Source organism: Diceros bicornis, chromosome 34, assembly GCF_020826845.1.
Source record: "Diceros bicornis minor isolate mBicDic1 chromosome 34, mDicBic1.mat.cur, whole genome shotgun sequence".
NCBI classification, from domain to species: domain Eukaryota; kingdom Metazoa; phylum Chordata; class Mammalia; order Perissodactyla; family Rhinocerotidae; genus Diceros; species Diceros bicornis.
Window position 1 is genome coordinate 32,147,045 of NC_080773.1, and position 144,179 is coordinate 32,291,223.

The 144,179-nt window shown below is 43.5% G+C and overlaps 4 protein-coding genes and 1 long non-coding RNA gene across 11 annotated transcripts; all 5 read left to right on the forward strand.

The window, feature by feature from the left end:
• Positions 1–2,390: 2,390 nt before the first annotated feature.
• LOC131397420 (uncharacterized) lies at positions 2,391–4,549 on the forward strand. Its single transcript, XR_009216764.1, has 3 exons — positions 2,391–2,504; positions 2,936–2,971; positions 4,367–4,549. It is a non-coding gene; the product is annotated as an uncharacterized LOC131397420 (long non-coding RNA).
• A 28,276-nt stretch (positions 4,550–32,825) lies between these two features.
• Positions 32,826–38,863, forward strand: LOC131397412 (leukocyte immunoglobulin-like receptor subfamily A member 6). Of its 2 annotated transcripts, XM_058530263.1 has the most exons (6): positions 32,826–33,687; positions 33,851–33,886; positions 34,078–34,362; positions 34,502–34,804; positions 37,157–37,207; positions 37,354–38,863. In XM_058530263.1, the coding sequence occupies exons 1-6, from the start codon at positions 33,654–33,656 to the stop codon at positions 37,518–37,520; spliced, it is 876 nt and encodes a 291-aa protein (XP_058386246.1). In that variant the 5' UTR covers positions 32,826–33,653; the 3' UTR covers positions 37,521–38,863. The 2 variants fall into 2 exon arrangements, with proteins under 2 accessions (XP_058386246.1, XP_058386248.1); XM_058530265.1 differs by lacking the exons at positions 37,157–37,207; positions 37,354–38,863 and adding an exon at positions 35,125–36,279.
• Positions 38,864–50,570: 11,707 nt separating this feature from the next.
• On the forward strand, positions 50,571–102,830 carry LOC131397404 (leukocyte immunoglobulin-like receptor subfamily B member 4). Its single transcript, XM_058530249.1, is given in 17 exon segments — positions 50,571–50,683; positions 51,200–51,235; positions 51,417–51,701; positions 51,848–52,150; positions 72,809–73,111; positions 75,462–75,512; positions 89,262–89,345; positions 89,506–89,541; positions 89,729–90,013; positions 90,158–90,460; positions 90,777–90,827; positions 92,269–92,385; positions 99,874–99,916; positions 100,007–100,044; positions 100,274–100,326; positions 101,919–102,062; positions 102,141–102,830. Coding segments are annotated over 17 exon segments (2,295 nt in total). The 5' UTR covers positions 50,571–50,667; the 3' UTR covers positions 102,288–102,830.
• Positions 71,533–119,040, forward strand: LOC131397407 (leukocyte immunoglobulin-like receptor subfamily A member 6). Of its 6 annotated transcripts, none has more exons than XM_058530254.1 (15): positions 71,533–71,641; positions 72,156–72,191; positions 72,380–72,664; positions 107,772–108,067; positions 109,124–109,235; positions 109,337–110,950; positions 112,446–112,507; positions 112,908–113,033; positions 113,154–113,189; positions 113,362–113,649; positions 113,809–114,108; positions 114,320–114,601; positions 114,928–115,227; positions 118,478–118,610; positions 118,729–119,040. In XM_058530254.1, exons 7-15 carry the CDS (start codon positions 112,486–112,488, stop codon positions 118,736–118,738), a joined length of 1,497 nt encoding a protein of 498 aa, XP_058386237.1. In that variant the 5' UTR covers positions 71,533–71,641; positions 72,156–72,191; positions 72,380–72,664; positions 107,772–108,067; positions 109,124–109,235; positions 109,337–110,950; positions 112,446–112,485; the 3' UTR covers positions 118,739–119,040. The 6 variants fall into 6 exon arrangements, 5 of the variants coding, with proteins under 5 accessions (XP_058386237.1, XP_058386236.1, XP_058386235.1 ...); XR_009216761.1 differs by lacking the exons at positions 71,533–71,641; positions 72,156–72,191; positions 72,380–72,664; positions 118,729–119,040 and adding exons at positions 106,508–106,596; positions 107,112–107,147; positions 107,339–107,623; positions 117,371–117,521 and having other exon boundaries at positions 118,478–118,566; XM_058530252.1 differs by lacking the exons at positions 71,533–71,641; positions 72,156–72,191; positions 72,380–72,664 and adding exons at positions 106,508–106,596; positions 107,112–107,147; positions 107,339–107,623.
• Positions 119,041–135,191: 16,151 nt separating this feature from the next.
• LOC131397418 (leukocyte immunoglobulin-like receptor subfamily A member 5) lies at positions 135,192–142,508 on the forward strand. Its single transcript, XM_058530268.1, has 6 exons — positions 135,192–135,252; positions 135,636–135,920; positions 136,069–136,371; positions 136,679–136,729; positions 140,695–140,745; positions 140,891–142,508. Exons 1-6 carry the CDS (start codon positions 135,219–135,221, stop codon positions 141,025–141,027), a joined length of 861 nt encoding a protein of 286 aa, XP_058386251.1. The 5' UTR covers positions 135,192–135,218; the 3' UTR covers positions 141,028–142,508.
• The last annotated feature ends 1,671 nt before the right edge of the window (positions 142,509–144,179 follow it).

The window sequence follows — 144,179 nt, forward strand, 5'->3', positions numbered from 1 at the left end:
AACGCACATGCACACACATGCATGTGCACACACATGGACTCAAACACACATGCATATACACACATACACACGAATATAATACATACCTATAATAGTACTTTCACTTGTATGCACTACTAATGTAACTTCTCCAGGTTTTCATTTCCAAAAGAATGGCATACACCCTGTAGGACTTTTAATGGTGCTTTGATAGAACATAGCAGTGTCTGATCAATGACAAATGCTAGACAAATGCAATTTATTGTCATGATTTCTCCGAGGTTTTTCAAGAATATGTATAATTTTAAAATTTTCTAACATGAGAAATAATTCCCAGGCCCCCTTTTGAACTGTTTTCTCACTTAAAAGTCCATCAAAAGCATCCTTCCCCACATTACATTTCCACACAACCACTCGTGGGTCTGCAGCACTTTCTAGTGAGGATGAGCTCTCTTAAAGGTTTGGTTTGTCTGATCACGCTCCCTCCTGCCCCCTCTCACCACCACCTTTCCTTCACGGGGAACATCCTATAAACACGTGGGACTATTTGGGAGGCAGTAAACAGCACTAACTATTTGCTGTGTCTCTGCCCAGGGGTGAGTTTCCACAGAGAGTGTGTGTGTTGCCAGCCTTTTCTTCCTGTTTCTTTAGGAAGCAAGGGTGCTTGTCTTCATGTAGAAAGAAAAGTGATTTCTGAGCAGAGTGGCTCTGACCACAGACCCCAGATTCCCTGCAGTACGTGGGGATGCCCTGCCCTGTGGCCACATCATCACCAACTCTGCCCGGCCACTTCCTGGGTTCTTTCTCAGGGCAGCGCCCATGGGTCTGGGCCTTCTATTTCTTAGAGGCACTGGGTCAGTTGGGCTGGCAGAACTTGGAGGTCTGGGCAGATGTGGGGGTTCAGGCCAGGAATCATAAAGCACAAGGCCCTTGATGCCTGGAGGAATGGCAGACACTGAGAACCTGATTCTCCTCTCCTTGGACAAAGTGACCACAGGGGCTGGAGTTCTCCTGGGCTTGAGCTCGGGTCTGGGGAGAGTCACAGGTCTGCACCCTTGGAGAGGCAGAGTCCCACCTGGTCCAGGAGGACATCATGGCCGGGGCTGCAGATCCCACCTCTGTCTCTATCAGACCTCATCTGCTGACTCCAGGACCTTGAGGAAGTCCCTTCCCCAGGACTCCAGCTCTGCCTGAGAGCCTACCTGGGGCCGTGGCCTTAGCCAGCCACTCCCTTCAGCTGTGACCCTAAGAAGCCTCAGTTCTTTCCCTCTATGTCATGATTCCCTTGTCAGGGAAGGGCTGGCCCTTCCCCTGGGAGGACATCACGGTAAGACTCAACGTCGTCAGGGTTGGGGCTACGAGACCACCCTTCCCTAGTCACAGCACCTGTGTTCTGGTTATAAATGGACCCTGGGAGGATCATCAGGGTCCAGACAAGAGTCCAGCACCATCCCAACCTGTTTGGTTCTTTGCAAACTCAACAGTCAAGAAACCTCACCCACCAACGTTTGGACAGACCTAATTGTTTCTTTGGTGTATTTGCATCTGTAGACTTAGGGGCTTTCAGTTTAGAACTGAGATATTTCAGACCCTGAAACTCATCCTGTCCCGCCTCCTCCTCCAGCCCCACAGCCCCTTCAGTGCCCCTAATGAGAGAACCTGACCGGAGCCAGCTGTGAGGCAGGGGTGAGTGTGTGAGGGCAGCCCAGAGTCACAGGACACAGAGGAGCACAGAGACAAGAGCATCAGACCTGCCCAGGGTGCAACCTGCCCTGGAGACTGTGAGGAAGACTCCTACTGAGTGTTCTCCCAGTGTGCCCCTACCGCTCTGTGCACCTCCTGAGTGTAATAACGTGAAGTTGTTGGGAGAATTTTATGGTGCCCCCTTTGCATGTGGGAAACCTAAGTGTTTGGATGAGGAAACGTGTGGTTTGAGAACAGTCAGCCTGTTGGGACCAGAAGCCAAGCCAGTAAGTTTCCCCACCATATGCTACACTGTCATCTGTCTATTTATCTATGTATCTATCTTATATGCCACACTGTCACCTATCTATGGATCTATCCATCTAGGTATCTAAGTCTCTGTGTATCTATGTACGTATGTATGTATGTATCTATCTGTATCTATCAATCTATCAATGTATGTATACACGTATGTATGCATGTATCTGTCCACCTATGTATCTATTTATCTATCCACCTATCATCTATCATCTCTATCCATCTCTGACTGAGTTAATACTATGTGCGTTTCCTCTGGACATGGGTTTGGCCTCGTTATGAAATCTCTCACTAGAAATGCCTTCAGGAAACCAAGACCTCTCTGGATCCAAATAGAGGAAGCTAGAGTTGGGCCAGGGAGCCAATTGCCTCCCTTCCTGTGAGACCACAGCCACGATCCCAGAGAGCCTGTCCTGCACACTTCCTGACCTGCAGGGCCCTGTTCTCCCAGCTCCAGGACAAGGACAGAGCAGACGGTAAGAGGCTGGCCATGGCTCCCAATCTCACCTTCCTCCTGGGCCTTGGTGAGTCGGGAATGCAGGGGGAGGACTCCAGGGAGAGAGGGTGGGAGACTCTGTGGGGGTCTAGTCCCTGCCTCAGTCCAGCCTCTAGTCCAGGACTGCTGGGCCCTGGGGAGGAGAGTCACCCCTGCAGGCCCTGACTACTCCTGTCACCTGGGCCCAAGTCAACCGCAGAGGGACCAGGGCTTCAACATGTCCCAGACATTGGGATTGGGACAAGTCAGACACAAGAAAGGCCAGAGGGAGCGTCTGGTTGGGAGGTCCCTGGGAACTTGTCTGGAACCGGCTATAGTGGGAGGGAGCCCTCTGACTGGAGCTAATGTTGCTTAAGGGTCTGGAGGTCACTGGTGTTTCCCTGCGTCAGACTGTCCTTCATCCCTGGGGCTAAGGAAACCAGGTGGTGGGCATTGTTCTCACTGGGGCTTCCCTTCCAGGGCTCTGCCTGGACCAGGTGATCCTCACATAGGTGGGTGAGTCATTTCCACACGATTGCTGACCCCCTTCACCCCAAGGGCAGCTCTGGACGGGAGTCGAGTTGACTCTGGGAGGGATCCAAACCCCGAGTTACACAGATGAATATCCCTCCTCAGTCTTCTCCAGGAGCAGATCACACATTGTCATCCTTGGTTCCTCCTCAGCTCACCCCATATTGACTCTGTCACAGGATCCTGTGGATTTCACCCTGCGTGTTCTCACGTCCACCCGCATCTCCCGCTGGGCACTGTCTCCCCCAGTCTGAGACTCCCTCGTCTCTCACCTCCATGGCAGCTACTGAGCCTCCAGGGGATGCTGCCCACCCTCCTTCATGCCAGCTCTGCCTGTCCATTCTCTCCCTGCAGGTGGATTTAGAAAACACACATCTGATAATGTTACTTCCCAGCTTAAACTCTTCAATAGTTGAATCCAGCTCACATCAGATCCCTCATCAAAGTGTTTCCTCTGGCCCTGTCTATCTCTAGTGGCATCCTGCCCTGCTCTGACTTTCTTGTCACCAGACACTTCCATTTTCTTTCAGTTTCTCAAACACGCCAGACTCATCCTGCCCTCATGACCTTCTCTCATCCTGAGTTCTCCACCTCCAACACCCCGGCCTCCCCTTATCTGCTCAGCTGAGAGAATTCCTACTTGTCTCCCAGATCTCAGCTCAGGCATCTCTCCCGGGGAAAAGTCTCCCCTGACCCTCCAGATGAGGTAGGGCCTCCTTCTTATGTGCTCTCCTTATGCTAGAGGACACTTATCACAGGTCTGTCTGGCATCAAGGCTGTCTCATCACTCCATGTTGTCTCCCAACTGTTGCACACAATAGAGAGCATCTTGGCAGTTTATTTCTCTCTCACAGAAATACAGTCTCTGGAGTTTTGCCAGAGGTCAGGTGTTAGCCCCATCATGTCTCCAGAGATGCAGGCTCTCTCTATGTGCTCCACAATTTTAGTTCATGGCTAAAAGCTGTAAGGTCATCTCTTGATGCAAGATGGCTGCTAGAGCTCCAGCCATCACATATGTTTGCAGACTGGATGTCAATGAAAGGCAGAAATAAGAAAAAGGCACACATGCTTAATTGCCACCATTTAGGTTGCCTTCCTGAGAATCTCACACAAAGGCTCCTTCCATCTCATTGGCACAGATGTGGTCGCACAGCTGCATAGCACAGATCCTGGAGTTACCAAGCATCATATGTTGTTCTGTGAGGCTCTGCCCAGCTATAAGTGATGCTCTGATTCAAATGAGGACATAGAGAGCATGTGTTGTGGAGGCAACGGCAGTCTCTACATCATTTTCCTCCTGTCCCTCAGGGGGACAAGGAAGGAAAGTCTATTTCCTCATAATGGACCCTGAGATACTGCTCTCATCTCTCATCCCTCCAGGGCCCCTGCTCAGACCCTCCATCTCTGCTGAGCCAGACTCTGTGATCTCCCAGGGGTGGCCTATGACCATCGTGTGCCGGGGCCCTGCTGCGGCTGAGGTATTCCTCCTGGAGAAGGATAGAAAATCCTACAGGGATCAGCGAATCGTGTCTCTAGTTGGTCCACGTGAGACAGAGGCCAGATTCCACATCACTGCAGTGAGTGACGACACTGCCGGGCATTATCGCTGCTTCTATCATAAAAGGTCCACTTGGTCTGAGAGCAGTGAGTTCCTGGAGCTGGAGGTGACAGAGGAGGACGTCTCTGCTCTGCCCTCAGGTTTGTCCCCAGGTCCCTGGACCCTGTCCCCAGCTGTGTCCTCTGTCCACAGGCTCCCCTGCCCTCCTGCTGACCCCCAAGCCCTCTGGCTCCCTCTACTCCTCTGCACACACATCCCTCTGCCTTCACACCTGGTTCAGGTCCCTGGAGCCCTGGTCCCATCTGGACACCATTATGGCCTGGACACTCGGCCCCAGCATCTGGGTGGGCACACACTGCTGGGCTGGGTGGGGAGTGGGCTTCCAGAGATTGGATGTTGGACAGACCCCCTTCAAGGAAATGCGTGTCTTTTCTCTCAGGGTGGTTTTAAACCATCCCCTCCACTGGGCCAGAGTCTGCAGGGGCCCCAGGCAACGCGTCCCCTGTGGTGTGGTCCACCTTCCACTGGGCAGGTCACATGGTCCAGGGAGCCCTGACCTGGGCTGGACGGTGCTTTGGGGAACCCTTGGGATGAGACTGTCCCTGCCCCTGTGTGTGCTCAGCCCCCGTGACATCCTGGACTCAGAGTCCGGACAAGAGCTTTGTCTCCCCTCAGGGACAAGGGTGGGGGGAAAGGAGAGGGACATTCTTCCTTTAAAACTGAGTGTCTTCTCTCCCTTTTCTCTTTGTTTTGCTGTGACTCAGACATCCCATGGCTCAGATGCACAGTGTCCAGGGGTGACCCCATCATCCAGGCCTGGGGGTATCCACCTAGTTTATCCTGATCCTGTGAGCCCCCCCCCAACTGACCTGAGGGAACTACCTAGCAGGGCCTAGGTAGGGTCAACCTCCGGGACCTCTGACCCTGTGGCCAGGCGAGGTGGCTCCTGCACACCCTGTTTGCCCATGGACGAGGGACCAGCGACTCTGTGCTAATGTGGAGAATGGTGTCCAGCCCTCAGATGAGTGGAAGCAGAGAAAGTGCCCTCCCTGTGCCCCCTCGTCTCCCTGTCCCCATTCCGGGGAGTGTAGAGTGTTATCTACACTTGAGAGGTCGAAAGAAAGAGGCCGGGTGGGTGGACACTGTGGGAGGTGAGGGTCTGGGCTGAGTGGACAGATGGAGGAGCTCAGGTTCAGCCTTTCTCCTGCTCTGTTAACAGGAGCCCTGGAGACCTCAGCCCCCCACATTGATCCCCCTCCTTAGCTGGGGAGTAGCAGACCTGGCCTGGGGCGTCCACTCCTAGGGGGTCTGCTGGGGAGTGGGCTGTGGGTGGCCCCTCACCCTGCCTGCGGGCAGGCGGGACTGCGTTTTAGTGGGGCAGGGATGATATACATATTTTTTTCTTTCTTTAATTTTTATTGCAGTAACACTGGTTTATAACATTGTATAAATTTCAGGTGTACATCATTATACTTCTATTTCTGCATTGATTACATCAAGTTCACCACCAAAATACTAATTACAATCCATCACCACACACATGTGCCTAATCATCCCTTTCGCCCTCCTCCCTCCCCACATCCCCCTGGTAACCACCAATCCAATCTCTGTCTCTATGTGTTTGTTTGTTGTTGTTTTTATCTTCTACTTATGAATGAGATCATATGGTATTTGGCCTTCTCCCTCTGACTTATTTCACTTAGCATAATACCGTTAAGGTCCATCTGTCTTGTCACGAATGGCTGGATATCATCTTTTCTTATGGCTGAGTAGTATTCCATTGTGTATATATACCACCTTCCTTATCCCTTCGTCCCTTGAGGGGCACTTAGGTTGCTTCCAAGTCTTGGCTATTGTGAATAATGCTGCAATGAACACAAGGATGCATTCATGTTTTTTTTATGTCTTTTCATTTTGTTGATGGTTTCCTTTGCTGCGCAGAAACTCTTTAGTTTGATGTAGTCCCATTTGTTTATTTTTTCTAGTTTCCCTTGCCCTGTCAGACATTGTACTTGAAAATATGTTGCTAAGACTGATGTCAAAGAGTGTACTGGCTATGTTTTCTTCTAGAAGTTTCATGGTTTCAGGTCTTACATTCAAGTCTTTAATCCATTTTGAGTTAATTTTTGTGTGTGGTTTAAGATAATGGTCTACTTTCATTTTTTTGCATGTGGCTGTCCAATTTTCCCAACACCGTTTATTGAAGAGACTCTCCTTTCTCCATTGTATGTTCTTGGCTCCTTTGTCGAAAATTAGCTGTCCATAGATGCGTGGCTTTATTTCTGGGGTCTTGATTCTGTTCCATTGATCTGTGTGTCTGTTTTTGTGCCAGTACCATGCTGTTTTGATCTCTATGGCTTTGTAGTATATTTTGAAATCAGGGAGTGTGATACCTCCAGCTTTGTTCTTTTCCTCAGGATTCCTTTGTCTATTCAGGGCCTTTTATTTTTCCATATAATTTTTTTTTTTTTGTGAGGAAGATCAGCGCTGAGCTAACATCCATGCTAATCCTCCTCTTTTTGCTGAGGAAGACCGGCTCTGAGCTAACATTTATTGCCAATCCTCCTCCTCGTTTTCCCCAAAGCCCCAGTAGATAGTTGTATGTCATAGTTGCACATCCTTCTAGTTGCTGTATGTGGGACGGGCCTCAGCACGGCCGGAGAAGGGGTGTGTCGGTGCGCGCCTGGGATCCAAACCTGGGCCGCCCGTAGCGGAGCATGTGCACTTAACCGCTAAGCCATGGGGCTGGCCCATATAAATTTTAAGTTTCTTTGTTCTATTTCTGTGAAAACGTTGTTGGAACTTTGATAGGGATTGCATTGAATCTATAGATTGCTTTAGGAAGTATGGACATCTTAACTATGTTAATTCTTCCAATCCAAGAGCACGGAATATCTTTGCATTTCTTTGTGTCTTCTTCAATTTCTTTCAGTAATGTTTTATAGTTTTCAGTGTACAGATCTTTCACCTCTTTGGTTAAGTTTACTCCTAGGTATTTTATTCTTTTTGTTGCAATTGTAAATGGGATTGTATTCTTAATTTCTCTTTCTGCTGCTTCATTGTTAGTGTGTAGAATTGTTATATTGTATGTTGATTTTGTATCCTGGAACCATGCCATATTTTTTTTCTGACTTTTTTTTTTTTGTTTTGTGAGCAAGATCAGCCCTGAGCTAACATGCATGTCAATCCTCCTCTTTTTGCTGAGGAAGACCAGCCCTGAGCTAACATCGATTGCCAATCCTCTAATTTTTTTTTTCCCTTTTTCTCCCCAAAGCCCCAGTAGATAGTTGTACGTTATAGTTGCACATCCTACTAGTTTCTGTATGTGGGATGCTGCCTCAGCATGGCCTGACAAGCGGTGCGTTGGCATGTGCCTGGAATCCGAACCCGGGCCACCAGTAGCAGAGCGCGTGCACTTAACTGCTAGGCCATGGGGCTGGCCCCTACCGTATTCATTTATTATTTGTTAAAGTTTTTTGGTGGATTCTCTAGGGTGTTCTATATATAAAATCATGGGGGATGACATTCTCTGAGCACTGGGCCCCACTGTGTCCTCCCAGCTCAGTGCATCACGTCTGTCCTGGGCCTGACAAGATGTGTGGACCCCTTGAGGAAGGGGTCTTCTCAGGAGACACCTAGAGAGGGTGATAGTGAGACAAAGAGGTATTATTGAGGAGAAGTGTGTGTGTGTCTGTGTGTATATATCTATGCATTGATATGTATATGTAGGTATGGTTTTAAAACTATTTGCATGGAAACTTCCAGGAGGAGGAGAGCTAAACTCTATCAAGTCCACAATGATATAAATATATTCTGCATGCACCCGTAAGGGGATGGGGATCATGTATTATGTGCCCTTTAAGGAGATGTTGCCTCAGCGTGGGAGAGTTCTCCTGACAGCAAGCAGATTGAGTCCCCACCCTGTCTCTCTGTCTCTCTGACTGTACTTCTGCCTCCCTGTCACTGTAACAGGAGTTTAGTGGCACCACTGTTTGGACTTCAGTTTGTCCATCTGTCTGAGTGGACTCCTATCTCATCTTCTCCCTCTGGTATTTGCATGGAAACTTCCAGGAGGAGGAGAGCCCAGGGTGAGGCCTCTCTGGACCCTTCCCACCCTCCCTCCTCTCTGCCCCCAAGTACATAGTGGCCCTGGTTCTATTTCAGCTTTATCAGTGTCTCTGAGGCTCATGCCTCTGACCACAGAGGGAGGTGACTTCCCCATGTGCCTGCCCACTGAGGTCTCAGCAGGACCCCCAGATCCTGGAGTTCTGACAATCAGCACCCCCATGGGAGGTTGGCTCCCAGGGACCCACTGGAACTGGCGATCCCAGCACAGACCCCACCCCCGTCCATAAGCTCCCAGGGTCTCTTTTGCTGAATGCTCTGGTTGGGAAGGAGGAGAGTGGCTGAGGGAAGGGTGACCAGAGTCATCTTTCCTCTCTTAGGAATGGAAACACAAAGGGCCATGCTGACTTCATCCCATTCCCTTGTCCTCTCCCAAGATGCTCAGATGCTGCTATCTGAAGCTATGAGTGGAGGGAATGCCAAAGCATGAGTGAACCAGGAAACGCGGGTGCTGGGGTGAGGGGGGTGGAGCAGAGGCAGCTCCACCCTCCTGTCCGGAGCTCAGGGTCCCTGCAAGTCCCAGCCCCTCACCCAGAGCCAGGTCAGCCAGCTCAGGGCTGGGAGGATGTGAGGGCAGTGGTCAAGCCAGATGTCACAGCCTCTGACCCCTGCACTGAGGGGGCAGGGTTCCTGCTGCTCACACTGTGCAGGATGGAGACTCACTGGGCAGTGAAATCTCCTTGCATCCTCCTTCAGCAGAAGGCCTGTTCCCTCTGAGGGTATGAGAACCAGGAGTGGGGAGACTCCCCCACATCCCTGAGCAGATTTAATCAAAGGCAGGTGTGAACTTCCCAGCTGTGCCCTGCTCTCGGGTCCTCTTGTTGACTGGTTGTGTGACCTGGGGGTGTGGACCAGGGATCTTGGGGTGGAGGAGGGAGAGAAGGGATCAGGGGAGGCAGAGGTCTGGGTATTCCCAGTGAAGGGAGGGTCTTGGGAAGGCTCAGGATGCGAGGTCAGCTGAGAAGGGGGAGAGGCTGCCCCAGACATTCATCAGTCCTTTCTGACTCCTAGGAGCCCCTGGTGAAGTCAGCCCCCTGCCCACAGAAGCGGGTTCCCAGACAGGTAAGTCACCTGGAAGTGTGCCCAGGGGAAGTGCTGGGCAGGGACAGATCCTGAAGCAAGTGGGGCAGGGGCTCCTGTCCCAGTGGTCCTGTGCTGGGATAGGTCTTGTCCCCCTGTCAGTGACGCCCCTGTCCTTCTTCTTACAGCTGCCACCTCCTCGAATTACATGGTGGTGAACTCTGTCCGCATGGGCCTGGCCGGTGTGGTCTTGCTGATCCTGGTAGTGATTCTGGCAGAAGCTTGGCGCAGTCAGCGCAGGTCCCAACATGGACCACAGGGATGGAGACAGGAGGGCGCCCACCAGAGAGATTAGACCCCAGGGCCCCAGGAGGCACATCCCCTAGAGCTATGAGGCTCACACAGGAGCCCAAGGAGACCCAGTGTCCTCCATGGGCTGTGGGATCTGCAGTGCACCCGAGGGAGGCTGCTCTGAGGGACCCAGAACCCATTCTTGAGAGCACATGGGGTGCAGTGGAGATGCATCCCAGCCTCTCCTGAGTTGGTCAGTCTCTCGTTTCTGAGGATTTGCCTCCATGTCTGATACTCACAATCACAGCGTCTGCCTCACTCCTTCCTGGATCTCCCTTCTCTCTTGATTCTAACACAAGATCCATGTCCCTCCAGCCTCCCCCTCCCTCTTCCTTCTCATCCCGCCTGTTTCAGAGGCTCCATGAAGCTCATTTCCTCAGTGTTCCCTCCTCTCCCTTTGGTGATATAAGCATCCGGGGCTTCCCTTCCACATCTGAGCACTCCTCCACATTGCAATTTCCCACTCTCTCCTCCTCCTGGAGCCCCACATTCCCAGCTCCCCCTGGGGACCAGGAACTTGTCCCCAAGGCCCTGGGTCTCACTGACACCTGTCACCTGACTTACCCAGGGATGCCCCGCACTGCACCTGCCCTCGGCCTCTACACATCCCATTTCTCCTCTTCCTTGAGTGTCTGCTCTTCTTGATCTGCCATCTCCTCGTGTCTCCACTGTCTTGGATCAAACGTCCAGGGGAAAAAAATGCAAGTAAAGCTATAGCGAGACATCACCACATGCTACTTGGTGGCTATAACTATAAAAAAAAACAAAACAAAAAACGGAAAGCAGCGGATGTTGCAAAGATGTGGAGAAATTGGAACCCTTGTGCACTGTTGGTGGGAATGCAAAATGGTGCAAACACCATTTTGGTGTATGGAAGTGGTATGGCAGTTCCTCAAAAATTGTATAGAATTACCATGTGATCCAGCAGTTTTACTTCTGGGTATGCACACAAAAGAAATGAAAGCAGGGACTTAAGCAGACATTTACACACTCATGTTCACAGCATCGTTATTCACAACAGCCAATATAATCACAAGACTCCTTAAATGTGGAAGAAGGAAGCAGAATAATCAGTGTCAGAGTGATGCAGTGTCAGAAGGACTCAACCATTCAGTGCTAGACTTGAAGACGAGGAAGGGGCCACATGTCAAGGATGCAGGTGCCTCTAGAAGCTGGAAAAGGCACAGGAATGGATTCTCCCCTAAAGTCTCCAGGGAGGAACACAGCCCTGCAGGTACCCTGATTTTAGCCGAGTGAGACCCATTTCAGACTTCTGACCTCCAGAGCTGTAAGATAATAAATCTGTGTGTTTGTGAGACTCCACATTTGTGGTAATTTGTTTCAGCAGAGGAAAGAATCTCATTCACCTGGCATCCGACACTCTTGGACTCAGGAGGCCCCCAAGCTTCTGGAAACTGACTCTGGTGCACACCTTTCCTTATAAGGTCTCTGATCTCACTCTCTGACATTTCACATCGAACCTCTGACCACCAGTGTCCTGAAGCCCAGCCTGGCACACGTTCAGCCCCAGGGTCTGGAGAACGGGGCTTTGTCTTTGAGGCACTGCCATCGATGGTGGGTTGTACCCTGTGCTTGGAGCCCAGTGTGGCTGGGGTGCAGGATAAAGGATGAGTTGCCCCACTCTCGCTGCATCTTCTGTGTGAGGCAGGGCTGAGCAGGATGGTTCTCCCTTGTCCCCTTCCCTTTTCTCAGCACAGACAAGTGAAAGGTGAGGGGACGGTCACTTTGCTTTGACTAAGGGCTTCTTCTCTCAGGAATTGTACCCAACACTCCCTCTCCTCCTCTGATTCTGTGTCAATCTCAGGGAGGGATGGCGGTTCTCTCAGCAGGAGGGCTGCCTGCAGGGAACCCCCTGCATCCCACTCAGAGTAGGGAGTGTCCTCATTGTAGTTTTTGGTACTCTACTTCCCAAACCCGGCCACTGAAGACTCTTTCAGCTTCCTGCTTTGCCTTTTGAGATGACCCTGTTCATTATTTGAGCCTGTCTTTCTTTCTAGATTAAAATGGGTTCCCAAGCTCCTTTTGTGTTCCTCCTGCCCTGGACCAGGAATCCGACTTTTCTCCAAGAGTTCTTGGGGTCCTTGTAGTGGGGAGCAATATTAGAAAACAAGATCTTGGGGCTACGTGAACTCAAGGCTACTGTGATTTTGTTCCTTACGGACCACTTAATATTCAAGGAGGATGCAAAGGGTAAATTCACACAGATATTTCCAACCATAATGTAACATTACAGGGTTTATTACCTTTTTATGTTATACTTGTATCTCTTATACATAAACCTCTAATTCCTGACAAATTAATATAGTGAGTTTTTTTTTTTTTTTTGCTTTGCCCTGTATCTGTGTTGTTAATTGGTTATAAGCTTATCCTTCTTTTTATTTGTTGATGTTCATTTCAGGTTGTGCTTTTCCCATCTTTTGTAGTTTAATTCTGTGTTTTAGAATATGTAGAATAATTATAAGTTTCAAAAGTTAAAACTACATAAAATGGTGCATTCAGAGATGATCTACTTCATCCTATTCCCTTCATTTTATGCCCCCACATATTGGAGGTAACTATTTTTGTTAGTTTCTAGTTTTCAGAATGAAAAATAAGTGGAAAAATAAGTAAATATGCACATGATCTTATTTAGCTACTTTCTTAGAAAGAAGTTAGCATATTACGTATACTGTTCTGCATCTTGCTTTTCATGTGTTTAGTTCTCTATTGCTCCTGTGACAATTACCATAAACTTAGTGCTGAAAACAATACACTTATGATCCTACAGTCTATAACTTGGAAGTCTGATACGGGTCCCATTGGGCTAAATTCAAGGTATCAGCAGGGCTGCATTCTTTTCTGGAGGATTCGGGGGTGAATCCATTCCTTTGCCTTTTCCAGTGTCTTCCGTCTGCTCACATTCCTCAGCTCAGGGCCTTTCCTTGGTCGTCAAAGCCAGCAATGGGGGCCAAGTCCTCATGACACATCTCACTGACCCCATTTCCATCATTACATCTCTTCTCTGACCCTCCCCTCCTGCCTTCTTCTTCCACTTTCAAGGACCCTTGTGCTTACATTAGGGTTCATCTGGAGAATCCAAGGAAATCTCTCCATCTCAAGGTCCTTAATTCAATCACATCTTCCAAGTCTCTTTTGCAAGGTTAGTAAATTATTCACAGACTCCAGAGATTAGGATGTGGGATCTTGAGGGGGCCGTCGTCCAGCCACCCCACCATATGCTCTGGTAGTCGTGGCACAGCGGCTCATACACATCGTCTTCATTGTGTTTATGGCTGCTTTGTCCCATAGATACACCAAAATAATTTCCTTTCTTTGTTTTTTTTCTTTTAAGTATATTTGACATGTAACATTGTTTAAATTTAACATGTACACCATGTTAATCTGATACATTTATATATTGTAACATGATTGCCATTGTGATGATAATTAGCACCTCTGTCACTTAACATAATTATCATTTCTTTTTAATAGTTGGAATAAAGTTCTAGTCTCCTAGCCCATTTGATGATTATGGTACAATATTGTTGTCTATATTCACTATACTGTGCATTAGATCTCTCGGGCTCATTTACTACTCATTGTAAGTTTGTACCCTAAGACAATATCTGTCCTCTCCTCCCATCACCCGTCCCCAGTTAACCACCCTTTAATTATCGGGTTCATGAGTTCAGCTTTTTTAGATTCCACAAGTAAGTGATACCACACAAAACTTGTCTTTGACTTATCTCACTTAACATAATGCTTTCAAAGTCCATCCATGTTGTTGCAAATAGCAGGATTCTCATGGTTGAATAAGATTCCATTGTATATATATACCACATCTTCATTATCCATTGATGAGCACTTATGTTGATACCATATCTTGGTTATTGTGAATAATGCTGCAATAAACAGAAGAGTGTATATATCTCTTCGATACCCTTTTTTCCTTTCCTTTGGGTATATACTCAGAAGTGAGATTGTTGATTGGTATGGTAGATCTATTTTTAATTTTTTGAGATAACTTCATTTTGTTTTCTATAGTGGCTAAACCAATTTACATTCCCACCAACAATGTATAAGGGATCCCTTTTTTCCACCTTCTTGCCAGGACCTGTTGTCTCTTGTCTTCCTGATGAAAGCCATTCTAACAGGTGTGAGGTGAGATCTCATTGTGGTTTTGATTTGCATTTCCCTGATTGGTGATGTTGAGCATCTTTTCATGTGCCTGTTGGCCATTTGGATTTCTTCTCTGGAAAAATGTCTATTTAGTTCCTCTGCACATTTTTTTAATCCGATAGTTGGCTAATTTTGTTATTGAATTGTATGAGTTCTTTATATATTTTGGATATTAATCTCTTATGTGATATATGTTTTGCAGAATTTTTCTCGCATTCTGTAGGTTGCCTTTTCATTTTGTTGACTGTTTCTTTTGCTGTGCAGAATCTTTTAAGTTTGATGTAGTCTCAGTTGTTGATTTTTGCTTTTGTTTTGGGTGCTTTGGTGTCACATCCAAAAAATCATTGCCAAGACCAATATCAAGGAGATTCTTCCCTATGTTTTCTTCTAGGAGTTTTATGGCATTGAGTTTTATGTTTAAATCTTTAATCCATTTTGAGTTAATTTTTGTGACTGGTGTATAATAAGGATCTAATTTTACTGTTCTGCTTGCAGTCATCCAGTTTTCCCAACACCATTTATTGAAGAGACTATCCTTTTGCCATTGGGTATAATGGTTCCCTTGTTGAATATTAGTTGATCATATATGTGGGGGTTTAATTTGGGACTCTCTATTCTGTTCCATATATGTCTATTTTAGAGTCAGTACCATACTTTTGATTACTAGAGCTTTGTAGTATAGTTTGGAATTAGGAAGAGTGATATCTCTGTCTTTGTTCTTTTTTCTCATAATGGCTTTGGCTATTCAGGGTCTTTCACGGTTCAATACAAATTTTAGGATTGTTTTTTCTATTTCTATAAATAAAACCATTGGAATTTTGGTAGGGATTGCATTGACGCTATAGTAGTATTGCATAATATGGACTTTTTTTTTTTTTGTGAGGAGATCAGCCCTGTGCTAACATCCGCCAATCCTCCTTTTTTTTTTTTTTTTTGCTGAGGAAGACGGCCCTGGGCTAACATCTGTGCCCATCTTCCTCCACTTTATATGGGATGCCGCCACAGCATGGCTTGCCAAGCAGTGCGTCGGTGCGCGCCCGGGATCCGAACCAGCGAACCCCGGGCCGCCGCAGCGGAGCGCGCGCACTTAACCGCCTGCGCCACCGGGCCGGCCCCGATATGGACTTTTTAATAATATTAATTCTTCCAATCCATGAACACAGGCTATCTTTCTACATGTTTGTATCTTCTTCATCTCTTTCAACAAAGTTTGATTGTTTTCATAGTACAGATCTTTCACTTCCTTGATTAAACTTCTTCCTAGACATTTTATTATTGGATGGTATTCTGAATGGGATAGTGTTCTTTACTTCTTTTTCAGATGTTTCATTATTAGTGTATAGAAAGGCAACTGATTCCTGTATGTTGATTTTACATCCTGCAACTTTATGGAATTCACTGATTAGTTCCAACAGTTTCTTTGATTGTGCCTTTAGAGTTTTGTATATATAAGATTATATCATCTGCTCCCACAGCTGAGAGAGAATTTAGAAGCTCAGCCTTCCTGAGGAGAGATTCCAGCTTGTCACCAGAGAGGAAAGAATATGAGTTTGGATGCAGTGGATAGGGAGAAACTCCACTACTAACAATGTTTTCGGGCACCCAGATGTCCAGAGTGCTAAATCCACACCTCCCCCTACTGCAGGCAGATATTTACGCACCTCCGCAGTGCAGCAATGAGAAAAGGTCTGGTAAATGAAGTGCTCTCAGAAAAGCAGACCAGGATCTATGGACAAGGGATAAACCACAAACCGGAGCTGGAGTGCCACCTTCTGGGAAAAAAAGACAAAATTAAGAATACTGCCACAAGAGCAAGCAAGAAGAGTGGAGCAGGTGTATCCACACAAAAGTGAAAGAAATCTCAGATAATGCCACACCAATGAACAATACTCCATCTAAAGGCAACCAGTAAAGATTTGAGGAGGTGTCTTCTACTTCAAATACAAAAACAGCCACAGAAATCTATAAGGGACATAAAAAATAAAGGAAATCTATCCTCACCAAAGGATGTCAACAATTCTCTGACAACTGAGATCAAAGGCACAGAATTTTGTGATCGAGCTGGTAAGGAATTCAAAATAGTGGCTTTGAGGAAACTCAACAAGCTACAAGATAACTCAGAAAGACAATTCAATGACATCAGGAAAAAAATACATGAACAAATGAGTTCTTTACGAAAGATATAGAAATTACGAAAAGAATGAAACAGAGATACTGGAGCTAAAGAATTGATTGAATGAGATGAAGAATGCAATCAAGAACATCTGTGGTAGAGAAGAGCAGTTGTAAGACAGAAGAAGTGCATTAAAGGATAGTATTTTGAAATAATGAAGTTACAGAGAACAAAGAAAAAAGAGCACAGAAAACCAGTGTGATCTGTGGGAATTCATAAAATGACCAAATCTTAGAATAATCAGATTTCCAGAAGGAGAAGGGAGAAGAAAATTTATTTAAAGAAATAATTGCTGAGAATTTCCCAAACTGGGAGAAATACTTGGACATCCAAGTTCATGAAGCTAATAGATGATCCTATTATCTCAAGACCAAAATACTTTTTCGAAGTTATGTTATAATGAAAATGTCACAAATCAAAGATAAAGAAAAAATCCTATTGGCAGCTAGGCAAAAAGATTGTAACCTGTAAGAGAAACCCCAGTAGGTTATCAGCAGATTTCTCAGCAGAAAGCCTACAGGCCAGGAAAGTAGAATGCTATATTCAGAGTGTTGAAAAAAATTGCCAGCCAAGAATACTATATATGGCAAAGTTATCTCTCAGATGTTAAGGAAAAACAGAGATTTTCCCAGATGAACAAAAGTTGGCAAAGTTCATTTCCACTAGACCTGCCTTGCAAGAAATGCTGAAAAGATTTCTTCAAGCTGAAGTTAAATGACAGTAATCAGAGATACAAAAACATATGAAAGTATACAACACACTTGCAAAGGTGAAAAATATATAGTTATGTTTTGAAAACACTGATACTACAATACGAAGGTGTGTTACACACCTAACTGTAGTATAAAGAAAAGGAAAACAGTATTAAAAATAACTGAAGCTAGTATAATTTGTTAACAAATACACAACATAAAGAGACATAAATTGTGACATCAAAAATATGGAAGGGGTGGAAAGTCAACAAGAAAAGAGTGGCCTTAAATGAAACACTAGACTAGATGGATTTGATAGATATATATAGAACAGTTCATCCAAAAATAGCAGAATACATATATTTCTCAAGTGCACATGGAACATTCTCAAAGATAGACCATATGTTGGGAAACAAGTCAAGGCTCAATAAATTTAAGAAGATTGAAGTCATATCAAGCATCTTTTCCAACCACAATGCTATACAACTAGAAATCAACTACAAGAAGAAAGCTGGGAATGTCACAAATATATGGAGACTAAACAACATGCTACTGAATAATTATTGGATCAATGAAAAAACTAAAGGAGATATCAATATATACCTGGAGACAAATAAAAATGAAAACACAACAACCAAAACTTAAGGAATGCAGCTAAAGTGGTACTATGAGGGAAATTTAAGGCAATACAGACCTACCTCAACAAACAAGAAAAATCTCAAATAAACGTTCTTCCACTATACCTAAAAGAACTAGAAAAAGAAGAACAAACAAAGCCCAAAGTCGCTAGAATGAAGGAAATAATAAACTCAGGGCAGAATAAATGAAATGGAGACTAAAAACATAATAAAAAGGATCAATGAAACTAAGATCTGATTCTTTGAGAAGATAAACAAAATTGACAAACTCTTAGGCAGACTCACTAAGAAAAAAAGAGAGAAGACTCAATAATAAAATCAGAAATGAAAGAGGAGAAATTACAATGGACACAATGGAAATACAAAGGCTTATAAGAGAACACTATGAAAAACTATATGCAAAGAAATTGGATAACCTAGAAGAAATGATTTAGCAAATCGAATAGAACAATACATTAAAAATATCATACAAGATGAACAAGTGAGATTTATTCAAGGGATGCAGGGATGGTTGAGCATCTGCAAATCAATCAATGTGATACGCCACTTTAATAAAATGAAGAATAAAAGTCACATAATCATCTCAATAGATGTAGAGAAGGGATTTCACAAGATCCAATATCCATTTATGATAAAAACAATGAAAAGAATGGGTTCAGAAAGAAAGTACTTCAACATAATAAAAACCATATATGACAAACCCACCGCCCACATCATACTCAATGGTGAAAAACTGAAAGCTATTCCTCTGAGAACAGGAAAAAGACAAAGATGTCCACTCTCACCACTTTTATTCAACATGGCATTGGAAGTTTTAGCAAGAACAATTAGGCAAGAAAAAGAAATAAGAGAGATCCAAATTAGAAAGGAAGAAGTAGACCTGTGACTATTTTCAGAAGACATGATACTATATATAGAAAACTCTAAAGAATCCACCCCCCAAAAAATTGGAAATAATCACTGAATCCACTAAAGTTGCAGGGTACAAAATCAACTAAAAATCAACTGCATTTCTGTACATTAATAACGAACTAGTAGAAAGAGAAATCAAGAACAAAATCCCATTGACAATCACAACGAAAAGAATAAAATACCTAGGAATAAATTTAACCAGGGAGGTAAAAGACTTATATGCTGAAAATTATAAGACATTATTGAAACGAATCAAAAAAGACATAAAGAAATGGAAAGATATTACATGCTCACGAATTGGAAGAATAAACATAGTTAAAATGTCCATATTTCCTAAAGCAATCTACAGATTCATTGCAATCTCAATCAGAAACCCAATGACATTCTTCATGGAAATAGAACAAAGAATCCTAAAATTTATATGGAACAAAACAAGACCCTGAATAACCAAAGCAATCCTGAGAATAAAGAACTAAGTTGGACATACCACATTCCCTGAATTCAAAATGCACCACAAAGCTATAGGAATCAAAACAGCATGGTACTGGCAGAAAAAGAGACACACAGGTCAGTGGAACAGATTTGAGAGCCCAGACATAAACCCACACATCTCTGGACAGCTAATCGTTAACAAAGGAGCCAAGAACATACAATGGAGAAAGGAAAGTCTTTTAAATAAATGATGCTGGGAAAACTGGACAGCCACATGCAAAAAAAGAAAGTAGGCCATTATCTTATACCATACACAAAAATGAACTCAAAATGGATTAAAGACGGAATGTAATACTCGAAACCATAAAACTCCTAGAAGAAAATATAGGCAGTACACTCTGTGACATTGGTCTCAGCAGTATCTTTTTGAATACCATGTCTCCTCAGGCAAGGGAAACAAAGAAAAAATAAACAAGTGGGACTACATCAGACTAAAAAGCTCCTGCAAGTCAATGGAAACCATGAACAAGGGGGGAAGGCAACCCACCAACTGGGAGAAAATATTTACAAATCATATATCTGACAGGGGGTTAATTTCCTGAGTATATAAAGAACTCATAAAACTCAACAACAAAGAAACAAACAACCTGATCAAAAAATTGGCAGAGGATCCCAACAGACATTTTTCCAAGAAGATATACAGATGACCAACAGGCACATGAAAAGATGTTCAACATCACTAATGATCAGCGAAATGCAAATCAAAACTACAATGAGATATCACCTCACACCTGTCAGAATGGCTATAATTAGCAAGAAAAGAAATAAAAAGTGTTGGAGAGGATGTGGAGAAAAGGGAACCCTCATGAATTGCTGGTGGGAATGCAAACTGATGTGGCCACTATAGAAAACAGTATGGTGATTTCTCCAAAAATTAAAAATAGAAATAGCATATGGTCTAGCTATTCCACTACTGGGTATTTATCTAAAGAACAGGAAGTAAGTAATTCAAAAAGATTTATGCAGCCCTCTGTTCATCGCAGCATTATTCACAATAACCAAGACATGGAAGCAACCCAAGTGCCCATCAACTGATGAATGGATAAAGAAGATATGGTATATATATGTATATGTATATACATGAGTACACACACTGGAGTACTACTCAGTCATAAAAAAGACAAAATTGTGCCATTTGTAAAAACATGGATGGACCTTGATGGTATTATGCTTTGCAAAATAAGTCAGAGAAAGACAAATTATGTATGATTTCACTCATATGTGGAACACAAACAAACAAACATATAGATGAGGAGAAGAAATTAGTGGTTACCAGAGGAGAAGGGGGTGGAGGGAGAATAAAAGGGGTAAAGGGGCACACGTGTATGGTGACAGATAAAAACTAGAGTATTGGTGGTGATCATGATACGGTCTATACAGAACCTGAAATATAATAATGTACACCTGAAATTTACACAAGGTTTTAAGTCAATATGTCATCAATAAAATAATATAAATAATCTTTCTTAACCATATTTTGTTAAAAGTATAAAAAATATACAAAAGTGTGGTAAAAGAGTAGAGTCTTTGTAGGTGATTGAAGATACATTGTTATCAGCTTAAAACAGACTTTTTTTTAATCTATGAGATATTTTATTTAAGCCTCATGATAATGACAAAGCAAAAATATAGAGTAGATTCACAAAAGATTTTAAAATGTAGGAAGGAGAGCACACTACCATGGAAAATCACCAATTTACAAAGTTAGGTAGAGCGGCCGGCCTGGTGGCACAGCAGTTAAGTTCACATGCTACATTTCAGTGGCCCGGGGTTCACAGGTTCAGATCCCGGGCACTCACTGATGCACCACTTGTCAAGCCATGCTGTGGTGATGTCCCATATAAAGTAGAGGAAGATGGGCACGGATGTTAGCCCAGGGCCAGTCTTCCTTAGCAAAAAGATGAGGATTGGCATCAGATGTTAGCTCGGGGCTGATCTTCCTAACAGACACAAAAAAATAAAAATTAAAATGTAGGTAGAAAGACAGTGGAAAAAAATGGAAATACAAAATAACCAGAAAGTAATTAACAATATGACGTTAGTAAGGCCTTACATATCAATAATTTGTCTCAATGTAAATGGATTGAATACAATGACAAAAAGGCACAGGTGGCTGGATGGATTTAAAAAAAAAGACACAAATATATGTTGCCTACAAGAGACTCACTTGAGCCTTAAGAACACACATGGGCTCAGTGTAAAGGAATGGGGAAAGATATTCCAGAGAAGTGGAAGCCAAAAAGATAGCAGGAATAGCCATATTTATAGTGCAAAAAATAGACTTTCAGCCAAAACAATATTAAGAGACAAATAAGGTCCTTATATAATGCTAAAGGGGTCAACTCATCAAGAAAATATAACAATTGTAAATATATATGCACCCAACATTGGAGCACCAAAATATATTAAGCAAATACTAACAGATCTGAAGGGAGAAATAAGCAACAATACAAGAATTGTAGGGGATTTCAATATTCCACTTTCAGCAATGGATAGATCAATCAGATGGGAAATCAACAAGGAAATGATGGATTTGAACCATACGTTAGACTAAGTGGATTTAAGAGACGTGTCCTAATAGAACATTCCATCCACAAGCAGCAGAATACACATTCTTCTCAAGTGCACGTAGAACATTCTCCAGGATAGATCATATGATAGGATACAAGTCTTAGCCAATTTAAGAAGACTGAAATCTTACCCACTATCTTTTCTGACGACAATGATATGAAACTCAAATCTACAATAAGAGAAAAGTTGGAAAATTTGTAAGCATGTGCAAACTAAACAACACACTCCTGAACAACAAGTGGGTCAAGGAAGAAATCATAACAGAAATAAAAAAAATTTGAAAAAATAAAAATGGAAAGCATATCAAAACTTACAGGACACTGCAATAGCAATTCTGAGACAGAAGTTTATAGTGATAAATACATATGTTAAGAAATTAGAAAGATCTCCGATCAACAATATTTTTGTAGAAATTGCTGGCAGTTGGGATGGACCAATTTTTTATTTTTTATTTTGGAAGTGAAGGGGAGAAGAAAAAAGAGTGCCAAATTGAAAATTCTCACTATTTGCAAGGTTGGGGCTGCAACTTTCCCAGTAAACCTATCTTTAACCCTTGAGGAATAAGAAACTAGAGAACAAACTAATCTCAAAGTTGCAGAATAAATAAAATAGAGTTCAGAGTGGAAATACGTGTAATAGAGATGAGAAAAACAATAGAAAAGATCAACAAAACTAAGATTTGGTTATTTGAGAAGATAAACAATTTGGCAAACTTCTAGCAGAACAACTAGGAAAAAAAGAAAGACTCAAATAAATAAAATCAGAAATGAAAGAGGAGGCATTACGATTGATAGTGCAGAAAGACATAGGATAAGAGACTACTATGAACAATTATATGAAACAAATTAGATAATGTAGAAGATATGGATAAATTCCTAGAAACATACAATATACCAAGACTGAATCAGGGAGAAATAGAAAATCTGAACTAACCAATATTGACTAAGGATATTGAATCAGTAGTCAAAAACCTCCCAATACTGAAAAGCCCAGGAACAGATGGCTTCACTAGTGACTTTTACTAAACAGTTAAAGAAGAATTAATGACAATCCCTCTCAAACTCTTTCAAAAAATTGAAGGGGAGGGAACACTTCCAAACACATTCTATGAGGCAAGTTTATCCTAGTACCAAAGCCAGATAAGGACACTACAAAAAAAGAAAACTATAGACCAAAGTCTTTATTTCTCCTTCGTATCTGAAGGATAATTTACTGGATAGATCACTCTTGCTGGCAATTGTTTTCTTTCAACACATTGAATATGTTTTTCTGCTCTCTCCTGCCCTGTAGTATTTCTGCTGAGAAATCCACTGATGGGCTAGTGAGGGTTCCTTTGTAGGTTACAATTTTTCTTTCTCTTGTTGCTTTTAAGATTTTCTCTGCGTCTTCGATTTTTTACAGTTTCACTATAATGTGTCTTTGAGAAGGTCATTTTGCATTGAGATAATGGGCTATTTATTAGTCATGAACTTGGATGTCCAAGTTTCTCTCCAGGTTTGGAAAGTTCTCAGTTATCATTTCTTTACATAAGCTTCTGCCCCCTTACCCACTGTTCTCCTTCTGTAATTCCAATTATTCTAATATTTGTACCTTTGATGGTGTCCCATAGATCATGTAGGCTTTCTTCCCTCTTTTTCATTCTCTTTCCTTTCCTCTTCTCTGACTGGTTATCTCAAAGTTCCTATCCTGTAGCGCACTGATTCCACCATCTGTTTGATCTATTCTGCTGCTCTCTAGTGCATTTTTCATTTCATTAATTGAATTCTTCAAGTCTAGAATTTCTGTTTCATTCTTTTTTATGGTTTCTATCTCTTTGTTAAATTTCTCTTTTTATTCATGGATTGTTTTCTTTATTTCTTTGAATTGTCTTTCTGTGTTTTTTTAGCTCGTTGAGTTTCCTCAAAACAAGTGTTCTGAAATCTTCATCAGCTACATTGCAAAATACTGAGTCTTTTGACTTCAGTTACTGGGGGATTATTGTTATTATTTGGTGATACATTTTTCCTTAACTTTTCTTGTCCCTTGGAGATTTTATTGCTGTTTTCGCATTTCAAGTAGTAGTGACTTCTGCAAATCTTTAGTAGTTACCTTCATGTGGGAGGTACTTTTCATTGATCCTGCTTATATCTGATACTTTCTCCAACCTTGTATGGATACAACTGCCACATTTCTAATTTCCTATTGTGGAAAAATTCACAAGCTGGTATTTTTTCTCTGGTTCTTGCAACCCACTAGGCTGGCTGATGGAAACCTCTCTTTCATTTTGTAGAAAGTGGTGCTACAGCTCAAGTTTATGGTTTCTCTCTTGCCCACAGACCCTGGCCTGTTTTATGAGCATGCACAAGGAGCTAGCTGCAGTGTGTGGTGAGACGTGGGTTTCACACTTGGGGAGATGGGGGCATGCTTAGGGGATGTTCTCCCTGCGACACATGCACCAGCTTCTTGCTGGAATCCTGAACACAGTCGAAAGGAACTGCATCAAACTGCCCTTTGATCTTCTTATCTGTCTCTCCCCATCTCCTCCCTCCTTGCAGTCAAGGAGGTCCTGCTTCAGTACTCTGGGAGCTGCTTGAGAGAAATGGGTTTCTCCAGCAGCGTGGCACACAGCTGGGGATGCCCGGCACTCTCTCACTTCTCTCCCTTTTGATGTTGGCTAATTCTGGCCACACTATGCCGTGTAGAGGGAGGGGTGGCATTGGAAATGTTCCTCTTCCCCCCTCACATGCATCTTCATTTCCTTAATTTGCCACGAAGGGTCAAGATTCACATGTCACTTTTCAATAATGCATCCAATCACTTAGTTGATCTTTCTTCGTCTCTGTAAAATGTTCAATTATTCATCTCTTGAGATGTTACTAGATCTCATTCTCCCCTATTTTCTTCTGACACTTACAATAGATGTGATGTTGGCCCTCCTCATTCTATTCCCTGAGTATCTTGAATTTCCATTTCGGGTGTCTCTACACTGCATTCTGGAAAAATTCCTCAATATCGTATTCCAGTGTCATAAACGGCTCTTCAGCTATGTCTTGTCATTGATGGAATGATTATTTTGAATGTGTTAATTCTGTTGGATTTCTCATCTCTAAAATTTCATAATCATTTCAATATTGCCTATTCTTCTGTAGCAAATCTATATCGTTGCCTCAAAAGTTCATTATCCCCCTTTACGTTTTCAGATATTTAAACATGCTTAATATTAAATCATTCTAATATTTTCCTGTTGATTCTATTTCCTTAGATATGATAATCCCTATTATCAGAAGATTGTTGTTCACAGAACTGTTTATCATTATTAGGATTATGCTTTGATGTCTGTTCTTACTAGACACTCTCCCCTCACACACGTGATCATCCTAGAGGGCTTTTCCCAGGGCTGTCCTGGAGTCAGATTGACAAGGGGGGACTGTTCCAGCTGTTCCTGCCCCATGGCATGCAGTCTCCGAAATTTAACATCTGCTCAGGGTCGTGTGAATCAGGGATGGTCCAATGATGGCCTCAGGCTCACATGTGGGACAGACGCTTATGTCAGAGAAAACTGCAGTGAATCTGTTTCACACACACGTAGAGGAGGTGACTCAGTGCTGACCAGGGGCCTGGTCAGCGAGCAGACGTGTTCCTGTGCTCGTTCACAAACGCAAGGTAGGAGCCCCACAGCTTGCAGGCTTCCCTGGAGCCCAGACCTCTCCCTCCTGTAAGGACTCTGGGGTCCCTCTCCCGTCCACATAGGTGGAAACCTCTGCTCTATGACCCCTTGATGGTCCCGGGCACTGGCAGCTACTCAGCTCTGTTCTCTGTTCTTTCTTGTATTTTCCTGTCTATTTTAGAAAATCTCATTTCTCTTTTCCTGTATATGAATATTTCTACATATTTCAGAATTGTTTTAAGTGGCATTTATTGGTATTCAGGGCAGATGAGGGCTCTTTATTTTTTCTTTTTTTCTTTTTATTTGTTTTTATTTTTTATTTTTTTTAAATTTTTTGTTTATTGCAGTAACATTGGTTTATAACATTGTAAAAGTTTCAGGTGTACATCATTGTACTTCTATTTCTGCATAGATTACATCATGTTCACCACCAAAATACTAATTACAACCCATCACCACACACATGTACCGAATTATCCCTTTCACCCTCCTCCCTCCCCCCTTCCCCTCTGGTAACCACCATCCAATCTCTGTCCCTATGTGTTTGTTTATTGTTGTTATTATCTACTACTTAATGAAGGAAATCATACGGTATTTGACCTTCTCCCTCTGACTTATTTCACTTTGCATTATACCCTCAATGTCCATCCATGTTGTCACAAATGACTGGATTTCATCGTTTCTTATGGCTGAGTAGTATTCCATTGTGTATATATACCACATCTTCTTTATCCATTCGTCCCTTGATGGGCATTTAGGTTGCTTCCAAGTCTTGGTTATTGTGAATAACGCTGCAATGAACACAGGGGTGCATGTACCTTTGCAAATTGGTGTTTTCAAGTTCTTTGGATAAATACCCAACAGTGGAATAGCTGGATCATATGGTAGTTCTATCCTTGATTTTTTGAGGAATCTCCATACTGTTTTCCATAGTGGCTGTACCAGTTTGCACTCCCACCAGCAGTGTATGAGAGTTCCCTTCTCTCCACATCCTCTCCAACACATGTTGTTTCCTGTCTTGTTAATTATAGCCATTCTGACAGGCGTGAGGTGATATCTCATTGTAGTTTTGATTTGCATTTCCCTGATAGTTAGTGATTTTGAACATCTTTTCATGTGTCTGTTGGCCATCTGTATATCTTCTTTGGAGAAATGTCTGTTCAGGTCTTTTGCCCATTTTTTAATTGGGTTGGTAGTTTTTTTGTTGTTGAGATGCATGAGTTCTTTATATATTTTGGAGATTAAGCCCTTATCAGATGTATGGTTTGCAAATATCTTCTCCTAATTGTTAGGTTGTCTTTTCGTTTTGTTGATGGTTTCCTTTGCTGTGCAGAAGCTTTTTAGTTTGATGTAGTCCCACTTGTTTATTTTTTCTGTTGTTTCTCTTGCCCCGTCAGACGTGGTGTTTGAAAAGATGTTGCTAAGACCGATGTCGAAGAGCGCACTGCCTATGTTTTCTTCTAGAAGTTTCATAGTTTCAGGTCTTACATTCAAGTCTTAATCCATTTGGAGTTAATTTTTGTGTATGGTGTAAGATAAGGGTCTACTTTCATTTTTTTGCATGTGGCTATCCAGTTTTCCCAACACCATTTGTTGAAGAGACTTTCTTTTCCCCATTGTATGTTCTTGGCTTTTTTGTCAATGATTAGCTGTCCATAGACGTGTGGGTTTATTTCTGGGCTTTAGATTCTATTCCATTGATCTGTGTGTCTGTTTTTGTGCCAGTACCATGCTGTTTTGGTTACTATAGCTTTGTAGTATATTTTGAAATCAGGGAGTGTGATACCTCCAGCTTTGTTCTTTTTTCTCAGGATTCCTTGAGCTATTCGGGGTCTTTTGTTGCTCCATATAAATTTTAGGATTCTTTGTTCTATTTCTGTGAAAAATGTTGTTGGAACTTTGATAGGGATTGCATTGAATCTATAGATGGCTTTAGGAAGTATGGACATCTTAACTATGTTAATTCTTCCAATCCAATAGCACGGAATATCTTTCCATTTCTTTGTGTCTTCTTCAATTTCTTTCAGAAATGTTTTATAGTTTTCGGTGTACAGATCTTTCACCTCTTTGGTTAAGTTTATTCCTAGGTATTTTATTCTTTTTGTTGCAATTGTAAATGGGATGGTATTCTTAATTTCTCTTTCTGCTACTTCGTTGTTAGTGTACAGAAATGCAACTGATTTTTGTATGTTGATTTTGTATCCTGCAACTTTACCATATTCGTTTATTACTTCTAAAAGTTTTCTGGTGGATTCTTTAGGGTTTTCTATATAAAAAATCATGTCATCTGCAAATAGTGACAGTTTCACTTCTTCCTTTCCAATTTGGATCCCTTTTATTTCTTTCTCTTGCTTGATTGCTCTGGCTAGGACTTCCAATACTATGTTAAATAGGAGTGGTGAGAGTGGGCATCCTTGTCTGGTTCCTGTTCTTAGAGGGATAGCTTTCAGTTTTTCACCATTGAGGATGATATTAGCTGTGGGTTTCTCATATATGGTCTTTATTATGTTGAGGTACTTTCCTTCTATACCCATTTTATTCAGAGTTTTTATCATAAATGGATGCTGGATCTTGTCAATGCTTTCTCTGCATCTATTGAGATGATCATGTGATTTTTGTTCTTCATTTTATTAATGTGGTGTATTACGTTGATTGATTTGTGAACGTTAAACCATCCCTGCATACCTGGAATAAATCCCACTTGATCATGGTGTATAATCTTTTTAACGTATTGTATGCGATTTGCTAGTATTTTGTTGAGGATTTTCGCATCGATGTTCATCAGTGATATTGGCCTGTAATTTTCTTTTTTTGTGTTGTCCGTGTCTGGTTTTGGTATCAGGGTAATGTCAGCTTCATAGAATGAGTTAGGGAGCTTTCCCCCCTCCTCAATTTTTTGGAAGAGTTTGAGAAGGATAGGTATTAAGTCTTCTTTGAATGTTTGGTAGAATTCACCAGGGAAGCCGTCTGGTCCTGGACTTTTATTTTTGGGGAGGTTTTTGATTACTGTTTCGATCTCCTTACTGGTGATTGGTCTATTCAAATTCTCTACTTCTTCTTGATCCAGTTTTGGAAGGTTGTATGATTCTAAGAATTTATCCATTTCTTCCAGATTGTCGAATTTGTTGGCATATAGCTTTTCATAGTATTCTCTTATAATCTTTTGTATTTCTGAGGTGTCTGTTGTAACCTCTCCTCTTTCATTTCTGATTTTACTTATTTGTGCCTTCTCTCTTTTTTTCTTGGTGAGTCTAGCTAAAGGTTTGTCAATTTTGTTGATCTTTTCAAAGAACCAGCTCTTGGTTTTATTAATTTTTTCTATTGTGTTTTTGGTCTCTATTTCATTTATTTCTGCTCTGATTTTTATTATTTCCCTTCTTCTACTGATTTTGGGCTTTGTTTGTTCTTCTTTTTCCAGTTCCTTTAGGTGCATTGTTAGATTGTTTATTTGAGATTTTTGTTGTTTGTTGAGATAGGCCTGTATCGCTATAAACTTCCCTCTTACCGCTTTTGCTGTATCCCATAAATTCTGGCATGTCGTATTTTCATTTTCATTTGTCTCCAGGTATTTTTTGATTTCTTCTTTGATTTCTTCGTTAACCCAGTCGTTGTTCAGTAGCATTTTGTTTAATCTCCATGTATTTGTGGCTTTTCTGATTTTCTTCCTATATTTGACTTCTAGTTTCATACCGTTGTGGTCAGAAAATATGCTTGGTATTATTTCAATCTTCTTAAATTTATGAAGACTTGTTTTGTGGCCTAATATGTGATCAATCCTGGAGAACGTTCCATGTGCATTTGAAAAGAACGTGTATTCTTCGGTTTTTGGGTGGAATGCTCTGTATATATCTACTAGGTCCATCTGTTCTATTGTGTCGTTTAAGGCCAATGTTTCCTTATTGATCTTCTGTTTGGATGATCTATCCGTTGGTGTAAGTGGAGTGTTAAAGTCCCCTACTATTATTGTGTTACTGTCTATTTCTGTTTTTATGTCTGTTAATAATTGCTTTATATATTTGGGTGCACCTACATTGGGTGCGTAGATATTTACAAGTGTTACATCCTCTTGTTGGATTGTTCTCTTGATCATTATGTAATGCCCTTCTTTGTCTCTTTTTACAGTTTTTGTTTTAAAGTCTATTTTGTCTGATATGAGTACTGCTACCCCAGCTTTCTTTTCATTGCCATTTGCGTGGAGTATCTTTTTCCATCCCTTCACTTTCAGTTTGTGAGTGTCTTTAGGTCTGAAGTGTGTCTCTTGTATGCAGCATATATATGGGTCTTGTTTTTTTATCCAGTCAGCCACCCTATGCCTTTTAATTGGGGCATTTAGTCCATTGACGTTCAAAGTAGGTATTGATAAGTATGTACTTACTGCCATTTTTTAACTTTTTTTTTTCTTTTTTCTCAGTGTTTTAGTAGTCTTTCTCTGTTCCTTACTTCTTCTATTAGAATTGATGGTCACTTTAGTTTGACCTCTGTCTGAAAGCTCTACTCTTTAACTCCCCTCCTCCCTCCTTTTATGTTTTTAATATCATATCTAACCTCTTTTTTGTGCCTTTGTATCCATTACGTTCTAATCATGGAAATAGATAATTTTTCGTATTTGTGGTCTTCTCTTTTCCCCTTAAATCAGTCCCTTTAACATTTCTTGTAGCACTGGTTTCTTGGTGACAAACTCCTTTAATTTTTGCTTATCTGGGAAAATTGTGATCTCTCCTTCCATTTTGAATGATGACCTTGCTGGGTAGAGTATTCTTGGCTGTAAGTTTTTTCCTTTTAGCACTTTAAATATATCGTGCCATTCTGTTCTAGCCTGTAAGGTTTCTGGTGAGAAGTCAGCTGATAGCCTTATGGGGTTTCCTTTGTATGTAACTTGACATTCTCTTGCGGCTTTTAGGATTCTCTCTTTATCTTTAATTCTGGACATTTTGATTATGATGTGTCTTGGTGTGGGCCTCTTTGGGTTTATCTTGTTTGGGGCTCTCTGTGATTCTTGTACCTGGATGTCTGTTTCCTTCCTTAGGTTAGGGAGTTTTCATCTATTATTTCTTGAAATAGATTCTCTGCCCCCTTGTCTCGCTCTTCTCCTTCCGGGACACCTATAACACGGATGTTAGTGCGCTTGCTGTTGTCCCGGAGGTCCCTTAGACTGTCCTCACTCTTTTTAATTCTTTTCTATTTTACCTGTTCACCTTGGGTAATTTCTTCTAGTCTTTCTTCCAGCTCACAGATCCGTTCTTCTGTATCCTCTACTCTGCTTTTGAGTCCCTCTAATGAATTTTTCATTTCCAGTATTGTATTCTTCATTTCTGATTGGTTCTTTTTTATATCTTCCATTTCTTTGTTGACATTCTCACTGAGTTCATCTATTCTTCTCCCCAGATCAGTGAGCATCCTTAACACTCTTAGTTTGAACTCTCTGTCAGGTAGGTTGCTCATTTCTGTTTCACTTAGTTCCTTTTCTGGTGTTTTGTCCTGTTCCCTTACTTGGAATGTATTCTTTTGCCTCCTCATTTTGCCTCTTTCCCTGTGCTTGTGTCTACGTATTAGGTAGGTCAGCTATGTCTCCTGCTCTTGGATAGGTGACCTTATGTAAGTGATGCCTTAGGAGGCTTCCAGTGTGCTTCCCTCAGTTCTCAATGTTCCAGGGGTGGCCCCCATGTGGGCTACGTGTGTCCTTCTATTGTGGCCTGTTAGCTCTCCCTATAGGCTCCCAGGGAGGCTGAGTTATGCTCCTGGCCAGCTGTTGTAATGCTCAGCTGCTTGTAGTTGTTGTGGGCCCTTCAGTCTCTTTATCAGGTGTGGGGCACCCCAGCACAGTTGGCTGTAAGTTCTAATACCACATTTGTGTTGCAGTATTTCTTTTAACTGAGTAGGGCCCCAGCGTGGCAGGTTGTTAGGCTCAGGGCCTTACAATTGCTGTAAGCCTCTAGCCTATTATGTCTCTTGTCAGCTCTCTGAGGATTGCAGCTGGGTGGGGCTGGCCTCAGGCACAGGAACACCCAATTGTTTCAGGCTTTGGAAGGTGGGGCAAACCTCCTATGTGGGTCTTTGAGAAGCACAAGTCTTCTGCAGCTGACAAGCCCTGTTGCCCACAGGTCCACACACACAGTCAACACAGTCCTGCCCCGTGTGAGCTCCCCGACCTCCCCAAGCGGACCCAGTCTCTCCACAGCGGGAACCCCACACACTCCACCACTGCCCCACACTCTCCACCCGCTCCTTGTGCACACCCTGCCCCGCTCAAGTCGGCTCAATTGCCAGGCTGCAGGGAATCCAGTCACCAATCTATGCAGGCCCACACGTTGCCTGAGAGCTTGTTGTTGGGTGGGGCCAGTCTCTAGGGTGGGCTGCCTGCCCTGGCTGAGCTGGATTAAATCGGTGCTCTAGCGGGTGGAGCAGACCCTGGGCTAGCTGGCCTCAGGGAGAACTCCAATGGCGTCTGTGTCAGCACGCTCACACCAGACCACAACAATGGCCGCTGCCAATGTCCTAGTCCCTGGAGAGGTCTCACCCCTCACCGAGATGCACTCAGGGCCTATTAGGTGAGTCTCTTGTCACCAAAGCACTGTGCACCTTTCTTTTTTTTTTTAATTTTATTTATTTATTTTCCCCCCAAAGCCCCAGTAGATAGTTGTATGTCATAGCTGCACATCCTTCTAGTTGCTGTATGTGGGACACGGCCTCAGCATGGCCGGAGAAGCGGTGTGTCAGTGCGCATCCGGGATCCGAACCCGGGCTGCCAGCAGGGGAGCGCGCGCACCTAACCACTAAGCCACGGGGCCGGCCCAACACTGTGCACCTTTCTTTCTGGTGATTTTAGGATGCTTTCTGGAACGGGTGAGTTTGTGCGCGGGCCCTTTAAGAGCCAGTTTTAGTTTCTTTGTGAACCGGGTTTTCTGGGGGTGCTCCCCAATGTTTTAGTAGCAGGCAAAGTCAGATATGCCGCTGGTGTCGATTGTGCTGGGTCCAGAAAATGCCCACAGCGGGGGCGCTCCCCGGCTCAGGATCCCGCGCCTCCAGGGAGGGTGCGTACCTGTGAGCTGCTCCCGGTGGCCGTGAAGCTGGCGGCTTGTGAAGGCGGCGTTTTTCCTCTCCGGAAGGGAGTCTCTGCCTCTTCTACCCCAGTTAGGATTGTCCGTTGTTGCAGGAGTTCCTCTCATCCAGTTTTCAGTTCTGTCTCAGGGGTAATTTTTCCATGACTAGTTGTAAATTGGCTGTGTCCACGGGAGGAGGTGAGTTCAGAGTCTGCCTACGCCGCCATCTTGACTCCTCTCTCCAGTTGAGGGCTCTTGCTGTTGAATGCGCACAACAAACATCCACCTTGACTGTGGAGTCCGACATCATGATCCTCTCATATCCCACATCCCTCTTGTCTTAACCTGGTCTGAAAATTCACAGTGATTGATCACCTCTTGTTAACTGGGGACTACTGACAGTTGCAACTCCTCTGAGGAGTGGGGTTCATGATAACACGATTTAAACAAGGAAGCAAACAAGGAGATGGACAGGAGGTTATTTCCAATGTACACAAGCACCGGATGATGGATGAGTATTTATATAAAAGTCATCTTTTTTTTCAAAATAGGAGCTCTAACCCAAATAAATGTCCCCTAAAGCTTATAGTCAGGACCCCAGGATGAGGAGGAGAACTCTGCCTGGGGGAACAAGGGGCATTGAGAAGGCAGGGATAACTCAGAAGTTTGTTCCCGGAGAGATGGGGGTGGACGCTGTTGCAAGAGAAAAGAGAAGTCCATGAAGGGGGCTGAGATAGAAAGAAAGCCCACACTCCAGCGTCAGGAGAGGAGTGATGTTTCCTTCCCTTATTTCCCTGTATTTCTCCTTTTTGCTGATTGTCACAATGACCTTGACCTGATCTGTACAGTTAGATGTTGAGTGTGTGTCTCTGCTGATCTGAGCTCTGCAGTGCAGTGGGATCCTGCATCTTCCCTGAAGCATCTCCATGGCCTAGATGACCACTGTCCATGGCGAGGAACCCACAAGGATGTGCTGATAGACGGGCTGAGGATCAAGGAGACCCCATGGGGGAGGCTCTGAAAGGGAAGGATGTACCCTGAGTCAACCTCACCTGCAAGGGCCATCTCTGGGTCTATTTTCTGCTCTGTCCTTGAAATGAGAACCATGCTCTTGAGGAGAGGCAGTTCCCTTTCCTGTGGGGCTGCTGATGTGACAACGTCATTACTAGAAGACCAACTTCTCAGTGGCCACATCCTGTGTGTCTGTCTGTCCTGCCGGGCACTGTAGTCTCCTCCATCTGCAAGGCCGGGGCCACAGGGAGGAGATGCCATGACCCTCATCCTCACGACCCTGGTCTGCCTTGGTGAGATTTGAGGAGGTGGAGGGGAAGCCCTAGCCTGGGAGGGACCCCACCCCACAGCCAGACCCTGATCTGTCAGGAGAAACCAGGAATCAGGAGGATCTTGGGGAGGAGGGGTTTTGCTCCGGCTTCAGGGGAAAATGTCTCACAGGCAAATCTCTTCCAGGGCTGAGTGTGGGCTCCAGGACCACAGTGCAGGCAGGTGAGTCTGTCCCCGGGCATCCTAGGTCCCACATCATCACTGGGGACAAGAGGCCATCACTGGGCAGCTAGGGATGGAGAACAGTAGTTCCGGGCTGAGGGATGGGGGACATTGTGGACAGTCCTGGGGCTGAGAGCTGGTGAACTGTGGGTGGGAAATGTCTTGTGACCCAGTCTCTGATTTCCTTCCAGGAACCCTCCCCAAACCCACCATCTGGGCTGAGCCAGACTCTGTGATCCCTCAGGGGAGGCCTGCGGCCATCTGGTGTCAGGGGACCCTAGAGGTCCGGGAGTACTATCTGGATAAAGAGGGAAGCACATCACCCTGGTACAGACAGCCACCACTGGAGAGTGGGGAGAAAGTCAAGTTCTCCATTCCAGAAGTGACATGGCAATATGCAGGGAGATATCACTGTTACTATCTCAGCCCCACTGGCTGGTCAGAGCACAGTGACCCCCTGGAGCTGGTGGTGACAGGTCCCAGGGGTCCCAGCCTCAGGCTGTGTCCTCAGGAAGGGGGTCTGCTGTCAGAGGTGTCTCCCCTCTCACAGCCCAGCCCTGGAGGATATGAGGGAGGTGTGAGCCCCATTTAACATGCTGCCTCCTGCTCTCCTAGGATTCTACAGCAAACCTACCCTCTCAGCCCTGCCCAGCCCTGTAGTGACCTCAGAGGGGAACGTGACCCTCCAGTGTCGCTCATGGGAAGGATTTGGCATATTCATTCTGACTAATGAACGAGAACACAAACCCTCCTGGACCCTGGACTCACAGCGAATCCCCGGTGGGCATTTCCAGGCCCTGTTTCCTGTGGGCCCTGTGACCCCCAACCACAGATGGGAGTTCAGATGCTATGGCTATTACAAGAACAAACCCCAGATATGGTCACACGCCAGTGACCACCTGGAGATTCTGGCCTCAGGTGAGGAAGTCCCAGCCCTGTCCTCTCTGTGCCCCTCTGGTCAGCTCATGGCCCTGCCCAGGAGAGCCACAGTCTAGAATGAGAATGAGGGGCTGGCTGCAGGTGAGGGTCATCCAGAGGTGTCCAATCCTTAGATAAATGGGGGACAAGAGGGCTCTCTCATCCCTGCCCCTGCCCATATCTCCATCACTGGAATTCTCCAGGTTGGTGGAGGGACAGATTTTGGGGCCCACAGTGCAGATGAAGCAGAAGGGAGTGAGCAGAAGCGGGGACTCTGGGGGAACCTCCAGTCTCTCACTCTCCTCTTGTCTTTTTCCTAGGACCCACTGTTGACCCCAGTCCCTCACCCAGTAGACCAAACCTGACAGTTGGTGAGTCACTGAGGCTCCTTTGATGAGAGGGAGCACAGACCACCACAGGGCATTTCTGAGAGTCTCTCAGAGGATCTAATGCCCCCTCAGAAGCTCAGGATGGGCTTGTCTCCCAAGGAAGCTGGGAGTCAGACAAAGATGCTTGAGGGACCACAGGGCACCAGAGGCTCTGAGGCTGCAGAGATGAAGGATGGGGTAGTCATGGCAGATGATGTTGGTGGCCAGCCTGGGGGCTCATCCTGGCTGAATTCTGGAGAATGGCAGCCTCTGCCTCTCACCTCTCCATCCCTGATGTAACATATGGGGGTCGGATTTAGTGGGGAGTGGGGGTCTCACAGCTCCATGAGATGGCGATTTTGGAAGGCTCCTTTTCCATCTGGGCCTCGGTTTCTCCATGGTTATTAGAGGAGAGGCCTGGGTCATGTGTCAAAGGACATCTAATTTCTGAACCTTCAGAGATGCTGTCCCAGGTCTTCAGAACTGAAGGGCGGGCAATGTTGGGTTGTTGGGGCAGCAGGGAAGAGCAGAGCGATAACACCAGTGACATTCAGAGCACTTTCCTATCAGCCCTGTGGTCTCAGCCTGGTCTGATTGAAGGAAAAGAAAAATAACCAAGGGCTTCGAGGTCAGGCTGTACAGGATGTAAATTCCTGCTCTATCACTTCCCTGCTGTGGGACTGTGGACAAGTCACATTCCCTCTCTGAGTTTCAGTTTCATTGCCTGTGGAACGTGTCTCCTATCAGCTCCCTCATGAGTTTTCTAAGAGACTTAGGTGAGACCCCATAAGTGAAAGTCCTCTGTGTGGGATGGGCCCTCCAACTGTCAGGAAGTGGCAGGTCCATCCTCAGTTTGTCCATCTGTGTGAATGGAGTCCTAATTCATCTTCTACCTCTGGTATTTGCCTGGAAACTTCCAGGAGGAGGAGAGTCCAGCATGAGGTCTCTCCTGACCCCTCCCATCCTCCCACCTCTCGGAGCCCACGTAAATAGTGGCCCTGGTCCTACCTCAGCTTTATCAATGTCTGTGAGGCTCACGGCTCTGACCACAGAGGGAGGTGACTTCCCCATGTGCCTGTCCACTGAGGTCTCAGCAGAACCTCCAGATCCTGAAGTTCTGACAATCAGCACCCCCATGGGAGGTAGGGTCCCAGGGACCAACTGGAACTGGGGATGCCAGCAGAGACCCCACCCCAGCCTATAAGCTGCCAGGGTCTCTTTCACTGAATGCTCTGGTTGGGAAGGAGGAAGGTCTCTGAGGGAAAGGTGAGCAGAATCATCCTTCTTCTATTAGGGATGTAAACACATAGGGCCATGCTGACTTCATCCCATTCCCTTGTCCTCTCCCAAGATGCTCAGATGCTGCTATCTGAAACTATGAGTGTAGGGAATGGGAAAGCACGACTGAACCAGGAAACACAGGTGCTGGGGTGAGGGGGTTAGAGCAGAGGCTGCTCCACCCTCTTGTCCAGAGGTCAGGGGCCCTGCAAGTCCCAGCCACTCACCCAGAGCCAGGTCAGCCAGCTCAGAGCTGGGAGCAGGTGAAGGCACTGGTCAAGCAAGGGATCCCAGCCTCTGGCCCCTGCACTGAGGGGGCAAGGGTCCAGCTGCTCACACTGGGCAGGGTGGATGCTCACTGGACAGTGAAATCTCCTTGCATCCTTCTTCAGCAGAAGGCCTGTTCCCTCCTGGGGTATGAGAACCAGGAGTTGGGAAACTCCCCCGGATCCCAGAGCAGGTTTGATCAAAGTCAGGTGTGAACTTTGCAGCTGTGCCCTGCTCTCGGGTCCTCTTGTTGACTAGTAGTGGCACTTGGGGTTGTGGACCAGGGAACTTAGTGTGGAGGAGAGACAGAAGAGATCCGGGAGGCAGTGGTCTGGGTATTCCCAATGAAGGGAGGGTCTCAGGAGGGCTCAGGATACAAGGTCAGCTGAGAAGGGGGAGAGGCTGCCCCAGACATTCATCAGTCCTTTCTGACTCCTAGGAGCCCGCGATGAAGTCAGCCCGCCGGCCACAGAAGCGGGTTCCCAGACAGGTAAGTCACCTGGGAGTGTGCCCAGGGGAAGTTCTGGGCGGGGACAGGTCCTGGAGCAAGTGGGGCAGGAGCTCCTGTCCCAGTGGTCCTGGGCTGGGATAGGTCTTGTCCAGCTGTCAGTGATGCCCCTGTCCTTCTTCTTACAGCCGACACCTCCTTGAATTACATGGTGGTGAACTCTGTCCGCATGGGGCTGGCCGGTGTGATCTTGCTGATCCTAGTGGTGATTCTGGCAGAAGCTTGGCACAGTCAGCACAGTTCCCAACTTGGACCACAGGGATGGATACAGGAGGGAGCCCACCATAGAGATTAGACCCCAGGGCTCCGGGAGGGACATCCCCTAGAGCTCTGAGGCTCACACAGGAGCCCAAGGAGACCCAGTGCCCACCATGGGCTGTGGGCTCTGCAGTGCACCTGAGAGAGGCAGCCCCGAAGGACACAGACCCTGTTCTTGGGAGCACATGGGGTGCAGTGGTGACACATCCCAGCCTCTCCTGTGGTGGTCAGCCTCCCATCTTTGAGGGTTTGCCTCCATGTCTGATACTCACAATCATGGCCTCAGCCTCACTGCATCCTAGATCTCCCTTCTCCTCTGGTTCTAACACAGGTTCCATGTCCCTCAAGCCTCTCCCACCCTCTTCCTTTTCCTCCTCCTCCCGCCCACTTTAGAGGCTCCATGAAGCTCATTTCCTCAGTGTTCCCTCCTCTCCCTTTGGTGATATCTGCATCTGGACCTCCCTTCCACATCTGAGCAGACTCCTCCACGTTGCAATTTCCCACTCCCTCCTCCTCCTGGAGGCCCACATTCCCAGCTGCCCCCTGGGGACCAGGAACTTGTCCCTCAAGGCCCTGGATCTCACTGACACCTGTCAGCTGCCTTACCCAGGGAGGCCCCACAGTGTACCTGCCCTGGCCTTCTGCACATCCCATTTCTCCTCTTCCTTGAGTGGTCTCTGCCCTCCTTGATGTATCCTCTCCTCCTGTTACCACGGACTTGACTCAAGAGGCCATGGAAGAAATACAAGTAAAGCCACAGTTTGACATCCCCACATGCCCATGAGGTCAGCTATGATTCCAATAAAAGAAAAAGGAAAGTAACAGATGTTGGAAAGATGTGAAGAAATAAGAACCCTTGTGCACTGTTGGTGGGAATGCAAAATGGTACAACCACTATTTAAGTGGCATGGCAGTTCCTCAAAAACTAAATAGAATTACCACGTGATACAGCAGTTTCACTTCTCGGTATACAAGCAAAAGAAATGAAACAAGGGACTTAAGCAGATATTTACACACTCATGTTCACAGCAGCATTATTCACAATAGCCAATATAATCACAAGGCTCCTTAAATGTGGAAGAGGGAAGCAGAATAATCAGTGTCAGAGTGATGCACTGAGAAGGACTCAACCACTCGGTGCTGGATCTGAAGATGAGGAAGGGGCCATGCGAAAAGGATGCAGGTGCCTCTGGAAGCTGGAAAAGGCAGGGGAACAGATTCTCCCCTCAAGTGTCCAGGAATGAACACAGCCATGCGGTCACCTTGATTTTATCCCTGTGAGACCCATTTCAGACTTCTGACCTCCAGAGTTGTAAGACAATAAATCTGCATGGTCGTGAGCCTCAATGTTTGCGCTATTTTTTTTCAGCAGAGGAAAGAATCTCATTCACCTGGTATCTGACACTCTTGGTCTCAGGAGACCCCCAAGCTTCTGGAAACTGACTCTGGTGCACACCTTTCCTTGTAAGCTCTCTGATCTCACCCTCTGACATTTCACTTCAAACCTCTGACCATCAGTGTCCTGAAGCCCAGCTTGGCACACGTTCAGCCTCAGGGTCTGGAGGACGGGGCTTCGTCTTTGAGGCATTGCCGTGGAGGGTGGCTTGTACCCAGTGCTTGGAACCCAGGAGGTAGGATGAAGGACGAGTTGCCCAACTCTCGCTGCATCTTCTGTGTGAGGCAGGGCTGAGCAAGTTGGTTCTCCCTTGTCCCCTTCCCTTTTCTCAGCACAGACAAGTGAATGGTGAGGGGAGGTTCATTTTGCTTTGACTCAGGGCTTCTCTCGGGAATTGTGCCAAACACTCCTTCTGCTCGTCCGACTCTGTGTCAGTGTCAGGGAGGGATGGAGGTTCTCTCAGCAGGGGGGCTGCCTGCAGGGACCCCCCTGAATCCTACTCGAAGTAGAGAGTTTCCTCATTGTAGTTTTTGGCACTCAACTTCCCAAACCTGGCCACCGAAGACTCTTTCAGCTTCCTGCTGAGCTTTTTGAGATGACCCCACCCATTATTGGGGCTCTGTCTTGCTCTCTAGATTAAAATGGGTTCCCAAGCTCCTTTTGTGTCCCTCCTGCCCTGGACCAGGAATCCAACTTTTCTTCAAGAGTTCTTGGGGTCCTTGTAGTGGGGAGCAATATTAGAAAACAAGATCTGGGGGCTATGTGAACTCAAAGCTACTGTGATTTTGTTCCTTACGGACCACTTAATATTCAGGGAGGATGCAAAGTGTAAACTCACACAGATATTTCCAACCATAATGTAACATTACAGGGTTTCCTACCTTTTATGTTATACGTGTATCTCTTATATTTAAACTCCCAGTTCCTGATAAATTATTATAGTGACTTTTTTTTTTTGCTTTACCCCATGGCTGTGTTGTAAATTTGACATAAGCTTATCTTTATTTTTATTTGTTGATATTCATGTCAAGGTGTGCTTTTCCTATCTTTTGTAATTTAATTATGTGTTGGAATATGTAGAATAGTTAAAAGTTTCAAAATTTAAAACCAGACGAAATGGTGCATTCAGAGCTGGTCTACTTCATCCTATCCCCGTCACCCTATGCCCCCACATAATGGAAGTAACTATATTTGTTAGTTTCTGGTTTTCCGAATGAAAAAAATATGTGAAAAATAAGTAAACATACACAAGATCTTATTTAGCTACTTTCTTAGAAAGAATTTACCACATTACATGTATTGTTGTGTATCTTGCTTTCCATGTTTCTAGTTTTCTATTCCTCCTGTGAAAAATTACCACAAACTTAGTGCTGAAAACAACACATTTACGGTCCTACAGTCTATAACTTGCAAGTCTGACACGAGTCCCATTGGGCTAAATTCGAGGTGTCAGCAGGGCTGTGTTCTTTTCTGGAGGAGCCAGGGGTGAATCCCTTCCCTTGCCTTTTCCAGCGTCTACAGTCCATGCACATTCCTTAGCTCAGCAGGGCCTTTCCTTGGTCTTCAAAGCTGGCAATAGGGGGCCAAGTCCCCATGCCGCATCTCGTTGACCCCGTTCCCATCATCTCGTCTCTTCTCTGACCCTCCACACCTGCCCCCCTCTTCCACTTTCAAGGACCCTTGTAATTACATTAGCGTTCACCTGGAGAATCCAAGGAAATCTCTCCATCTCAAGGTACTTAATTCAGTCACATCTGCCAAGTCTTTTTGCCAGTTAGTAAATTTATTCACAGACTCTGGTGGCTGGGGTGGTCGTCCAGCCACCCCAACATATGTTCTGGAAGTCGTGGCACAGCAGCTCATACACATCGTCTTCATTGTGTTTATGGCTGCTTTGTCCCACAGATACCCCAAAATAATTTCCTTTTTTTGCTTTTAAATATATTTGACACATAACATTGTATAAATTTAACATGTACACCATGTTAATCTTATACATTTATTTATTGTAATATGATTGTCATTGTAATGATAATTAGCACGTCTATCACTTAACATAATTATCATTTATTTTTAGTAATTGGAATAAAGTTCTAGTCTCTTAGAACATTTCATGATTATAGTACAATATTGTCTATATTCACTATACTGTGCATTAGATCTCTAGGGCCCACTTACTACACATTGTAAGTTTGTATCCTGAAACAACATCTGTCCTCTCCTCCCATCACCTGTCCCCTGGTAACAACCCTTTTATTCTCTGTTCTCATATGTTTGATTTTTTTAGATTCCATATATAAGTGATATCATACAGAACTTGTCGTTCTCTGTCTGAGTTATCTCACTTAACATAATTCTTTCAAAGTCCATCTATGTTGCAGCAAACAGCAGAATATCTTCGTTTCTCATGGTTGAATAATATTCCATTATATATATATATATATATATTCCACATCTTCCTTATCCATTGAGGAGCACTCAGGTTGATTCCAAGTCTTGGCTATTGTGAACAATGCTGCAATAAAGAGAAGAGTGTGTATATCTCCTTGATATTCTGTGTTCATTTCCTTTAGGTATACACCCAGAAGTGGTATTGCTGATTTGTTTGGTAGATCTATTTTTAATCTTTTGAGGAACCTCCATATTGTTTTCTACAGTGGCTCAACCAATTTACATTTCCCTCAACGATGTAAGGGCTCCCTTTTCTCCACATCCTCTCCAGCATCTTTTGTCTCTTGTCTCGCCGATGACAGCCATTCTAACAGGTGTGAGGTGATACCATACTGTGGTTTTGATTTGCATTTCCCTGATGATTAATGATTTGAACATCTTTTCATGTGCTTGCTGGCCATTTGTATTTCTTCCTTGGAATAATGTCTACTTAGTTCCTCCATTTTCAAATCAGATTGTTTTTTTGTTATTGAATTGTATGGGTTCTTTATATATTTCGGATATTAATCCCTTATGTGACATATGGATTGCAAAACTTTTCTCCCACTCCGTAGGTTGTCTTTTCATTTTGTTGATTGTTTCTTTTGTTGTGCAGAAGCTTTTAAGTTTGATGTAGTCCCAGTTGTTGATTTTTGCTTTTGTCGTGTGTCCTTTTGTGTCACATCCAAAAAATCAATGCCAAGACCAATATCAAAGAGCTTCTTCCTTATGATTTCTTCTAGGAGTTTTATGTTATTGGGTTTTATATGTAAGTCTTTAATCCATTTTGATTTAATTTTTGTGAGTGGTGTATAACAGGGATCTAATTTTATTATTCTGCATGTGGTCCTCCGGTTCAACAAACACCACTTGTTGAAGAAACTATCCTTTGCCCATTGGGTGTTCTGGCTCCATTGTTGATATTAGTTGACTGTATAGGCATGGGTTTAATTTCAGGCTCTCTATTCTGTTCCATATATGTCTATTTTTGTGCCAGTGCCATACTGTTTTGATTACTATAGCTTTGTAGTGTAGTGTGAAATCAAGACGCATGATACCTCCAGCTCTTTTCCTTCTTTCTCAGGATTGTTTTGGCTATTTGGGATCTTTCGTGGTTCCACACAAATTTTAGGATTGTTTTTTCTATTTCCGTGATGAACACCATTGGAATTTTGGTAGGGATGGCATTGACTCTATAGTAGTTCTAGGTAAAATGCACATTTTAATAATATTATTTCCAATCCATGAACATAGGATTTCTTTGCATTTGTTTTCATCTTCTTCAATTTCTTTCAACAGTCTTGTTGTTTTCATTGCACAGATCTTTCTTTTCCTTGATTAAATGGATTCCTAGATATTTGATTGTTTGATGCTATTGTGAATGGGATATTTTTCTTTACGTCTTTTCCAGATGTTTCATTATTAGTGTATAGAAATGCAACTGATCCCTATATGTTGATTTTTGTCCTGCAACTTTATTGAATTTGCTGATTAGTTCCAACACCTTCTTTGACTGAGTTTTTAGAGTTTTGTGAATATAAGATCATATCATCTGCGCCCACAGCTGAGAGAGAACTTAGACGTCCACCCCGCCTGAGGAGAGAGTCCAGCTTGTCATCAGAGAGGGAAGAATATGAGTTTGGACACAGTGTACAGGGAGAACTCCACCAGAGCTTCCCCCCAGAGTGACACTGCACAGGGCTCAGCTGTCCACGGGTGGCCACCTGTCCTGGGGAGAAGGTGTAAACCAGTGAGTGAGAGTCTAACTACCCGAGTTGTGCTGGTTTTGGCAGAATAAACCTTTACCTTTCCAGCAGCACCCAGAGCTCTGAGGCAGGGCATCCATGACTTGAGGGATGGAGGAGATTGAGAAAGAAGCAGATGAGAATGTCAAAGGGCATTAAAGGGACTTGGTTACTGCTGAATGCTTCTGGCCTGCAGCAGGAAGTCTGTCCATTAGCAACCCCAGGATCTCTGCATCAAGTTTGCAGGCACCTAGATGCCCAGAGTGCTAAACCCACACCTCCCCCTACTGCAGGCAGATATTTACACACCTCCCCAGTGCAGCAATGAGAACAGGTCTCATAAATGAAGTGCTCCCAGAAAAGCAGAGGAGGATCTATGGGCAAGAGAGAAACCACAAACAGGAGCCATAGAGCCCCCTTCTGGGAAAAAAAGGAGGTGTCTAACAGCCAGCTCATTGAGTTGTAAGAACAAGAGAATACATAAAATCTTAAGAATTTTGCCACAAGAGACAGCAAGAAGAGTGGAGCTGGTGTACCCACACAAAAGTGGAGGAAATCCCAGATACTGCCACACTAATGAACAGTACTCCATCTAAAGGCAACCATTTTAAAGTTTTAAGGAGTTGTCTGCTGCTTCAAATACAAAGAGAGCAATGGAAAACTATAAGGAACATAAAAAATCAAGGAAATCTATCACCAAGGGATGCCAATAATTCTCTAAGAGCCGAGCTCAAAGGCACAGAATTTTGTGACTGAGCTGATAAAGAATTCAAAATAGCTGCTTTGAAGAAACTCAATGAGCTACAAGAAAACTCAGAAAAACAATTCACTGATATCAGGAAAAAAAATACTCGAACACATGAGTTCTTTACCAAAGAGACAGAAATCATATAAAGAGCCAAACAGAAATTCTGGAGCTGAAGAATTTATTGAATGAGATGAGGAATGCAATCGAGAGTATCTGCAGTAGAGAAGTGCAGAAGGAAAACGAAATAAGTGAGTTAGAGGACAGGCATTTTGAAATAACCAAGTTGCAAGAGAACAAAGAAAGGAGAATGCAAAAGAGCAAAGAAAGCCTCCGTGATATATGGGAAGTCATCTAATGACCAAATATTAGAATAATCTGTTTTCCAGAAGGAAAAGAGAGGGAGAAGAGAGTAGAAAAATTATTTAAAGAAATAATAGCTGAGAATTTCCTAAACCTGGGGAAAGACTTGGACATGCAAGTTCAGGAAGCTAATAGATCACCATATTATCACAATGCAAAGAGACCTTTTCCAAGACATATTATGATGAAACTGTCAGAAATGAAAGATAAAGAAAAAATCCTAATGGCAGCTGGGAATAAGATTGTATCCTACAAAGGAACCCCCAGTAGGTTATCTGCAGACTTCTTGGCAGAAACCCTTTATGCTAGGAGAGGGTGGAATGACATATTCAAAGTGTTGAAAGAAAAAAAATTTCAGCAATGAATACTCTATCTGGGGAAGCTATCTTTCAGATATAAAGGAGAAATAAAGATTTTCCCAGACGAACAAGAGCTGAGGGGGCTTATCACCACTAGACCTGCATTTCAAGAAATGCTGAAAGAAGGTCTTCAAGCTGAAATTAAAAGACACTAATCAGGGTCATGAAAACATATGAAAGTATACAACACACTGGTAAAGGTGAAAAATAGACAGTCAGATTATGAAAACACTAATTCTATAATAGGATCATGTGTTAACCACCCAACTGTAGTCTAAAAGTTAAATGATAGAAGTATTAAATATAACTATAGCTACTATAATTTGTTAACAAACATACAACATAAAAAGAGATAAATTGTGACATCAAACATATAAAAGGGGGAGTAAAATGATGCAGCATTTGTAGGCAATTAAAGATAAGTTGTTATCAGCTTAACATAGACATTTTTTTTTACCTATGAGATATTTCATCTAAGCCTCACAGTAACCACAAAGCAAAAATCAAGAATAGATTCACAAAAGATTTTAAAAAGGAGGAAACAGAGCACACTACCATGGAAAATCACCAATTTTGATAGGTAGGTAGAAGCCGAGGGGGAAAGATGGAAATACAAAACAATCAGAAAGCAACCAACAAGATGGCATTAGTAAGTTATCATGTATCAATAATTAGTCTAAATGTAAACGGATTGAATTCAACAATCAAAAGGCACAGCGTGGCTGGATGGATAAAAAAAAACAAGACCCAACTACATGCTCCCTACAAGAGACACACTTCAGCCTTAAGCATACTCATGAACTCAAAGTCAAGGGATGGGGAAAGATAGTCCATGGAAGTGGAAGCTAAAAGAAAGCAGGAAACCAAAGGATAGCTATACTTATAACAGAAAAAATAGACTTTCGGTCAAAAATGGTATTAAGATTTAGAGAAGGTCCTTATATAATGCTAAAGGGGTCAATTCATCAAGAAGATATACCAATTGTAAATATATATGCACCGAACATTGGAGCGCCAAAATATATTAAGCAAATACTAACAGATCTGAAGGGATAAATTGGCAACAATGCAATAATAATAACAGTAGGGGATTTCAATATCCCTCTTTCAGCAATGGATAGATTATGCAGACAGAAAGTCAACAAGGAAATGGTGGATTTGAATCATACATTAGACCAAATGGATCTGACAGACATGTTCTAATAGAACATTTGATTGAACAGTAGAAGAATACATACTCTTCTCAAGTGCACAGAAAACATTCTCCAGGATAGATTATATGATAGGATACAAAACAACTCTTAGCAAATTTAAGAAGATTGAAATCATACCAAGTATTTTTTCTGAACACAATGTTATGAAACTAAAATCAACAAGAAAAAAGTTGGAAAAGTTATAGGCATGCAGAAACTAAACAACACACTCCTAAACAACCAGTGGGTCAAAGAAGAAATCATAATGGAAACTTAAAAAATCTTAAAATAAATATAAATGGAAACACAACATACCAAAACCTATGGAATACTGGAAAAGCAATTCTGAGAGGGAAGTTTATAGTGATAAATGCATATATTAAGAAATTAGAAAGATCCCAAATAAACAACATAACATTACATCTTGAGGAATAAGAAAATAAAGAACAAACTAATCCCAAAGTTAGCAGAAGAAGAAAAATAGAGATCAGAGTGGAAATAAATGAAATAGAGACCAGAAAAACAATACAAAAGATCAATCAAACTAAGATTTGATTATTTTAAATGATAAAAAATATTGACAAACTTTTAGTTAGAACAACTATGAAAAAAAGAGAAAAGACTCAAATACAATCAGAAATGAAATATGCAAAGTGAAAAAAGTCAGATGGAGAAGGTCAAATACCGTATGATTTCCTTCATTAAGTAGTAGGTAACAACAACAATAAACAAACATAAAGACAGAGATTGGATTGGTGGTGACCAGAGGGGAAGTAGGGAGGGAGGAGGGTGAAAGGGATAATTCAGCACATGTGTGTGGTGATGGGTTGTAATTAGTATTTGGGTGGTGAACATGATGTAACCTATGCAGAAGTAGAAGTATAATGATATACACCAGAAATTTACACAATGTTATAAACCAATGCTGTTGCAATAAAGAAAAAATTAACAAAAAAATTAAAGTTCGGTGCTCTCACTGCAAAAAAAAAAAAACAAATGAAAGAGGAGACATTACAATTGATACCACAGAAATACATAAGATCGTGAGACACTACTATTAACAATTATATGCCAACAAATTAGGTAACCTAGAAGAAATGGATAAATTCCTAAAAACATACAACATATCAAGACTGAATCAGAAAGTAATAGAAAATCTGAACAAACCGATAATGAGTAAGGATATTGAGTCAGTAATAAAAAACCTCCCCAGAATGAAAAGCCCAGGACCAGATGGCCTCACCGGCAAATTCTACTACACATTTAAAGGAGAATTAATGCCATTCCTTCACAAATTCTTTAAAAAAATTGAAGAGAAGGGAACACTTCCAAATTCATTCTTTGAGTTCGGCATTATCCTGATACCAGAGCCAGAGAAGGACACTGTAAAAAAGAAAACTATAGACCAAAGTCCTTATTTCTCCTTCATATCTGAAGGGTAATTTGCTGGATAGATCATTCTTCTTGGAAATTTTTCTTTTTACATGGTAAATATGTTTTTCCACTCTCTCCTGGCCTGTAGTATTTCTGCTGAGAAATCCACGGATAGATAACGGGGGGTTTCTTTGTAGGTTACAATCTTTATTTCTCTTGCTGCTTTAGGATTCTCTCTTTGACTTTGATTTCTGACAGTTTCACTATAATGTATCTTTGAGAAGGTCATTTTGCATTGAGATAACGGGCTATTTATTAGTCATGAACTTGGATGTCCAAGTCTCTCTCCAGGTTTGAGAGCTTCTCAGTTATCTTTAATTATTATTTTTTTATTTATTTAATTTTGTTTGTTTATTGCGGTAACATTGGTTTATAACCTTGTATAAATTTCAGGTGTATATCATTATACTTCTATTTCTTCATGGATTACATTTCTTTATATAAGCGTCTGCTCACTTCTCCCACTGTTCTCCTTCTGTAATTCCAATTATTCTAATATTTGTACATTTGATGGTGTCACATAGATCACGTAGGTTTTTTTCCGTCTTTTTTGTTATCTTTCCTTTCCTCATCTCTGACTGGTTATCTCAAAGTTCCTATCCTGTAGCCCACTGATTCCACCATCTGCTTGATCTATTCTGCTGCTCTCTAGTGCATTTTTCATTTCATTAATTGAATTCTTCAAGTCCAGAATTTCTGTTTGGTTCTTTTTTATGGTTTCTATCTCTTTGTTAAATTTCTCTTTTTGTTCATGGATGGTTTTCTTTATTTCTTTGAATTGTCTTTCTATGTTTTTCTAGCTCGTTGCGTTTCCTCAAAACAGCTATTCTGAAATCTTCATCAGCTACATTGCCAAATACTGAGTCTTTTGAGTTCAGTTACTGGGGGATTATTGTTATCTTTTGTTGATACATTTTTCCTTAACTTTTCATGTCCACCGGAGTTTTTATTGCGGTTTTTGCATTTAAAGTAGTAGTTACTTCTGCAAATCTTTAGTAGTTGCCTTCATGTGGGAGATATTTTTCATTGGTCCTGCTCATATATGATACTTTCCCCATCTTTTTATGTATACACCTGACCATATGGATGCTCTTTTTCGTTCCTCTTGTGGCAAAATTCTTAAGCAGGAATTCTTTCTCTAGTTCCTGCAACCAACCAGGCTGGCTGCTGGAAACCTTTCTTTTGTTTTGTAGAAAGTGATGCTACTGCTCAAGTTTGTGGTTTCTCTCTTGCCCACAGACCATGGCCTTTTTCATGAACATGCACAGGGAGCCAGCCACAGTGTGTGGTGAAGTGTGGGTGTCACTCCTGGGGAGATGGGGGCATCCTTGGTGGATGTTCTCCCAGCAACTCATGGACCAGCTTCCTGCTGGAATCTTGAGCACAGTCAAAAGGAACTGCATCACTTTAATGCCCTTTGATCTTCTTATCTGCCTCTGTCTCCTTTTCCTCCCTCCCCACAGTCATGGAGGTCCTGCTTCAATACTCTGGGTGCTGCCCAAGAGCAATGGGTTTCTCCCAGAGTCCCACAGAGCTGGGGAAGCCCGGCACTCTCTCACCTCTCTCCCTTTTGATGTTGCCTGGTTCACCCCCACACTGTGCTGCCTAGGAGGAGGGGTGGCATCGGAAAAGTTCCTCTTCCCCCCTCAAATGCATCTTTATTTTCTTAATTTACCATGCAGGGTCAAGATGCACATGTCCTTTTTAAATATATGCATCCAATCACTTAGTTGATCTTTCTTCATCTCTGTAATATGTTCAATTCTTTATCTTGTGAGCTGTTACTAGATCTCATTCTCCCTTCTTTTCTTCTGACACTTACAATAGACGTGATGTTGGCCCTCCTCATTCTATTCCCTGAGTATATTGAATTTCCATTTCTGGTCTCTCTACATCGCATTCTGGAAAAATTCCTCAATATCATATTTCACTTTCATAAATGGCTCTTCAGCTGTGTCTTGTCATTGATGGAATGGTTTTTTTGAATGTGTTAGTTCTGCTGGATTTCTCATCTCTAAAATTTCATAATAATTTCAATAATTGCCTATTCTTCTGTAACAAATCCATATAGTTTCCTCAAAAGTTCAATATCCTCCTTTATGTTTTCAGATTTTTAAACATGCTTAAGTTTAAGTTAGTCTCATATTTTCCTATTGGTTCTATTTCGTTAGATATCATAATCCCTATTATCAGAAGATTGTTCTTCACAGCACTGTTTATCATTATTAGGATTACGCTTTGATGTCCATTCTTGTTGGACACGCTCCCCTCACTCACGTGATCATCCTAGAGAGGTTTTTCCCAGGGCTGTCCTGGGAGTCAGGCTGACAAGGGGGGACTGTTGCAGCTGTTCCTGCCCCAGGGCATCCACTCTCCCAAATTTAACATCTGCTCAGGGTTGTGTGAGTCAGAGATGGTTCAACGATGGCCTCATGCTCACATGTGGGACAGACGCTCATGTCAGAGAAAACTGCAGTGAAGCTGTTTCACACACACGTAGAGGAGGTGACTCAGTGCTGACCATGTGCCTGGTCAGTGAGCAGACATATTCCTGTGCTGGTTCACAAACACAAGGTAGGGGCACCACAGCTTCCAGCCTTCCCCGGAGCCCTGACTCCTCCCTCCTGTGAGGACCCTGGGCTCCCTCTCCCGTCCACATAGGTGGAAGCCTCTGCTCTGTGACCCGTGATGGTTCTGGGCACTGGCAGCTACTCAGCTCTGTTCTCTTTTCGTTCTTGTGGTTTCTATTTCAGAAAATTTCATTTTTCTCTTCCTGCATATGAATATTTCTACATATTTCAGAAGTATTGTAAGTAGCATTTACTGCTGTTCAGAGCAGACAAGGGCTCTGAATGAACACAGCAAATGTTTGCCTTGACTGTGGAGTCCGAGACCATGATCCAGTCATATCCCAAAACCCTCGTGTCTTAACGTGGTCTAAAAATTAACAGTACTTGATCCCCTGTCATCAACTGGGAACTACTGACACCTACAACTGCTTTGAGGAGTGGAGTTCATGACAACACGATTTAAAAAAGGAAACAGACAAGGAAATAGACGGGATATTATTACCCAGGTCATACAGGCAGTGAAAGATGGACAAATATTTAAATAAAGGTCATCTTTTTCTTCAGAATTGAAGCATTAGCCCAAATAAATGTCCCCTAAAGCTGAAGACAGGGCCCCAGGATGAGGAGGAGAGCTCTTCCCAAGTAACAAGGAGTCTGAGGAGGCAGGAATGACTCAGAGATTTCTTCCAGAAAGATGAGGGTGGGCTCTGCTCAAGGAAAAAGAGAAGTCCATGAAGGGGGCTGTGATAGAAAGAAATCCCACACTCCAAGGGTAGGAGAGGACTGACATTTCCTTCCCTTATTTCACTGTATTTCTCCTTTGTGCTTTATTGTCACGATGACCTCGACTTGAACTGTACAGTGAGATGTTGAGTGTGTGTCTCTGCTGATCTGAGCTCTGCAGTGCGGCAGGATCCTGCGTCTTCCCTGAAGCATCTCCAGGGCCTGGATGACCACTGTCCATGGTGAGGACCCCACAAGGATGTGCTTATGGACGGGCTGAGGATGAAGGAGACCCCATGGTAGAGGATCTGAGAGGGAAGGATGGGACCTGGGTCAACCTCATGTGGAAGGGGCGTCTCTGGATCTATTTGCTGCTCTGTCCTTGAAACGATGGCCAGGATCTTGAGGAGAGGCAGTTCTCCTTCCTGTGGGGTGGCTGATGTGACAACCTCATTACAAGAAGACCAACCTCCCAGTGGCCACATCCTGCGTATCTGTCTGTCCTGTCGGGCACTGTAGTCTCCTCCATCGGCATCGCCGGGGCCAAAGGGAGGAGATGTCATGACCCCTACCCTCACGACTCTGCTCTGCCTTGGTGAGATCTGAGGAGGGGGAGGGGAAGCCATAGTCTTAGAGCGACCCCATCCCACAGCCGGGCCCTGATCTGTCAGGAGAAACTAGGAATCAGGAGGCTCTTGGGGATGAGGGGTCCTGCTCAGGCTTCAGTGGCAAATGTCTCACAGGCAAATCTCTTCCAGGGCTGAGTGTGGGCTCCAGGACCCCAATGCAGGCAGGTGAGTCTGTCTCAGGTCCCACATTCTCACGGGGGAGAAGGGGCCATCACTGGGCAGCTGGGGATGGAGAACAGCAGTTCTTGGCTGAGGAATGGAAAACGTCTGGGAGGGTCTTGGGGCTGTGATCTGGGGAACTGGGGGTAGGGAATGTCTTGTGACCCAGCCTCTGATATCCTTCCAGGGACAATCCCCAAACCCATCATCTGGGCTGAGCCAGGCTCTGTGATCACCCAGGGGAAGCCCTTGACCATCTGGTGTCAGGGGACCCTAGAGGCCCTGGATTATTATCTGGATAAAGAGGGAAGAGCATTGCCCTGGGACAGACTGCCCCCACTGGAGTCCAGGGACAAGGCCAAGTTCTCCATTCAAGAAGTGACACGACAGTATGCAGGGAGATAGCACTGTTACTATTACAGCCCCACTGGCTGGTCAGAGCACAGTGATGCCCTGGAGCTGGTGGTGACAGGTGAGAGGACACTCAGGGGTCCCAGCCTCTGACTCTGCCCTCAGGAAGGTAGTCTGCTCTCAGGGCTGTCTCCCTTTCACAGCCCAGCCCTGGGATATTTGAGGAAGGTGTGACCCCATTTAACACGCTGTCCCCTCCTCTCCTAGGAGTCTACAGCAAACCCTCCCTCTCAGCCCTGCCGAGCCCTGTGGTGACCTCAGGAAGGAGTGTGACCCTCCAGTGTGGATCACGGCTGAGATTTGACAGGTTCATTCTGACTAAGGAAGGAGAACACAAGCCTTCCTGGACACTGGACTCACAGCCACACCCAAATGGGCATTTCCAGACCCTGTTCTCTGTGGGCCCACTGACTTCCAGCCACAGGTGGATCTTCAGATGCTATGGCTATTACAGAAACTAGCCCCAGGAGTGGTCACTCACCAGAGACCCCCTGGACATTCTGGTCTCAGGTGAGTATGACCTAGCCCTGTCATCTCTGTGTCCCCCTGGTCAGCTCAGAGTCCTGCCCAGAAGAGCCCCAGTTTATGATGAGAATGAGGGGCTCCAAGGGAAGGTCACACAGAGAGGCCGAACTCTCAGAGGAATGGAGGGTCCTCCATCCCTGGAGGGTTGGAGGGGCCCTCCCACCCTTGCCCCTTCCCATGTCCCCATTACTAGAATTCTTCAGGTGTGTGGAGAGACAGCTTTGGGGGCCATTGGCAGATGAAGGAAAAGAGTATGAGTAGAGATGGGGTCTCTGGGGGAACCTCCAGCCTCTCACCCTCCTCTTGTCATTTTCCCAGGACACTCTGTGGACCCCAGCAGTTCACCTATTGCACCCACCTTGACAGCTGGTGAATCACCGAGGATTCTGTGTCAGAGGGAGCACAGAGCACCCCAGGGCATGTCTGAGAGTCTCTCAGAGGATGTAACACCCCCACAGATATTCAAGAACAAGCTTGTCTCCCAGGGGATCTGGGAGTCAGGCAGAGATGCTGGACAGACCTCAGGGCACCAGGGGCTCTGAGACTCGACAGATGAAGGATGGGGTGGTCATGGCAGAAGGAGATGTTGGTTGCCCAGCCTGGGGGGTGATCCAGGCTGAAGTGGGGAGCATGGCAGCCTCTTCCCCTCAACTCTCCATCCTTGATTTGTCATATATGGGTGGGATCCACTGTGGGGGTTCTGAGAGCTCCCTGAGATGGTGATTTTGGACAGCTCCGTTTCCATCTGGGCCTCTGTTTTTCCACGTGTATTAGAGGAGAGGCCTGGCTCATATCTCAAAGGACATCTCAGTTCTGACCCTATAGGGATGCTGTCCCCGGCCTGCAGAACTGAAGGGAGGGCAATGATGTGTTGTTGGGGCAGCAGGCAAGAGCATAGCAATAACCCCTGTGATCCATGGAGCACTTTCCCATCAGCCCTGTGGTCTCAGCCTGGTCTTATTGAAGGAAAAAGTCCAAACCAACAAAAATAACCGAGACCTTGGAAGTCAGGCTCGACAGGATGTAAATTTCTGCTCTGTCACTTCCTGGCTCTGGGACTGTGGACAAGGCATATTCCCTCTCTGAGTTTCAGTTTCATTGTCTATGAAACGTGTGTCCTACCAGCTCCCTCACAGGTTTGCTAAGGGACTTAGGTTAGACCCCAGAAGGGAAAGTCCATCATGTGCTATGGGCCCTTCCAGTGTCAGCAAATGGCAGATGCACCCTCAGTTTGTCCATCTAGGAGAATGGAGTCCTAATTCATCTTATACCTCTGGTGTTTGCATGGAAACTTCCAGGAGGAGGAGAGCCCAGTGTGAGGCCTCTCTAGACACCTCCCATCCTATCCCCTCTCTCCCCAGGTACATAGTGGCCCTGACCTAACTCAGCTTTTTCACTGTCTGTGAGGCTCAAGGCTCTGACCACAGAGGGAGGCTACTTCCCCAGGTGCCGGTCCGCTGAGGTCTCAGAAGGACCTCCAGATCCTGGACTTCTGACAATCAGCACCCCCATGGGATATCGGCTCCCAGGGACCCACTGGAAATGGGGATCCCAGCACTGACCCCACCCCAGCCCATAAGCTCCCAGGGTATCTTTCATGGAATGCTCTGGGCCTCTGGGACCCTCAGATGTTGGGAAGGAGGAGAGTGGCTGAGGGAAGGGTGAGCAGAATCATCCTTCCTCTCTTAGGGATGGAAACACAGGGAGCCATGGTGACTTCATCCCATTCCCTTGTCCTCTCCCAAGATGCTCAGATGCTGGCGTCTGAAGCTATAATTGGGGGGAATGGGAAAGCATGAGTGAACCAGGAAACACGGGTGCTGGGGTGAGGAGGGTGGAGCAGAGGTAGCTCCACCCTCCTGTCTGGAGCTCAGGGTCCCTGCAAGTCCCAGCCCCTCACCCAGAGCCACGTCAGCCAGTTCAGGGCTGGGAGCATGTTAGGGCAGTGGGCAAGCCAGGGGTCCTGGCCTCTGGACCCTGCACTGAGGGGGCAGTTGTCCTGCTGCTCACACTGGGCCGGGTGGACACTCACTGGATAGTGAAATCTCATTGCATCCTCCTTCAACAGAAGGTCTGTTCCCTCCAGGGTATGAGAAGCAGGATTGGGGAGACTCCTCCAGATCCCTGAGAGGGTTCAGTCAAAGGCAGGTGTAAACTTTCCAGCTGTGCCCTGCTCGCAGGTCCTCTTGTTGACTGTCTGTGGGACCTGGGGGTTGTGGACCCAGGGATCTTGGGATGGAGGAGGGTCAGAAGAGATCAGGGAGGCAGGGGTCTGGGTATTCCCAATGAAGGGAAGGTCTTGGGGGGGCTCAGGATGTGAGGTCAGCTGAGAAGGAGGAGAGGCTGCCCCAGACATTCTTTAGTCCTTTCTGACTCCTGGGAGCCCCTGGTGAAGTCAGCCCCCCACCCACAGAAGCAGGTTCCCAGACAGGAAAATCACCTGGGAGTGTGCAAAGGGGAAGTGCTGGGTGGGTAAAGGTCCTGGAGCAATTGGGGAAGGAGCTCCTTTCCCAGTGGTCCTGGGCTGGGCTGGGTCTTATGCACCTGTCAGTGACACCCCTGTCCTTCTTCTTCCAGCCCCCACCTGCTCGAATTACACCGTGGTGAACTCTGTCCACATGGGCCTGGTCGGTGTGATTTTGCTGATCCTGGAGGTGATTCTGGCAGAAGCTTGGCATAGTCAGCACAGGTCCGAACATGGACCACAGGAATGGAGACAGGAGCGGCGCCCACCAGAAAGATTAGATCCCAGGGCCCCAGGAGGGACATCCCCTAGTGCTCTAAGGCTCACATAGGAGCCCGAGGAGACTCAGTGCCCGCCATGGGCTGTGGGCTCTGCAGTGCACCCAAGAGAGGCTGCCCCGGAGGACACAGACTCCATTCTCGGGAGCACATGGTGTGCAGTGGTGACACATCCCAGCCTCTCCTGGGGTGGTCAGTCTCCAGTCTCTGAGGGTTTGTCTCCATTTCTCTAGTCAGAATCATGACCTCTGTCCCACTCCTTCCTGGCTGTCCCTACTCTCTTGCTTCTAACACAGGTTCCATGTCCCTCCAGCCTCTCCCTCCCTCTTCTTTTTCCTTCTTCTCCTGACCATCTCAGAGGCTCCATGAAGCTCTTTTCTTGAGCGTTCCCTCCTCTCTCTTTGCTGATATCAGCATCCCGGTCCTCCCTTTGGTGATATCAGCATCTGGGCCTCCCTTCCACATCTGAGCAGCCTCCTTCACGTTGCAATTTCCCACCCGCTCCTTCTCCTGGAGCCCCACATTCCCAGCTGCCCCCTGGGGACCAGGAACTTGTCCCTCAAGGCCCTGGCTCTCACTGACAGCTGTCACCTTCCTTCCAAGGGCAGCCCCACAGTGCACCTGCCCCGGGCCTCTGCATATCCCATTTCTCCTCTTTGTGGAGTGGTCTCTGCCCTCCTTGATCTGTCCTCTCCTCCTGTTCCCCTGGTTTTGGATCAAAAGCCAGGTGAATAAATGCAAGTAAAGCCACAGCGAGACATCGCTGCATGCTATGGGGTGGCTATGACTGCAAAAGAAAGGAAAATAACAGGTGTTGCCAAGATGTGGAGAAATGAGAACTCTTGTGCCGTATTGGTGGGAATGCAAAATAGTGCAAACACCATGGAAATGGTATGGTAGTTCACCCCAAATTAAGTAGAATTACCATGTGATCCAGCAATTTCACTTCTGGGTATATACTCAAAAGAAATGAAAGCAGGGACTTAAGCAGATATTTGCACACTCGTGTTCACAGCAGCATTATTCACAGTAGCCAATATAATCAAAAGGCTCCTGAAATGTGGAAGAGGGAAGCAGAATAATCAGTGTCAGAGTGATGCACTGAGAAGGACTCAACCACTCAGTGCTGGAATTGAAGACGAGGAAGTGGCCACATGTCAAGGATGCAGGCGTCTCTGGAAGCTGGAAAAGGCAGGGGAATGGATTGTCCCCTCAAGTCTCCAGGAAGGAGCACAGCCCTGTGGTCACCTTGATTTTAGCCCTGTGAGGCCCATTTCAGACTTCTGACCTCCAGAGCTGTAAGACAATAAATCTGTGTGGTTGTGAGTCTCCACATTTGTGGTAATTTGTTTCAGCAGGACGAGGAATCTCATTTACGTGGGTTTGACACTCTTGGCCTCAGGAGGCCCCCAAACTTCTGGAAACTAATTCCGGTGCAGACCTCTCCTTGTAAGCTCTCTGAACTCACCCCCTGACATTTCACCCCAAACCTCTGACCACCAGTGTCCCGAAGCCCAGCCTGGCACACGTTCATCCCCAGGGTCTGGAGGATGGGGCTTCGTCTTTGAGGCACTGCCGTGGTGGGTGGGTTGTCCTCCGTGCTTGGAGCCCAGTGTGGCTGGGATGCAGGATGAAGTATGAGCTGCCCCACTCTCGCTGCATCTTCTTTGTGAGGCAGGGCTGAGCAGGATCGTTCTCCCTTTTCCCCTTCCCTTTTCTCAGCACAGACAAGTGAAAGGTGAGGGGAGGGTCATGTTGCTTTGACTCAGGGCTTCTTCTCTCAGGAATTGTGCCCAACCATGCTTCTGCTCATCTGACTCTGTGTCAGTGTCAGGGAGGGATGGGGGTTCTCTCAGCAGGAGGGCTGCCTGCAGGGACCCCCTGCATCCTACTCAGAGTAGGGAGTGTCCTCATTGTAGTTTTTGGCACTCAACTTCCCAAACCCGGCCACTGAAGACTCTTTCAGCATCCCGCTGTGCTTTTTGAGATGATTCCACTCATTATTGGGGCTCTGTCTTGCTCTCTAGATTAAAATGGGGTCCCAAGCTCCTTTTGTGTTCCTCTTGCCCTGGACCAGGAATCCAAATTTTCTCCAAGAGTTCTTGGGTTCCTTTTAGCTGGGAACAATATTCAGGAAATAAGATCTGGGGGCTATATAAACTCAAGGCTACTGGGATTTTCTTCCTTATGGACCAGTTAATATTCAGGGAGGATGCAAAGTGTAAACTCACACAGATATTTCCAACCCTAATGTAACATTACAGGGTTTATTACCTTTTTATCTAGTACTTGTATCTCCTATATTTAAACACCCAATTCCTAAGAAATTAATACCCTGACTTTTCTTGCTTTACCCTGTGACTGTTGTGAATTTGATATAAGCCTATGTTTATTTTTATTTGTTGATATACGTGTTAGGGAGTGCTTTTCCCATCTTTTGTAATTTCATGATGTGTTTTGGAATAACTACGATAATTATAGGTTTCAAAGTTAACGCTACATAAAATGGTACATTTAGAGATGACTCACTTCGTCCTATCCCCTTCAGCCTATGCCCCCACATATTGGAGGTAACTATTTTTGATACTTTCTGCTTTTCAGAATGAAAAATGATAAGTGAAAAGTAAGTAAACATACACATGATCGTATTTAGCTACTTTCTTAGAAAGAAGTTAGCACATCACATATATTGTTCTGCTTCTTGCTTTCCATGTTTCTAGTTTTCTATTGCTCCTGGGGCAAATTACCACTAACTTAGTGCTGAAAACAGCGCATTCATCATCCTACAGTTCTATAACTTGGAAGTCTGAAACAGGTCCCATCGAGCTAAATTCAAGGTGTCAATAGGGCTGCGTTCTTTTCCGGAGTCTCCAAGGGTGAATCCATTCCCTTACCTTTTCCAGCATCTAGAGTCTGCCCACATTCTTCCGCTCAGGGGCCTTCCTCCCTCTTCAAAACTGGCAATGGGGGGCAATGTCCTCATACCACATCTCACTGACCCCATTTCCATCATCACGTCTCTTCTCTGACCCTCCCCTCCTGGCTCCATCTTCCACTTTCAAGAACCCTTGTGCTTACATTAGGGCTCACCTGGAGAAACCAAGGAAATCTCTCCATCTCAGGGTCCTTAATTCAGTCACATCTGTCAAGTCTTTTTGCCAGTTAGTAATTTTATTCACAGGCTCTGGAGGTTAGGACGTGGGATCTTTGGGGGGCCGTCATCCAGCCACTCCCCCGCATATTCTGGAAGTCATGGCACAGCAGCTCATACACATCCTCTTCATTGTGTTTATGGCTGCTTTGTCCCACAGATACCCCAAAATAATTTCATTTCTTTGTTTCTTTTCCTTTTAAATATATTTGACATGTAACCTTGTATAAATTCAAGGTGTACACCATGTTAATTTGATACATTTATTTATTGTAATATGATTGTCATTGTAATAATTAGCACCTCTATCACTTAACATAATTATCATTTATTTTTAGTAATAGGAATAAAGTTATAGTCTCCTAGCACATTTGATGATTACAGTACAATATTGTTGTCTATATTCACTATACTGGACATTAGATCTCTAGGGCTCATTTACTACTCATTGTAAGTTTGTACCCTAAACCAACATCTGTCCTCTCCTTCTATCACCCATCCCCTGGTAACAACCCTTTTATTCTCTCTAGTCTCTATTTTCATTAGTTAGGTTTTTTGCGATTCTACATGTAAGTGATATCATGCAGAACTTGTCTTTGTCTGAATTATTTCAATTAGGGTAACACTTCAAAGTCCATCCATGTTGTTGCAAATAGAAGAATGTCCTCCTTTCTTGTGGTTTAATAATTTTCCATTGTATATATGTACCACATCTTTATCCATTGATAAGCACTTAGGTTAATTCCATATCTTGCCTATTGTGAATAATGCTGCAATAAACAGAAGAATGTATATATCTTTTTGATATCCCGTTTTCATTTTCTTTTGGTATATATCCAGAAGTAGGGTTGCTGATTTGTACAGTAGATCTATTTTTAACTTTTTGAGGAACCTCCATATTGTTTTCTCTAGTGTCTGAACCAATTTACATTCCCACCAACAGTGTATAAGGGCTCCCTTTTCTCCACAGCCTCGCCAGCACCTGTTGTCTCTTGTCTTCCTGATGAAAGCCATTCTAACAGGTGTGAGGTGGTACCATACTGTGGTTTTGATTTGCATTTCCCTGATGATAAATGACGTTGAGCATCTTTTCATATGCTTGCTGGCCATTTGGATTTCTTCTTTGGAAAAATGTCTACTTAGTTCCTCTGCCCATTTTTAAATCAGATTGTTTTATTTTTGTTATTGAATTGTATGGTTTCTTTATATATTTCAAATATTAATCTCTTATGTGACATATAGTTTGAAAATTTTTCTCCCATTCTGTAGGTTGCCATTTCATTTTGTTGATTGTTTCTTTTGCTGTGCAGAAGCTTTTAAGTTTGATGGAGTCCCAGTTGTTGATTTTTGCTTTTGTCGTGTGTGCTTTGGTGTCACATCCAAAAAATCATTACCAAGACCAATGTCAAGGAGCTTCTTCCTTATGATTTCTTCCAGGAGTTTTATGGTATTGGGTTTTATGTGTAAGTCTTTAATCCACTTTGATTTAATTTTTGTGAGTGGTGTTTAATAGGGATCTAATTTTGTTGTTCTGTATGTAGTCCTCTGGTTTTCTCAATGTCATTTGTTGAAGAGACTATCGTTCCCCCATTAGATATTCTGGCACACTTCTTGAGTATTAGTTGACAGTATATGCAGGGGTTTAATTTTGGGCTCTCTATTCTGTTCCATATATGTCTATTTTTGTGCCAGTACTGCACTGTTTTCACTACTATCGCTTTTAGTATAGTTTGAAATCAAGAAGCATGATACCTCCAGCTTTCTTCTTCTTTCTCAGCATTGTTTTGGCCATTTGGGGTCTTTTGTGGTTCCACACAAATTTTAGGTTTTTTTTTTTTATTATCTCCGTGGAGAATACCATTGGAATTTTGGTAGGGATGGCATCAAAACTGTAGTAGTGTTGTGTAATATGCACATTTTAATGATATTAATTTTTCCAGTCATGAACATAAGATATCTTTCCATTTATTTTCATCTTCTTCAATTTCTTTCAACAGTTTCGTTGTTTTCATTGTACAGATCTTTCACTTCCTTGATTAAAAGGATTCCTAGATATTTCATTGTTTGATGCTATTGTGAATGGGATAGTTTTCTTTACTTCTTTTCCAGATGGCTCATTATTATTGTATAGAAATGCAACTGATCCCTGTATGTTGATTTTATGTCCTGCATCTTTATTGAATTTGCTGATTAGTTCCAACAGTTTCTTTGCGTTTTTAGAGTTTTGTGAATATAAGATCATATCATCTGCATCCACAGCTGAGAGAGAAATTATACGTCCACCCTGCCTGAAGAGAGATTCCAGCTTGTCATCAGAGAGGGAAGAATATGAGTTTGGACGCAGTGGAGAGGGAGGAACTCCACCAGAGCATCCCCCCTAGGGTGACACTGCACAGGGCTAAGCTGTCCACGGGTGAAAACTTCTCCTGGGGAGGAAGTGGAAGCCAGCGAGTGAGTGTCCAACACACCAGTTGTGCAGGTTTTGGCAGAAAAAACCTTTTCCTCTCTAGCAGCACCCAGAGCTCTGAGGCAGGACATCCATGACTTGAGGGATGGAGGAGATTGAGAAAGAAGCAGATGAGAATGTCAAAGGACATTAAAGGGACTTAGTTCCTGCTGAATGCTTCAGGACTGCAGAAGGAAGTCTGTCCATTAGCCTCCCAAGGATCTCTTCATCAGGTTTGCAGGCACTCAGATGCCCAGAGTGGTAAACCCACACCTTCCCCCTACTGCAGGGAGATATTCATGCACCTGCCCAGTGCAGCAATGAAAACAGGTCTTGGAAATAAAGTGCTCTCAGAAAAGCAGACCAGGATCTTGGGCAAGGGAGAAAACACAAACTGGAGCCATAGAGCCGCTTTTTGGGAAAAAAAGAGAGGTGTGTATCAGCCATCTCGGTGAGTTTTAAGAACAATAGAAGACATAAAAGCTTAAGAATTCTGCCACAAGAGACAGCAACAAGAGGAGCAGGTGTATCCACACAAAAGTGTTGGAAACCCCAGATATTGCAACACCAATGAGCAGTAGTCCACCTAAAGGCAACCAATAAAGATTTAAGGTGTCTGCTACTTCAAATACAAAAACAGCAACAGAAATCTATAAATAACATAAAAAATCAAGGAAATATATCATCACCAAAGGGTGTCAATAATTCTCTAGCAACTGAGCTGAAAGGCACAGAATTTTGTGATTGATCTGATAAGGAATTCAAAATAGCTGCTTCGAGGAAACTCTCACTAGCTACAAGGTAATTCAGAAAGACAATTCAATGATATCAGGAAAAAAATACATGAACAAATGAGTTCTTTACCAAAGATATAGAAATCATGACAAGAATGAAACAGAGATGCTGGAAATAAAGAATTGATTGAATGAGATGAAGAATGCAATCAAGAGAATCTGCAGTAGAGAAGAGCAGTTGTAAGAGAGAAAAAGGGCATTAAGGCATAGGAATTTTGAAATAATAAAGTAACAGAGAACAAAGATAAAAGAATAAAAAAGAGCAAATAAATCCTGTGTGATCTATGGTAATTCATAAACAGACCAAATCTTAGAATAGTCAGGTTTCCAGAAGGAGAAGAGAGGGAAGAAAAGAGGAAGAAAATTTATCTAATAAATAATTGCTGAGAATTTCCCAAAGTGGAAGAAATATTTGGACATCCAAATTCATGAAGCTAATAGATGATCGTATTATCTCAATGCAAAATGACCTTTTCCAAGATACATTAAAATGAATCTGTCACAAATCAAAGGTAAAGAAAAAATCTTACAGGCAGCTAGGGAGAAAGGTGGTAACTTATAAGGGAAATCCCAGTAGGTTATCAGCAGATTTCTCAGCAGAAACCCTACAGGCCAGGAAAAGTTGAATGCTATATTCAGAGTGTATAAAAAAATTTGCCAGCCAGGAATATTGTATCTGACACAGTTATTCTTCAGATGTTAAGGAGAAACAAGAATTTTCCCAGATGAATAAAAGTTGGCAAAGTTCATCACCACTAGACCTGCCTTGCAAGAAATGCTGACAGAGTTCTTCAAGCTTAAATTAAATGACAATAATCAGAGATACAAAAACATATAAAAGTGTACAACACGCTTGCAAAGGTGAAAAATATATAGTTAAGATTTGAAAACACTAATTCTATAATAAGATGGTATGTTAACCACCTAACCATAGCATAAAGGTAAGGAAAGAAGTGTTAAAAACATCTAAAGCTACTATAATTTGTTAACAAATATACAACATAAAAAGACATAAATTGTGACCTAAAAATATGGAAGGGGTAGAAAGTCAACAAGAAAACAGTGGCCTGAAATGAAACACTAGACCAGATGGATTTAATAGATGTAGATAGAACAGTCTATCCAAAAATTGCAGAATACATGCATTTCTCAAGTGCACATGGAACATTCTCAAAGATAGACCATATGTTGGGAAACAAGGCAAGCCTTAATAAATTTAAGAAGATTGAAGTCATATCAAGCATCTTTTCCAACCACAATGCTGTGAAACTAGAAATCAACTACAAGAAGAAAGCTGTGAAAGTCACAAATATATGGAGACTAAACAACATGCTACTGAATAATTATTGGATCAATGGAAAAATCAGAGGAGAAATGAAAAAATACCTGGAGACAAATAAAAATGAAAACGCAACATACCAAAAGGTAAGGAATGCAGCTAAAGTAGTACTATGAGGGAAATTTAAGGCAATACAGGCCTCCCTCAATTAACAAGAAAAATCTCAAATAAACATTCTTCCACTATATCTAAAAGAACTAGAAAAAGAAGAACAAACAAAGCCCAAAGTCACTAGAATGAAGGAAATAATAAACTCAGGGCAGAATAAATGAAATGGAGACTAAAAACATAATAAAAAGGATCAATGAAACTAAGATCTGATTCTTTGAGAAGATAAACAAAATTGACAAACTCTTAGGCAGACTCACTATGAAAAAAAGAGAGAAGACTCAATAACAAAATCCGAAATGAAAGAGGACAAATTACAATGAACACAATGGAAATACAAAGGCTTATAAGAGAAAACTATGAAAAACTATATTTAAACAAATTTGATATCCTAGAAGAAATGGATAAATTTTTAGAAGCATGTAACCTCCCATACTGGAACCAAGAAGGAATAAAGATTCTGAATAGACCAATCACAAGTAAAGATGTTGAAACAGTAATAAAAAACATTCCAAAAAGCAAAAATCCCAGACCAGACAGCTTCTCTGTGATTTCTACCAAACATTCAAAGAAGATTTAATACCTGGTCTTCTCAAACTATTCTGAAAAATTGAAGAGGACGTGATGCTTTCTAATTCATTTTTTGAAGCCAACATTATCTCGATACCAAAGATAGACAAAGACAAGACAAAAATGGAAAATTACAGGCCAATATTACTGAAGAACATAGATGCTAAAATACTCAAAAAAATTTAGCAAATCGAATACAACAATACACTAAAATATCATACACCATAAACAAGTGAGATTTATTCCAGAGATGCAGGGATGGTTCAGCATCTGCAAATCAATCAATGTGATATGCCACTTTAATAAAATGAAGAAAAAAAGTCACATGATCATCTCAATAGATGCAGAGAAAAATTTCACAACATCCAACATCCATTTATGATAAAAGCAATGAATAAAATTGGTTCACAAGGAAATTACCTCAACATAATAAAAACTGTATATGACAAACCCACAGCTAATATCATACTCAATGGTGAAAAACTGAAAGCTATTCCTCTGAGAACAGGAGAAAGACAAGGATGCCCCCTTTCACCACTTTTATTCAAGATGGCACTGGAAGTTTTAGCCAGAACAATGAGGCAAGAAAAAGAAATGAGAGAGATCCAAATTAGAAAGGAAGAAGTAAACCTGTGACTATTTTCAGAAAACATGATACTATATATAGAAAAGTCTAAGAATCCACCAAAAAAAAATTGGAAATAATCACTGAATCCACTAAAGTTGCAGGGTACAAAATCAACAAACAAAAGTCAGCTGCATTTCTGTAAATTAATAACGAACTAGTAGAAAGAGAAATCAAGAAAACAATCCCATTGACAATCACAACGGAAAGAATATAATACCTAGGAATAAATTTAACCAAGGAGGTAAAAGACCTATATGCTGAAAACTATAAAACATTATTGAAACAAATCAAACAAGATGTTAATAAATGGAAAGATATTACATGTTCATGAATTGGAAGAATAAACATAGTTAAAATGTCCATATTACCTAAAGCAATCTACAGATTCAATGCAATCCCAATCTGAAACCCAATGACATTCTTCATGGAAATAGAAAAAAGAATCCTAAAATTTATATGAAACAACCAAAGACCCTGAATAGCCAAAGCAATCCTGAGAAAAAAGAACAAAGTTGGACATACCACATTCCCTGAATTCAAAATACATCACAAAGCTATAGGAATCAAAACGGCATGGTACTAGCAGAAAAAGAGACACACAGATCAGTGCAACAGGTTTGAGAGCCCAGACATAAATCCACACATCTATGGGCAGCTAATCTTTAACAAAGGAGCCAAAACATAAAATGGAGAAAGGAAAGTCTTTTAAATAAATGATGCTGGGAAAACTGGACAGCCACATGCAAAAAAAGAAAGTAGACCATTATCTTATACCATACACAAAAATGAACTCAAAATGGATTAAAGACGGGAATGTAATACTTGAAACCATAAAACTCCTAGAAGAAAATATAGGCAGTACACTCTTTGACATTGGTCTCTTTGAATACCATGTCTCCTCAGGCAAGGGAAACAAAGAAAAAATAAACAAGTGGGACTACATCAGACTAAAAAGCTTCTGCAAGTCAAAGGAAACCATGAACAAGACGGAAAGGCAACCCACGAACTGGGAGAAAATATTTACAAATCATATATCTGACAGGGGGTTAATTTCCTAAATATATAAAGAACTCATAAAACTCAACAACAAAGAAACAAACAACTTGATCAAAAAATTGGCAGAGGATCCAAACAGACATTTTTCCAAAGAAGATATACAGATGACCAACAGGCACATGAAAAACCGTTCAACATCACTAATGATCAGCGAAATGCAAATCAAAACTACACGGAGATATCACCTCACACCTGTCAGAATGGTTATAATTAACAAGAAAAGAGATAAAAAGTTTTGGAGAGGAAGTGATGAAAAGGGAACCCTCATGAATTGCTGGTGGGAATGCAAACTGAGGTGGTCATTATGGAAAACAGTACGGAGATTTCTCCAAAAATTAAAAATAGAAATAGCACATGATCTAGCTATTCCACTACTGGGTATTTATCTAAAGAACAGGAAGTCAATAATTCAAAAAGATTTATGCAGCCTTATGTTCATCGCAGCATTATTCACAATAACCAAGACATGGAAGCAACCCAAGTGCCCATCTACTGATGAATGGATAAAGAAATATGGCATATATATGTATATGTATATACATGCGTACACACACTGGAGTACTATTCAGCCATAAAAATGACAAAATTGTGCCATTCATAAAAACATGGATGGACCTTGAGGTTGTTATTCTTAGCGAAATAAGTCAGAGAAAGACAAATTACATATGATTTCACTCATATGTGGAACATCAACAAACAAACATATAGATGAGGAGAACAAATTAGTGGTTACCAGAGAAGAAGGGGGTGGAGGGAGAATAAAATGGGTAAAGGGGCACACGTGTATGGTGAGAGTTGAAAGCTAGAGTGTTGGGGGTGATCACGATAAGGTCTATAGAGAACCTGAAATATAATAATGTACACCTGAAATTTACACAAGGTTTAAGTCAATATGTCATCAATAAAATAATATAAATAATCTTCCTTAACCATATTTTGTTAAAAGTATAAAAAATATACAAAAGGTGGTAAACGAGTAGAGCCTTTGTAGGTGATTGAAGATACATTGTTATCACCTTAAAACAGACTTTTTTAAATCTATGAGATATTTTATTTAAGCCTCATGGTAATGACAAAGCAAAAACATAGAGTAGATTCACAAAAGATTTTAAAAAGGAGGAAGGAGAGCACACCACTATGGAAAATCACCGGTTTAAAAAGGTAGGTAGAGGGGCCGGCCTGGTGGTGCAGCAGTTAAAAGTTCACATGCTTCGTTTCAGTAGCCCCGGATTCTCAGTTCAGATCCTGGGCGTGCCCCGAAGCACCACTTTCAAGCCATGCTGTGGCGACGACCCATACAAAGTAGAGGAAGATGGGCATGGATGTTAGCCCAGGGCCAGTCTTCCTCAGCAAAAAGAGGAGGATGGGCATCGGATGTTAGCTCAGGGCTGATCTTCCTCACACACACACAAAAATAAAAATCAAAAGGTAGGTAGAAAGAGAGTGGAAAAAAACGGAAATACAAAATAACCAGAAAGCAATTAACAATATGACATTAGTAAGGCGTATCAATAATTAGTCTCAAAGTAAATGGACTGAATACAATGATAAAAAGGCACAGCTGGCTGGATGGGTAAAAAAAAAAAACCACAGAAATATATGCTGCCTACAAGAGACTCACTTCAGCCTTAAGGACACACATGGGCTCAGGGTAAAGGGAAGGGAAAGATATTCCACGGAAGTGGAAGCCAAAAGATAGCAGGGGTAGCTATATTTATAACAGACAAAATAGACTTTCAACCAAAACAATATTAAGAGACAAATAAGGTCCTTATATAATGCTAAAGGGGTCAATTCATCAAGAAAATATAACAATTGTAAATAAATACGCACCCAACATTGGAGCACCAAAATATATTAAGCAAATATTAACAGATCTGAAGGGAGAAATAAGCAACAATACAATAACAGTAGGGATTTCAAAACTCCACTTTCAGCAATGGATAGATCAGTCAGATAGAAAATCAACAAGAAAATGATGGACTTGAACCACATTGGACCAAGTGGATCTAAGAGACGTGTCCTAATAGAACATTCCATCCAGCAGCAGCAGAATACACATTCTTCTCAAGTGCACGTAGAACATTCTCCAGGATAGATCATATGATAGGATACAAGTCTTAGCAAATTTAAGAAAATTGAAATCTTACTCAGTATCTTTTCTGATAACAATGATATGAAACTAAAATCTACAATAAGAGAAAATTTGTAAAATTTGTAAGTATGTGTAAACTAAACAACACACTCCTGAAGAAGCAGTGGGTCAAGGAAGAAATCATAACAGAAATAAAAAAAATTTGAAAAAATAAAAATGGAAAGCATATCAAAACTTACGGCAGGCTACAATAGTAATTCTGAGACAGAAGTTTATAGTGATAAATGCATATGTTAAGAAATTAGAAAGAGCTCCAATCAACAAATTTTTTTGTAGAAATTGCTGGCAGTTGGCGTGGACCAATTATTTATTTTATATTTTGGAAGTGAAGGAGAGAGGAAAAAGTAGTGCCAATTTGAAAATTCTCACTATTAGCAAGGTTGGGGCTGCAACTTACCCAGTAAACCTATCTTTAACACTTGAGGAATAAGAAACTAAAGAACAAACTAACCTCAAAATTGCAGAATAAATAAAATAGAGTTCAGAGTGGAAATAAGTGAAATAGAGATGAGAATAACAATAGAAAAGATCAACAAAACTAAGATTTGGTTATTTGAAAAGATAAACAATTTGGCAAACTTCTAGCTAGAACAACTAGGAAAAAAAAGAGAGAAAGACTCAAATAAATAAAATCAGAAATGAAAGAGGAGGCATTACGATTGATACCACAGAAAGACATAGGATAAGAGACTACTATGAACAATTATATGCCAATAATTTAGATAATGTAGAAGATATGGATAAATCCCAAGAAACATACAATATACCAAGACTGAATCAGGGAGAAATAGAAAATCTGAACTAACCAATATTGACTAAAGATATTGAATCAGTAGTCAAAAACCTCCCAATACTGAAAAGCCCAGGAACAGAAGGCTTCACTAGTGAGTTCTATAAACAGTCAAAGAAGAATTAATGACAACCCTTCTCAAACTCTTTCAAAAAATTGAAGGGGAGGGAACACTTCCAAACTCATTCTATGAGGCAATTTATCCTAGTACCAAAGCCAAATAAGGACACTACAAAAAAAGAAAACTGTAGACCAAAGTCTTTATTTCTCCTTCATATCTGAAGGATAAGTTGCTGGATAGATCACTCTTGCTGGCAATTGTTTTCTTTCGACACATTGAATATGTTTTTCTGCTCTCTCCTGCCCTGTAGTATTTCTGCTGAGAAATCCACTGATAGGCTAGTGGCGGTTCCTTTGTAGGTTACAATTTTTCTTTATCTTGTTGCTTTTAAGATTTTCTCTGTGTCTTTGACTTTTGGCAGTTTCACTATAATGTGTCTTTGAGAAGGTCATTTTGCATTGAGATAATGGGCTATTTATTAGTCATGAACTTGGATGTCCAAGTCTCCAGGTTTGGGAAGTTCTCAGTTATCACTTCTTTACATAAGCTTCTGCCCCCTTCTACCACTGTTCTCCTGCTGTAATTGCAATTATTCTATTTGTACCTTTGATGGTGTCCCATAGATGATGTAGGCTTTCTTCCCTCTTTTTCATTCTCTTTCCTTGCTTCTTCTCTGACTGGTTTTCTCAAAGTTCCTATCCTGTAGCGCACTGATTCCACCATCTGTTTGATCTATTCTGCCGCTCTCTAGTGCATTTTTCATGTCATTAATTGAATTCTTCAAGTCCAGAATTTCTGTTTCATTCTTTTTTATGGTTTCTATCTCTTTGTTAGATTTCTCTTTTTATTCATGGATTGTTTTCTTCATTTCTTTGAATTGTCTTTCTGTGTTTTTGTAGCTCATTGATCTTCCTCCAAATAACTGTTCTGAAATCTTCATCAGCTACATTGCAAGATACTGAGCCTTTTGAGTTCAGTTAATGGGGGATTATTGTTATCGTTTGGTGATATATTTTTCTTTACCTTTTCATGTCCCTTGGAGTTTTTATTGCTGATTTGCATTTAAAGTAGTAGTGACTTCTGCAAATCTTTTGTAGTTGACTTCATGTGGTAGGTACTTTTCATTGGTCCTGCTTCTATCTGATACTTTCTCCAACTTTGTATGGATACATCTGCCCACACTTCTAATTTCCTGTTGTGGCAAAATTCATAAGCAGATATTTTTTCTCTGATTCTTGAAACCCACCAGGCTGGCTGCTGGAAACCTCTGGTTCATTTTGTAGAAAGTGGTGCTACAGCTCAAGTTTATGATTTCTGTCTGGCCACAGACCCTGGCCTGTTTTATGAGCATGCACAAGGAGCCAGCTGCAGTGTGTGGTGAGATGTGGGTTTCACACTTGGGGAGATGGGGGCATCCTTAGGGGATGTTCTCCCTGAGACTCATGCACCAGCTTCTTGCTGGAATCCTGAACACAGTCAAAAGGAACTGCATCCCTTTAAGGCTCTTTGATCTTCTTATCTGCCTCTTTCCCCACCTCCTCTCTCCCTGCAGTCATGGAGGTCATGCTTCAGTACTCTGGGAGCTGCTTGAGAGAAATGGGTTTCTCCAGCAACATGGTACAGAGCTGGGGAAGCCCGGCACTCTCTCACTTCTCTCCCTTTTGATGTTGGCTAATTCCGGCCACACTGTGCCGTGTAGGGGGAGGGGTGGCATTGGAAAAGGTCCTCTTACACCCTCAAATGCATCTTCATTTTCTTAATTTGCCATGAAGTGTCAATATTCACATGTCACTTTTCAATAATGCACCCAATCACTTAGTTGATCTTTCTTCGTCTCTGTAAAATGTTCATTTATTTATCTCTTGAGATGTTACTAGATCTCATTCTCCCCTATTTTCTTCCGACACTTACAATAGATGTGATGTTGGCCCTCCTCAATCTATTCCCTGAGTAACTTGAATTTCCATTTCTGGTCTCTCTACACCGCATTCTGGAAAAATTCCTCAATACTGTATTCCACTTTCATTAACGGCTCTTTAGCTATGTCTTGTCATTGATGGAATGATTATTTTGAATGTGTTAATTCTGTTGGATTTCTCATCTCTAAAATTTCATAATCATTTCAATATTGCCTATTCTTCTGTAGCAAATCCATATCATTGCCTCAAAAGTTCATTATCCCCCTTTACGTTTTCAGATATTTAAACATGCTTAATATTAAATCATTCTAATATTTTCCTGTTGATTCTATTTCCTTAGATATGATAATCCCTATTATCAGAAGATTGTTGTTCACAGAACTGTTTATCATTATTAGGATTATGCTTTGATGTCTGTTCTTACTAGACACTCTCCCCTCACACACGTGATCATCCTAGAGGGCTTTTCCCAGGGCTGTTCTGGAGTCAGGCTGACAATGGGGGACTGTTCCAGCTGTTCCTGTCCCATGGCATTCAGTATCCGAAAATTAACATCTGCTCAGGGTCGTGTGAATCAGGGATGGTCCAATGATGGCCTCAGGCTCACATGTGGGACAGACGCTCATGTCAGAGAAAACTGCAGTGAAGCTGTTTCACACACACATAGAGGAGGTGACTCAATGCTGACCATGGGCCTGGTCAGCTAGCAGACTTGTTCCTGTGCTCGTTCACAAACCCAAGGTAGGGGGCGCCACAGCTTGCAGGCTTCACTGAAGCCCAGACCTCTCCCTCCTGTAAGGACTCTGGGGTCCACCTCCCGTCCACATAGGTGGAAACCTCCACTCTATGACCCCTTGATGGTCCCGGGCACTGGCAGCTACTCAGCTCTGTTCTCTGTTCTTTCTTGTATTTTCCTGTCTATTTTAGAAAATCTCATTTCCTTTTCCTATATATGAATATTTCTACATATTTCAGAATTATTATAAGTGGCATTTATTGGTATTCAGGGCAGATGAGGGCTCTTGCTCTTCAATGCGCACAACAAACATCCACCTTGACTGTGGAGTCTGACATCATGATCGTCTCATATCCCACACCCCTCATGTCTTAACCTGGTCTGAAAATTCACAGTGATTGATCACCTCTTGTGAACTGGGAACTACTGACACCTGCAACTGCTCCGAGGAATGGGGTTCATGATAGCATGATTTAAACAAGGAAGCAGACAAGGACATGGACAGGAAATTATTTCCAATGTACACAAGCAATGGATGGTGGATGAGTATTTAAATAAAAGTCATCTTTTTCTTCAAAATAGGAGCTCTAACCCAAATAAATGTCCCCTAAAGCTTATAGTCAGGACCCCAGGATGAGGAGGAGAACTCTGCCTGGGGAAACAAGGGGCATAGAGAAGGCAGGGATAACTCAGAAGTTTGTTCCCAGAGAGATGGTGGTGGACGCTGTTGCAAGAGAAAAGAGAAGTCCGTGAAGAGGGCTGAGGTAGAAAGAAAGCCCACACTCCAGTGTCAGGAGAGGAGTGATGTTTCCTTCCCTTATTTCCCTGTATTTCTCCTTTTTGCTGATTGTCACAATGACCTTGACCTGATCTGTACAGTTAGATGTTGAGTGTGTGTCTCTGCTGATCTGAGCTCTGCAGTGCAGTGGGATCCTGCATCTTCCCTGAAGCATGCCAGGGCCTAGATGACCACTGTCAATGGTGAGGACCCCACAAGGGTGTGCTGATGGATGGGCTTAGGATCAAGGAAATCCCATGGGGGAGGCTCTGAAAGGGAAGGATGTACCCTGAGTCAACCTCATCTGCAAGGGGCATCTCCGGGTCTATTTGCTGCTCTGTCCTTGAAATGAGAGCCATGCTCTTGAGGAGAGGCAGTTCCCCTTCCTGTGGGGCTGCTGACGTGACAACTTCATTATGAGAAGACCAACGTCTCAGTGGCCACATCCTGTGTGTCTGTCTGTCCTGCCGAGCACGGTAGTCTCCTCCATCTGCATGGCCAGGGCCACAGGGCGGAGATGCCATGACCCCCACCCTCACGACCCTGGTCTGCCTTGGTGAGATTTGAGGAGGGGCAGGGGAATCCCTAATCTGATAGGGACTCCACCCTAGAGTCAGGCCCTGGTCTTTCAGGAGATGGCAGGTCTCAGGAAGCTCATGGGGAGGAGGGTTCTGCTCAGGCTTCAGGGACAATCTCTCACAGGGAATTCTCTTCCAGGGCTGAGTGTGAGCCCAAGGATCGCAGTGCAGGCAGGTGAGTTTTTTTCCAGGTGTCCCAGGTCCCACTTCCTCAATGGGGACAGGGGACCTTCCCAGGCAGATGAAGATGGAGAACAGATTTCTGGTCTGAGTGGTGGGGGCCTCTGGGAGTGTCCTGGGTGTGAGAGCTGGGGAACTCGGGGTGGGGAATGTCTTGTGACCCAGCCTCTGTTTTCCTTCCAGAGACCCTCACCAAACCCACCATCTGGGCCGAGCCAGGCTCTGTGATACCCCAGGGGATGCCCGTGACCATCTGGTGTCAGGGGACACCAGAGGCCCAGAGGTACCATCTGCATAAGAGGGGAAACCGAGAGCTCTGGGACAAAGACAATCCACTGGATCCCACGGACAAGGCCAAGTTCTCCATCCCACACATGGCAGAGCCATTTGCCGGGCAATTTTTCTGTTACTATCTCAGCCCTGCTGGTTGGTCAGAGCACAGTGACCCCCTGGAGCTGGTGGTGACAGGTGAGAGGACTCAGGGGTCCCAACCTCTGGCCTGCCCTTAGGAAGGTGGTCTGCTCTCAGGGATGTCCCCCTCTCACAGTCCATCCCTGGGGGATATGAGGGAGGTGTGAGCCCCATTTAACACGCTGCCTCCTCCTCTCCTAGGATTCTATGGCAAACCTACCCTCTCAGCCCTGTTGAGCCCTATGGTGACCTCAGCAGGGAATGTGACCCTCCAGTGTGGCTCATGGGAAGGATTTGGCACGTTTATTCTGACTAAGGAAGGAGAACACAAGCCCTCCTGGACCCTGGACTCACAGCGACTCCCCAGTGGCCATTTCCAGGCTCTGTTCCCTGTGGGCCCCATGACCACCAGCCACACATGGACGTTCAGATGCTATGGTTGTTACAGGAACAAACCCCAGATGTGGTCACACGCCAGTGACCCACTGGAGATTCTGGTCTCAGGTAAGGGAGTCCCACCCCTGTCCTTTCTGTGCCCCTCTGGTCAGCTCATGGCCCTGCCCAGGAGAGCCACAGTCTAGAATGAGAATGAGGGGCTGGCTGCAGGTGAGGGTCATCCAGAGGTGTCCAATCCTCAGAGAAATGGCGGACAAGAGGGCTCTCTCACCCCTGCCCCTGCCAATATCCCCATCACCGGAATTCTCCAGGTTGGTGGAGGGACAGATTTTGGGGCCCACAGTGCAGATGAAGCAGAAGGGAGTGAGCAGAAGCGGGGTCTCTGGGGGAACCTCGAGTCTCTCACTCTCCTCTTGACATTTCCTAGGACCCACTGTTGACCCCAGTGCCTCACCCAGTAGACCAAACCTGACAGTTGGTGTGTCACAGAGGCTCCTTTGATCAGAGGGAGCACAGACCACCACAGGGCATTTCTGAGAGTCTCTCAGAGGATCTAATGTCCCCTCAGATACTCAGTATGGGCTTGTCTCCCAAGGGAGCTGGGAGTCAGACCAAGATGCTTGAGGGACCACAGGGCACCAGAGGCTCGGAGGCTGCAGAGATGAAGGATGGGGTGTTCATGGCAGAAGATGTTGGTGGCCAGCCTGTGGGCTCATCCTGGCTGAATTCTGGAGAATGGCAGCCTCTGCCTCTCACCTCTCCATCCCTGATGTAACACATGTGGGCTGGATTTAGTGGGAGGGGGGCTGTCTCACAGCTCCCTGAGATGGCGATTTGGAAGGCTCCTTTTCCATCTGGGCCTCGGTTTCTCCACGTGCATTAGAGGAGAGGCCTGGGTCATATATCAAAGGACATCTCAGTTCTGAACCTTCAGAGATGCTGTCCCAGGTCTTCAGAACTGAAGGGCGGGCAATGTTGGGTTGTTGGGGCAGCAGGGAAGAGCAGAGCGATAACACCAGTGACAATCAGAGCACTTTCCTATCAGCCCTGTGGTCTCAGCCTGGTCTGATTGAAGGAAAAGAAAAATAACCAAGGTCTTCGAGGTCAGGCTGTACAGGACGTAAATTCCTACTTTGTCACTTCCCTGCTGTGGGACTGTGGACAAGTCACATTCCCTCTCTGAGTTTCAGTTTTATTGCCTGTGGAACGTGTCTCCTATCAGCTCTCTCACAAGTTTCCTAAGAGACTTAGGTGAGACCCCACAAGTGAAAGTCCTCCATGTGGGATGGGCCCTCCAATGGTCAGGAAGAGGCAGGTCCATCCTCAGTTTGTCTATCTGTGTGAATGGAGTCCTAATTCATCTTCTGCCTCTGGTATTTGCCTGGAAACTTCCAGGCGGAGGAGAGCCCAGCATGAGGCCTCTCCTGACCCCTCCCATCCTCCCACCTCTCGGAGCCCATTTACATAGTGGCCCTGGTCCTACCTCAGCTTTATCAATGTCTGTGAGGCTCACGGCTCTGACCACAGAGGGAGGCGACTTCCACAGATGCCTGCCCACTGAGGTCTCAGCAGAAGCTCCAGATCCTGAAGTTCTGACAATCAGCAACCCCATGGGAGGTAGGGTCCCAGGGACCAACTGGAGCTGGGGATGCTAGCACAGACCCCACCCCAGCCTATAAGCTGCCAGGGTCTCTTTCACTGAATGCTCTGGTTGGGAAGGAGGAAGGTCTCTGAGGGAAGGGTGAGCAGAATCATCCTTCTTCTCTTAGGGATGGAAACTCAAAGGGCCATGCTGACTTATCCCATTCCCTTGTCCTCTCCCAAGATGCTCAGATGCTGCTAACTGAAGCTATGAGTGGAGGCAATGGGAAAGCACGAATGAACCAGGAAACACAGGTGCTGGGGTGAGGGAGTTAGAGCAGAGGCTCCTCCACCCTCTTGTCCAGAGGTCAGGGGCCCTGCAAGTCCAAGCCCCTCACCCAGAGCCAGGTCAGCCAGCTCAGGGCTGGGAGCAGGTGAAGACACTGGTCAAGCCAGTGCTCCCAGCCTCTGGCCCCTGCCCTGAGAGGGCAGGGGTCCAGCTGCTCACACTGGGCAGGGTGGATGCTCACTGGACAGTGAAATCTCCTTGCATCCTCTTTAGCCGAAGGCCTGTTCCCTCCTGGGGTATGAGAATCAGGAGTTGGGAAACTCCCCCGGATCCCAGAGCAGGTTTGATCAAAGGCAGGTGTGAACTTTGCAGCTGTGCCCTGCTCTCGAGTCCTCTTGTTGACTAATATTGGCACCTGGGGTTGTGGACCAGGGAACTTAGTGTGTGGAGGAGAGATAGAAGAGATCAGGTAGGCATAGGTCTGGGTATTCCCAATGACGGGAGGGTCTCAGGAGGGCTCAGGATACAATGTTGCTGAGAAGGGGGAGAGGCTGCCCCAGACATTCATTAGCCCTTTCCGACTCCTAGGAGCCTGCGATGAAGTCAGCCCACCGCCCACAGAAGCGGGTTCCCAGACAGGTAGGTCACCTGAGAGTGTGCCCAGGGGAAGTGCTGGGCGGGGACAGATCATGAAGCAAGTGGGGCAGGAGCTCTTGTCCCAGTGGTCCTGGGCTGGGATAGGTCTTGTCCACCTGCCAGTGACGCCCCTGTCCTTCTTCTTATAGCCGCCACCTCCTCGAATTACATGGTGGTGAACTCTGTCCGCATGGGGCTGGCCGGTGTCATCTTGCTGATCCTGGTGGTGATTCTGGCAGAAGCTTGGCACGGTCAGCAGTTCCCAACATGGACCACAGGGATGGATACAGGAGGGAGCCCACCAGAGAGATTAGACCCCAGAGCTCCGGGAGGGACATCCCCTAGAGCTATGAGGCTCACACAGGAGCCCAAGGAGACCCAGTGCCCGTCATGGGCTGTGGGGTCTCCAGTGCACCCGAGGGCGGGTGCCCTTAGGGGCCCAGACCTTGTTCTTGGGAGCACATGGGGTGCAGTGGAGATGCATCCCGGCTTCCCCTGGGGTGGTCAGTGTCCTGTTTCTGAGGGTTTGTCTCAACTTCTGATTGTCACAATCATGGCCTGTGTCCCACTCTTTCCTGGATCTCCCTTCTCCCCTGGTTCTAACACAGGTTCCATGTCCCTCCAGCCTCACCTTCCCTCTTCCTTTTCCTCCTCCTCCCGCCCATTTTAGAGGCTCCATGAAGCTCATTTCCTCAGTGTTCCCTCCTCTCCCTTTGGTGATATCAGCATCTGGACCTCCCTTCCACATCTGAGCAGACTCCTCCATGTTGCGATTTCCCACTCCCTCCTCCTCCTGGAGCCCCACATTCCCAGCTGCCCCCTGGGGACCAGGAACTTGTTCCTCAAGGCCCTGGATCTCACTGACACCTGTCAGCTGCCTTATCCAGGGAGGCCCCACAGTGTACCTGTCCTGGGCTTCTACACATCCCATTTCTCCTCTTCCTTGAGCGGTCTCTGCCCTCCTTGATGTATCCTCTCCTCCTGTTACTACGGTCTTGACTCAAAAGTCCATGGAAGAAATACAAGTAAAGCCACAGTTTGACATCCCCACATGCCCATGAGGTCAGCTATGATTCCAAAAATAGAAAAAGGAAAGTAACAGATGTTGGAAAGATGTGAAGAAATAAGAACGCTTGTGCACTGTTGGTGGGAATGGAATATGGTGCAACCACTTTTTACGTGGCATGGCAGTTCCTCAAAAACTAAATAGAATTACCACATGATACAGCAGTTTCACTTCTCGGTAGGCACCCAAAAGAAATGAAAGAAGGGACTTAAGCGGATATTTACACACTCATGTTCACAGCAGCATTATTCACAATAGCCAATATAATCACAAGGCTCCTTAAATGTGGAAGAGGGAAGCAGAATAATCAGTGTCAGAGTGATACACTGAGAAGGACTCAACCATTCCATGCTGGACCTTTAGATGAGGACGGGGCCATGCGTCAAGGATGCAGGCGCCTCTGGAAGCTGGAAAAGGCAGGGGAACAGATTCTCCCCTCAAGTCTCCAGAAAGGAACACAGCCCTGCGGTCACCTTGATTTTAGCCCCTTGAGGCCCATTTCAGACTTCTGACCTCCAGAGTTGTAAGACAATAAATCTGTACGGTCGTGAGTCTCAATGTTTGTGCTAATTTGTTTCAGCAGAGGAAAGAGTCTCATTCACTTGGCATCTGACACTCTTGGTCTCATGAGGCCCCCAAGCTTCTGGAAACTGACTCTGGTGCACACCTTTCCTTGTAAGCTCTGGGATCTCACCTTCTGACATTTCACCTCAAACCTCTGACCACCAGTGTCCTGAAGCCCAGCCTGGCACACGTTCATCCCCAGGGTCTGGAGGACGGGGCTTCGTCTTTGGGGCATTGCCGTGGAGGGTGGGTTGTACCCAGTGCTTGGAGCCCAGGAGGCAGGGTGAAGGACGAGTTGCCCAACTCTCGCTGCATCTTGTGTGTGAGGCAGGGCTGAGCAAGTTGGTTCTCCCTTGTCCCCTTCCCTTTTCTCAGCACAGACAAGTGAAGGGTGAGGGGAGGGTCACTTTGCTTTGACTCAGGGTTTCTTCTCTCGGGAATTGTGCCCAACACTCCTGCTCGTCCGACTCTGTGTCAGTGTCAGGGAGGGACTGGGGTTCTCTCAGCAGGGGGGCTGCCTGCAGGGACCCCCCTGCATCCTACTCGAAGTAGAGAGTTTCCTCATTGTAGTTTCCGACACTCAACGTCCCAAACCTGTCCACCGAAGACTCTTTAGCTTCCTGCTTAGCTTTTTGAGATGACCCCACTCATTATTGGGGCTCTGTCTTGCTCTCTAGATTAAAATGGGTTCCCAAGCTCCTTTTGTGTTCCTCCTGCCCTTGACCAGGAATCCAACTTTTCTTCAAGAGTTCTTGGGCTCCTTGTAGTGGGGAGCAATATTAGAAAACAAGATCTGGGGGCTATGTGAACTCAAAGCTACTGTGATTTTGTTCTTTACGGACCACTTAATATTCAGGGAGGATGCAAAGTGTAAACTCACACAGATATTTCCAACCCTGATGTAACATTACAGGGTTTCCTGCCTTTTATGTTATACGTGTATCTCTTATATTTAAACTCCCAGTTCCTGATAAATTATTATAGTGACTTTTTAAGCTTTACCCCATGGCTGTGTTGTGAATTTGACATAAGCTTATCTTTATTTTTATTTGTTGATATTCATGTTAGGGTGTGCTTTTCCTATCTTTTGTAATTTAATTATGTGTTGGAATATGTAGAATAGTTATCAGTTTCAAAATTTAAAACCAGATGAAATGGTGCATTCAGAGATGATCTACTTCATCCTATCCCCATCACCCTATGCCCCCACATAATGGAAGTAACTATATTTGTTAGTTTCTGGTTTTCTGAATGAAAAAAATATGTGAAAAATAAGTAAACATACACAAGATCTTATTTAGCTACTTTCTTTGAAAGAATTTAGCCCATTACATGTATTGTTGTGTATCTTGCTTTCCATGTTTCTACTTTTGTATTCCTCATGTGAAAAATTACCACAAACTTAGTGCCGAAAACAACACATTTATGGGCCTACAGTCTATAACTTGGAAGTCTGACACGAGTCCTATTGGGCTAAATTCGAGGTGTCAGCAGGGCTGTGTTCTTTTCCGGAGGCGCCAGGGGTGAATCCCTTCCCTTGCCTTTTCCAGCATCTACAGTCCATGCACACTCCTCAGCTCAGGACCTTTCCTTGGTCTTCAAAGCTGGCAATAGGGGGCCAAGTCCCCATGCCGCATCTCGCTGAGCCCGTTCCCATCATCTCGTCTCTTCTCTGATCCTCCCCACCTGCCCCCCTCTTCCACTTTCAAGGACCCTTGTAATTACATTAGCGTTCACCTGGAGAATCCAAGGAAATCTCTCCATCTCAAGGTACTTAATTCAGTCACATCTGCCAAGTCTTTTTGCCAGTTAGTAAATTTATTCACAGACTCTGGTGGCTGGGGTGGTCGTCCAGCCACCCCAACATATGTTCTGGAAGTCGTGGCACAGCAGCTCATAGACATCATCTTCACTGTGTTTATGGCTGCTTTGTCCCACAGATACCCCAAAATAATTTCCTTTTTTTTTCTTTTAAATATATTTGACATGTAACATTGTATAAATTTAACATGTACACCACGTTAATCTTATACATTTATTTATTGTAATATGATTATCATTGTAATGATAATTAGCACCTCTATCACTTAACATGATTATCATTTATTTTTAGTAAGTGGAATAAAGTTCTAGTCTCCTAGAACATTTCATGATTATAGTACAATATTGTTGTCTATATTCACTATACTGTGCATTAGATCTCTAGGGCCCACTTACTACACATTGTAAGTTTGTATCCTGAAACAACATCTGTCCTCTCCTCCCATCACCCATCCCCTGGTAACAACCCTTTTATTCTCTATTTTCATATGTTTGGCTTTTTTAGATTCCATATATAAGTGATATCATACAGAACTTGTCTTTCTCTGTCTGAGTTATCTCACTTAACATAATGCTTTCAAAGTCCATTTATGTTGCTGCAAACAGCAGAATATCTTCCTTTCTCATGGTTGAATAATATTCCATTATATATATATATATATATTCCACATCTTCCTTATCCATTGAGGAGCACTCAGGTTGATTCCAAGTCTTGGCTATTGTGAACGATGTTGCAATAAATAGAAGAGTGCGTGTATCTCCTTGATATTCTGTGTTCATCTCCTTTGGGTATACACTCAGAAGTGGTATTGCTGATTTGTTTGCTAGATCTATTTTTAATCTTTTGAGGAACCTCCATATTGCTTTCTACAGTGGCTCAACCAATTTACATTTCCACCAATGATGTAAGCGCTCCCTTTTCCCTACATCCTCTCCAGCATCTTTTGTCTCTTGTCTTGCCGATGACAGCCATTCTAACAGGTGTGAGGTGATACCGTACTGTGGTTTTGATTTGCATTTCCCTGATGATTAATGATTTGAGCATATTTTCATGTGCTTGCTGGCCATTTGGATTTCTTCTTTGGAAAAATGTCTACTTAGTTCCTCCATTTTTAAATCAGATTGTTTGTTTTTTTGTTATCGAATTGTTGGGTTCTTTATATATTTCAGATATTAATCCCTTATGTGACATATGGTTTGCAAAATTTTTCTCCCATTCTGTAGGTTGTCTTTTCATTTTGTTGATTGTTTCTTTTGTTGTGCAGAAGCTTTTAAGTTTGATGTAGTCCCAGTTGTTGATTTTTGCTTTTGTCATGTGTCCTTTTGTGTCACATCCAAAATATCATTGCCAAGACCAATATCAAAGAGCTTCTTCCTTATGATTTCTTCTAGGAGTTTTATGTTATCGGGTTTTATGTGTAAGTCTTTAATCCATTTTGATTTAATTTTTGTGAGTGGTGTATAACAGGGATCTAATTTTATTATTCTGCATGTGGTCCTCCGGTTTTCTCAACACCATTTGTTGAAGAGACTATCCTTTGCCCATTGAGTGTTCTGGCTCCATTGTTGATATTAGTTGACTGTATAGGTATGGGTTTAATTTCAGGCTCTCTATTCTGTTCCATATATGTCTATTTCTGTGCCAGTGCCATATTGTTTTGATTACTATGGCTTTGTAGTATAGTGTGAAATCAAGACGCATGATACCTCCAGCTTTTTTTCTTCTTTCTCAGGATTGTTTTGGCTATTTGGGATCTTTCGTGTTTCCACACAAATTTTAGGATTGTTTTTTCTATTTCCGTGATGAACACCATTAGAATTTTAGTAGGGATGGCATTGACTCTATAGTAGTGCTGGGTAATATGCACATTTTAATAATATCAATTTTTCCAATCCATGAACACAGGATTTCTTTGCATTTGTTTTCATCTTCTTCAATTTCTTTCAGCAAAGTTTTGTTGTTTTCATTGTACAGATCTTTCACTTCCTTGATTAAATGGATTCCTAGATATTTGATTGTTTGATGCTATTGTGAACGGGATAGATTTCTTTACATCTTTTCAAGATGTTTCATTATTAGTGTATAGAAATGTAACTGATCCCTGTATGTTGATTTATGTCCTGCAACTTTATTGAATTTGCTGATTAGTTCCAACACTTTCTTTGATTGTGTTTTTAGAGTTTTGTGAATATAAGATGATATCATCTGCACCCACAGCTGAGAGAGAACTTAGACGTCCACCCTGCCTGAGGAGAGATTCCAGCTTGTCATCAGAGAGGGAAGAATATGAGTTTGGATGCAGTGCACAGGGAGAACTCCACCAGAGCTTCCCCCCAGAGTGACACTGCACAGGGCTCAGCTGTCCACGGGTGGCAACCTGTCCTGGGGAGAAGGTAGAAGCCAGTGAGTGAGAGTCTAACTACCTGAGTTGTGCTGGTTTTGGCAGAATAAACCTTTACCTCTCCAGCAGCACCCAGATCTCTGAGGCAGGACATCCATGACTTGAGGGATAGAGGAGATTGAGAAAGAAGCAGATGAGAATGTCAAAGGGCATTAAAGGGACTTGGTTACTGCTGAATGCTTCTGGCCTGCAGCAGGAAGTCTGTCCATTAGCAACCCCAGGATCTCTGCATCAGGTTTGCAGGCACCTAGATGCCCAGAGTGCTAAACCCACACCTCCCCCTACTGCAGGCAGATATTTACACACCTCCCCAGTGCAGCAATGAGAACAGGTCTCGTAAATGAAGTGCTCCCAGAAAAGCAGAGCAGGATGTATGGGCAAGAGAGAAACCACAAACTGGAGCCATAGAGCCCCCTTCTGGAAAAAGAGGGAGGTGTCTCACAGCCAGCTCGCTGAGTTTTAAGAATAAGAGAATACATAAAATGTTAAGAATTTTGCCACAAGAGACAGCAAGAAGAGTGGAGCTGGTGTGCCCACACAAAAGTGGAGGAAATCCAAGATACTGCAACACTAATGAACAGTACTCCATCTAAAGGCAACCATTTTAAAGTTTTAAGGAGTTGTCTGCTGCTTCAAATACAAAGAGAGCAATGGAAAACTATAAGGAACATAAAAAATCAAGGAAATCAATTATCACCAAAGGATGCCAATAATTCTCTAAGAGCCGAGCTCAAAGACACTGAATTTTGTGACTGAGCTGATAAAGAATTCAAAATAGCTGCTTTGAAGAAACTCAGTGAGCTACAAGAAAACTCAGAAAAACAATTCACTGATATCAGGAAAAAAATACTCGAACACATGAGTTCTTTACCAAAGAGACAGAAATCATATAAAGAGCCAAACAGAAATTCTGGAGCTGAAGAATTTATTGAATGAGATGAGGAATGCAATCGAGAGCATCTGCAGTAGAGAAGAGCAGATGGAAAACGAAATAAGTGAGTTAGAGGATAGGCATTTATAAATAACCAAGTTGCAAGAGAACAAAGAAAGGAGAATGCAAAAGAGCAAAGAAAGCCTCCGTGATATATGGGAAGTCATCTAATGACCAAATATTAGAATAATCTGGTTTCCAGAAGGAAAAGAGAGGGAGAAGAGAGTAGAAAAATTATTTAAAGAAATAATAGCTGAGAATTTCCTAAACCTGGGGAAAGACTTGGACATGCAAGTTCAGGAAGCTAATAGATCACCATATTATCACAATGCAAAGAGACCTTTTCCAAGACATATTATGATGAAACTGTCACAAATCAAAAATAAAGAAAAAATCCTAACGGCAGCTGGGAATAAGATTGTATCCTACAAAGGAACCCCCAGTAGGTTATCTGCAGACTTCTTGGCAGAAACCCTTTATGCTAGGAGAGGGTGGAATGACATATTCAAAGTGTTGAAAGAAAAAAAATTTCAGCAATGAATACTCTATCTGGGGAAGCTATCTTTCAGATATAAAGGAGAAATAAAGACTTTCCCAGACGAACAAAATCTGAGGGAGCTCATCACCACTAGACCTGCATTTCAAGAAATGCTGAAAGAAGTTCTTCAAGCTGAAATTAAAAGACACTAATCAGGGTCATGAAAACATATGAAGTATACAACACACAGGTAAAGGTGAAAAATAGACAGTCAGATTATGAAAACACTAATTCTATAATAGGATCATGTGTTAACCACCCAACTATAGTCTAAAAATTAAATGATAGAAGTATTAAATATAACTATAGCTACTATAATTTGTTAACAAACATACAACATAAAAAGAGATAAATTGTGACATCAAACATATAAAAGAGGGAGTAAAAGGGTGGAGCCTCTGTAGGCAATTAAAGATAAGTTGTTATCAGCTTAACATAGACATTTTTTTTACCTATGAGATATTTCATCTAAGCCTCACAGTAACCACAAAGCAAAAATCAAGAATAGATTCACAAAAGATTTTAAAAAGGAGGAAACAGAGCACACCACCATGGAAAATCACCAATTTTGATAGGTAGGTAGAAGCCGAGGGGGAAAGATGGAAATACAAAACAATCAGAAAGCAACTAACAAGATGGCATTAGTAAGTTCTTATGTATCAATAATTAGTCTAAATGTAAACGGATTGAATTCAATGATCAAAAGGCACAGCATGGCTGGATGGATGAAAAAAAACAAGACCCAACTACATGCTCCCTACAAGAGACTCACTTCAGCCTTAAGCATACTCATGAACTCAAAGTCAAGGGATGGGGAAAGATAGTCCATGGAAGTGGAAGCTAAAAGAAAGCAGGAAACCAAAGGATAGCTATACTTATAACAGAAAAAATAGACTTTCGGTCAAAAATGGTATTAAGAGTTAGAGAAGGTCCTTATATAATGCTAAAGGGGTCAATTCATCAAGAAGATATACCAATTCTAAATATATATGCACCCATCATGGGAGCACCAAAATATATTAAGCAAATACTAACAGATCTGAAGGGATAAATTGGCAACAATGCAATAATAATAACAGTAGGCGATTTCAATACCCCTCTTTCAGCAATGGATAAATTATGCAGACAGAAAGTCAACAAAGAATTGGTGGATTTGAATCATACATTAGACCAAATGGATCTGACAGACATGTTCTAATAGAACATTTGATTCAACAGTAGAAGAATACATACTCTTCTCAAGTGCACAGAAAACATTCTCCAGGATAGATTATATGATAGGATACAAAACAACTCTTAGCAAATTTAAGAAGATTGAAATAATACCAAGTATTTTTTCTAAACACAATCTTATGAAACTAAAATCAACAAGAAAAAAGCTGGAAAAGTTATAGGCATGTAGAAACTAAACAACACACTCCTAAACAACCAGTGGGTCAAAGAAGAAATCATAATGGAAACTTAAAAAAATCTTAAAATAAATATAAATGGAAACACAACATACCAAAACCTATGGAATACTGGAAAAGCAATTCTGAGAGGGAAGTTTATAGTGATAAATGCATATATTAAGAAATTAGAAAGATCCCAAATAAACAACATGACATTACATCTTGAGGAATAAGAAAATAAAGAACAAACTAATCCCAAAGTTAGCAGAAGAAAAAAAAATAGAGATCAGAGTGGAAATAAATGAAATAGAGACCAGAAAAAGAATACAAAAGATCAATCAAACTAAGATTTGGTTATTTGAAATGATAAAAAATATTGACAAACTTTTAGCTAGAACAACTAAGAAAAAAAGAGAAAAGACTCAAATACAATCAGAAATGAAATATGCAAAGTGAAAAAAGTCAGAGGGAGAAGGTCAAATACTGTACGATTTCCCTCATTAAGTAGTAGATAACAACAACAATAAACAAACACATAGAGACAGAGATTGGATTGGTGGTTACCAGAGGGGAAGTAGGGAGGGAGGAGGGTGAAAGGGGTAATTCGGCACATGTGTGTGGTGATGGGTTGTAATTAGTATTTGGGTGGTGAACATGATGTAATCTATGCAGAAATAGAAGTATAATGATGTACACCAGAAATTTACACAATGTTATAAACCAATGTTGTTACAATAAAGAAAAAATTAAAAAAAAATAAAGTTCAGTGCTCTCACTGAACAACAAAAAAAAAGAAATGAAAGAGGAGACATTACAATTTATACTACAGAAATACATAGGATCGTGAGACACTACTATTAACAATTATATGCCAACAAATTAGGTAACCTAGAAGAAATGGATAAATTCCTAAAAACATACAACATATCAAGACTGAATCAGAAAGTAATAGAAAATCTGAACAAACCAATAATGAGTAAGGATATTGAGTCAGTAATAAAAAACCTCCCCAAAATGAAAAGCCCAGGACCAGATGGCCTCACCAGCAAATTCTACTACACATTTAAAGGAGAATTAATGCCATTCCTTCACAAATTCTTTAAAAAATTTGAAGAGGAGGGAACACTTCCCAATTCATTCTTTGAGTTCGGCATTATCCTGATACCAGAGCCAGAGAAGGACACTGTAAAAAAGAAAACTATAGACCAAAGTCCTTATTTCTCCTTCCTATCTGAAGGGTAATTTGCTGGATAGATCGTTCTTCTTGGAAATTTTTCTTTCTACAAGATAAATATGTTTTTCCACTCTCTCTTGGCCTGTAGTATTTCTGCTGAGAAATCCACGGATAGATAACGGGGGGTTTCTTTGTAGGTTACAATCTTTATTTCTCTTGCTGCTTTTAGGATTCTCTCTTTGACTTTGATTTCTGACCGTTTCACTATAATGTGTCTTTGAGAAGGTCATTTTGCATTAAGATAACGGGCTATTTATTAGTCATGAACTTGGACGTCCAAGTCTCTCTCCGGGTTTGAGAGGTTCTCAGTTATCTTTAATTATTATTTATTTATTTATTTATTTATTTTTATTTGTTTATTGCGGTAACATTGGTTTATAACATTGTATAAATTTCAGGTGTATATCATTGTACTTCTATTTCTTCATGGATTACATTTCTTTATATAAGCTTCTGCCCCCTTCTCTCACTGTTCTCCTTCTGTAATTCCAATTATTCTAATATTTGTACATTTGATGGTGTCCCATAGATCACGTAGGTTTTTTCCATCTTTTTTGTTATCTTTCCTTTCCTCTTCTCTGACTGGTTATCTCTAAGTTCCTATCCTGTAGCCCACTGATTTCACCATCTGTTTGATCTATTCTGCTGCTCTCTAGTGCATTTTTCATTTCATTAATTGAATTCTTCAAGTCCAGAATTTCTGTTTCTTTCTTTTTTATGGTTTCTATCTCTTTGTTAAATTTCTCTTTTTATTCATGGATTGTTTCCCTTATTTCTTTGAATTGTCTTTCTGTGTTTTTGTAGCTCGTTGAGTTTCCTCAAAACAAGTGTTCTAAAATCTTCATCAGCTACATTGCCAAATACTGAGTCTTTTGAGTTCGGTCACTGGAGGCTTATTGTTTTCTTTTGGTGATACATTTTCCCTTAGTTTTTCATGTTCCTTTGAGTTTTGCATTGCTGTTTTACATTTGAAGTAGTATTCACTTCTGAAAATCTTTATTAGTTGTCTTCAGGTGGGAGATATTTTTCATTAATCCTGCTTATAGCTGATACTTTCTCCAACTTTTTATGGATATATCTGCCCGCACTTTTAACTTCCTATTGTGGCAAAATTTGTAAGTGGGTGTTGTATCTCTGGTTCTTGCAACCCACCAGGCTGGCTGCTGGAAACCTCTCTTTCCTTTTGTAGAAAGTGGTGCTATAGCTCAAGTTTGTGGTTTCTTGCCCAGAGACCCTGGCCTGTTTTCTGAGCATGCACAGGGAACAGCCACAGTGTGTGGTTTGGTGTGGGTTACACACTCAGTGTGTTGGGGGCATCCTCACTGGATGTTATCCCAGCAACTCATGGACCAGCTTCCTGCTGGAATCCTGAACACAGTCAAAAGGAACTGCATCCCTTTAATGCCTTTTGATCTTCTTATCTGCCTTTTTCTCCTCCTCCCTCCCTGCAGCCATGGAGGTCCCGCTTCAGAACTCTGGCAGCTGCTTGAGAGCAGTGGGTTTCTCCCACAGAGTCCCACACAGCTGGGGAAGCCAGGCACTCTCTCACCTCTCTCCCTTTTGATGTTGGCTGATTCAGCCCCATATTGTGCTGCCTAGGAGGAGGGGTGGCATCGGAAAAGTTCCTCTTCCCCTCTCAAATGCATCTTCATTTTCTTATTTTACCATGAAATGTCAAGATACAGATGTCATTTTTAAGTATATGCATCTGATCACTAAGTTGATCTTTCTTCATCTCGCTAAAATGTTCAATTCTTTATCTCTTGAGCTGCTACTAGATCTCATTCTCCCTTCTTTCTTCTGACTCTTATGATAGATGCGATGTTGGCCCTCATCATTCTATTCCTTGTGTATCTTGAATTTCCATTTCTGGTCTCTCTACACTGCATTCTGGAAAATTTCCTCAAGATTGTATTCCAGTTTCATAAATGTCTCTTCAGCTGTGTCTTGTCATTGATGGAATGATTTTTTTGAATGTGTTAATTCTATTGGATTTTTTGTCTCTAAAATTTCTTAATCACTTCTATAATTGCCTAATATTCCGTAATATAATCGATATTCTTGCCTCAAAAACTCAATATCTTACTTTATTTCTTCAGATATTTAAACACACTTAATTTTAAATTATTCTCATATTTTACTATTGATTCTATTTCCTTAGATATGATAACCCTTATTATCAGAAGATTGTTGTTCATAGCACTGTTTATCATTATTAGGATTATGCTTTGATGTCTGTTCTTACTGGACACTCTGTCTCACACACGTAATCATCCTAGAGGGGTTTTTTCCAGGGCTGTGCTGCGAGTCAGGCTGACAAGGGGGGACTGTTACAGCTGTTCCTGCCCCATGGCGTCCACTCTCTCAAACAGCATCTGCTCAACGTTGTGTGAGTCAGGGATGGGGCAATGTTGGCCTCATGGTCACATGTGGAACAGATGCTCATGTCAGAGAAAACTGCCATGAATCTGTTTCACACACACATAGAGGAGGTGACTCAGTGCTGACCAGGGGCCGGGCAGTGAGCAGACTTGTTCCTGCGCTTGTTCACAAACACAAGGTAGGGGAAACCACAGCTTCCAACCTTCACTTGAGCCCTGACCCCTCCCTCCTGTGAGGACTCTGGGGTCCCTCTCCCGTCCACATAGGTGGAAACCTCTGCTCTATGACCCCTTGATGTCCCCAGGCACTGGCAGCTACTCAGCTCTGTTCTCTGTTCTTTCTTGTGGTTTCCTGTATATTTTAGAAAATCTCATTTCTCTTTTCCCGTATATGACTATTTCTACATATTTCAGAATTATTACAAGTAGCATTTATTGGTACTCAGAGCAGATGAGGGCTCTTAAAGGCACACAACCAGCATCCACCTTGACTGTGGAGTCTGACACCATGATCCTCTCATATCCTGAACCTCATGTCTTAACCTGGTCTGAAAATTAACAGTGATTGATCGCCTCTCATGGACCAGGAACCACTGACACCCACAACAGATCTGAGGAGTGGGGTTCATGACAAAATGATTTAAACAACGAAACACACAAGGAAATAGACAGGAGGTTATTTCCAAGGTATACAGGCACTGGATGATGGATGAATATTTAAATAAATGTCATCTTTTCTTCAAAATATGAGCTCTAACCCAAATAAATGTGCCCTAAAGCTTATAGGCAGTACCCCAGGATAAGGAGGAGAGATGTGCCTGGGGGAACAAGGGGCATTGAGAGGGCAGGGGTGACTCAGAGGTTTGTTCCCAGAGAGATGGGGGTGGATGCTGTTGCAAGACAAAAGAGAAGTCCGTGAAGGGGGCTGTGATAGGAAGAAAGCCTACACTCCAGTACAGGGGTGAGTGATGTTTTCTTCCCTTATTTCCCTGTATTTCACGTTTGTGCTCATTGTCACAATGACCTTGACCTGATCTGTACAGTTAGATGTTGAGATGGTCTCTTTGCCCATCTGAGCTCTGCAGTGCAGTAGGACACTGAGTTTTCCCTGAAGCATCTCCAGGGCCTGGATGACCACAGTCAATGGTGAGGACCCCACAGGAATGTGCTGATGGACGGGATGAAGATGAAGGAGACCCCATGCAGAGACTCTGAGATGGAAGGACAGGAACCGGGTCACCCTCACCTGGAAGGGACAACTCAAGAATACTCAAGTTCTATTTGCTGCTCTGTACTGGAAACAAGAGTGAGGATCTTGAGAACAGGCCATTCCCCTTCCTGTGGGACTGCTGACGTGTCAATCCTGTTGCAAGAAGGACCAGCCTCTGAGTTCTCACATCCTGTGTGTCTGTCTGTCCTACCAGACACTGTGTTCTCCTACATCTGCACGGCCTGGCCAGAGGGAGGAGACTCCATGACCCCAAACCTCATGGTCCTGCTCTACCTTGGTGAGGTTTGAGCAGAGGAGGGGAAGCCCTAATCTGATAGGGACTCCACCCTGGAGTCAGGCCCTGGTCTTTCAGGAGATCACAGGTCTCAGGAAGCTCATGGGGAGGAGGGTTCTGCTCAGGCTTCAGGGACAATCTCTCACAGGGAATTCTCTTCCAGGGCTGAGTGTGAGCCCAAGGACCGCAGTGCAGGCAGGTGAGTCTTTCTCCAGGTGTGCCAGGTCCCACTTCCTCTTTGGGGACAGGGGACAGCCCAGGCAGATGGGGATGGAGAACAGATTTCTGGACTGAGGGGTGGGGTCCTCTGGGAGTGTTCTGAGTCTGAGATCTGGGGAACTCGGGGTGGGGAATGTCTTGTGACCCAGCCTCTGTTTTCCTTCCAGAGACCCTCACCAAACCCACCATCTGGGCCGAGCCAGGCTCTGTGATACCCCAGGGGATGCCTGTGACCATCTGGTGTCAGGGGACACCAGGGGCCCAGGAGTACCGTCTGCATAAGAGGGGAAACCGAGAGCTCTGGGACAAAGAGAATCCACTGGATCCCACGGACAAGGCCAAGTTCTCCATCTCACACATGGCAGAGCAATATGCCGGGCAATTTTTCTGTAACTATCTCAGCCCCACTGGCTGGTCAGATCACAGTGACCCCCTGGAGCTGGTGGTGACAGGTGAGAGGACTCAGGGGTCCCAGCCTCAGGTCTGCCCTCAGGAAGGGGGTCTGCTCTCAGGGGTGTCTCCCTCTCACAGTCCATCCCTGGGCGATATGTGGGAGGTGTGAGCCCCATTTAACATGCTGCCTCCTCCTCTCCTAGGATTCTATGGCAAACCCACCCTCTCAGCCCTGCCAAGCCCTATGGTGACCTCAGGAGGGAATGTGACCCTCCAGTGTTGCTCATGGGAAGGATATGGCATGTTTATTCTGACTAAGGAAGGAGAACACAAGCCCTCTTGGACCCTGGACTCACAGCGACTCCCCAGTGGGCATTTCTGGGCTCTGTTCCCTGTGGGCCCCATGACCACCAGCCATAGATGGACGTTCAGATGCTATGGCTGTTACAGGAACAAACCCCAGGTGTGGTCACACGCCAGTGACTCACTGGAGATTCTGGTCTCAGGTGAGGAAGTCCCAGCCCTGTCCTCTCTGTGCCCCTCTGCTCAGCTCATGGCCCTGCCCAGGAGACCCACAGTCTTGAATGAGAATGAGGGGCTCCAGGTGAGGGTCATCCAGAGGTGTTCAATCCTCAGATAAATGGGTGATAACATGACCCTCTTACCCCTGCCCCTTCCCATTTCCCCATCACCAGAATTCTCCAGGTAGGTGGAGGGACAGCATTGGGTGCCCACAGGGCAGATGAAGGAGAGGGGAGTGAGCAGAGGTGGGGTCTCTGGGGTAACCTCCAGTCTCTCACTCTCCTCTTGTCCTTTTCCTAGGACCCACCGTTGACCCCAGTCCCTCACCCACTAGACCACAGCTGACAGTTGGTGAGTCATTGAGGCCCCTTGGTCAGAGGGAGCACAGAGCACCCCAAGGCAGGTCTCAGAGTCTCTCAGAGGATCTAATGTCCCCTCAGATACTCAGCATGGGCTTGTCTCCCAGGGGAGCTGGGACTCAGGCAGGGATGCTGGAGGGACCACAGGGCACGAGGGAGTCTGAGGCTGGACAGATGTATGATGGGGTGGTCATTACAGAGGGCAATGTTGGTAGCCCAGCCTGGGGGGTCACCCAGGCTTAAGTGGGGGTGACCCATCCTCTGCCTCTCATCTCCCCATCCTTGATTTTTGATATATGGTGTTGGATCCAGTGGGGAGTCTCAGAGGTCCCTGGGATGGTGATTTTGGACCGCACCATCTCCATCTCAGCCTCAGTTTTTCCACATGTATTAGAGGAGAGTTTCGGCTCAGATCTCAAAGGACATCTCAGTTCCGACCCTATAGGGATGCTGTCCCAGGTCTGCAGAACAGAGGGGTTGGCAATGTTGGGTTGTTGGGGCAGCAGGGAAGAGCAGAGCAATAACACCAGTGGTGTCCAGAGCACTTTCCTATCAGCCTGTGGTCTCAGCCTGATCTTATTGAAGGAAAAAATCAAAACCAAATAAAAATAACTGATGGCTTGGAGGTCAGGCTCGACAGGATGTAAATTCCTGCTCTGTCACTTCCTGGCTGTGGGACTGTAGACAAGTCACATTGCCTCTCTGAGTTTCAGTTTCATTGTGAATCATGTCTCCTACCGTCTCCCTCACAGGTTTGCTAAAAGACTTAGGTGAGACCCCAGAGTGAAAGGTGTGCCTGTGGGAAGGGCCCACCCAGTGTCAGGAAATGGCAGATCCATCCTCACTGTCCCTTCCCAGATATGTAGACTGAAAAGTCAGACAGACCCTGCATCTGAGTGTGGGATCAACTAGATGGAGGATGGATCATGCCTGGACTCAGGGCTTGGGGAGAGCACAGTGTCCATCCTACACAGACCCCAGCTCTGAGCACTCAATTTTAGGTCCCCCGAAGCCTCTGATGGGTTGGTGAATGAGAGTGACAGTGAGGAGTGCATGAGCTCTAGCTAAAGGAGAGGACTGGGGCACATGAGGACGAGTGGACACACTGTTCCAATCAGATAAGGAGCCCCAGAGCCCGAAGCTGGTGTCTGCAGGGGGGAAACATGAGGAGACCACAAGGGAACCGACTATCCTGAGTTCAAATCCCAGCTCTGCAACTTCCTGGCTGGTGACCTGGGGCACATGATTAACCTCTCTGAGCCTCAGTTTCCTTGTCTATAAATGGATGGAGTTGGGTGTGGCATTCCCATGTTGCATGATTGTTGTGACGGTTAGAGGAGATGAATTCACATATCCCAGCACGTGCCTGGCACACAGTGGGTACTCAAATAAGTGGCATCATCGGTTCATTCATGACATCACTTGTGCCCAAGGTCTTGAAAAGTACCAGAAAGTTCTGGTCGGGGTCTCAGTCGCCTTCGTCTTGCTGCTCTCCCTCCTCCTGTTCTTCCTCCTCCGACACCTGCACCAGAAAAAATGCAGCAAATCAGGTGAGTATAAGACGGGAGACCTGGACTATTTAGCGGTGAGACCTTACTCTAAAGACCTGTGAAGTGGCTCCTTAGGGCACTAGCCAACATATAGCACCAAAAAGACAGAAAAGTTGTTCAGTTTTGAAAATTCCCCAAATTGTTCTAGATTTCTAGAAAGCTCTTTCCACCCCAACTGCCACTGTGTAATCTTCTTGGGCAGAGATCTGGGGTTCCCAAGAAGAGTGAGTGTGAGCTCAGGAGTCCTGTGTGGACGTAGCACGGGTGTACACAAAACCTGAGGGACCATGCTGGGCATGGAGACGGGGAGCCATGTGAAGGTGTCATCATGGTCCTGCAGCCAAGAGTGGTGGTGAGGAGTGGAGGAGAATGTTGAGTTGGTTGGGAGATTAGTTGCTTTGAGAAAATATGTAAATACATTGGGGTTTAAGGGAGCTAAGTTACTTAGTGTCTGTGAAAGGATTTATAAATGTGCAAAGGCAGTTGGCTAGAAAAACTGTGAGGTGTTCTATTGGAATCGGAAACGCTGGTATGGCATCATTAAAAAAATTATATATATATGTGTGTGTGTGTATATATATACACATCAATTGACGTAGAAATACTTATGGGGTAAGTATTTGTTATTGTGCATCTATGCACATACATATGAAAACGTATGTCTCAGCTATGTCCACACATAAGACAGAAACACAATGAAAGCCCAATAGCAATAAGCAAACCAATCATCCAGATCTTGGTTTCTGAATACCATCCTCTATTCAAAAGAATTAGGGCTCAGCAGAGAAATTCTTTATTTGTTATTGAGGTTGCATTGGTTTACAATATATAAATTTCAGGTGTACATCATTATATTTCAATTTCTGTGGAGACTACATCATGTCTACCACCCAAAGTCTAGTTTCCGTGTGTCACCGTACAACCATGCCCCTTTACCCCTTTTGCCTTCCCTCCTCCCCCCTTCCCCTCTGGTAACCACCAATATGTTCTCTGTATCCATCTGTTTGTTTGTTCACTTCTCTTCCACGTATGAGTGAAATCACACAGTATTTGGCTTTCTCTTTCAGATTTATTTCGCTTAGCATAATGTCCTCCAGGTCCATCCATGTTGTCGCTAACGGGACAATTTCATCTTTTTTTTTTATGGCTGAGCAGTCTTCCATTGTATGTATATATATGCCACATCTTCTTTATCCAGTCATCTGTTGATGGGCATTTAGGTTGCTTCCAAGTCTTGGCTATTGTGAATACTGCTGCAATGTACATAGGGGTGTGTATATCTTTTCAAATTAACGTTTTCATGTTCTTTGGATAAATACCCAGAAGTGGTGTAGCTGTATCATATGGTAGTTCTATTCTTAAGTGTTTGAGGAATCTCCATACTGTTTTCCATAGCAGCTGCACCAGCTTGCATTCCCACCAGCAGTGTAAAATTGTTCCTTTTCTCCATACCCTCTCCATCACTTGTTATTTTTGTCTTTTTAATAATAGCTATTCTAACAGGCATGTGGTGATATCTCATTGTAGTTTGGACTTGCATTTCCCTAATAAATAGTGGTGTTGAACATCTTTTCATGGGCCTGTTGGCCATCTGTATATCTTCTTTGGAAAAATGTCTACTTGGATCCTCTGCCAATTTTTTGATCAGGTTATTTGTTTTTTTGTTGCGAGTTGCATAAGTTCTTTATATATTTTAGAAATTAACCCCTTTTTGGATATATGATTTGCAAATATTTTCTCCCAGTTGTTGGGTTGTCTTTTCATTTTGTTCACAGTTTTCTTTGCCTTGCAGAAGCTCTTTAGTCTGATGTACTTCCATTTGTTTACTTTTTCTTTTGTTTTCCTTGCTTGAGAACACATGGTATTCAAAAAGATACTGCTGAGACTGATGTCAAAGAGCATATTGCCTGTTTTTTTCTGGGAGTTTTATGGTTTCAGGTCTTACATTCAAGTCTTTAACCGATTTTGTGTTAATTTTTGTGCATGGTGTAAGATAATGGTCTACTTTCATCTTTTGCATATGGCTGTCCAGTTTTCCCAACACCATTTATTGAAGAGACTTTCCTTTCTCCATTGTATGTTCTTGGCTCCTTTGTCAAAAATTAGCTCTCCATAGACGTGTGGGTTTATTTCTGGGCTCTCAATTCTGTTCCATTGATCTGTGTGCCTGTTTTTCTGCCAGTACCATGCTGTTTTGATTACTGTAGCTTCGCCTATAGTATTTATACTATACTCAGTAATTAATTATACTCAGAATTGCTTTGGCTATTTGGGGACTTTTGTTGTTCCATATAAATTTAAGGATTCTTTGTGCTCTGTCCATGAAAAATGTCATTGGGACTTTGTCAGGGATTGCACTGAATCTGTAGATTGCTTTAGGAAGTATGGACATTTTAACTGTGTTAATTCTTCCAATCTATGAGCACAAAATATCTTTCCACTTCTTTGTGTCTTCTATGATTTTTTTCAACAATGTTTTATAGTTTTTAGTATATAGTTCTTTCACCTCTTTGGTTAAGTTCATTTATAGGTATTCTATTCTTTTTGTTATAGTTGTAAATGGGATTGTATTCTTGATTTATCTTTCTGCTAGTTCATTGCTAGTGTTTAGAAACACAACTGATTTTTGTATGATGATTGTGTACTCTGTAACTTTACAGTATTGAAGAAAAAAATCACTCTTAAAGGCAAATATACAGGTAAGAGAGTAGATCAACCACCTATAAAGATAGTATGAAGGCCAAAAGACAAAAGTATTAAAATCATCTTTATCTATGATAAGAGGTTAAGAGATAAACAAAAATAAAACAGGTAAAATATGATATCAAAAACATAAAACATGGAGGGGAGAATAAGAGTGTAGGGCTTTTGTAATAAGTCAAACTTAGCAGATCATCTACTTGATACAGATTGTTATTTACATAGGTAATTATACATGAGCACCATGGTAGCCACAAAACCAAAAACCTATAATAAATACACACAAAAAAAAAATAAAGAGAAAGGAGCCCAACCATGCTAAAGATAGCCATCAAACCACAAGGGAAGAGAGCAAGAGAAGAAGAAAGGAAAAAAGAACTAGAAGAACTTCCAGAAAAAAGTAACAAAATGGCAATAAGTAAATACTTATCAATAGTTACTTTAAAGTTCAATGGACTAAGTGCTCCAACCAAAAGACATAGAGTGGCTGAATGGATAAAAAAACAAGACCCATATATATATATGTTTCATACAAGAGACACACTTCAGATCTAAAGACACTCAGAAACTGAAAGTGAATGAATAGAAAAAGATATTCCATGCAAATGGAAACAAAAAGAATGCTTGGTTAGCAATTCTTATATCAGAGAAAATAGAATTTAAATCAAAAACTTTAATAAGAGACAAAGAAGAGCATTACATAATGATAGAGGGAACAATCCAACAAGAAGACATAATACGTGTAAACATCTGTGCATCCAACATAGGAGCACCTAAATACATAAAGAAAATATTAACAGACATAAAAAGAGAAATGGACAGTAACACTGTAATAGTAGGGGAATTAAACACTCTACTTACTCCAATGGATAGATCATCCAGACAGAAGATCAATAAGGAAAGATTGGCCTTAAATGACACATTAGACCACATGGCTTAGTAGATATATATAGAACATTCCATCCAAAAACTTCAGAATACACCTTCTTTTTGAGTAGACATGGAGCATTCTCCAGGATAGATCATGTCTTAGGCCACAAAACAAGTCTCAAAAAATTTAAGAAGATTGAAATAATACCAACCATCTTTTCTGACCACAATGGTATGAAATTGGAAATCAACTAAAGGAAGAAAACTAGAAAAGTCACAAATACGTGGAGATTAAACAAAATGCTACTGAATAACTGTAGAGTTAACAAGAAGTCAAAGGAGAAAACAAAAAATACCTAGAGACAAAGGAAAATGAAAATATGACATACCAAAATTTATGGGATACAGCAAAAGTGGTAAGAGGGAAGATTATAGCAATAAAGGCCTACCTCAAGAAACAAGAAAAATCTCAAATAAACAATCTAAGAATACACCTAAAAGGACTAGAAAAAGAAAAAGAAACAATGCCCAAAATTAGTAGAAGGAAGAAAATAATAAAAATTAGAGCAGAAATAAATGAATTAGAGAATAAAAAGATGATAGAAGAGCCGACCAAGTGGCATAGTGGTTTAATTCACATATTCCAGTTCGGCAGCCCGGGGTTCATTGGTTTGGATCTTGGTGGTAGACCTGCTCACTGCTCATCAAGCCATGCTGAGGCAGTGTCCCATATAGAAGAAGTAGAAGGACCTACAACTAGGATATAGAACTATGTACTGGGGCTTGGGGAGAAAAAGAGGAAGATTGACAACAGAAGTTAGCTCAGGGCCAATTTTCCTCAAAAAAAAAAGACAATAGAAAAGATCAATAAAATTAAGAGCTTGTTCTTTGAAAAGGTAAACAAAATTGACAAACCTTTAGCTAGGTTCACCAAGAAAAAAGAGAAGGCTCAAGTAAATAAGCTCAGAAATGAAAGAGGAGAAATTACAATGGATACCACAGACATACAAAGGATAAGAGAATACTACAAAAAGCTATATGTCAACAGATTGGATAATCTAGAGGAAATGGATAAATTCTTAGAATCATACAACCTTCCACAACTGAATCATGAAGAAAGAGAAAATTTGAATAGTCTGATCACCAGTAAGGAGACCGAAACTGTAATCATAAACCTCCCAAAAAACAAAGAGATTTAAATAGTAATCAAAAACTTCCCAAAAAACAAAAGTCCAGGACCAAAAGTCTTCCCTGATGAATTCTACAAAACATTCAAAGAAGACTTGATACTTATCTTTCTCAAACTCTTCCAAAAAATTGAAGAGGAGGGGTCAGTTCCTAACTCATTCTATGAGGCCAACATACCTTGATACCAAAACCAGACGAGGACAACACAAAAAAAGAAAACTAAGATATTTTATAGGCTCATATCACTGATGAACATAGATGCAAAAGTCCTCAACAAAATGTTAACAAGTTGAATATAATACATTAAAAGGATCATACACCATGATCAAGTGGGATTTATTCCAGGGATGCAGGCATAGTTCAAAATCTGCAAATCAATCAACGTGATACACTACATTAACAAAACGAAGAAAAAAATCACATGATCATCTCTATAGATGCAGAGAAACATTTGAAAAGATACAGTATCCATTTATGATAAAAATTCTGAATAAAATGGGTATAGAAGGAAAGTACCCTAATATAAAAAAGGCCATATAGGGCCGGCCGCATGGCTTAGTGGTTAAGTGCACGTGCTCTGCTACTGGCGGCCCGGGTTCGGATCCTGGGCACGCACCGACGCATCACTTCTCCGGCCATGCTGAGGCCACGTCCCACATACAGCAACTAGAAGGATGTGCAACTATGACATACAACTATCTACTGGGGCTTTGGGGGAAAAAATAAAGGAGGAAGATTGGCAATAGATGTTAGCTCAGAGCCGGTCTTCCTCAGCAAAAAGAGGAGGATTAGCATGGATGTTAGCTCAGGGTTGATCTTCCTCACACGCACACACACAAGGCCATATATCACAAACCCACAGCTAACATCATACTCTTTGGTGAAAAACTGAAAGCTATTCTTCTAAGAACAGGAACAAGACAAAGATGTTCACTCTCTCCACTTTTGTTTAACATAATATTGGAAGTCGTAGCCAGAGCAATCAGGCAGGAAAAAAAAATAAAAGGGATCCAAACTGGAAAGGAAGAAGTAAAGCTGTCACTATTTGCAGAAGACGTAATTTTATATATAGAAAACCCTAAAGAATCCACAAAAAAACTATTAGAAATAATAAACGAATACAGTAAAGTAGCAGGGTACAGAAATTCTTTATTTCAGGTTGAGACAAGGTGAGAAGTAGAGGGATGCTGGAGCATCTTATTGTTGCCAGAAAGTGCAAAAACTCTCAAATAATGATGGAGACAATTCAAAATGACACAGGTGCAAGCTGGAAGGAACTTCTTCTGGAAAAAGACTAAATTAATCTAAGCATCTAAGTAGATAACCTGAGTATTGGATTACAATGCATTGAATAAAACAGAAATCCATTAGTTCATAGTGATATATACAAATGAATGAATAAATAAACGAATACATGGGAAAACTTTAGAGTAAAATGCCAACTAATCAATGCAGGAGTAATGAAAAGAGATCATCGTTACTTAGTTACCATCATAGTGGATGATCATATGAGAGTCATCAATGGATTCTAACAACGACTGTAGTATGTTTGAAGAGCGTCATGATATTGGATTAATACTCTAATAACTACCCCCAGATACCAATCAAATCCCAAGGGAAAATGGGGTTTCACCATGAGAGACCTGGCAGATACATTCTTGATTGGGTGATCAGAATGAACATCACCAGGGATAGGACAGGAGGACATCCCGAGCCCCTGATGTCAAGGGACATGATCACAGACTCATTTATGGTGTGTAGATCCAAGAATACATGACCTTAGTCTGCTCATAGTTAGACATGGGATAGAACCAGGCTGAGGGTCACCCTACAGAATGCAAATCCTTTATTCTTGAAGATAGTCAAGGGAACAAGGGACAGAGAAAGACTGAGGAGTTCTTCCAGATTGCAGGAGACTGATGACACAGGGCAAATGAGGGCAACATTTATTCCTGAGCAAAACCCTGGACCAGAAGGAAAAGAGATGCTGTTAGGCAGTTGGTGGAGCATGAATTGGGAGTGAGGATTTGGTGAAAGTGTTGCATCAATGTAGATCTCCTGACTGGGAGTTTAGGGTTACATAGATGAGTGTTCACGTTTATGGGAAGAACATGCTAGGGTATTTAGTGGTGATGGTGCATTATATCAGAAAAAATTATCTATCTATCTATCATCTATCTATCTATCTATCTATCTACTTCTGTCTGTCTGTCTGTCTGTATGTCTACCTATGGGTGTGTGCATATGTTTATGTATATGTGCATAGATACATACATAATAGCCCTCTCCTCTCTCTCTCTCTCTCTCTCATGACTTTCTCTTTATCTCCATCTCCATCTCTGTCTCCATCTCTATCTCATCTCTATTTCTCTCTGGTAAAGTATTACCAAATCAGGAATGTAGGTCAAGGTGATGTGGGAATAAAATACAAGTTCTCATAAATTTTTCTGTAACAAAGAAAATTATTATAAAATCATTTAGAATGAAGAGATTTAATTAAGAACAGACTTAGACTTTGAAAAATGTTCTTTACTTTTTATAAAAATTTGTTTAAATCATCCTTGCAAGTTTTGTGTGTTACAGTTTAGTCTTGTTTATTGTGAATTCCAAATGGACGGGGTGGGGGTGTATAGACAAGACTTTGTAAGGGCTCAAATCCTCTGAGATCTTAATGAAACCCTGGGAGCCTGGTTCTGGGTAGTTTAGACACTGATTTCTAACTTCATCCAGGTACTTTAGATCCTGAAGCTAAGACCAGAGCCTCACAGAAAAGGTAATTTCTCCCCAACGACCCTCCCCTGACCTCCCACCATCACCTGCAACTCCTTCACCACCACCTAATGCTCCTGTTTTCCCCCCTCAGCTCCAGCTCCATGGCTCAAGTCCAGGAGGAGAACCAGTGTAACCGGGGAGGAGGGTGGCCCTGATGGGATATGGGGGCAGGGAGATTGGTTGGTGAGGGTTCTTGGCTTGGGGGTGAAGAATCATGAAAAATTCCAAGTCTGTGTGATCCCAGGCACATCCCTACCTCTTGCTGGGCCTCAGTTTCCCCACCCAAGGAAGGGATGGGGGTGTGGGACTGCAGGATTTCAGGAATCTTGGCATGAGGTAGAATCTTCTCATTCTCCAGATGCTGCCGTGAGAGATTACCAGCCTGATGAGGACAAAGACTTGGACGGTCAGGTAAGCCCCCTGCTCCTGTCCGGGCACCAGGCACAGTCTTGTTAATAAGCTAAATCCACCGCTGCTTCTCCATCCTCCTGTCACTTGGCTCTCAGCAGCATCTGGCCTCACACTTCCTCTTGAAAGATGATACACACAGGCTGCTGGGACACTATGGTGTCCCAGCAGCAGGGTGGGGTTTTCCCCAGTGGGATTTTCCTGATTCCATGTGGGCTTCTCCTTCCGGGTCTCCTTACTTGGTTCTTCTAATCATTGGTCCTCCATGTCTCATAATGGTAGTGCTGCCAGGGACAGTTGTATAGTCTGTGCACTGCACAATAGGGATCGTGGATTTGAGACCCTACTGGTGGGATCTGAGAGGTATGTCTTTTCTTATTCACACAGAGGCCCACTATAGACTAGCCCATCCCTGCACTAGGACCCTCTGCCTTCCTTTTTCTCTGTTTACTCTCTTTTCTCTGATTTTGTGGATTTAGATGCAGTGGAACTGCACAATAACATGCCTTGGGTGTAATGGTCGGCGTTTGGCTCCTACTCTCACAGAAAGCCCACTCAGCCATTTTGTTAACCTCACCATGAGACAGTTTTATGTGGTCACATTTATTTAATCCCAGGTATAGCTGGACCACCTCTGTGTTCATGATTCCACAATCATTTCCAGCCCTGACCCTGTGCCTGAGCACCAGCCTCATAGATCTACCTACCCGTGCATCCAGCAGGCATTTCAACGTCACATACACAATTCTTAAATCTCCCCAAAAGAGTTGTTTCTGTCTCAGTGTTCACTTCCTCCAAAAAATCCAGAAGTCTTTCTCTATTCTTCCCTTTCCCTTATCTCCGCACCAATGTCTAGAGACGTTTTGTTGTCACAGCTGGGAGGGGGGATGCCAGTGTCCTCTAGTGGCCAAAGATGCTGCTCAATGTCCTACATTTCACACTATGTCCCCAATGACAATCATCTGGCCAAGACGCCGATCCTTCTGAGTGGAGAAACATCGTCCTGAATAAAGCGGTTCACTTATTCTCTACTGCATCACTATTTCACTTTCTTCCTAACACTTATCTCCACCCCAGATTACCTTGTTTCCTTCTTTATGGCCTGTTCCCAACCCAGTGACCATGAATTCCTTGAGGGCAGGGCCATTATCTGTCTGCTTCTTGGCCCCCTGGCAAGTGCCCTGTCTCTGTCTCTGTCTCTGTCTCTGTCTCTGTCTCTGTCTCTGTCTCTCTCTATATGTATATGTATGTATGTATGTATTTATATTTATGTATGTATATATATTATATATGTATATGGAGTGAAGTGAATGAATCAAAACTTAATGAATGTCCTTTAAGACCCCTAGTTTCCCCCACATTAGTTCATTCATTTAGTCAGTGAGTCAACAAATGTTTATTGGGAATCTCTGACAAGGCTCTGTCTTAGACTAGGTGTTATAAACCTGATTGAAAACATATCTGAACAAGGGAGTCAGAAGATCTGATTTGTGTTTTAAAATCAAGTCTCTGTCTTCTGGGAGGAAACATAACTGAAGAGGGACAAATGTGGAAACAAGGAGAGGAGTTCACCCCCTCAATGTCTCCCCCAGCAGACCGCTGGCAAGGAAGACCCTCAGGGAGTGATGTACGCCCAGGTGAACCGTGCAAGTCACAGACGGGGGGTGGACACCCTGCCTTCCCCCCTGTCAGAGAGATTTCTGGAGACAGAGGACAGACAAGAGGGAGAAGACAGTCAGGTGAGTCCTCTGCATTCCTGGAGCCCTGGCTTCTCCCCACCCCAGGCACATCCTTGACTCTCACTCTGTCCCCTCCAGGCTACTGCATCTGAAGACCCCCAGGATGTGACCTACGCCCAGCTGCACAGTTTGAATCTTGGACAGGAGACAACCACAGCCCCTTCCTCCCAGGCAGGGGGCCCCCCAGCTGAACCCAGTGTGTATGCAGCTCTGGCCATCCTCTAGCCCAAGAAGGATCCAGACCTCACCTTCCAGGGGGTGGGGGGGAGACTGCAGGGGCCCCAGAAGGCAGTAGGGCTGCCCCCAGTGGACACTCATCTGATGAACTGGAGCCTGGGGGCCTTTTGTAAGCAAGCAGGACATCCCAGGACTTTAGAAGTCACCTAACTCTGCAGACGAATATAAATATTAGCCTTATATTATTAGAAATAAAGCAATACACTTGTACATAACCAATGACTGAGAGTAGACAACCAAAATGAAGATAGAACTTTTTTTTACTTAAATGATAATGCCAAATCTTATACATCAACACATAGTTTTACTTAAATGGTAATGCAAATGTTATATATCAAGATCAAGTGAGACAATTAAGTGCCTCAATGAGATTATTAGATAGGGAAGAAAGCCTGAACATCAACAACCTAGGTGAACATCTAAAGAAGTTAGAAAAAGAGTGGCAAACTCATACCATGACAGTGGATGAAGGAATATAATAATAATAAGAATATATATTTATATGGAATGAATAAAAAAAGAGAAAAATCAGATGTGTTAGTCTGCTTAGGCTGCTATAACAAAAGACCATAGACTGAGTGTCTTAAACAACAGAAATTTATTTGCTCACAGTTCTGGAGGCCAGGAAGGCCAAGACCAAGGTGTGGACAGGTCAGTGTCCTTTGAGGGCTCTCCCCTTGGGTTGTGGGTGACTGCTCTCTCGTTTCTGCTCACATGGCCTTTCCTCGGTGTGTGTGAGGTGGAGAGAGAGATCCCTGGTGTCTTTTCTTATAGGGACACTAACCTGTCTAATCAGAACCCCATCCTTATGATCTCATTTATCCTTAATTCCTTCCTTAGAGGGCCCATCTTCATATTCAGGCACACTGGGTGTTAGGACTTCAATATGAATTTTAGGAGGGCACAAACATTCCGTGCGCAACATTCCACTCTTGAGCCTTCCAAATTCATGTTCTTCTCCCACACAAAACACATTCATTCCATCTCTCCAGTCCCCCCAAATCCCCACTCATTCCAGCATCAACTATCAAGTCTGAAATCCAAAGTCTCATCTAAATATCATCTAAATTGGACATGGGTGAGAGTGGGGGTAAGATTCATCCAGAAGCAGAATTCCTCTGTAGTTGTGAAACTGTGACCTAGACAAGCTATGTGTTTCTTTTTTTTTTTAACAGTTTTTTTATAAATTTTTATTTATTTATTTATCCCCCCCCCAAGCACCAGTAGATAGCTGTATGTCATAGTTGCACAGCCTTCTAGTTGCTGTAGCTATGTGATTTTAAAATGCAATGTTGGGGCAGTCCAAGTCCGACTCCCAAAGGGAGAAATCGGAAAAAAGACAGGGGTGATGGGTTCCAAGCACGTTCAATGCCTCGTGTGATTTTGTGAGGACCCTTCCACTGCTCTGAGCAGACACCATCTGACCTGTTGAAATCAAGGCAGTGACCCAATCATTGAAACCAAGGATGCAGCCCTGATGACCTCTGAACTGCCTTTGTAGTCACCATTCTGTTTTCGTGAAGAAGAGCACATGTTTCAGCTGAATAGCTCTGTGGTCCCATCCTGTAGATCTAAGAAGTCTGAAGTCTTTCATTCATTTTCTCCCGTCTCCACCCCCTTCAGTTCAAACTAGCAGTGTTTCTGCTGCACAATCTCTTCACCTCATTACCAACTGGGAGTCCATCCCCACCTTTGGGGTTCTCTCCCAAACACACTTTCCATTTGTTGCAATATGGACAGCTGAGAATTTTTCAAATCTTTAAGTTCTGGGTCCATTCGCTTAACAATTCATTCTTCCATTCATCCCTCTCCTCTTGTATTGTACTATAAACAGTCAGGAGGATCCAGCCCACAAATCAACATTCTTCAGCTAAATATACAATTTCATGGTTCTCAAGTTCTATCTTCTACAAACATCAGAACACAATTCAGCCAAGTTCTTTGCCACTTTATAACAAAGATCGTCTTTTCTCCATTGTTAATAATTCGTTCTTCATTTGCATCTGAGGTCTTACTTGAATGGACCTTACTGTGCTTATTTATACCAACATTCTGTTCATGATTAATCATGTATTCCCTAAAAAGATGAGACTTTTTCTCCAGCTCTTCTCTTTTCTTTCTGACCTTTCAACAGACTCACCTTTAACCTCCATCTATCTGTCCGCAGCACTTAGACTTTTTGTAGCATGAACCTCAAAACTCCTCCATGCTTTTCCGGTTACTAGTTCCAGAGCTGACTCCACATTTTAGGTAGTTGTTACAGCAGCACCCCACGTCTCAGTACCAAATACATACAGTCATACGTCGCTTAACAACAGGAAGACATTCTTAGAAATGTGTTATTAGGAGATTTCATCATTTTTCAAACAGCAGAGAGTGCACTTACACAAACCTAGATGGTATAGCCTACTACACATCTAGACTATGTGGTACTAATCTTCTGGGACCACTCTTGTGTATGCAGTCTGCCGTTGACTGAAACATCGTTATGTGTCTCATGACTGTATTATTCCTCTCAGGCTTCTGTAACAAAAAATCATAGACTCGGCGATTTGAGCAACAGAAATGCATTATCTCACAGTTCTGGAGCCTGGAAGTCCCAGATCAAGGTGCAGTGGGGTTGTGTCTGGTGGGGGCTCTCCCCTGGGATTGCAGACAGCCCCTTCTTACTGTGGCTCACAGAACCTTTCCTAAGTGTGAGAACATGGAGAAAGACAGAGAGCGAGCTCTCTGGTTTCTCCTCTTATAAGGACACTAATGTTATCAAATCAGGACTCCAGCTTTATAACCTCATTTAACCTTAATTACTTTCTCAGAGGCCTCAGCTCCAAATACAGCCACACTGGGGTTGAGGTTTCAACATATGAATTTGGAGGACACAAGCATTCAGTCAATAAGATTAATAAAGCCAAAAATGTTTATTATTGATTATTCTTAAAATGTATAAAATCCTGGGAACACTGACAAGAAATAGAGATAAGATATAAATTACTCATATCAGAAATGAAAAAGAGACATCAGTACAGATTGCACAAACTTTTATAGTTTTTATAGTGTCAACCTAAACAAAGAGGTATACTGAGATAAGCTCCAATTACCAAAAATTGAGTTTATTCAGGAATAGCAGAGGGATTGCAATTATCAACAAGAAAACTGTAGCAATCTGCAGGCGAGTGCTTTGAGGGTTTGGGATGGGCTGTGTTTATGGGCAAGGACTACACAGAGGGTGGCATTTAGCTAGCATCCAAGCAGCAAGTTCATTGGTTTGAGGATGAGGAGAGGTTCTGGGTGGATGTTCATTGGTTGAGGGATAAGTTTCCATTTTCTTTAAATCCGGCATTTATGAGAAATCAATCTTTCAGTCCTTAAGTTTCATTTTCCTGAGGACTCATGTGTGGAATTCCCCATTTCATATCCTTCAGTTCCGTTTTAGATTGAAATCCTTTCACGATAGATGTAAATGGACTGTGTGAAGAATATTATCCAATTTGGATAAAATGGACTAATCCCTCCAAAATTTTCCAAAACAATCTCAAGAATAAATAGAAAATCTGAATCATCTTTGAGCTATGAAATAAATTATATCTAAAAATTAAAATTATCCCACAAAATTAACCCCAGATCCGGCAAGATTCCCAGTTGACTTCTTCCAAACACTATGGAAGATTAAACACTAGTCTTATGGACATTTTTCTAGAGCACACACAGTCCCACACATATTCATAGGCTAGCAAGAAAACCTGACAAGGTTATTTCAAGAGAGGAAAATCACACTTCAGTCTTCCACATAGACTCAGATGAAAAATAACTTTTAAAATGGGGAAAAACTCTGACTGCAGTATTATTGCTCATCCACACAGGCAGTGGGTGGTAGAAAAATATTTAAATAAAGATCAATTTTCCTGAAAAAATCAGAGCTCTAATCACTCATTGTCCCCTAAAGCTGAAGACAGGACCCCAGGATGAGCAGAGGAGCTCTGCCCAAGGGAACAAGGGATCTGAGGAGGCAGGAAGGACTCAGAGGTTTGTTCCAAGAGAGATGGGGATGGACACTGTTGTAAGAAAAAGGAGAAGTCCATGAAGGGGGCTGTGATAGAAAGAAAGCCCACACTCCAGGGCCAGGGGAGGAGTGATGTTTCCTTCCCTTATTTCACTGTATTTCTCCGTTGTGCTCATTGTCACAATGACCTCGACTTGAACTGTACAGTTAGACATTGAGCGTGTGTCTCTGCTGATCTGAGCTCTGCAGTGCATCTTCCCTGAAGCGTCTCCAGGGCCTGGATGACCACTGTCCATGGTGAGGACCTCGCAGGGATGTGCTGACAGATGGGTTGAGGATGAAGGAGACCTCACTGGGGAGACTCTGAGAGGGAAGGATATGCCCTTGGTCACCATTACCCGGAAGGGGCATCTCTGAGTTTATTTGCTGCTCTGTCCTGGAAATGAGAGCCAGGCTTTTGAGAAAAGGCAGTTCCCCTTCCTGTGGGGCTGCTGATGTGACAACCCCATGAGGGGGAGCACCAGCCTCCGAGTGGCCACACCCTGAGAGTCTACCTGTCCTGCCAAGCACCGTGGTCTCCTCTATTTGCACAGCTGGGGCCAGAGAGAGGAGATGCCATGACTCTGACACTCATGGCCCCGCTCTGCCTTGGTGAAAGTTGAGGGGGAGAGGGGAAGTCCTAGTCTTGGAGGGTCCCACCCCACAGTCAGGCCCTTGTCTGTCAGGAGACCCCAGGACTCAGGAGGCTCGTGGGAAGGAGGGATTCTGCTCAGGATTCAGGGATAAATCTCTCACAGGGAACTCTCTTCCAGGGCTAACTGTGGGCCCCAGTGCCCCAGTGAAGACAGGTGAGTCCGTCCCCAGGTGTCCCAGATGCCACTTCATCACTGGGGACAAAGGGCCACACTTAGGCAGTTGGGGACTGGGAACAGAAGCTCTCAGCTGAATGATGGGGGACATCTGTGAGGGTCCTCAGGCTGAGAGCTGGGGAACTCGGGGTGGGGAATGTCTTGTGACTCAGCCTCTAATTTCCTTCCAGGGACCCTCCCCAAACCTACCATCTGGGCTGAGCCAGGCTTTGTGATCCCCTGGGGGATACTCATGTCCGTCTGGTGTCAGGGGACACTGGAGGCCCAGGAGTACTGTCTGGATAAAGAGGGAAGCCCAGAGCCTGGGACTAGACAAAAGCCACAAGAGCCTCAGGACGAGACCACATTCTCCATCCCACACACAACAGAGCAATATGCAGGGCAATATCGCTGTTACTATCTCAGCCCCACTGGCTGGTCAGAGCACAGTGACCCCCTGGAGCTGGTGGTGACAAGTGAGAAGACACTCAAGGGTCCCAGCCTCAGGCTCTGCCCTCAGGAAGGGGGTCTGCTCTCAGGGGTGTGTCTCCTCTCACAGACCAGCCCTGGGGGATATGAGGGAGGTGTGAGCCCCATTCAACACGCTGCCTCCTCCTCTCCTAGGATTCTACAGCAAACCCACCCTCTCAGCCTGTTGAGCCCTGTGGTGACCTCAGGGCAGAATGTTACCCTCCACTGTGGCTCATGGCTGTGATATGACAGGTCAATTCTAAGGAAGGAGAACACAAGCCTTCCTGGACCCTGGACTCGCAGTTACACCCCAATGGCAGTTCTAGGCTGTGTTCCCTGTAGGCCCTGTGATCCCCTTCCACAGGTGGATGTTCAGATGCTATGGCTGTTGCAGGAACTTCCCCCAGGTGTTTTCACAGTCTAGTGACACCCGGAGCTCCTAGTCTCAGGTTAGGGTGTCCCTTTCTTGACCATGAATGTCTTAGGGCCTGAGACAGGTCCTCAGGAGAGCCCCTGGTGGGATGATGAGGTGACAGGATCCCAGGGATTCTGAGGCCAGAGATACAGAGAGTGAGATGCAGTGAGAGCTGGAGACTCAGGAAGAGAGAAGGGTCTTCACATCGCTCATCTGAGGCTACTTCTCCCCTGTCAGGAATCAACCGAAATGTCATCTCCAAGGGTGACCTTCACTGATGACACAGCTCAGAACAGTCCCGCCTCCTCCTTATCTATTAAATTCTCCTTCTCTCTTTGTATATATGCACACGTGCACATATCTACAGTTACCTTACATATACCTAGAATTTTACTTCTATTATATATTTATATGCATATGCATACATATATATTATAAGTATAAACATAAATATATCTAATCCTCATTTAAAAATATTTATCCAAATAACTAATATATTTCATCTGATGTGGGTTTACATGTTTTCTGTTGGTCTACTCAACCACATTCACACTCCAGAAAATCAGAAACACTGTCTTAATGAATCACTGACTTAACACTACCATTTGTAAGAAATATGCATAGATATATGTGTGTGTTTATATGTGTAAATGTGTATATGTTTGTATGTGTATATATGTAAAAATATACGACCAACCCCATATCCTTGGATCTTGAGTCCTCAGCTGTTGAATAAGTGGATACTCTCATCTCCAAGGGATTCAGCTTATATGGTCCTGTATCCCAGAGGGAACAGAGAACACACAAGAGCTCCATTACTTCTGAATTGGAGAGAAAATTGTTCTGACCTCTTGGGGCACTGCCAAAGTGTGTTGCGCTGAGACTCAGAAATGAGATCTGAATTCACACAACACAGGGAGTCCGGAGAATCCAAGGAGTCCAGAGGGAAACTGGCTTCAGCTGAGAAGGGGTTCATTAAGGTAGTACATAGATCTTATGTTGTGGGAAGTGAGAGGATATCAGAACTGAGAACACACTGAAAGGTTGGACTCAGCTCTCCTCACTCACACCCTCATTTTATGATTCTCAGAAGCAGCTGACAGCACGAGCCCATCACACAACAAGTCAGACCCCAAGAGTGGTGAGCAGGAGAAATTCTCATCATGGGTCTGGCACAGAATGTTGTGTCCTATCAAGGGGAGGTAGGTGCTCTGGGGGCACATCCATGGATCCTGGGGTGATTTTGCTCTGCCCTGACCTCTTTGGTCTCTTTCACCACAATACCTACCCTCACATCCCCAAGACTACACAGTGGAGAATCTCATCCGGGTGGACGTGACTGACTTGATCCTGGTAGTCTTTGGGATTCTGCTATCTCAGGCTCCACACAGCCAGAGGAACATAGATGCAGCCAGGAGATAAACACAAGAGACAACAAACCCACTGCTCAGTGAGGTAGAACCTTGAAAATGGATCTTATGGACCCAGGAGGTTCTGAAAGAAAATCTGCATCATATGTTGGTTGAACTCGCTGCTGAGAATATTGAGATAGTAACATGGTTTGGGTGCAGGAAAATGTCTGGGTGTTCCCAGTCAAGATTCTTTCTCTACTTAACCACGGTGTTCCCCACCCCCCACCATTGTTGAATCTCCTTTACTCCCCTCTTTCTTTACTCACCCCTATGACATGAGGGTATATCCTTCAATATATACCTGAGGGTATATATATGAGGGTTTCTATCCACACCTATACATACCTTCATGCTCTGGACCACTTTTTTTTTTTTTTGTGAGAAAGATCAGCCCTGAGATAACATCCATGCCAACCCTCCTCCTTTTCTTCCCCCCAAAGCCCCAGTAGATAGTTGTATGTCATAGTTGCACATCTTTCTAGTTGCTGTATGTGGGACGCGGCCTCAACATGGCCGGAGAAGCAGTGCGTCGGTGCACGCCCGGGATCGAACCCGGGCCGCCAGTAGCGGAGCGCGCGCACGTAACTGCTAAGCCACGGGGCCGGCCCCTGGACCACTTTTGATAAACAAAATGTGGTATCTCCATAACATTGGACTTTTATTCAACCATAAAAGGAAAGAAGTACTGATACACACTACAGTGTGGGTGAATATCAAAATTATGAAACTAAGTAAAAGAAGCCAGACACATTTTGTAGAATTCCATTTATAAGAAACAGACAGAAAAAGAAAACCCATAGAGACAGAAATCAGATTTGTGTTTGTCAGAGGCTGAGCTGGAGGAGGGAGTGGAGACTGACTCCTTCGTGTTTCTTTTGGGGTGATGTAAATCTCTTGGAACTAGACGGAAGCGGTGGTTGCAACATTGTGAACTTTCTAAATTTCAGTGAATTATGTAATTTAACAAGGTCAACAATGTGTTATGTGGATTTTACATCAATAAAAGGAAATGCAAGTAAAAAGAACACGGTTTCTTGTAGGTCCCTTATATCTAGAGAAGTTTCCCCACGTCCCTGCAGAGTTTTATCTGCGGTAGGATCCTCACCAGAAAAGAGCTGCCCCAAGTGCCACAGAGCTTAGAGATGAACACACTGCACTGATGAATTTTCACCTTCGCTCTTGATCTGCTAGAGTATGGAATGCAGGATGATCATTCCTGCATCCTTTAAGTCTGTGGTCATCTGCAAGTTGACCAAGGATGTGGTTTGATTCTGCTTTATATTGTTGGTTGATTAGGAGATCAGATTTTGGTGCTTCCAAGTAGCCCTTCCTACCATAAGTCTCTTACAGCACACGTCTTAATCAGGCATAGAAATGACACCTGACTGAGATTCTTCTATTCTCAGGCACTACTGACCCCATAACAACTCTGAGAGGTGGGGTTGTGATCAATTTCCTACAATGAAGAAAATGGGAGTGGGCATGTTACCTGCTCGAAGTAGATGGTCAATAAGTGTTCCCTCTTGTCTTAAATTAAAACCTATGAATTGTCTTTAATAGTGCATTTTCCCAAAGCATGGAGACAGAATCCACGGTATTAGATGAAGAGTCATGATCTGGGGGACAAGAGGTGGTGAGGAGGTAGAAATGACTCAGAGGTTTTGATGAGGAGTGATGAAGAGAAGGTGCTGCTGCTTATGGAAACAAGGAATTCAGAGAGAGGAAGAGCTTGGGAGAAACAAAACCACAGACCCAGGACAGGTGGGAGGTGGTAGTTCCCACTATGAGTCATTTGACAGTGCTATAAACATCTCCCCACGCCTCCTTCTCCTCTTGGGGTCGTCTATCTTGTGATAGACCCATTGGTTCTACCAGTCAACTAAAGCAGAGTGTGAAGGATCCTTCAATTCTTCACTCTCTTCTACCTCACATACAATGAACAAATCCATAGTTCTGCCCATGATCTCTTCTTTCCGCGACCCTGATCCATCACCACAGTCAAGCTCAGTTGACAACTCAAGACCGCTTGTTGGTGCCACCCCATCAGCCTCCTTCCTGCCCCTAACCCCAGGCCCTCACTCCCTGATGAAGTGTTTTGTTCTCGTTGCCCCAAACTTATCTGTCACTGACCCTACCCTGCACAAAACCCTTCCACAGGTCTCCTTCTTCCTTCAAATAAATTCCAGCTCTCTCCACTTGACAATTCACGAGGTTGATGATCTGGTTTAGCTAAAGTCTCCAGCCCCAGTAAAGCCAGCTCCTCCTTACAAACCAAACTCCATACAATTGACCACTTCCCCTCCCCAGACACATACAACCTGAGTAATTACCACATTTGTACCTTCTCATAGGTGGTTCCCTGAGCTGATTTCAACACAGTAGACTCCTCTCCAAACCTCCTAACCATGATAATGACAAAATACTCTTCCTGCCTCATCCCATTCGACTGTGAATGTATTTTTGTTGTGGGATTTATGTAAGGGTTACATGAGAAACCCTCATAAACCGCTTAGATTACTGATTGCTCATCATCTTGGAGTTGGATTAATGATGGAGTTTTATCAGTGTTTACATCAACACAGTCCTCCTAAAGAACAGTCCCTACAGAATGGTGTTCTTCTCAAAACATCAATCTGTTCATACATTCCTTTACTGAAAATTATTCTGTTGTCTGAAAGATAAAATCCAGAAATTCTCACATGCTGCACAAGACCCTGTGTGACCAGGGTTCAGTGTTACCTGATTCCTCACAGTTCTTAGACTAGTTCACACTCTTCCTGGTTGAGGATGCTGGGCCCTCACCACACTTGTACTGACCCTACCTTGTCTCAGTCTCTCCTTCTCCAGAAAGTTCCCACACTTCCATCACCAATGTTGCCAGACTTCCACATGTTATTGAGGCTGTCTGTATTCTGTTTGTCTTTTTCTCTACAACTTACGGAAACTACAGCCAAATGATTCATTGTCTAAATATCTGTGTTGTCTGTTGTCACTAATCAGAGCTCCATGAGTCCAGGAGAGGAATTGGTCAGCTTCACAAATGAATCTCATGTCTGGACACAGTAACTGCTCAATCAACACTGGTTGATGCCCAGATGGTGGAAGGAAGCAAGAATATTTGCATTTACAGAGTCTCAGGAAAGGGAAATGATTTACCTCAGGTCACCAAGTTTCTGTAAAAGGCAGAGTCAGAAATGGAACTGAAATGGGCTGGCTCCTAGGCCCTGCGCTGTGTTCTCTACCCTCATGTTCTGGGACAAGTGTCACTCTCTGGATTTGGGTTTGACATGAGCCATGGTGGCAGTGCGTGGGGGGTCTGGCGAGTCCAGATCTGGTCTGGAAGATCCCTGAAGCCTGCTGGTCCTCAATCCTATCCTTCAGGGAGAGTAGAGTGAGGCCCTGGGAGGGGCTGTTCCCCTTCCTATGAGGCCTCTAATGAGGAACCGGTGACACGTCACACAGACTCTGTCACACCGCCTGCATCTGTCTGTCCTGCTGGGCTCTGTGGAATTTATAAGTCACCGGTGCTGCTGGGGATCATGGGAGGCAGTGCCAGGACACCTACTCTCACTGCTCTTCTCTGCCTTGGTGAGTTTTGGAGAAACAAGGTCAGCCCCAGATCTGACCCCAGTGCTCAGGGGCCCAGACCAGACCTGGAGCTTCTATGTGTGGGTGGGGGACACATTCTCACAGGGAACTCTCTTCCAGGGCTGTGTCACGGCCCATGGGACCAGGTACAGACAGGTGAGTTCCCATCCAGACCTCCTCCTTCAGCCCAAAGAACCCCATGTGCAGCTGGAAGGATCCCAGAGGGTCTGGGCTGATGGTGACCAGTCTGGGAGGCACCTTGAGAGACAGCTGGGGAAACTGAAGGGAGAAGGGATCCCTGGACACTTCAGGTCTGATTCCTTTCCAGGAGTGCCTCCCAAACCCTCCATCTGGGCTGACCCAGGACCCATGGTCACCATCAGGAGCCCTGTGACCATCTGGTGTCAGGGGACTGTGCAAGCTGATGTCTACTGTCTGTACAAAGATAAGGTCTCCAAACCCTTGGACATGGAGGTCCCACAGGACTCCAGCAACAAGACCAGTTTCTCCATCGAATCTATGAGCTCACACACTGCAGGGCTGTATCAGTGTGCATATCACACCAGCTGGAACGGCTGGTCAGAGCGCAGTGACCCCCTGCCCCTGGTGGTGACAGGTAAGGGGGAGGAGTCGGGTCCCCTCCCCACTGTGGGCTCCTCCTCACAGACAGATGGGAACGGAGTGTGGGCTCAGGGGACCTCAGCTCTCACAGTCCACACCTGGGGTATGTGGGCTGATGGTCCCCCCTTTAAAAGGCTCCCTCCTTCTTCCTCAGGAGAGTTCAGTGCACCATCCCTCTCAGCCCACCCAGGCCCTGTGGTGGCATCAGGAGGGAAAATGTCCCTCTCCTGTAGCTCAGAGTTCACATTGAACACTTTCCATCTGCTGAAGGAGGGAGGAGCTGACCGGCCCAGACAAATGGAATCGAGGAGCTTTCGTGGGAGGTGGCAAGCTGTCTTCTCTGTGGGCCCCATGAACACCTCCCACGGGGGCACCTACAGATGCTATGGTTCTTCCAGCTCCTCCCCCTATGTGTGGTCACACCCCAGTGACCCTCTGCATCTCGTGATGACAGGTGAGGGTGCCCCTGGGTCCCCAAAGTGAGTGATGTAAGCCCTGAGCTCAGTGGAGCCTTGAGGGTGATGGGGGGTTGGTAACATGGCCTCCTGGGGCCTGAACCACAAAGTGAGAATTTTAGGGGGTTGAAAAATGAGAACTCTCACTCCAGGCCCAGTGGGCAATGTGGGATGTGAGTCCCCTTCGATGCCACTGTCCCTTCTCTCCAGGCGTGTACAGGGAGCCCTCCCTCTTGGCCCAGCCAGGCTCGCTGGTGCTGTCTGGAGACAACCTGACCCTCCAGTGTCTCTCAGAGGCTGGTTTTGACAGATTCGCTCTGACCAAGGAGAAGGGCCTCACACACCCCCAGCATATTCATGGGCAGCACAGCCCCGACTTCCCCCTGGGCCATGTGAACCACACCCACGGGGGCCAGTACAGATGCTACAGTGGACACAACCTCTCCTATGCATGGTCGGCCCCCAGCGCCCCGCTGGACATCCTGATCGTGGGTGAGGAACCCCATGTCCTGACTGTCTGCTCAGGGCCCTGGGCACAGGGTCAACCCTGGTGGTGATGGGGTCCAGTGAGGATGTCCTGGAGCAGAGGCTGAGATGGGGCAGTGGTCTAGGGAGAGGGAGGAAGAAAGGAAGAAAGGGGGAGTGAGAGGCAAAGACATAAAAGAGTCTCACCCAGGGGGACTGAGAGGAGCTGAGAGGGGTTAGAGACAGAGTCCCTGGAGAGAGGACAGTGGAGAGGACAGTGGTCCTTCAGCTCAGGGTCAAGGGCATGTGGGGAGGGGGAGCTCTCTACACATCACAACCTTCCTCTCTCCCAGGAATGTATGATAAACCCTCCCTCTCAGCACAACCAGGGCCCTCAGTGTCCTGGGGAGAGAAAGTGACCCTGCTGTGTCGCTCTGAGATCTGGTTGGATACCTTCCATCTGTCCAAGAATGGGTCACTTGCTCCTTCCCTGCACCTTCATCTGCAGGACATGGCTCCACCCTTTCAGGCCAACTTCACCATCAGTCCTGTGACCTCTGACCATGAGGGGACCTACAGGTGCTACGGTTCAGACAGCACCTCCCCCTACCTGTTGTCACTTCCCAGCGACCCCCTGGAGCTCCTGGTCTCAGGTGATGATCCTCAATCCTGTCCCCTGTCCCTATGATCTATTTGGGTCCCTGATCTCAAGTATGTCTGAGCTGGGATAGGATAGAGGGGGGCTCTGATGGAGTATCATCCAGAAAGACATCTGCCTCTCAGAAGCCCTCCCACCCCTGCCCACACCCTTCCCCCTCACCTGGGTCTAGAAGGTGCCAGGGGTGCAGAAGGAAGGTCTTGTGGGAGCCACAGGGCTGATCAGCAGAAGAGTTTGAGCGAAGTGGGGCATCCAGGGTCAGCCCAACCCCCCGCCCACGGGGCTCATCTCAACAACTGGTGAGTCACTGAAGCCCCTTTGCTCTGAGGAAGCACAGACCACCCAGGCCAGTTCTAAGAGTCTCTCAGAGGATGTGATGCCCCCTCAGATACTCAAGAACCGGCTTGTCTGCCATGGGAGCTGGGAGTTGGGCAGAGATGTGGGTGGGGACCACAGCACTCCATGGGGCTCTGATGCTGGGTGGATGGCCCTTTGGGAGATCATACAGAGGGAGATGTTGGGGGCCCACCCTGGGTGAGGGGCAGCCTGGATGAAGTGAGGAGAATGGAAGCCCCACCCCCTCACCTCATCCATCCTTGGTTTGTGATATATGGGTGGCATCCACTGGGAGGGGGGTCTCAGTGCTCCCTGAGGTGGTGATTTTGGACAGGTCCCTGGTCCCAGAGCTCCTGGTTTCAGGTGAGGAACCCCTGTCCCTGTCCTCTCTGAGCTCTGAAGGCCTTATCTCGGCCCCATCCACATGAAATTCTGAGACACAATGGAATAATCAGAGCACAGATGAGGTTAGACAGAGGACGGTCCAGCCCATGAGAGGGTGGAAATAGACGGGAACCTCCCATCCTTGGGACACCTCATCCCTGAAGTGTCAGACAGAGCTGAGGATGGGAGAGGGATGGGATGAGACTCAATGAACCTAAGAGGAAATGAGATTACACTAAAGTTACAAGGCAGAGGCCCCACCCGCTGACTTTCTTGTGTCTCTGTCTCACAACTACAGCATCACTACTCACCAGGATCCAGGAACAGGGGGAGGTCCCACAGAGACATTCAGGCTAGGAGTCGGGGTGGGAGGGACCCCTGCGAGGTGGGGTTGAATCTATGTGGGCTCAGCTCTCCTGGGAGGTTGAACTTCTGAGAAAGCCTTTCCCTATCTTTATGGGGATACTGACTTAGTGATATTAATTTTATATCCTAACAAAATACCACAGATTGTCCACCTCTCAATTGTTTTTCAATTGATCTCCTCTGATTTACTAATAATAATTATATCAACCTCAAGAAAATAGAAATTTCACTTCATTTTCAGATTGTGTACCTATTTTATTTATTTGCATCAAATATCATATGATGTTGAAAAGGTAAAATACTAAGATAACTTGAGTGCCACTTTAGGAAAATATTTTAATTTTTAGCTCGAATTATTTTAAAACAAGCACATCCAAAAATCTATATTTTTTGTATATATAATTCTATCGTCCAATCCATGTCAGTTCATTTTTCTGTTACATTCAGGTTTTATTAGGAAAAAATATTCTTTTCTTAGGAGAAATTAGGATTTTTTTTCTGGTCTTTTGTACATCTTCTGAATTTTTTCTCTGTAATTTTAACCATGATGTGATACATTCAAAAGATTTCTTAGTATCAAACATTTGGATATTAATCACACTGAATGATGTTTATTGTTCATTCACACTTTCTGACTTGTATAAGCTTATTTAGAATTTTTACATGAAGATGTATAGTTAGAATTGATATACAACTTTTTAAATATTTTTTATGTTAAAACTGATCAAAATAGATTTGCAGGATTATCTATTTTTTGAGCTCATGCAATTTTATACTACCACTGATTTTCCACATTCCTTAAGGCTTTGAAGACCAGAACTGTGGACTTCCTTGGTTCTGGATATAGAATATGGAGAGGGCAGAGGTTATCTTTTTTTTTTCATTCATTTATTTAGAGTTTATTGAGTGCCATTATCCATTACATGAATTTAATTTCAAAGAATCTGGGAAATTCACGCATTCTTGCAACCCACTTTCATATCTAGGATTTTAGCATGAAAAAGTTCAAATATAAAATCAAATGACAGTCTCTTCTCATTGAAATCTTATAGAACTTTCCAGAGTTCTGAGAGAGAGAGAGAGAGAGAGAGAGAGAGAGAGAGAGAGCGAGAGAGAGAGAGAGAGATAAAGAGAGAGAAGAAGATGATGATGATGATGATGGTAATGGTGATGAAGATGATGATGATTTTGATGGTGATGAAGGTGATGGAACCTCCCTCAACTGTCCTGTCCTTTCTGGCCTGTCTTGAATGTACTAAGACCCTGATTCTCAGCCTCTTCTCCTCTGGACCCCCACTACATCCCACAGAAATGATTTCATTCCTCTTTGAAGAACAGACTAAGATCTTTCTGGAGACCTTCTTTTCCTGTAGCTTGTGACACACCTTGTCTGGGTCTTCATGTGGCTTTTCTCAGGCTCCTTCTTCTATTTAGGATTCAGCTTAAATGTCATCTCCAAGTGTGACCTTCACTGTGACACTGTTCAGAACTGTCCTGCCTCCTTCTTACCTAATTTATTTCATGTAATTAACACAACATATGCTCTATGTATATATATATGATCAACCCCTCATCAATGGATGCTGGGTCCTCAGTTTTCAAATAAACAGAAGCTTTCATATCTGGAAGAGCTGGCTTACATGGTCCATATCCCAGAATGAAAAGAGGTCATACAAGAAGCTAATTGTTTCTGTATTGGGAGACCATTTTTCTCCTCCATCCTGAGTTCTTGGGGACATCCAAACTCTGTTCCAAATGACTCAGAAGCAAAGTCTAAATTTAAAAAAGAAAGAAATGGAAATAATGCAATGATAACAGAGGGAATTCTTTTACAGCAGATAAAGGGTTCATGAAGGGACTGTATAATGTTTATGCTGTGAGAAACAGAGGGAATTATAAGAACACAGGGGAAAGGCTTGAGTTGCATCAAGTCCTCTTCTATCCTCACTTTTTTTTTTTGGGTCAGCTGACACTATCAGCCCATCACAAAATAAGTTATACACCAAGAATAGTGAGCAGGAGAAATTCTCAGTTACGGTATTAACACAGAGGGTGTTGTCCTGTCAAGGGGAACCAGGTGCCCTGGGTAGACATCCAGGGATCACGGAGTGAGTTCTGTCTGCCCTGACCTCTGTGATCTCTCTGTCCACAATTCCTAGCCTCACATCTCCAAGACTACACAGTGGAGAATCTCATCCGGATGGGTGTGTCTGCCTTCATCCTGCTGGTCCTTGGGATTCTGCTATTTCGGGCTTGTCACAGCACAAGGAGACCCCAAGATACAGCCAGGAGGTAAATGCAAAAGAGAAAAAATGCAACATTCAGAGTATAGAGTCCTGGGAATAAATCTTGTGTGCCCAGGAGGTTCTGGAAGAACATCTAGATCTTATGCTGTGTGAACTGTCTACAGGTCATTGTGAGTTGGAGGAATCATTGTTCATGTGCAAGGGCCATGTCTGGACTTTTCTTCCATTGAACAGTGGAACTTTCCTTCCTGATTACAGCTGAGTTTTCTTGACTGGCTCCTGTATTTCCCCATTTCTGTGAAATCAGCATGTATCTCACATGGCAGATTAGGGTCCTCACCTCCTCACACTTTCTTCCTCTGGTACACTTTTATATAATACATTTTTCTTTATTTCTAGTTACCACATACCATGATCTCTTTATTCAGATCATGCAATCTGTTTCAATAAATCAATAAATTGGCATAACAAAGGTGCATCCTGAAAGCGATATATAGAAAATGATGTCCTAACACCCTCTCTGGACTCCACAAGCCCTTCATTTTTCATCAGATGCTACCTGTGTAGTTTCTTCAGAAATATCATCATTGGGAATCAAGACATTGCTTTCTGAAGTGATAGCATAGTTCTTACTGCCTCTGAAAAACCCATTGTTAAAAACACTGATTCAAAGCATTCTCCAGTTTCTCTGGTGTCTATACTCCCTTCATTGCCAACTTCAAGGTGCCAACATGAGGTCCCTGATGCAGAGCTGGGAACTGATGCACAGAATTGACTTTCACAAGACAGTCCAAACCAATAGGAAACTTTGAATTTCACTCTGACAGTCCCAGAATTCACCTAAATTTCCTTGTATTTTATGTGTAATGATCTTTCCTACCTCAAATGTTGTGGCACAGCTTCAGTGAAATCACAAGACCAAAATTCCAGAACATCCACATGAGATACAAAGAGAAAAATGGTAATATCAGTTGTGGGAGAGAATAGTATGCACGTAGAATCCTAATTCATTACTTGTAGGACCGCAAAGTATATCCATGAATTTAGAGAGTAGATAATACTTATCTAGTTAAAGTAAGAGACACACAGCTATGGTCTTTGAGTATACACCTTAGAGAAAATATGTACATATGCGCCAGGATCCATTCACAAGGACATTGACAAGGGATTTATTCATATTAACCCAAATCATTTTAAGACTACATTCATCAAGAAAAGCAAGAATTGGGTGTTTTATGTAAAAAATCGAAAATGATACGTCGCTGAAAATGCACAAACTAAAATTCCAAATACTCATGTGTGTCCATCTTCAAACACGCCAGTGAATAAATGTAAGAAGATTAAAAAACTGTGTTTAGAATTATCCCATTTATGCAAAGTTAAAAAGGAAAAATTATGTATTGTTTAGGAATGTATACCTAAGATAAACTCTACAAATAAAGGAAGGAAAATCATTCAATGAAATCTATGATGGTGGTTACAAATAAGGCGATGTTGGATACGTTTGCTCAAGATGGAAACCACAGAATCCTTTGGAATACTGGCAATGTTCTTCTTGACTTTCATTTGATGACTCATATGTCACCTGTTAGTGCATTAGACATTGCATTTCTATTCTATAAACTGTCTTTATTTTTCCTACAACTAACTAAGGTGGAGTTGAAGTAGGGTGCTGAAAGCTATGTCCTACACAGGTGACTAATTCCTAACAAAGTGGCTGTTGATCAGTTATAACAAATATTTCACATTTTGGCATTTCCTCAAAACGTGATCGCTCCCGCCTGCTCAGCCTCACCTGAGTCCAATCAGATAATGAGCCAATTTCCAGGTGGGAAACTGGGTCTCTGAGCAAACACTTGGGCCAGTACCAAACTATAGGCGGTTAAGAATTTAAAGTGGGATCACGTGAGTTCCTGAACTCATAATGGCCCAAGAATCTGAACTGGGATGAAGCCCACCAATATGGACCCGGAGGTGACTTCAGCGATGGGGTTTAACCCCATCATGAAGTGTTTTAGTGTCACCTCGCTGGGGTTAGTTCCAGAGTGCACTACACTCAGGATGTCTGGTCTTTTCTTGGACCCACTGAGGGGGAATCAGATAAAGGTCATGGGAGAGAAGCAGCTCCTCTTTCCTACAGAGACCTGTGTCAGAGGTTCTCATGTGTCAAGTTCTGTGAACCCGTTCTATCTTATTGTGTCTGCTCCCATCATCTGCACTGATCCAGAAAAGCTGGGCTGGGGCAGTGCCTGGGTCCCCACATGCCCACCCTGTGGTTCCTGGAGTGGAAGTGGTGTGGACTGCAGGGAAATCAGCCCAGACCTGATCCTAGGACAACAGGGTCCTGATGGTGGTCAGCAGCCATGATCTCTTTCAAATGGGGATCTTTATCTACACAGTCTCGTTTTCCTGGAATTCTCAACACTACCTTCCACATCAGCTAAGTCTTCTCCACATCTCTCAGCCCTATCCTCTCACTTAACCTCCTCAAAGTCCACTTTCCATGATGCTCAGACTAGTTATGATCCTCTATTATCTAATATCTATCTCCAAGTATTTATTCCACATAACACGTGTCATAGTGTATAATTATATATAGTTTGTAATGAATTTTATGACATCTATAAAATCCCAAGACCAGTAGGGTTTCAGAGAATAGGATCCACATGAGTTACACACATATTTTAGTTTTCATGCTTGGTACATTGTGTGAAATATAGCTGATATTTGTAGATATACTTTGACAAAATGAATGGGTGAATGGATTGATTGTAAATGGGAAGACAGGGAGAAAAGAGTTTATGTATTTCATATACACACATGAACACACACATAAACACACACAAATCTGTAGTCAATCTGCCCAAGCTGCCCTCTCCTTTCATTTCTGTAAACTTGGAATGTTTCTCAGTTCCATAGTCTAAGGTTTCCCTACTTTCCGCTCCACTCAGCTCAGACATAACAACAAAGTAACTACTAAAATGAGCCAATCAAACACAAAAACAAAATGTTGGGGCCAAAATTGGCTACGTAATTTTTAGAGGACAATGAAAAATGAAAATGCAGGGCCCCATGTTCAAATGTCCAGATGGTGACAGCAGAACATTAACCCTGCTTGGAGCCCCGTCTGGTGGCACAGCTCACCAACCAAGAAGCTGCCCCTGTATGGAGCAACGGGCAATACAGTTAGTGCACGGTGTGGTACAGACCAGCACTTTCTCAGTGCCTTCTGGGTATCAGGACCTAGGGTGTGTTCTGCACACACCACAAAACCATTAGGTGAGGATCATCTCCTCCTTTGTAAAGATAATCTCAGGCTAATATAGTAATTTGCCTAAAACACACTGGATTAGGGCAACAATCTATTTACAAATACGGCTGGCCCCAAGCTCCTGCACATTCCAGCTCACTGCCTCCCAACTCAGTCCCATCCAAGCATAGTCCTGAGTGGCTAGCAGGACCTCACTCCGTGGTCCTGATCCCTGCATTACTCCCAGTCTCTGTAGTTTCAAGGAAGGCAATTGTGTGCATGGGGTGCCAACCTCTGGAGTCTGGGTGATCTGGATTTCATTCCCACATGGAAACTTACTGGAGCCTTGACCTTGAAGAGCAGGCAGAGTATCCCTACATCTTGGTTTTCTCATCCAAACTGGAGATGATATTTGAGTGGTGGAGAGGTTCCAACAAAAGAAAAACCCAATGACAGGCTCTGAAATAATTGATACCCCACAAATAGTAGTTCTTTCCCTTATAGAACTTCCTTTTGAAGGAAAGAAAAAAGTTAGACTCCTTGAAGAGAGGCTTCCATTTCCTCCAGGGCTCTCCTTGCACCAAGATCCCAAATTTGCCAGGTTTGTTTCCACAGCAATGAGCATGTGGCCATCCATGCCTGGAGAAGAGGGAGGCTCTGCACTTTAGGATAACCAGACACCATGAGATCCCAGAACAAGACAACAGTGTCCAGTCACTGCGTGTTCATAGTTACTGCAGGCTTTGCAAAAGCCCGCAACAGAGAGTGCCACTGGAGGTGATGGTGACAGGTCAGGGGCCTCCGTAAACCACTCCCCCACCCTCTTCTTCTGTCTTCAGGCTGAACACAGGCACGTGTTCTTACGTGGATCCCATCTGTACCCAGCCCCCTCATAGTCCTATAGGGGCAGGACCTGGGTCACGGTGTTGCTGAGTCTCATGGATCCCTACAAAATTTCTTTATAATGATGTTCGATATCCTTCACATAACAAGGCAACATGCAGTTTTGCAAAGGTTTAAGTGTAATAAATAATTTGGTCCTCTTATAATCCTCATGAGGAAATTATAAATCTCATTTACATTTACATAACGAGGAGGTAGAGATTCAGAGATCCTGAAGCATGCTCAGAGTCACAGAGCCCAAGAGTGGAAGATCTAGGAAGGAGGCCAGGCTGCCAGATACCAGAATTCAGTCTTGTAAACACTATACATTTCCACCTTCTATTAGCTTCCTAGGATTCTCATAACATTACCACAACTTGGTGGATTAAAAGAAACTTATTCTCTTACAATTATGGATACTAGATGCCCACAATCAAGCTGTCAGCAAGCCTATGCTCACTATGCAGGCTCTAGGGAAAACTGCTTTTTTGTTTAAGTTGCAATACTTTTCAAGTTGTGAGAATTTTTTTTTTTTTGCAGGGAAAGTTTCACTGTGAGCTAAAATATGTTGCCAAACTTCCTCTTTTTTGTTTCCTCCCCAATCCCCAGTACATAGCTTTATATACTAGTTGTAAGCCATTCTAGTTCTTCTATGTGAGCTGTCTCCACAGCGTGGCATCTGACAGATGGGTGGTGTGGTTATGTGACTGGGAAGTGAACCTGGGACCCCAAAGATGTGAGTGCCAAACTTCAACCACCAGGCAACCAGACCTGGCTCAGAAAAAATCCTTCTTGAATCTTCTCAGCTCTTGTTGGCCCCAGGCACTCCTAGGCTTGTTGTAACATGACTCCAATCTCTGCCTCCATCTTCACATGGCTGACATCTCCTCATGTATCTCTGTCTTCAAATGACTTTCTCCTTATATGCCTCTTCTCTGCTTCTGATAAGGACAACAGAAATATTGGAGTAGGGCCCTTCCTAATTCAGCACAATATCATCTTAACTTGATTACATCTCCAAAGGCCCTATTTCCAAAAAAGTCACGTTCACAGGTATTGGATATGAGGACTTCAACATATCATTTTAGGTGACACAATTCAACTCATAACTGCATCCAAAAGAAAATATACATTGGAATGAGTTTATCAAAGGAAGAATAACACTTTTACAGTGTAATTTTATTTTTTTAATCTGCTGAAGGAAATTTGACAAGAACTAAGTCAATGGAAAGACATCCTAGTATTACAGAATCGAAGATTTATCATTGTACAGGTGACACAACTCTCCAAGGCAATCTAAAGAATCAATGTGACCCCTAGAAAAATCCAAAAGTCCTTTTCTGCAGAAATGAAAAAGCCATTTTCTAATTCAAGGTAATTGCAAAAGACCTACAATAGTCAAAAAGTCTTGAAAAAGAAGAACAAAGTTAGAGAATGCAAACTTTCTAATTTCCAACATACTACAAAGCCTCGGTAATCAAAACAGTGCGGCTTGGCATGAGGACAGACTTACAACTACATGGATAAAAATTGAAGGACGAGATATGAGCTCATGCATATGATCAGTTGATATTTGATGAAGGTGGCAAGACCACACAATGAGGAAAGAATGGTCTCTTCAACAAATTTTGTTAGGAAAACTTGATATCTACATACAAAAGAAGGAAGCTGAACCCTTACACACACCATATGCAAAAAGCTCAAAACGGATCATTATAAAAGCTAAAATTATAAAACATTTAGATAAAAACATAAAAGCAACCTTCATAAATTTGGACTTGACAATTATTTCTTAGATATGACACTAAAAGGACAAGCAGCAAACAAAACATATGTTAACTGAACGTCATAAAATTTTAAAATATATTTGCACCAAAAAATACTACCCACAATGTAAAAGAGAGTCTACAAATTGGAAACTATATTTGCAAATCATATATCTAATAAAGGTCTAGTATTCACAATATGCAAAGTATACCTTTAACTCAACAACAAAACAAGACCCAATGAAGAAAATAGTCCAATGGTTTGAATAGACATTTCTACAAAGAAGATGTACAAATGCACAGCAAGCCAATGAAAGACGGTAAACTCATCAGTCATGAGGGAAATGTAAATAAAACCACAATGAGATCATACTCATTGAAAATGAAATATGAAATGCAATGAATATGAATAAAATAATTAACAAACATTGATAAGAATGTGGGGAAATTTGAACCCACATACATTTCTGATGGGAATGTGAAATATTTCAGCCACTGTGGAAAGCAATTTGATAGTTCCTTAAAAAGTTAAAACCCTAAATACCATACGTATTATAATTTCCCCTTGTAGATCTAAGTATCAGTTATGCAAGATTAATAAGTTCTAGAGATCTGCCGTACAACTATACGCCTATAGTTAACACTACCATACTGTGCACAAAAATCTGTAAAGGGGGTAGATCTCATTTTAAGTGTTCTTACAACAATAAAGAAAAGAAAAAGAATTGCAAACAGGTATTTGAACCAACACTTATGCAAGTGTGTTCATAGAAGAACTATTCACAATAGACAAAAAATGACAACAGCCCAAATGCCCATCTGCTGATGAATGGAAAAACAACAACAAAAATTAACCTAGAAAATTCTCAACTACTCCATTTGCCTGAAGCATGGAGACAGAATCCACAAGATCAGATGAAGAGTTATTTTCTCAGGGACAAGAGTTGGTGAGAAGGCAGAAATGACTCAGAGCTTTTGAGAGAGAGTGATGAAGAAAACGTGCTGCTGCTTATATAAACAAGGAAGAGAGTGGAAGTGCTTGGGAGAAACAAAACCACAGACTCAGGACAAGAAGGAGCTGGTGTTTCCTCTGTGAGTCAGTTGACAGTATTATAAACATCTCCCCAAACCTCCTTCTCCTCTTGGGGTCATTCATCCCAAGATGGCCCTGCTGGCTCCTCTAGCCAACCAAGGCAGACAGTGGAAGAGTCCTCACTTCTTCATTCTCTTCCACCTCACATACAATGAACAAATTCAACAGCTCTGACACTGAGCCCTTCTTTCCATGACCCTGGTCTATCACCAGAGTCAAGTTCAGTTGAAGACTCAAGATGTCTTGTTGGTGCCATCTCATCAGCCTCATTCCTACCCCAAGTCCCAAGCCATCACTCCCTGATGAAGTATGTTATTCACATGTCACGAAACTTATCTGTCAGTGACCCTCTCCTGCACAAAACCCTTCCTGAGATCTCCACCTTCCTTCCAGTAAATTCCAACTTTCACCACCTGACATTCCTTGAGGTTGATGATCAGGCTGAACTAAAGTCTCCAGCCTTAGCAAAGCCAGCTCCTCCCTACAAACCAAATTTATCCCCATTGACCACTTCCCCTCCCCAATCACACATGCAACTTGAGTAATAAGCACATTTGTGCCTTCTCATGGGTGGATCCATGAGGCAATTAGAACATAGCAGACTCTTTTCCAAACCTTCTAGACCATGATAATGACAACAAACTCTTCCTGCCTCATCCTACTCAAATGAGAAGGTACTTTTATTGTAGGTTTTGTGTAGGGTTACATGAGAAATTCTCATAAGCCACTTAGATTACTGATTCACTCATCACTGGATTAATGATGGAGTTTTATCACTGTTTATGTCAATACAGTGCTCCTACAGAGCAGTCCCTATAACGTAGTGTTCTTCTCAAAACATCAATCTGTTCATATGTTCCTTGACTGAAAATGATCTTGTTGTCTGAAAGACAAAAATCCAGAAATACGTTCAGTGTGCACAAGACCTTGTGTGAACAAGGCTCTGTGTTATGTGATTACTCACAGTTCTTAGACTAGTTCACCCACTGCCTGGTTGCAGATGCCAGCCCGTCACCACACTTGTGCTAACCTTACCTAGTCTTGGCCTCTCCTTCTCCAGAAGTCCCCACACTCCCATCACAAATGTTGCTAGACATCCCCTATCATTGAGTCTCTCTGTTTTCTGTTTTTCTCCTTCTCTACAACTTACTAAATCTATAGCCGAATTATCCATTGTCTCAATATTTGTACTGTCTGTTGTCACCAATCAGAGCTCTATGAGTTCAGGGAAGGAATTGATCAGCTTCACAAATGAATCTCACGCCTGGACATGGTAACTGCTCAATAATCATTAGTTGATGCTTGTAAGGTAGAAGGAGGCAATAAAATTTGCATTTATGGAGTCTTAGGAAAGGGAAGTAACTTAGCAAAGTTTACACACGTTCTGTAAAAGGCAGAGTCAGAATTGGAAATGAAATGGGCTAGCTCCTAGACCCTGCCCTGCATCCTCTACCCTCATGTTCTGGGACAAGTGTCACTCTCTGGATTTGAGTTTGGCATGAGGTAGAGGCACAATGTGTGGGGTCTGTAGAGACTCATATCTGGTCTGGAATTTCCCCAAAGCCTGCTGTCTCTTTGGTCCCATCCTTGAGGTAGACCAAAGCCAGGCACTGGGAGGGCAGTTCCACTTCCTGTGAGTCCACAGATGAGAAACTCATGATGTGTCACACGGAGCCCAGAGCTTTTCACACCCTGTTCTTATGTCTGTCCTGGTGAGCTCTGTGGACTTTATAAGTTGTCTGCGTGGTTGTGGACCATGGGAGGCAGTGCCAGGACACCTATTCTCACATCAATTCTCTGGCTTGGTGAGCTTTGGAGAAAGGAGGAGTGATAGGTCCCCTCCCCTCCCAGGTCCTGGTTCCTGAGAGACCCCAGGACTCAGGAGGCTCAGTATGGGTAGAACTTCGGGGGGAAAAGAGAGCGTGCTCAATGTCCAGAACTTGCCCCAGTGCTCAAGGCCCCAGGCCAGGCTTAGGCCTTCTCTGTGTGGGTTGGGAGACATGCTCTCACAGAGAACTCTCTTGCAGGGCTGTGTTGGGGCCCGTGGAACCAGGTGCAGGTGGGCGAATCCTCCTCTACACCTGTTGCTTTAGAACAATGAACCCCCAAGACAGCTTGGGTAGCATGGAGGCTCTGGGCTGATGGTGACCAGTCTGGGTGTGATCTTGAGTGACAGCTGGGGAAGCTGAGGGGAGAAAGGCTCCCTGACACTTCAGATATGATTGCTTTCCAGGATCCTCCCTAAACCCTCCATCTGGGCTGACCCAGGCCCCAAGGTCACCTCAGGGAGCCCTGTGACCATGCAGTGTCAGGAGTCTCTGCAGGCTGATGACTAGCATCTGTATTAATAAAGGATCTCTAAACCTTTGGATACAGCAGTCCACAAGACTCCAGCAACAAGAGAGTTTCTCCACTGAACCCACAGAGCACACACTGCAGGGCTATATCAGTGTGCATATCACACCAGAAGGGATGGCTGATCAGAGTGAAGTCATCTCCTGTCCCTGGTGGTGACAGGTAAGGGAGAGGATTCTGGTCCTCTCCCCACTGTGGGCTCCTCCTCACAGGCAGAAGGAAATGGAGTGTGGCCATGGCAATCTCAGCCCTCATGGTCCACACCTTGGACATGTACCCCTCTTTAACACAGCTCCTTCCTTCTCCCTCGGGAGTGTATGATGAACCCTCCTTCTCAGGGCACCCAGGTGCTCTGGTGGCATCATGAGGGAATTTTTATGGTCAGTATGAGAGGAAATGTATGAAGAGGAAGACCCTCAACTGAGGTGGGGAGAAGACAGAAGACTTTGTCTCTGTCCATAGTGCCGATTTCTAGGGATCCCTAAGAGTCATCATGACACCTTCAGAAGAGTAAAGATAGCCTCCTAATTTCAGGTTGAACAGGTTGGGGAATTCACTGGAAGTCATAAGCTGAAGTTGAGTTGGGTCAGCCACTCTTGGTTGAGACATTGGCAAAATTCTATCCATATCTGAAAATTGATTCTCTCATTTATCAAAACTAGAATCCTATCCTGGATTTCAAAAGGCTAAATTAGTTCTGAAGTTCTCTGACAGTAAAATTCTGTGGAAGAAGGTCTAGAAATTCTTTTTTGGGGACTTTCATCCACTCAGAGCATGTTCTGTCACCACCAGGAACCACTGTCACTATGCCATGTGGGGAGAAGAAAGGCAAGATTTCTGCCCAATTTTCAAGAGGACTGGGTTGTCAGTCAGATCAGATCATCCTCCAGAAGATCTTCCATCATCACTCAGGTTTAATATCCCCTTCCTATCTGCCAGTGTTACCTGGTATTCTTTGGCTTTGCTTTCGCCAAATTATCAGAGCCTATCTTGTATCTATAGATATGTGTATTTTTGTCCATGTATCCGTCTCAATATTTTCTTTCATCATCTATCTTTTTTTGCTTGTTTCTTATCATCTTCCTACCTAGACTACAAACTGAAAGAATAATTAGAGATTGTGTTAATCATGGTTATCCTTGATCCAAGAATAATTGTCTCATATGTTGTAGACATGTCATCACTTATTTTCTAAAAAAAAATAGATTCATAGATAGAAGAAAGAAAAATGACCTAAAATCTGTAATCCTGATCCTGAGACAAAAAAGAGCTTGCTGAGATGGAGGAACTGAAAGCTAGTCCCAGCCCTTTACTCCTTCATATTCCTGATTCTCAGGACAAAATTAAGCCCCGAATGTTCTCTTTGCCTTCTACCTAGATGGAAGAATCAATACTGGGGACGATCACTTCAAGGGATCGAGATTGGCCTTAGCTAGTTTTTGAGACTTATTGGAGATCAGACAAGACATTACCTCAGCATTCCTAAGTCTCTTCACCCACACTCTGTTTTTGGCTCTCTGGAGTAGCTAATACTTTCAGACCATCACAAAACAATTCAGACTCCAAGAAGAATGAGTAAGGAGAAAGCCTGTATGGGGATGGGTACAGAGGGTCAAATCCTGTCAGCAAGATGTAGGTGCCCAGGAGGGACATGCAGCGATCCTGGGGTGATTTAAGTCTTCCCTGATGACCGTGATCTCTTTGTCCTCAATCTCTAACTCAAAAACCCAAGATTACACAGCGAGAATCTCATCCAGATGGGGATATCGGCCTTGATCATGGCAGTTCTCAGGGTGCTGCTGTTTCAAGCTCAGCACAGTCAGAGAATAACATAAAGTTGCAGCCAGGAGGTAAACACAAGGAAGAAAAAACCCACCATTTAGTGAGGTAGAACCTTGGAAATAAGTTTGATGATACCAAGAGCTTCCAAAAGAAAATCTGGGGCATAACTTGAGGGAACTGTCTGCTGAGAATATTGAGAATGTCAACATGGTTCAGGTGCAGGAAAATGTCTGGGTTGTTCCTGTAGAGGGTTTTTTGGTAATGAGACTGTGGTATACCACAGTCAATCAATCATACCACTATTGATTGACCTTCATTTCTCATCCCTATGACATGATGCTACCTCCACATGGAAGGTTTGGGTCCACGCCTATACCCAATTTCATGCTCTGGTCCACTTTCATGTAATATATTTTTCTCTATTTTCACTTACCACATTCCTTGATGTTTGCATCTCTTCAGCTCAGAATACAGAATCTGTTTTAAATAACTGAATAAATGGGTGAAAATTGAGTCCAGATTGGAAGAGATAAATGCAAAATAACACCCCAAAACCCTGTCTGGAACCATTAAGTCCTGCTCTCCTCATCAGATGATACCCGGTATGGTTTCTCCAGAAATACCAACAGTTTGAATGAGCGCACTGGTGTTTGAAGTGAAAGTCAGGTGGTGTACTGCTAAACTAGCTCTTGGAAAAAATCATGATTAAAAATGGTGGTATACTATAAAGAGATGTTGGAACCTTTTGTTCAAGATGGAAACCGCAGGGGCCGACCCGGTGGTGTAGAAGTTAAGTCTGCATGCTACGCTTTGGAGGTTTGGGGTTCATGGGTTCAGATCCCAGGTGTGGACCTACACACCACTCATCAAGCCATGCTGTGGCGGCATCCCACATATGAAAAATAGAGGAAGATTGGCTCAGTTGTTAGCTCAGGGCCAAACTTCCTCACACACACACACAAAAGATGGAAACCATAGGGTTTTCTGGAACATGAGTAATATTCTTCTTGACTTTCATCTATTGACTCATAAGTCTGTTTTTGTTATTGGTAAAGAACACATTTCTATTTATAACTTATGTTCATATACCATACAATTTAGTGAGGTGGGATTGAAGTAGGATGGAGAAAACCATAGCCTTCACTAGACACTGAATATCAACCAAAGTTGCTCTTGATCTGTGATAGCAAATACTTCACACTTTGGCATTGAGGTTCCCTCAAAACATGATCACTCTCTACCTGTTCAGATTCACCTGAGTCTAATCACACAATGAACCCCTACCCAGGTGACACACTCGATCTCTGAACACATTTCCCAATATCACAAGATGTGTTAATTATGAACTAAAAATGAGTTCATGTGAGTTTCTGAACCCCTCATGTCCCATGAATCTGAATTGAGATAGAGGTCATCAATACAGACTTGGGGTTATTTTATATATGGGGTTCAACTAACTTCAATTTTGATTGTCAAAATCATGGTTCTGTGAGGGCACGATGGTAGGAACTCTTATTCTGCTGTCCTGCTGACAGCTCTCTGTATGTGTGCTTTTTTTTATTCTGACTTTCTCCAAGTTTTCATATGATGTAATTTCATCATTGCTTTTCTTAATATTCTATAAATTGAAACAAATATTTCATATTTGAATGTTTTACTAATTTCATGAAGTTTTGGATGTTTTTATAATATCTTTTTATTGATTTCTAGTTAAATTGCGGCATACTCAGAGAATATAATTTGTAAGCTAGAAATATGAAAAGAATTGGAGATATTTGCTTTTTTGTCTAATAAGTGCTTAGTACTTTGGGTAGAATATAGGCTTTAAATATGTGCATTCCCTTCTTGTTGCTATACACATAACATCATATTTTATTTATTTATTTAGTTATTTAATTTTACATATATATCACAGATCATTTTATGCATATTCATATGGCATAGATAATGCAAAGCTTCATAATATTTCTACACACTAGATCAAGCATTTAAGTATGTCATTTACTCTCATAAAATTTTCTCTTCATCCCCTTAATCTATCTTATAAATGTTTGTTTGAATCTCCAATTATGTATTTACTTATGCTTTGTGTATTCCATGACCAGTGATTAGATGAATGTTGTTTATGAGTGCTATGTCTTTGAAGTGAAAATATTATTTAAAAAGATAAAATAATTTTTCCTTATAAAAACATTTTTGTCTTACCTTCAATTTTCTTGAATATTTGTAACTATCAGCTAATTTTATTCAATCATAGTAATACATCCTTTATTGCTTTAAAATGCTTTTTAATGATATTGTTTTAGATGATGTTTTATTGTTATACATATCTGTTTTTTTCTGAGGCATGCTTAGAGCTAATCCTTGAGTCAGCCAATTAATCTTTTAATGTCTGGTCAGAAAAGAATAATTTTAAATTATTGCCACCATTGTATTTAAATGTTGGCTCATTATGGATTAAGATATCCTGCATTCTCTTACTTTCATCTCAACTTTCTCGACCACTTTTGGTTTGATCAAGATTTATTTGTGTTATATAATTATATCAACCAGCTTGGAGGTTATACATTTCATTTCTAATATTAGGTAGTCATTCCCATTGTTAATATTGGTTTTTACATTTATAATTTTGAACATTGTTTTATTGACTCTCTCCTTTAGATAATAAAAGGAGGTTACACAATAGCTGAAATGTTAGTACTTACTTTCTTTCAAAATCTTTCTCTCTCACACACACACAGACATACACAAAAATATTCCAAATATTTTGTTTCAGCTTTCCTAAATGTAAATGTATACATGCATATATATACAAATATAATTTTCCAATGTTTATTTGTTTTGCCATCTTTCTCTCACTTTTGCAACTTACTTTCTCTGTTTTGTGTCTGTTGTTCTTTTGGCTTAATTAGGTATTTTAGTTTTGCTTTGGTGAGCATGTAAACAGTAAAATGTCTAAAACCTTGTATATCTTGAAATGCTTTATGTTCACTCTTCTTTTTTTAATTAATACTTGAAAACATTTTTTTTTTAAGTAAAGGATATGACCCAATTTGGAGGAGGAGAAAATATATCTGATGGTTAAGGATCTGCCCTAAACACCCTCTTCATCCCTCATGAAGATGAAGCTTGATGTGGTGGGTTTAACATGTGAGACATGAGTCCAAACAGGTTGTATGTGCCCCAGGTCTCCTCGTATGTAAGGATTTCTCCCCTGCTGACCCTTTCACCTTTGCCCCTTAATAATAATTTGGGTGAGTATAGAATTCTTCACTCATAATTAATTCCTTGAATGTACTTTTCCCATATCTCTTGCCATTTTTTGAAATGTCTTCTTCCATGAATTTCTTTCATTTTGCTATGATACATCAAGACTCACGTTTCATTTATGTACTCAGACACCTGAGCACTCACATGTTCCTTCTACATCTCTATAAAATGCCCACCATTTCCCTCCAGGACTGCTGCAGACATCATTCTCACTGCTTTCCTCCTGAAACTCACAACACACGTTGTTCATCTCTTTCTGTTCCCATGTATCTTAATTTTCTAATTTTAGTTTTTCTGCATTGCATCCTACAAATTTCCCTCAATATTGTATTCCGCTTTTATAATTGGATCTTCAGCTGTACCATCTCCTCGATGAAAAGAACATTTTGAGTGTGTTAAAAGACAGTATTATTCTTTACCTCTAAGGATTTGCTAATTTCATTTCTAAAATATATATTGTTCTGTAGTATAACGTCTGTTGTTTAAAGAATTCAATTTCCTCCTTTATTTTTTTCAGATATTTAAACACACATTTTAAATTGAGTTTTATATATTCCAGTAGTCTATTTCTTTGGATATGACAGCCCTCATTACTGACTCTGTAGACTGTCTTTCATAGCACTATTTGGGTTTCTCTTTGATGCCCATTCCTCATGGATGCTCACCTCCCACACACCTGATTTCTATAAAGAGTTACCCAGGACTCTCCTGATGTTCAGGGCTGAAAGGGGTGTATTGGTGCAGCTGCCCTGACCCGTGGCCTCCTCTCTCCCAAACTTAGCATCTGACTAGTGGTGTGCTGGCAGGATTGGCTCCACCATGAGCCCCATGCTCACACATGGTCAGACACCCAGGTGAGACTATACTGAATTGAATCTGTTTCACACACACAGGGAACATGGCTCAGTGCTGACCATGGCCCTGGGTCAGTGGGCAGACATATCCCAGTGTCTGTCTTCAAACGGGGGGAGAGTAGAATTCAGCTTCCAACTTTCACCTTGAGCCCTGCTCCTCTCCCTGCCTGTGAGGACCTGGGTCCCTCTCCTGTCCACGCAGAGGTGGAAACCTCCATTCTAATGACTGCTTGATGGTCCCAGGCACCTGTGGCCACTCAGCATTGGTAGTTTTTTGTTTTGGTTCCCTCTATGTTTTGGAATTTTCATTTCTCTTTTTCTGCAATGGAGTGTGGCCACATATTTCAGAAATATTATAAGCAGCATTTCTCAGTGCTAGGAGCAGCTGGGGGCTCCTGAGTGGACATGTCAATCATTCACCCTGACTGTGGAGTCCAACATCTTGATTCTCTCACATCTCAAACCCCAAACATTTTTTTCAGGTCTGGAAATTAACAATGATTCATCTCTCCAATGTCCTAGGACCACTGATACCATGACCACTTTGAGTGAGGAGTGGGGCTCCTGACAACATGCTGCAGACGAGGAAACTGAGGCTCATAGATTGGGTGTTAATGCTCAAGGTCACATGGACAATGGAGGATGGAGGAATATTTAAATAAGAATCAGCTTTGTCCCATAATTCAGAGCACTACCCACATATTGACCCCTAAAGATGAAGACAGGACCCGAGGATGAGGAAGAGAGCTCAGCTCGAGGGAACATGGGGCACCGGGGAGGCAGGAATGACTCAGTGGTTTGTTCCCAGAGATATGGGAGTGAACGCTGTTGCAAGAAAAAAGAGAAGTCCGTGAAGGGGGCTGTGGTAGAAAGAAAGCCCACACTCCACGCCAGGGGAGGAGTGATGTTTTCCTCCCTTATTTCACTGTATTTCTCCTTTGTGCTCATTGTCATGATGACCTTGGCCAGAACTGTACGGTGAGATGTTGAGTGCGTGTTTCTGCTGATCTGAGCTCTGCAGTGCAGCAGGATCCTGCCTCTCCCCTGAAGCATCTCCAGGGCCTGGATGACCACTATCTATGGCAAGGACCCCACAGGGATGTGCTCATGGACGGGCTGAGGATCAAGGAGACCCCATGGAGGAGGCTCTGACAGGGAAGGACATGCCCTGGGTCATCCTCACCTTGAAGGGGCATCTCTGCCTCTATTTGCTGCTCCAAACTGTAAATGAGAGCCAGGTTCCTGGGGTGGGGCAGTTCCCCTTCCTGTGGGGCTACTGATGTAACAACCACATGACAGGGAGGACCAGCATCTGAGTGACCCCACCCAGTGCTTCTGTTTGTCCTTCCAGGCACCTTAGTCTCCTCTATCTGCACAGCTGTGGCCAGAGGGAGGAGATTCCATGACCCCCACCCTCATGGCCCTCCTCTGCCTTGGTGAGATTTGAGGAGGGGGGGTGAAGCCCTAGTCTGGGAGGGACCACACCCCACAGCCAGGCCCCGGCCTGTCAGGAGACCCCAGGACTCAGGAGGCTCATGGGGAGGAGGTATTCTCCTCAGGCTTCAGGGACAGATCTCTCACAGAGAACTCTCTTCCAGGGCTGAGTGTGGGCCCAAGGACACCAGTGCAGGCAGGTGAGTCTGTCTCCAAGTGTCCCAGGTCCCACCTTCTCACTGGGGACATGAGGCCACACCCATGCAGCTGGGGTTGGAGAACAGCAATTTGGGGCTGACAAATGGGGGACGTCTGGGGGGGTCCTGGGGTTGAGAGCTGGGGAACTGGGGTGGATATTGTGATCTAGCCTCTGATTTCCTTCCAGGGACCCTCCCCAAACCCACCATCTGGGCTGAGCCAGGCTCTGTGGTCCCCTGGGGGGAGCCGGTGACCATCTGGTGTCAGGGGACCCTGGAGGCCCAGGAGTATCATCTGGATAAAAATGGAAGACCATCACCCTGGAGCAGACAGAACCCACGGGAGCCTTGGAATAAGGCAAATTTCTCCATCCCACACATGACAGATCTATATGTAGGACAATATCACTGTTACTATCACAGCCTCACAGAACGGTCAGACAGAAGTGACCCCCTGGAGCTGGTGGTGACAGGTGAGAGGACACTCAGGGGTCCCAGCCTCAGGCTTTGCCCTCAGGAAGGGAGTCTGATCTCAGGGGTGTCTCTCCTCTCACAGTCCAGCCCTGGGGGATATGAGGGAGGTGTGAGCCCCGTTTAACACGCTGCCTCCTCCTCTCCTAGGAGTCTACAGCAAACCCTACCTCTCAGCCCTGCTGAGCCCTGTGGTGACCTCAGGAGGGAACGTGACCCTCCAGTGTAGCTCACAGTCTGGATTTGACAGGTTCATTCTGATTAAGGAAGGAGAACACAAGCCCTCCTGGACCGTGGACTCACAGCAACTCCCCAGTGGGCATTTCCAGGCCCTGTTCCCTGTGGCTCCTGTGACCCCCAGACGCAGGTGGATGTTCAGATGCTATGGCTCTTACGGGAACTACCCCCACGTGTGGTCACATCCCAGTGACCCGCTGGAGCTCCTGGTCTCAGGTGAGGCTCCTCAGCCCTATGCCCTCTGTCCCTATGATCTGTTTCGGGCCCTGTCCTCAAGAGACGTCTGGGCTGGGATGGGGGTGAGGGGGATCTGACAGAGGGTCACCCAAAGGGTATTTGCCCCTCAAAGCCCCTCCTAGCCCTGCCCACTCCCTTCCCTCTCCTCTGGGGTCTAAAAGCGCCAGGTGGGCAGAATGGGGCCCCTGGGGTGGCACAGGACAGATCTAGGGGGAGAGTCTGAGTTAGACCCTGGGACTCCAGGGCCAGCCCCAGCCCCTCACTCCTTTCCTGTCCTCATTTCCAGGACTTGCTTGGCTCCCCAGCCCCCCACCCACAGGTCTCGTCTCAACAACTGGTGAGTCACTGAAACCCCTTTTCTCAGAGGGAGCACAGACCACCGGGGGAGGTTCTGAGAGTCTCTCAGAGGATGTGATGACCCCTCAGATACTCAAGGACAGGCTTGTGTCCCCAGGGAGGCTGGGAGTCAGGGAGAGATCCGGGAGGGACCATATGGTCCAGAGGCTCAGAGGCTGACAGATGATGGGTGGGTCAGTCATGGCAGAGGGAGATGTTGTGGCCCAGCATGGGGCATGGGCAGTCAGCCTGAAGTGGGAGAATGGCAGCCCCACCCCCCACATCCCCTATCCTTGGTTTATGATATATGGGGTGGGATCCACTGAGTGAGTCTCAGTGCTGGTTGAGCTAGTGATTTGGGACAGGTACCTGGTCCCAGAGCTCCTGGTCTCAGGTGAGGAACACCTGTCCCTGTCCTCTCTGAGCTCAGAGAGTCTTCTCTGGGCCCCATCTAAGGAAAGTCTGGGATACGATGGAAATAATTGGAGCACAGGGGAGGTTCCACAGACAATGGTCTAGCCCGTGAGAGGGTGGAAATAGGCGGCAACATCCCAATCCTGGGAAATCCTATCCTTGCAGTCTCAGACAGGGCTGAGAAAGGGAGAGGGAAGGGATGAGACTCGGTGAACCTAAGAGGAAATGAGATTAGACTGAAGTTACAAGACAGAGGCCCCACCCACTGACTTCCTGGTGTCTCCATCTCAGAACCACAGCATCACTACCCACCAGGAGCCAGGAGCAGGGGGAGATCCCAGGGAGTTGCTCAGTCTAGTGGTCAGGATGGGAGGGACCCCCAGGGGGTGGGTCTGAGTCTGTGGGGGCTCAGTTCTCTTGAGAGGTTGAACTTCTGAGAAAGACTTTCCTCGTCTGAATAATGAGCACCTAGCTGGCCATGACCTCCAGAGGCCCTTTCATTTCTGACCTGGGGCATCTGGGAAGTGACTCATCATAGACCTGCTCCTGGTCCAGCCCTCTCTGGGTCCGTCCTGCTTCTCCCAGTAACTCTGACCTTGTCAGGATTAAAAAGGCTGAGGGAGACAGAGGGCAGGAGCATGTGATTTTTATCCCTCAGGCCTGGAGTCTCAGCTCAGCAAGAGGAAACCTCATATTGTGGAGGCTACAAAGATTTGGAATCCCCATTGGGTTAGCATCTCAGTTCTCCTTGTCCCACACAAAAACTGTGAGATTTTCTTCTAAAAGCCACCTCCGTTTGTCAGATCCCCTGGCTCCCAGGCCCCTGACCAGATTTGGAGGACGTGTGGAGTAGGAGAGGGGCAGGTTTGCAGCATTTGGTGTCCAGGCCTGACTTGGAAGATGTTGGGCTGATGGAGGAGGACAGGCTGGGAGAATCGGAGAGAGGACAGACAGACACTCCCTTGGCAGCTCCAATTTCTCGTTTCCAAAGGACCCTTATATGGAGCCCCTCACTCACACATGCGGGGGTCCCTGAGTCCTCTCAGACCAGGATAGGAGGCTGCTCAGGCCAAGGTGGGATCTGCTGTGTGTGCAGGTGGAGCCCACACCAGACTCTCTCCTATAGAGAGAAGCATCCCCACTTGTGGGTACCGCTCTGCATGGCCCTCCTGTGCTCACCTGGAGGCCTCCAGCCACTCAGTGCACACCTCAGACTAAGGAGCAACCATGCACGGCTCACTGGGGTCGCTTATGGGATCACTGCACAGCACGTCTGTGTGCAGTTCACGTCCACTCTGCATTTTCTGTGCACACTTCTCTGTTATTGCTCTCTCTTTCTCTGAGAACTTTTATAGCAATGTTTGTCTATATAAATTTACTAATTTAAGTTATAAAGATTCATGAGTTAAAAAAAGGAAATTCCACTATTGTCTTTGTTGGGATTAGTTTAAATTTATACATTCATTATGGAGAAGAACTTTATATTAATATGAAGTTTTCTTATAAAAAATTCTTAAAAGGAAAGTTTGTTAATGACTTCAGATTCATTTTGAATTTTTATTCATAAAATTGTGTACACTCACAGCTTCAGATTTGTTGAATGGCTTTATTAATGCAAAGTAAGATCTTTGATTTCTTTATAATTTCTAAATAGTAGTTAAATATAGATAACAGTAATATTGGTTTGTTTATACTAATTTGAGGTCCTATCAACTTACTACAGATCCTCCACCTCTCAATTGTTTTCTAATTGATCCCCTGGGATTTACTGATAATAATTTTATCAACCTCAAGGACATTGAAATTTCACTTATTCCCACATTGTGTACCTGTTTTATTTGCATCAAATACCATATGATAATGATGACAGAGTAAAATGTGAAGATGTACCTGAGTGTCACTTTAAGAAAACATCTTAATTTTTAGCCCAAATTATTTTAAGGCAAACATATCAAAAATCTATATAGTTTTAAATATATAACACTATTGATCTATCCATGTCAGTCCAATTATATGTTATGTTCAGATTTTATTAGGAAAAAATAGTTTTTTCTTTATTGAAATTAGGAATTTTTTCTGGACCATTGTTCATCTCTTGTATTTTTTCTCTTTAATTTTCGCCATGGTGAGATACATTTAAAAGACTTCTTGGTATCAAAGATTTGGATTTTAACCCCACTGAATGACGTCTATTATTAATTTACACTTTCTGACTTGTATAAACCTATTTAGAATTTTTATATAGGGATGTACAATTAGAATTGATCTACAACTTGTTTTTTTTTCTTTTTTTATGTTAAAACTGGTTAAAATAGATTTACAGGCTTACCTGTTTTTCTGTGCTCACTGAATTTTATAATGCCAGTGATTTTCCTATTCCTTAAGGCTTTGAAGACCAGAAAGGTGGACTTTCCCAGTTTTGGATATTTGAAAAGGAGAGGGTAGAGGTTATCTTCTTTTTTTATTTCATTTAGTGTTTATTGAGTGCCATTAACATTTACATGATTTTAATACCAAAGAAGCTGAGAAATTCACACACTCTTGTAACTCACTTTCTTACCCAGCATTTTAGTGTGGAAAAAGTTCAAATATAAAATCGAATGACTAGTCTTCTCTCCTTGAAATCTTATAGAGTTTCCAGAGTTCTTCCAAAGAGAGAGAGACAGAGAGAGAGACAGAGAGAGAGAGGCAGAGAGAGAGGGAGACAGAATGATGATGAGGATGAGAATGAGGATGAGGATGATGACGGTTACGGAACCTCTCTCCTCCGTCCTGTCGTTTCTTATATGTCTTGAATGCACCAAACACCCGAATCTCAGCTCTCACTTCTCCTCTGGATCCTCCTTACATCCCACAGACATGACTTCATTCCTCATGGAAGAACAGACTGAGATCTTTCTGGGGATCTGCTTTTCCTGTAGCCTGTGACCCACCTTGTCTGCGTCTTCACATGACTTTTCTCAGGCTCCCTCTTCTATTCACGAATCAGCTTATACACCATCTCCAAGTGTGACCTTCACAGTGACACTGTATAGATCAGACCTGCCTCCGCATCACATAATTTATCTAGTAATTAACCCAATCTGTGCTGTATGGCTGTATGGGCTGAATTTTCTCTCTTCTCTCACATATGTATGACCAACCTTTCATCCATGGATCCTGGTTCTTCAGTTGTTGAATACATAGAATCTCTCATATCTGAAAGAGTTAGCTTCCATGATCCGTATCCCAGAATGAACAGAGATCATACAAGAACTCAATTATTTCTGTGTTGGGAGACCACTTTTCTCAACAATCCTGAGCTCTTGGGGACATTCAAACTCTGTTCCAAAGTAACTCAGAAGCAAAGTCAAAATTCAGAAAACAAAGGGAGGCTGAAAAGAATCCAATGAGAACAGAAGGGACCCTTCTACAGCAGAGGGAGGGTTTATGAAGGGGTTGCGTAACAGTTATGTCATGAGAAACAGAGGGAATTCTAAGAACACAGGGCCCAGGGGAAAGGCTTGAGTAGCATCAACTCCTCATCCATCCCCAATTTTTTATGATTCTCAGAAGCAGCTGACACCATCAGCCCATCACAAAACAAGTCAGATTCCAAGAATGGTGAGTAGGAGAAATTCTCAGTTATGGGGCTTGTGCAGAGTCAAGTCGTGAGAAGGGGAGGCAGGTGCCTGGGTGGACTTCCAGGAATCCTGGGGTGATTTCGCTTTGCCCTGTCCTCTGTGTCCTTCCTGTTCGCAATTCCTAGCCTCACATCCCCAAGATTACACAGTGGAGAATCTCATCCGGATGAGCGTGGCTGCCCTGATCCTGCTGCTCCTGGGGATTCTGCTATTTCAGGCTCGACATAGCCTGAGAAGACCCCAGGATGCAGCGAGGAGGTAAACACAAGAGAGAACAATGTGCTATTCAGAGAGGTAGTCTTGGGAATAAATCTTGTGCACCCAGGAGGTTCTGGAAGAGCATCTGAGGCATAAGCTGTGTGAACTGTCTGTAGGTCATTGCAAGATGGAGGAATCATTGTTCATCTGCAGGGACACTTTCTGGACTCTTCTGCCGTTAAAGTGTGGAAGTTTCCTTCCATCCACTATTGAGTTATCTTGACGAGTTCCTTTCTCCCTCTCTGTGAAATTAGCATATATCCCTCGTGGCAGATTTGGGTCCACAACTCCTTACACTTTCATGCTCCTGTACATTTATTTTCATATAAATCATTTTTCTAAATATCTAATTACCACAAAACCTTGGTGTGTATTAAGGAGTTTCCATCTGTTCATTCAGAGCATGCAATCTATCTTAATTTTTCAATAAATTGGCATAACACAGATCCAGCCTGAAAGAGATATGTCCAAATGATGCCCTAACACCCTCTCTGGACACCACAAGCCCTTCACTTTTCATCGGGCGCTACCTGTGTAGTTTCTTCAGAAATATCGTCACTTGGAATCAAGACATTATTGCCTGAAGTGATAGCACGGTTCTTACTGCCCCTGAAAAACTCAGTGTTATAAAGACTTATTCAAGGCATTTTGCAGTTTCTCTGGTATATATAATCCTTTCATGACCAACTTTAAGGGATGAATTTGAAGTCCTTGATGCAGAGTTGGAAACTGATGCAGAGAAGTGACTATCACAAAACAGTCCACACCAATAGGACAACTTAAATTCCACTCTGACAGCCCCGAAATGCACCTAAGTTTCCTTGTATTTTATGTATAATGATCATTCCTACCACAATGTTGTGGCACAGTTTCAGTGAAATCACAAAACCAATATTCCAGCACATTCAGGTGAGATGCAAAGAGAAAAATGGTAATATCAGTTGTGGGAGAGAATAGTGAGCACACAGAATTCTCATTCATTACTTGTAGGAGTGCAAAGTACATCCATCAGTTTAGAGAATAGATTGTTATACTTATCTAGTTAAAGTAAGAGACACACAGCTATGATCTTTAAGCATATACCTTAGAGAAAATGTGTACATATGCACCAGGATCCATTGACAAGAGAGTTCTTCATATTAGTCAAAATCATTTTAAGACTACATGCATCAAGAAAAGACAGAATTTGGTGTTCTATGTAGAAAATCAAACATTATGTGTCAGTGAAAATGCACAAACTAAAATTCCAAATGGTCGTGTGTATCCATCTTCAAACATGATAGTCAATAAATGTAAGATGATTATAAAAAATATGTGTTTAGTGTTCTTTCATTTACCTCATGATGAAAATGAAACATTATGTATTATTTTAGGAGTGTATACCTAAGATAAATTCTACGAATAAAGGAGAGAAAAGAATTCCATCAAACCCATGATGGTGATTACAAATTAGATGAGGTTAGATGGTTTTGTTCAAGATGGAAACCACAGAATCTTCTAGAATACTAGCAACGTTCTTCTCGACTTTCATCTGATGGCTCATAAATCAATTTGTCATTACTGGTAGACAGTGCATTTCTATCCTACAAACTCTTTTTATTTTCCATACAATTTAGTGAGTTAGGTTGAAGTAGGAGGTTGAGAACCACATCCTATACTAGTGACTAATTCCTAACAAAGTGACTGTTGGTTTGTTATAGCAAATACTTCATACGTTGGCATTGTGTTCCCCTCGAGACATGAACCCCCACCTGCCTGATTACCTCAACTGAATCTAGTCAGTCAATGAGCCACTTTTCAGGTGGGAAACTGTGTCCCTTAACAAACACTTTTGCCAATTCTAGACAATATGCAATTAAGAATTTAAAGTGGGCTCATGTGAGTGCCTGAACCCATAAATGGCCCAAGTATCTGAATTGGGATTAATCCAACGAATATGGACTTGGAGGTGATTTCAGTGTTTAACTCCACCAGGTAGTGGTTTGGGGTCATATCCCTGGGGTTGGTTCCAGACTGAACTACACTCAGAATGTCTTATCTTTTCGTGGACCCCACTGAGGGGGAATCAGATAGAGCTCATGGTAAAGAAGTAGTGCTCCTTTCCTACAGAAAACCTATGTGAGAGATTCTCACATGCCCTGTTCTGTGAATCTGTTCTGTCTGATTCTATCTGTTCCCCTCATCTTCACTGAACTAGACGAGCTGAGCTGGAGCAGTGCCTGGGTCCTCACATGCCCATACTGTGTTTCCTGGAGTGGAAGTGGTGTGGGCCGCAGGGAAATCAGCCCAGCCCTGATTCTAGGACAAGATGGTCCCCATAGCCTTCGGCAGCTATGATCCTTTTCAAATGGGGACATTTATCTATCTCCTTTCTTTTTCCAGGTATTCTCCACACTCCTGTGCAATTCAGCTAAGACTCCTCCACATCTCTCAGTTCTATCCTCTCATTTCACCTCCTCGAAGTTGACCTTCCATGATGCTCAGACTAGTTAAGATCCTCTGTTATCTAATTACCAATCTACAGCAGTTTATTCCACATAACACATGTCATAGTGTATAATTAAATATATTTTGTAACTAATTTTTTGATGTCCATCACATCCCCAAGATTAGTAGAGATCAAGAACAAGATCCAAGTCAGGTAAGCACATATTTTAGTTTTCATTCTTGGCACATTTTGTGAATGTGGTTGATATTTGTAGATAAATTTTGACTGATTGGACGGGTGAATTTGTAAATAGAAGCAAATGAGAGAAAAAAGTTCATTTCACACACGCACTGCAATCTGAAGCAGATCAAGCCTGTATCCTCCCCTGCTGCCTTCCTCTTTCATTTGTGTAAATTTGATCCCTCTCTCAGTTCCCATGTCCAGGGATTCCCTGTTTTCCACTCTACTCAGCTGAGACATAAGAAAAAGTTGGCGAACCAAAATGAGCCAACCAAATACAAAAACAAAGTGATGGAGGTGAGGACAGCTACATAATTTGTGGAGCACAGTGCTAAATGAAAATGCAGGGCCCTGTGTTCAAATGTCAAAATGGTGACACAGAACATTAACTCAGTTTGGAGCCCTGTCTGATCACACAGCTCAACCCAGCCCTGCACAGAGCAAGGGGAAATCCAGTTATTGCACACTGTGGTACTGACCAGCACTGC

Bases quoted from the DNA above. Each gene is read 5' to 3' on its own strand.
- LOC131397412 (XM_058530263.1), top strand. From the start codon at position 33,654: ATGACCCTCATCCTCACGACCCTGGTCTGCCTTG. The intron at 34,805-37,156 runs GTGAGGAAGTCC...TCTGACTCCTAG, and splicing joins CCTGGAGATTCTGGCCTCAG to GAGCCCGCGATGAAGTCAGC. The intron at 37,208-37,353 runs GTAAGTCACCTG...TTCTTCTTACAG, and splicing joins AGAAGCGGGTTCCCAGACAG to CCGACACCTCCTTGAATTAC.
- LOC131397407 (XM_058530254.1), top strand. From the start codon at position 112,486: ATGAATCTCATGTCTGGACACA. The intron at 113,190-113,361 runs GTGAGTTCCCAT...ATTCCTTTCCAG, and splicing joins ATGGGACCAGGTACAGACAG to GAGTGCCTCCCAAACCCTCC. The intron at 113,650-113,808 runs GTAAGGGGGAGG...CTTCTTCCTCAG, and splicing joins CCTGCCCCTGGTGGTGACAG to GAGAGTTCAGTGCACCATCC.
- LOC131397418 (XM_058530268.1), top strand. From the start codon at position 135,219: ATGACCCCCACCCTCATGGCCCTCCTCTGCCTTG. The intron at 135,921-136,068 runs GTGAGAGGACAC...CTCCTCTCCTAG, and splicing joins CCTGGAGCTGGTGGTGACAG to GAGTCTACAGCAAACCCTAC. The intron at 140,746-140,890 runs GTGAGTAGGAGA...CGCAATTCCTAG, and splicing joins CAAGTCAGATTCCAAGAATG to CCTCACATCCCCAAGATTAC.